The sequence below is a fragment of the Vulpes vulpes genome, chromosome 13 (assembly GCF_048418805.1).
Source record: "Vulpes vulpes isolate BD-2025 chromosome 13, VulVul3, whole genome shotgun sequence".
In the NCBI taxonomy this organism is placed as follows: Eukaryota; Metazoa; Chordata; class Mammalia; order Carnivora; family Canidae; genus Vulpes; species Vulpes vulpes.
This window is the reverse complement of record NC_132792.1, coordinates 52,293,400-52,437,578: the sequence shown is the minus strand read 5'-3', so window position 1 is coordinate 52,437,578 and position 144,179 is coordinate 52,293,400. Positions and strand designations below refer to the sequence as shown.

General features: G+C 37.9%; 1 protein-coding gene across 1 annotated transcript; it reads left to right on the top strand.

Moving 5' to 3' along the window:
* Positions 1 to 78,353: 78,353 nt before the first annotated feature.
* Positions 78,354 to 128,455, top strand: STMN2 (stathmin 2). The gene is made up of 5 exons (XM_026012844.2): positions 78,354 to 78,718; positions 104,316 to 104,411; positions 107,533 to 107,705; positions 118,081 to 118,272; positions 127,088 to 128,455. The coding sequence occupies exons 1-5, from the start codon at positions 78,700 to 78,702 to the stop codon at positions 127,145 to 127,147; spliced, it is 540 nt and encodes a 179-aa protein (XP_025868629.1). The 5' UTR covers positions 78,354 to 78,699; the 3' UTR covers positions 127,148 to 128,455.
* The last annotated feature ends 15,724 nt before the right edge of the window (positions 128,456 to 144,179 follow it).

The window sequence follows — 144,179 nt, the reverse complement described above, 5'->3', positions numbered from 1 at the left end:
TGTGTTCTCTCCAACTACTGACCCATAAAATCCATGGTTGGTTTTTACCAGTAAGTTTTGGGGTAATTTATTACAGAACAATAAATGACAACAATGACTTAGATGTTAGGATAATCTAGCTATGTATGACATCTGTAACACCAGCAATTTCCAGTTTTATTTGGGTTGATATGGGTGCTTAAAGAGATGCCCCCTTACTCTCTCACAATTCCCTCTTAAAGTTGCAAGTTAAGAAAATGAAGTCAAATTTCCCAGATAGAAGAGGATTGATGTTGACTGAAATATATTCCTTCATTAGGACCTCCTGCTCCTTGGAAATTTTAACTGATTTGAACCTGAATTCTCTGTCTCTATGAATCAATAATTTAATTTTTATTTGGAGTATTTATGAGTTCATTATAACACTTCCTGGAATATCATATATGCAAGATCAATTTTTTTTCTATACAGTCAGCATTATTTGAATTTCAAATAGGACATGGATGCTTTTAGAACAATTCAATAAAGAAAGAGTTTAGCAAATTCTATCTTTTGTCAAATAATAAACTGTGTGTTAACAAGCAATTGTAAATAATAATAATATATAAGTGCATAGCTCCATACCTAGTGGGGAAAAAAGCTAAGTTATAGTGATAAACTCTTTTTTAGAGGAAAAAAATTGAGAATGGATCCAACATCAAGGGGTATTATGTAAAATATGTTGTATAAAAGTGGATTAATATTTTGAAAGATAACACTTCCATGCTATATTTCTTTTGAGTTGTTCATATTTTCTTCAAAACTTATTGATATACATGAGCTAAAATATATCTAAAATCTATCAGGTACAATTATAGAAAAAAACAAGAGAGGTAGATAATGATAATGGGATATTAATGTTAGTGTGGTTAAAGTCAAACTCATTTATCACTAATGGCAATATAAATTGGTACAATATTTTTGGAGAGCCATTTAGCAATTCCTATCAAGAGGAATAAGAATGTTCATATCCGATGACTCAGGGATCCCACTGCTGGGATATAAAAGTAATAATATGAAGTTTTTATTACGTAAATTTTTTAGACTCAAAAAATAGCAATAATCTAAATGTTGAACAATTAGGGAATCGTTTTTAAAAGTCAATGGATTCTTATGCAGTTATTAAAACTAATAATTTCAAAGGAAATGTAGTGCCATGGAAGATATGTTAGTTTTCATGATAAAACATTAAATGATAATAGAATAATACAAAAATAGAAAACATTACCATACTAAATTTAAAAATAAATATAAATGTGGGCAAGTACTAGAAGGGAACACATAAAAACAAAAATATGTTGATTTTTAGGAGTTGTAAGCATCTTCAGTTTATTTTACATTTTAAGTGTCTGATATCCTTTAAGAAATAAAATAAGTTAAAATAAAATAAAATTCTGATATCCTTTAATTTGAAAACAATGATGATTCTACAATAAATTATAATAGACCCATACTCCTTAAACACAGTTGGCTACTAATTTAGATCTCTGTCATCCTCCTGCATTAATAAAAAATTATGCTAACCATTCTAACAGGTAGTATCTCATTGTGCTTTTGATTTTCATTTCCCTGATAACTTGTGTTATTAAATATCTCTTCACATACCTTTTGGCCATTTATATATCTTCTTTGGAAAAATACCTATTCAGTTCCTCTGCTTATTTTTTAATTTGATTGCTTGAGCTTTTTTGTTAATGAGTTGTATGAGTTCTTTATATATTTTGAATATTAACCCCTTGTCAGATGTATGATTTGCAAATATTTTCTCCCATTCTGTAAGTTGCTTTCTCGTTCTATTAATTACTTCTTTTACTTATGCAGAAGCTTTTTCATTTAATGTACTTCTTGTTAGAATGACTATCATCAAAAAGACAAGAGATAACAAGTGTTGATAATGATGTAAAGACAAGGGAACACTGTGCACTGTTGGTAGAAATGTAAGCTGGTACAGCCTTGATGGAAACAAGGATGGAGATTCCTCAAAAAAACTAAAAATATCATAATCCAGAAATCCCACTCCTGGACATATATTTAAATGAAATAAAAACAGGATGTCAAAAAGATATTTGTACTCCCATGTTGATTGAAGCATTATTCACAAAAAACCAAGATGTGAAACCTAAGTGTCTGTCAATGGGCAAAGATGTGAGAAATATATATTTATATATATATATAATATATTTTTATATAGTATATAAATATATATATATATATTTTTTTTTTACAATGGGAGATTATTTAGCCATAAGAAAGAAGGAACTCCTGCTATTTGGGAAAACATGCATGGACCTTGAGGAAATTATGCTAAGTGAAATAAGTCAGACAGAGAAAGACAAATGCCATATGATATCAGTTTTATGTGGAGTTTATAAAAATGGAGAATAGAATAGTGTGGTTACCGAAGCTGGGCTGGGGGATATGGGGAGATGTTGGTCAAAGGAAAAAACTTTCAGTTAGAAAATGAGTCTGGGAATCGAAGGTACAGCATTGTGATTTTAGTTAACAATATTGTATACTTGAAAAGTGCTAAGAGAGTAAATCTTAAATGTTCTCATCATAAAAGAAGAAATGGTAATGATGTGATATGATGTGATGGAGGTGTAGCTAAGGCTACAACGGTAATCTTATTGCAATATACAAGTGTATCAAATCAACACACAGTACATCTTAAATTTGCACAATGTTATAGGTTAATTATATCTTAATAAAACTGGAAAAAAATATGCAGCAATTCATACATAGCTGCTAAGGGAGTGAACTGTTTAATGAGCAGAAATTTCCTAACGCCAAAGGTTCTTAGCTTAAATAGATAATACATATACACATGGCAGACCTTTGCCTATTGGAAATCCTATGATTTGAGTAGACTATCCTCATAAATGAAAAACATTTTGTCCCATAGTCCTGACTCTGCTCCAGATTTTACAACCTTTTTCCAATTTTTTTTCAGAATCTGCATTTTGTTCTAACATAGCATTAACCCATCCTATCCTCTAGATCTTATAAGGAAAGGTAAAAACAGAAGGGGCTTGGAGTTATGAGACACAGGTGACAGGAGACTATATTTCACCTACTTGATAATTTTGTTTGAGATGGACCTATTGAGGGTCCCATAGTACAAGGGTTCTTAAACTGTACCATGTTTAAGAAAACTTGAAGTTTGGAGCTTTTAACATATAACTTGTACACCCAGTCCACATGCCCAAGGATGATGCTCAATGTCTCTAACCTGTGGACCAGGATCTATGTTGTAACAACATTTGAAAGGGATTCTGATACATGTGGTCCCAAGACCATGCCTGGGAAATTTTGATATAAAATTTAAATGAATATACCTGGTTTTTCTTTCCAGGTAGTCCTCGTCTGATCAAAAAAGGGAAGGAAAAAATATACATATATGGCCTCCATGGTATTCTTCTTTGTTTAATTTCATTGCTTTGCCCCCAAGTGAAAGGGAACATGGAAAAACAAAAACTGTTTTAAGAGAGAAAAATATCCAATCAGATGTTATAATTTTTAAAATATTCTACATGACTAATCAGATATATACTAAAATTATCTATAGAAAACAGTGGGAATTTACCTGGTAAGCCCCAGGACCAGGGTAGGGTGGTCAGTAGGCTACTGCCCAGACCTTCTCTCTGTCCTCAGTTCTTCATTTTCTGCACTAGACCAGAGTGAAGGCAGCAGCACTGCCACCAGTTCCCCGTCTCACTCTCTCACCTCCTCTGATTGTGCTTTCCATTTAATTGTGATTATCATGAAATAGGCCTTAAAAAGGAAAAAAAAAACCTGAGGATTCTGTCCAAATAAATAAATAAATAAAATTGGAGTCAAAGAAATCTATTTTAAAAAGTCCATAATCATCTAGCAAAAACAACAAAACTAATCAGTGGAAGTCATAGACATGTATGTCTTATCTGCTCCCCCACTTTCCATGAGTCTTTAATGTTGGAAATTCTGAACATTTGTACCTTCTAAAGAAAATTTTAAGAAACTTAAGATGCATATGGGTTTAGCATTTCCATGTTTTGGCCTTCACATTTTCTATACTGGAGCCATTGGAAGCCCAGTGCATGCAAAATCTCTAAAAAAGAAAAAGGAGTATATTTAAGAATAATTGGTGGCAAAAGGATCACTGAAGATGTGATGTGTCTAGTATCCAAGATCTATAAAGGACTTATCAAACTCACAACCCAAAAAACAAATAATCTAGTCAAGAAATGGGAGAAGACATGAACAGACATTTCTCCAAAGAAGACCTACAAATGGCCAACAGACACATGAAAAAATGCTCAACATCACTCAGCATCAGAGAAATACAAATCAAAACCATGATGAAATACCACTTCACCAGTCAGAATGACTAAAATTAACAAGTCAGGAAACAACACATGTTGGCGAGGAAGAGGAGAAAAGAAACCCTCTTACACCATTGGTGGGAATCTAACTGGTACAGTCACTCTGGAAAATAGTATGGAAGTTCCTTAAGAAGTAAAAAATAGAGCTACCCTATGACCCAGCAATTTCAATACTAGGTTTTTACCCCAAAGTTTCAAATGTAGTGATCTGAAGGGGCACCTGCACCCCAATGTCTATAGCAGTCATGTCCACAACAGCAAAACCGTGGAAAAGGCCAAGATGTCCACCAACAGATGAGTGGATAAAAAAGATGTGGTATATATACATGGAAAATGACTCAACCATCAGAAAGGATGAATACTTACTCTTTACCTCAACGTGGATGGAACTGGAGAGTATTATGCTCAGTCAAATAAGTCAATCAGAGAAAGACAATTATCATATGGTTTCACTCATATGTAGAATACAAGAAGCAGTGCAGAGGGAAGGGAAGGAAAACTAAATGGAAGTCATCAGAGAGGGAGACAAACCATGAAAAACTCTTAAGTATAGGAAACAAACTGAGGGCTGCTGGAGGAGAGGTGTGTGGGGGGGGGGTGGTAATTAGGTGATGGGCATTAGGGAGGGCACATGATGTGATGAGCACTGAGTGTTGTATGCAATTGATGAATTATTGAACTCTACCTCTGCAACTAATGATGTACTATATGTTGGCTAATTGAATTTAAGGTTAAAAAAAGAATAACTGATGACAAAAGAATCACTAAAGATGTGATATGTTCCAGATTGACTAGAGAGATCTATAAATGTCAGACTGTGTTGGCACCAAAACTCTGAACTGCAGGGGGAAAAAAGTTTGAGAAGAGTTAAGAAGAGAAATTAAAAGAGCAAAGAAAAGGGAGAGAGGGAAGAAATGGGAAAGGAAAGGTCACAGGCATTGATGAGAACAATGGGAAAGTCTACTGTGGGAAAAAAAAAAACCACAATTGGGCAAAATAAAAGACATGTTTTAAAAGAGAGAAAACTACCAAATAGAACATAATGGCCTGAGAACATTCAGGGAAGAGCAAGTGGCATGAACTCTTTCAATAGCCCTTGAGGACCAGTATTATTCCATCTTCAGGAAGAAAGCCTATGTAAGGAACATGGCACCAGTGCCAGCAATGGAGAAAGCTGTATTAAAAGGCTATTCTAACCTTTCTGCAGAGAAAACCTGGAAGAAATATAAAAAGATTGATGTCACCTTATCAGACAATGGAGATCTACCTGCACCTTGCAACCTAAAATGGGAAAACTTTGAAGATCAATAAAATATCAATTCAAACATTTTATATGCCATTGGAAGTCATAAAGGAAAAGTTATATTCTTTGCAGATTCCAAGGCAAAAGAAAGGTTCATCAGCAGCCCTATCATGAGTCAAACTAGTTCAAAATATTCTGGGTTTTTTTTTTTTTTTTGGTCTGAATAAAAAAAAAATCAGTCTGTCCAGCTTTGTTCCAAACATATGAAATCTGTGTTACAGATGATATTTATGATGGCAATGAAGTGTGGTATATATTGGAGTAAAAAGTATATATATTCTTACATTTAAATTATACCTTCCACATTCCTAAGGTGTCACTTGGAGAATCAAAGAAGTAGGTCAAGATGGGGAAGCATAAAGAATTCAAGAGAAGTTCCTTTAAAGAATAATTACCTTTGCTGACTCTCAGAAACAGATTTCAAGGGATTAATCTCTGTGTCTTGGGTTTTGTTTTTGAAATATTTGGAAAGATAAAAAAAAGCATGAAAACCCTGTCACTGGGAAAGCACTTTTCATTCAGAGTTCTTCACAAATATTTATAGCATTCATGTGGTTCTCTGACATGCTGCTGGAGCATATTCTAGAAGGCAGTGGAGAAAAAGACTTAAGATAAATCAATTTTTAACATCAGAGTTTTATCAAATCACCTCAATTTTTATTTGGTTGCTGGACCCTGAGTGCCATGAAGATGTCTATAATTAACAAAGTTGTAAAATATTCCAAAAGACAGCAGGAGGTTGAGTGAATGAAAGTTCCATGTCCCTCCTGACTTACAACAACATGGCTATCCTAAAAATGCCAATTTTGGCTGTGGTGTTTTCGGAGATGCCTGAAGCTAAATATTGAAAACACAGGCAAATGGGTTCAACACTGAAGCAGATTGACCAGATTTTAAATATGCTATCAGGCTTGCCAGACATGTTTCCACCTTTCTATAAGAAATACTTTTTTTCTTTTTTTACCTAATGGAATTGACTTCTCATCTGCAACTGTTCAAATGCACCCCAACTCTCAGAATGCTCTATCACTGAGTAATTTCTCTAGCCTTCTTCATATCCACTGTTTTTGCAATCAGTGTGTTGGGACATTCAGTTAAAAAAGCAGACCTCGATGGCATGTGTGTATCCAGAAGGGTAACATTTAAAGAGCAGGACAAGGGGTGCCTGGGTGGCTCAGTCGGTTAAGCATCTGACTCTTGATTTCCACTCAGGTCATGATCTCAGAGGTTGTGAGACAGAGCCCTGTGGCCAGCTCCACGTTCAGCAGGGAGTCTGCTGGTGAATCTCTCTCTCCTTCTCCCTCCGACTCTCCCCACTGTTCCACCCCCCTTCCCCATGTTCACTCTGGCTCGCAGCCATGCTATTTCTCTCTCTCTCTCTCTCTCAAATAAATAAATTAATCTTTAAAACTATAAATAAAAATAAATAGCTAAATATCAGGACAGGTGGGCCAGTCTTCACAGCTGGTTAGTGTACACCACAAAAGGAGCTCTTCCAGCCTCCTGGAAGGTCATAGATGTTGAAGTCCTCAGACTTAGAGCTATCCCATCCTGATATGTACTAGCTGAGTGATCTTCATTAAGCCACTCAATTTCTTTGTACCCTGTGTCTCTTATGAACAAAACGGGGCTATATGGCATAAGGTTGCTGTGAGGATTTAATGAGCTAATACGTGCATGAAACTTAGCCCCGGGACTAGCCCCTGTCTCAATAAACATTAGACACGAATTTCAACATTTTAACTAGACCATTGTGAATTATCTGGGTCCCTTGGGACTACTGGGGTTTAAGTGAGCACCCACCACTAAACAGAACTCCAACCCACAATAAAATATTAGCCCAATTTTAAAAATGCTCTAACAGAAATGTAAATTGAATAGTAGGGGAAGTGATATAAATAAATGTCCATGATGGACAGTGGAGGGGAGAAATATTTCAAGTTATACAGTTTCCAGATTAGAATTTCAGGTTAGAGGGACGCCTCGGTGGCTTAGTGGTTGAGCATCTGCCTTTGGCTCAGGGCGTGATCCCGGGGTCCTGGGATCCCGCAGGGAGCCTGCTTCTCCCTCTGCCTATGTCTCTGCTTCTATCTCTGTGTCTCTCATGAATAAATCAATAAAATCTTAAAAAAAAAAAAAAAGAATTTCAGTTAGACAATTAGGATCTCTATCTAGAGAGATTTTTTTGTTGCTTGTTTTAATCCCTAAAAGCTTTCTGAACCAAAAACTTATAAAAGCATATATATATTATTTATATATATATATATACTTTTTAACTCTCCAGATAATTTTCTGAGAGTTTGACTAATTATATTAATTTGGGTTTGTATAAATTCTACCTCCACAATTTTTAAGCACTTCAAGATATTAAAATAAAAATTAGAAAGCAATTAAAAAACATAAAATATGCCACATATATAAAGATTCAGATGCTACCTTTGGCAGTAAGTACTTGGCCAGTAATTTATAATTCTGCTTTCTCAACACATTAGCGTCTTTAACATTCTGAGCAGTGGCTGTATAAATGTATCTTGCTGAGCCTCAGGGTTCCTCAAGGGTGACCCAAAGGCAACACCATTGGGGAGAATGGGTGGGTTTCCAGGCTTTCCATTCATGCCCCCACTTTCCCATGTCAGTTCTAGGTCCATTTTTTACCTATTTTATACATGACAATAATTCTCCTTAATGGAAAAAAAAATGGTTTGACTCCTATTAAATAGTTTGACAGCTCTAAAGATTACATGAAATTCTAAATAAAAAATGCTTTAATGCAGGAGCCACACTTCTGGAACTCCTCTTGCCTATATGTCTTCCTGAGTCTTGTACTTCTAAATGAAAGTATTTTTTCCAAATTTAGAAAATGGTAGGTTTCAAAGTTTTAAGCCTAACCCACACTTAGAGATGTTCATAAAATCTCTAGGCCAACTGGTACTCTCCCTTTTCTGATCTGCTAAAGAAACAAGTGTCCACACCTCCCCCAGGGCCCAGAGTATTGTTCACACCTTGTGTCCAAGAATGATGCTGGTCTTCTGCTGTTCTCTCTCTCCTGAGTTCATGTCTCCTTCCTCCACTGAGCCGATACATTCCCTTATAACAGGACTATGCCTTAGAATTCTTCAGTAGATTTTACTTTCTCTGCCCATTAAACATAAAGAATAAAAAAAAAAAAAAGCTGAACTAAATAAAGAAATTAGCTGTAAGTTTTCAGAAAGTCTTCTGTAGGAAAAAAGCAGAATTCTATTCTAGTGCTTAAATAGGCACCCCTGAAAAAAAATTTAGCAAAAATATAAAAGTATGAAATAAGCTGGGGGTGTTAATATGTTCTTGAACGACAACAAGGTAGCAAATGTAAATCAAACATCAGTCTCTCTGTAGTGAGGTAGGGTGCCAATTTTGTTTTAATTTCTAATAAACCCACAGGGGTTTTTTTAGTAGACTATAATAACTGAAAAATTGGATAAGGCCACCCAAGAAGCCTAATAGCTCATGGGGGAAAATGGCAATGCAGGTGTGGTCTTCCCAATTGTTTCTATGGTTAATGATTACCACCATATAAACCTCCTAGCAAACTAACCCTAAAACTCTGAGAAATAAAGACAACGACTCAAAAAAATATAAATAATGAAACAGTTTGGGGATGCATTAGTAAATTATTTAATACAAAAAAAAAAGTGTCCGATAGGAGTTAAGAGATTTGTTTTTTATTACCTTGTAATTATTCCAGGGTACAAAGCAAAGCTCGACAAAAGCAAAATTTTTTCTGTTAGGAATCCCCCTAATCCCTGGAACTTCCTTTCTAGTAAAAAATGTATTTGAATTAATCTATGATCCAATTGTTTCCTGTGAATAAATATGTATAAATGTTTGTGTGCATATTCATATTAACAAAGTTATGAATCAGAAATGTGCCAACATTTTTCTTGAGTATACTAATAAATGTTTACAATAATAAGACTGTATATTCTGATGATTATAATAATCCTTTAAATTCATGTTGAGCTTTACAGTTTATCAAGTGGTATTCTTTAGACTGTTTCATTTTTATTCTCACAGTTACCCTGTAGGAAGTTCTAACACCGTTACTGGCATATTCACTGTGTAGATGAAGATGCTCAGGCTGAAAGAGCTTGAGAGGACTGCCCAGTTACACAAGGAGATGTAGACATGCACTTAGCACAGTGAAAAAACATATAGACACAAAGTAAAGCCAAGTGTTCTGAGTATGGATCTATTGCTTCTGCCACATAAACACTTTAGCTGCCATTATTTTAAAAGGTATTCTGAATCTGCATATCTGATATGACACACAAAATAAAATTTTCAAATATAACATCCTGCGATGATATTAGAACTATAGTAACAGGGGATCCCTGGGTGGCGCAGCGGTTTGGCGCCTGCCTTTGGCCCAGGGCGCTATCCTGGAGACCCGGGATCGAATCCCACATCAGGCTCCCGGTGCATGGAGCCTGCTTCTTCCTCTGCCTGTGTCTCTGCCTCTCTCTCTCTCTCTCTGTTACTATCATAAATAAATAAAAAAATTTAAAAAAAAAAGTGAAAAAAAAGAACTATAGTAACAGACCACAGATTGGAATCAGTAAGGCAAATAAAAGAATAATGAATTTCATTTTTCTTCCCTGTTGCAGTCTTAACTTTATGTATATGACATCTTTATGAAACCTATACATTTGCTTTCTTTCATTCATCCGATTCACTCAGCAGTTGTTTACTGGGTCTTCTATTTTCCAGGCGAGGTGCTTGGGGTACAGAGCTGAACAAAACAAAGCCACCCCACCCTCAGGATACTGAGAGTCTGCTTACAGATGCAGACAGTAGGCAAACAAACAAATACAGAAATGGTGAGAATGGTACAAAAGAAAAGAATAGAATGGTGTGAATTAAGATAGTGGCAGTCTAATTTAGAGTGGAAGAGAAGCAACCTTTTCTGAGCATGTGACATTTAAGCTGCAGCCTAAACTCCTAAACTATCTTTCTATTTCTTTAACAATATTCCCCACATACATCCACTGTGCCAGCCTGGGTTCCTGATGGTAAAATCATACAAATGCCATTATAGACAAGGATAAACAGGATAGCTCTCAGAGAACTCATTGTATAAGAGCAACAGTGGAGCTTGGAAAAAATATTTTCAGCTATTGAGTTCAAAATAATTAACACAGCAAATTTTTGCTGGGTGCATTATTTTAAAACCTAAATTCAGACCGAAGAGGTCCATCCTGAAAGATTTGCAGATCTTCATCCTTCAATGTTATCTTTTAAAGAAAAGATTTTGTTCCTGGGAGTCTGATCCAAGGATAAGTATTATCTTGAGAACACTAGGATTTTTGCAATAAACTAAGATAAACTTAGTTTATCTCTGCCTCTTTGTGTCTTTCATGAATAAATAAATCACATCTTTAAAAAAAATAATGTCTGTTCATTATGGAACCTAAATATCAAGAAAAGAGATATATATCCCTGAAGTTATTATGAGAAGTGAAATATAAAACAATCATTTCTATGTGTGGCCATGCTAGGCTTTCTTGCTCTAACTGTAAAAGTTTACCTAGGCTTCTATTTCCAATCAAGAAGCTTATTCTCCTAAGAAAATGCACACATACAGAAATAAAGAATAAAAAATTGATTTTCTGATCCATCACTATGATTACCGGAAATTCTGTTACTCTTTGTATTCCAAAAATTTACTTTTTCTTTATCTTAAATATAAAGAATTACACAATAGAAGTGAAGAATATGGACTATAATGATTTTTCTTGACATTTTATTTATTCATGAGAGACAGACAGAAGGCAAACACATAGGCAAAGGGAGAAGCAGGTTCCCTGAAGGGAGTCTGATGTGGGACTCCATCCTAAAATCCTGGGATTATGACAAAAGGAAGATGCTCAACCACTGAGCCACCCATGTGCCCCAACTATAATGATTTTTGAAAGCAGTAAAAGCAAAGTATAATTAATTGCAAAGAACTAGATTCAAATATGCCTGTCATATCAATAAATATAAATGGATTAAATTCATATATTTAAGAAGGAAAGAAATGAATGGATAAAGTTATCTAAACCAAATGTAGAAAGAGAAGGAAGGGAGAGAGGGAGGGAGAAGAGAAAAAGGGAGGGAAGTAAAAGAAGGAAGATAGGGGGATGCCTGAGTGACTTAGCAATTGAGCATCTGCCTTCAGCTCAGGGTGTGATCCTGGAGTCGGGGGATCGAGTTCCATGTCCGGCTTCCTGCATGAAGCCTGCTTCTCTCTCTGCCTGTGTCTCTGCCTCTCTGTGTGTGTGTCTCTCATGAATAAATAAAATCTTTAAAAAAAAAAAAAAAGAAGGAAGATGTAGAGGGAGAGAGAGAAGAGGGAGGAAGGAAAGAAGGGAGGAAAGGAAGGATTGTAACCTTAATATCAGCTTGTTTTAATTCATGTCATAAAACATAAATAAAACAAAAGGTCACTATAATATTAAAAGGAGATATTCATAGTGAAGCTTTTTAAAAGTCAAGACTGTCAGTGCACCAAAAGATACATAGCAACAAAGTCCACAAAACAAAAACTATAGATGTTATCATGAAAAATACAAAAGTAGTAGAATTTTAGTCTCCTCTTTTAGTCTTTGATGGATCAGGAAGAAAAAAAATTAAGAAATAATACAGAGGATCTAAATGACATAAAGAAGGACTGAATAAATATGGATCAAACTCTGTTCCCTTAAATAAAAACTACAACCTGTATTTACATAGAACCATCATAAAATGATCATTAGGCCACAATAAAAATCATAATTAATTCGAAAATGTTACAATAATACAAGGGATATTGTCTGATCGCAAAGCAATAAAGCTAGAAATTAATAATAAACCAAAAACAAAAATAAACTTATTAATTATGCAACTTTGCACAATTATTTATCTTTCAAAGCTTTCATTAACTGCAAAATGAAAATAATACTGAAGTCATAGGGTAATTTTGAAAATCTTTGCATTGTAAGACATTATACAAGTCAAATATTATCCAAGAAAAATCATATTTCTCTTCACACTTGAAAAATGACATCTTTGGCAGCTCCAATGATTTGAGCAACTTAGTCTATACTGTCCACATATGGCTATTTAAATAAACCAAATTAAATTAAAATCTTAGATTTCAACACTAGCCTCATTTAAAGAGCTCATTAAAAACATTATGCTAAGTGAAGGAAGCCAGTAACAAAAGACCACATATACTGTATAATTCCATTGATATGAAATGTACAGAATAGGCAAATTTATAGAGGCAGAATGTAGATTAGAGGCTGCCCAGCACTGGGTGGGGATGGGAGAGAAGAGAGTGACTGTTAATGGGTACAAGTTTTCTTTCTAGAGTGACAGCAATGTTCTAAACTTAGATTATGGAAATGGATGCACAAGTCTGTATACTGAAAACCATCAAGTTCTACACTTTAAATGGGTGAATTTTATGGTATATAAATTATATCTCAATAAAGCTAGGGGTCTTTTACTTGTGAAAAAAAGAGTTCATTAGCTATATGTGGCTAGTAGCTACCACCTTGGACATCAGAATATTTCCATCATTGCAAACAGTTCTGTTTAATAGTACTGGCTTGGCTGATACTCAACAAATCAAACAAATATCTAGAAGTTCATAAGAATTATTTAAGCTTTACTTCAGCAAATTAACAAGGTCCGTCTAGTGAGAGTCTCAGATGAATTTTTTTTCTCACTTCACTTACTAATTATAGCAAAAGATCATCCTCTCACTTAATATAATCCAAATACATTAAGGTGCTAATTGAATATGCTGAATAAGCTGTGCATACTAATTGTCACTAATAAGTTTAATGCTGATTGCTTAAGTTTATAACAGCTACTCACCTACCTAGTGGTTCAAGTCAACTTGATATCCCTCACTCTTCATTAGGAAAATGTGTTTCATTAAGTTGATGTCATTATATGTGAGCCCAGAGGATTTACACCATGGGTAGTCCTTTTAACGTTCAAAAGTATACCAAATGTGAATCCTGAGCAAATTGCTCATGCAGCTGAAAGTGACTCTTACATCATCCCCAGTTTTCCAGTGATGCTTAGAGCATTCCATTATGGTAAGCTTTGAATCAAGAAGTACTTCTATGTCGATTACTTTCTTCACTCATTCAGTATATTTTTGAATACCTAGTATTAATTACAGTCTTGTGATCCTGGACAGTTCACTTATCTTCTCCAGGCTTCAGATTCTCAAAAGGGAGGGAGAAAAGAGAGAGAAATTAGCAGCCTAATTATAGGCTTATGTCCCCTTTTCCCTCCTAGTTGAGGTAACTCTACTTTAAAAATTACTGGAGATTAGATCTTAATTGTTCTCACCACAATAAAAGAAATGATAATTATAAGACATGATAAAGGTGCTAGCTAACACCACAGTGGTAATCATATTGCAATATATAAATGCATCAAATCAACACATACACCTTTTATTTACACATTATCTTTTAATTATATATCACTAAAAAAATAGTAGAGCTTATTTGGGGAGCTTGGAGAGGTCACAAATATACCCAAGAGTTTGTTTTTTTTTTTTTTTAATAAAAAGCAGACATAGATACCACTATGAACAATGTCAGAGAGAGGAAAAGAAGACTAGCTGCTCCCTCCTTGTTGCAGTCCCAGGTAAAAACTTAAGGCCCTTTGGCACCCTGAGACAGCCCAGCAAGCTGAGCATGGATCATTCTGCAAATGGAAAACTCTCTCAAATGTCAGTGTAACAGAGGTTGGTTGATGCTGCATAGGCTGCAGTGCTGAAGGAAAATGAGCAGAGCATCTTGGGCTAATTCAATAAGTACAGAACAAGACTGTGCCATCTGATTGTTCCTTCCCTCTCACACCTATGAAAACCGAACAATAAAGGAAGTTTTTCATTCCTGCCTTGATACAGATTCCAGCTTGTCTGTCCTTCTGAGGTTGGCTGGACAACTGGAAAATAAATATCTGTCTTATTTTTCACCATCTACTAATCCATTTCATCTTCCCAGGAGCAAAAAACTACCAGATCTACCAGAAGAAATAGGAGAAAAGGCCAGCTGAGAGGAATCAGGGACCCAAAAGAAAGAAGGTAGGCAAGCCAATCTATAAATGTGTCCCCACTGGACCAGAGCTAATGGAAGAAACAGAATAGGACCACTAATGAAGACTATGGTAAGAGGATCTATTGATCAAAACAATGAAACTCTAAAACAAACAGCTAATATCTGGGCAGCCCGGGTGGCTCAGTAGTTTAGCGCCGCCTTCAGGCGGGGGTGTGATCCTGGAGACCCGGGATTGAGTCCCAGGTAAGGCTCCCTCCATGGAAGCCTGCTTCTCCCTCTATGTCTCTGACTCTCTCTGTGTCTTTCATGAATAAATAAATAAAATCTTTTTTTAAAAAAGCGAATATCTGAAAATTAAAATATAATAGAAGGATTAGAATTAGCAAAAAGAAAATACATTGGTGGAGGAGGAGGAAGAGAAGGAGAAGGAGGAATGGAACAATTTTGTGTCCTGGAAAATCAAGTGAATAAGTTGTTTCATTACACATAGGAAAAAAATTAAAATTATGAAAAAAAAAATTTAGAGATGCCACTATACATACAACTATTAAAATGGCCAAAATCCAGAACACTGACAACATCAAATGCAGTGAGGATGTGGAGCAACAAGAATTTTCATTCACTGCTGACAGGAATGAAAAAGGTACAGCCACTTTGGAAGACAGTTTGGCAGTTTATTATAAAATTCAACATAGTCTTGCCATGTAATCCAGCCATAGTGCTTCCCAGTATTTATACAAGTGAATTAAAAACTTTAACATCTACACACAAAAAAACACTGCACATGGATGTTTATGGCAGCAGTTATATTCCTAATTGGCAAAAATTGGAAGCAACCAAGATATCTTTTGGCAGGTGAATAGATCAATAGGCTTTGGTACATCCAGAGAACAGAGTATTATTCAGCACACAAAAAAGAAATGAGTTTTCAAGCCATAAAAAGACATGAAGGAAACTTAAATACATATAATGAATTGATTTTTTAAGTAAAAAGCAGACATAGATACCATTGTGAACAATGTCAGAGAGAGGAAGGGAAGACCAGAAACTAACCTGAAAAGGTTACATACTATATGATTCCAACTATGTGACATTCTGGAAAAGGCAAAACTATGGACACATATAAAAAAAAAATCAATGGTTGCCAGGGGTTAGAAGGGAGAAAGGGATAAATAGGTAGACACAGAGGATTTCTAGGGCAGTGATAATACTCTGTAGGATACTGTAATGGTGAATATATGTCATTATAAATGTACAACACCAAGAGTTAACTCTCATGTAGGTATGGACTCAGGCTAATAACAATGTGTCATTGTAGGTTCATCAATTATGACAAATGAACTGCTCTGATGGTAGATGTTGATAATGAGGGAGACTATGCCTTTGTTGGGGCAGCAGGTATGTGGGAAATATCTGTACCTATTGCTCGATTTTGCTACAAACCAAAAACTGTGCTAAACAATAAAATCTCTTAAAAAATAAGTTTAGAGGGATATGAAGAAAACAACTCTGGAAAGACAATATGTAAGAGATAACAAGCAATTAATGAAATAACAGTACATTTTACTGAATTGAAGAAAAACTTGAATTCGGAGGATATGGGAATCTCCAAGTTCTAGGCAAATCTAAAGAGAAAAAAGATCTATATCTAAATATACCCTTGTGAAATGTCTGAGGTTTAATAGTAAAGAGAAAATCATATGACCAGTCCAAAATAAAATGTGACTTTCTTTTTTTTTATATATATATATTTTTAATTTTTCTTTATTTATGATAGTCACACAGAGAGAGAGGGAGAGAGGCAGAGACACAGGCAGAGGGAGAAGCAGGCTCCATGCACCGGGAACCCAACGTGGGATTCAATCCCGGGTCTCCAGGATCGCGCCCTGGGCCAAAGGCAGGCGCCAAACCACTGCGCCACCCAGGGATCCCTAAAATGTGACTTTCAAAGTAAAAGCCAACACTCTAGTATCAGACTTCTCACTGCAACAGATGTTAGAAGACAGAGGAATATAACCTATAAGAGAAAAAGAACATCTAGGAATCTTATTCCTGGGCAAGAGAATGCTTGCAAACAGAACAAAACAATGACATTTTCTCTAATGGTAAGAAATATAGCAAAACCAAAAAGAAAATAAATGGTTGAACCTAAAAGGAATAGGTAAAGCATATGAAGGAAATGCAAAAATAATATACAGATAGAGTAATAGAATATAAAGTGAAATTTAAGAGCAAAATAATATTTTATGCTTTAAAAACCATAATCTCCAAAGAATATGTAAAAACTATATATTTGCAGAATAAAAATAAAATTAAAATATATAAAACAGAATACTAAAAATGGAACACTGATAAATTATGAGAGGATTGTGACATATCTAAGTATTTAAGATCATATAGATGAAATCTATGTAAAAATATGCAAGATTTGAATAATACAATCCTCAAGGTTGGACTACTAAATACACATTTAAAGAGAATATTTGGGCTGCCTGGGTGGCTCAGCGGTTTGGCACATGCCTTCAGCCCAGAGCATAATCCTGGGGTCGGGGGATCGAGTCCCTCATTGGGGTCCCTGCATGGAGCCTGCTTCGTGTCTCTGCCTGTGTGTGTGTGTGTGTCTCTCTCTCACGAATAAATAAATATCTTTTTTAAAAAAAGAGAATATTTTACCATCTAAGAGAAAATAAACATTCTCCTTCATTACTAGTCATACTTACAAAAATGTAATCATCTATTAGACCAGAGGCAACAACCTTATTTAATTCAAGAAAAAAAGGGGGGGAGGAGGACCATATCTTGGACATTCTGCACTAAAACTAAAAAGCATTGCCAAACAAGGTAACCTAGGAGAAAGTTCTAGAATCCTAATCATAGGAAATATGTAACTCCACATGCTGTTATATTTAAAAATGAAAGACTGACTATAAACTAGATGATAAAATGACTTACTAAACTAGGAAAACAGTAAAAAAATAAAACAAGGAAATTAATACAGGTAAACATTAAAACTGATAATACAGGATTAGAGAAGCTGTACACATACACACATGGAAGCCAACCAGCGGAAGTCTGCAAGGGGGGCAGAAGTCTTTCTCTACCATTCAAGGTCTTCCAGCTGCACTAAGAATTCAACTACATGAGACAGATGTACAGGAGGAAAACCCCAAGTATTATCACACGTGCATGGAGGCCCAATAATGAAATTGTGACCCCAAAGAAATGACCAAGACAAGCAGGTTTACACACTTTAGACAAAAAGATGATAAATTTGTGAGGAATTTACAGGATAAGGAAAATACGTGTTTGGGAGCTTTAATTAGGAAGGAATTCTACGTGGAATTTGGGCTGAGTTAGTAGATTAGTAAGAAAGTAACAAGGTTCATTTCTACAGCTTTCTCCACTTTAAAGTCCCCACCTCTAGTGATCAGGATGTCTTTTTCCTTCTTAGTACAAGGAGGGTATTTTTCATATGGGAGATATGTTTCCTGCTTTCAGGGAGACAGAGGAGGGTCTGAGGGCTCTTGCGTTGGCTGTTACCCCAGTAGCTTCAATTCAGATCATTATGCTATTGGGGTACGTTTTGGGGTGGGTTGTCCTGAGCCCCTACAGATCTAATTCCAGCTGTGCCAGTTCTTGCTAAGTAACTTGGGCAACAGTTTTATTCTCCCTGCACCTCATTTCCCTCATCTGTAAAGTGGGAACAAAATAATAGCTGATATATAGAGCTATTAAGAGAATTAAATGAATTCACAGTTGTAAAGATTTTGTACAATGCCTGACAGGTGTTTTATATACATGTCATGAAATGAAATCATAAAATAAAATAAAGATAGCAAATATGATAAATCAAGCACTTTGACATTTTTAAATATTTAAAAATAAATACATTTAATATTTATCAATTTTTAAAATAAAGTAACAAAATAGACAAATTCCTAACAATCTGGTTAGATCTCTTGTTTTTATAGGACAAAAGTGGGAACCGTGTTAAGACTCAGAACAAAGGGCAGCCCCGGTAGCTCAGCGGTTTAGCACCGCCTTCGGCCCAGGGCATGATCCTGGAGACCCAGGATTGGGTCCCACATCGGGCTCCTTGCATGGAGCCTGCTTCTCCCTCTGCCTGTGTCTCTGTGCCTCTCTCTCTGTGTGTCTCTCATGAATAAACAAATAGAATCTTAAAAAAAAAAAAAAAAAAGAAGACTCAGAACAAACAAGAGTACAATATAAGCAACACTGATTTGTAACAACAATTTAAATGTTAAGCATCCAGGTGATGCTATATATATGTAGCATATAATATACATATTAATATATGTATAATATAATATACATATATGTACATATAATATATGTATAATATAATATTATATATATAAACATTTTTTAGAAGAATAGAAAAAGGAAATGGTATGAAAGAATTCGTATAAAAACTATTGACAATTATTCTCTGACCTGAAAATGCAATGAATGTCAGGACACTAGGATAAGATTAAAGAGAACAAGAAGCAATCAATCCAATATTTCCTTTTTTTTTAAAGATATTATTTATTTATTCATGAGAGAGAGAGAGAGAGAGAGGCAGAGGGAGAAGCAGGCTCCATGCAGGGAGCCCGACGTGTGACTTGATCCCGGGTCTCCAGGATCACACCCCAGGCTGAAGGTGGCACTAAACCACTGAACCACCCGGGCTGCCTCAATCCAATATTTCTTAATTAAAACATGTATTTTACTTTTGTACTTAAAAATAAGATTAAGACGGAACAAAACCTCAGTCTCCTAGAAAAATAAAATTAGTGGTTTCAATTACTTCAAAAGACCCCTCTAACTCAAAAGTATTCCCAACTGTTCTATGTTCAGAAAAGGATAGCAGGATTTGTGAGAAGCCCCCTAAGAACAAGCTAGCTCCTGATTTTCAGTCAAATTGAAAAACCAGAGATGAAACAAAACAATTGTACAAAGCTATATAGGAATAACTGCAAATATAATGAAATAAAAATGTTTTCACAAACTGCTGCTGAAAGTTAAGGAATATAATACCCACTCAGACCGAAATTAAATATTAATGAATTGAGTCAAACAGTATATTTTAAGAAATAACACACCATGACTATGCAAAGTTTGCCTTATGATTAACAGATGAGACATCAGTTGATATTATTATATATGTCATTATATTCAAAAATGAAGAAAGAAAAATATTATACAAAAAGATGCTGAAAACAATCAAATTCACCGTGATTCCTCAAAAATTAAATAGCAAAGGAATAAAAGAAAATCCACTACACAAGATGCTAGTATTTATCAGACACTATCATTAAAATTATTTACATTGTGAAATGTTAAGACTATTTCTCCTAAAATCAGGAATTAGTGATGTCTTATGTGATTTCTAGTATTCAACATTTTAAGGATCTAATGAAAAAGAAAATAGGATTATTTTTACAGATGAAATGCTTTCCTGAAGAAAAAAAAAATAGTTCAGAGTGGTTTGCATAACTTTCCTCATATCCCTTCATCTTCCTGAGACTAGACTGTAAACGGAAGCCTTCTCTGAATCATACTTATGATCTGTTTTTCCTCAGCAAGTACTTGGCACATCAACTTCACTCTGACACCAAAATTCTTGTATTGTAGTCTTGTGTTTTAATTTTTCTTCTAAAAATGATGAACTAGTTGGAAAGCTCTCAGAAGACAGAAATCCCCAGAGCAGTTGGTGTATTTGCTTATATGATAATTTAGATATATTTGGAATTAATGCTCTCTCATCTCTGAAGTCTTGCTATGGTCATTTGCTTGTCCCCCATTCTCTCCCATGTCCTTGACACCTCACTGTCACTTAATGCCAGAGCTCTTATAGTGTATTCCGATAATCTTGTATTATGTATGATCCACACAAGCTCTTATTTCTCCAGAAACCTTTTACAGATCACTCTAATCAAGTGGGGAAAAGATTTTTCTATTGATCTCCTAAAGGCTGTCGTCTAAACAACTCTTCTAGGGCTTATCTATGCTTTTCTTCCACAGAGATTGTCACACCAAGAATGAGCACAAGGTAAGATTTGTTGAGTATAAGAAGAAAGAAGGGGAGAGAGGAAAGGAGGAAATCAAGGAAGAAGGGAGGAAGATGCTAACACAGAAACGAACACACAACAAAATCCATTGTAAATATTATTATTATGGAGCTTTCTTCATGCTTCTTTAAGGAATTAGGTAATGAGCCAAATACAGAAGACATAAATTCCCTGAATTCAAAAGGAAAATCATCCTGTGCCCTTCTAGCATGTTTGCAATAAACTTATGCAGAGAATTAGGACCCTGGGATTCCTATTCCTGCTGCAGACTGCTGGGTTTCTGCCTGGAACAATATGGGGAGAAGAGGAGCTCTGACCATCCTCTGCAACAAGCAGGTCCCCCTGTTCTCCATGTATAATGCTAGATCTCCCCCACATCACTTGGACGTGAGGTCTTAACCCTGGGTCCTGGTTCTCAGTCCCCAGCAAAGGTCATACCCCAAGCACAGAGCCTCTTCTGTCCACACAGGAGAAGAGTGAGGTCAAGGTTCATCGGCCACTGGACCCAAGTAAGGGATGGCTTCATCATGGAGCCCTTTCCCCAGCAGCTCTAGTTTACTCCAGAAAGCAGAGAATCAGGGGCAGGGTCAGCTTTCAAGACTTAAAGCTTATATAATTTGGAAGGCTCCAGTTATGGTAACAATACAAAATTCTGTATTCAAAATTACATACAAAAGCAAATACTGATTTAAGTTCTAGTATTCCTTTTAGGTATCTATTTTGGGGATTATTGTGATTTTTTTCCCTTAATCTTCATGATTTTAACCATCAGACATTTTGTTTGCTTTGTACTGTTACAGAAGAGTTTTTGGCATCTTGAAGTTTCTGCCAGACTTTTTTTAGTTTGTATTTCCACAATATTTTTCCATCACAGCTGACTTTTGGTAGGGTTAATAATTCTAGAAAAAAAAATACAAATTACTTTGGATTCAGGCATACACAAGAGCAACTCAAATTAAATTTAAAGTCACTATTATGCTATATTGAACTACAAAATGTGATTAAATACTTCATATAAAAAATATACTGCTTTACTGAGGAATACACATAGGTGTTTCATCACAGGAACACTTGTTTCTTTAGGCCATTCTGCTGAGTGTGTTTTTATCTGGAACTGCAAGATTTCACCAGGAAAAGATACACTGAGAAACTTAAGACACAGTCCAAAGCCTCAGGATACATAAAACATGTAACGTTACACACAGCGGTACACATTCTTTGTAGTAGTCCAAATTTGTGCCTCAGAAAGTAGAATTCTGGTAAATTGTACTTCATATGATTCTCATCCGAAAAAAAAGTTAAGGAATAAAAGATATTTTCTACAAACACTATACATTTCTGACAAAAATAAACTTCTGTTTTACCTAAGCATATCTGAACACCAAATCCTCCACTTTTAATCCTACACATCTGATGATTGGAATACTTTTGCAAGCTAGCTTCTAACCCCATATATTTCAGACTGTATTTCATATATATATATATATATAGAGAGAGAGAGAGAGAACAATAGAACATGACAGATTGCAATGCAGCTTCTGGTCTTACAATTTCTGATGATCCAGATGAGTTGTCCCAAAAGGTGCTTAGAGAATTCCTGGAAGCCACACCACACCTGAACACTAATGGATAGCCCGTTGTCCCACTAAACCTAACGAAATCTACACCCCGCCCTGCTGAAGTTCTCATCAGTCAGATCCAAAAAACAAAAAATGCTTTGGCCAGTCCACTGCCAACAACATAAGGGCAGGTGTGACTGCAGGAAAGTAGAAGAGTTACAGTGGAACTGGACAGCCACTCTGATTGTAATTAAAATATCTTACTTTTGCAAATTATAAAAACCAGAATTATACAACATATTGCTAGCAAACCCTCCCAGGATCTTGGAAGAAGCCTAGCCAGGTGAGGGTCTTAAAGACTGAGCTTCACAATCAGTCTACCTCTGAGGAGAAGATAACATATTTTCGTATTTTGACGAACTTGCCCATTCATAAAATCTGCTTACTGGAGAACCTGGATGGCTCAATCGGTCAAGAATCCAACTCTTGATTTCTGCTCAGGTTATGATCTCAGGGTTGTGAGATCCAGTCCTGTGTCGGAGTGTGGAGCCTACCTAAGATTTTCTCCCTGTCTCTCTGACCCTCCCCCACATGCACTTGCGCACTCTCTTTCTATATATATCTCTCTCTTAAAAAAATTTTAATAAAATCTGCTTACCATTCACTATCCTTAGATTTGTATCCGATTATTACCATCCATTACCAATCAGCAGTTAGTTGATATACCAACTGTTTCATTCTTTCTGAAAGGAAACCAAACTCCTTAGAGTTTGGTTTCATTATTTTATTATATATTTTTTTATTTCACACCGTATTTCCAAGAGGCAAAGGCTCATTCAAAAATGAAATATCTGGCTCCATTCAACTAAGGGCAGGATCACCTAGTCTGAAGCCTGATGGTAGGAGGGACAGAGGGGACAGCTATGTGATGACAAGGAGAAAGGGATGTGTGATGGTGATGGGTCCCCATGAGCCAGGGAGGATGAAAGCAGCTTGAGTGTAGGCCGAGTTGGAGGCTCTGGAGGGAGTTGCCTGTGTGGATGGCCTCTCTCTCGGTGAGCTCAAAATGCAACGGCAGTGGAGAGCAGAGCGGGTATGTCTGGCTCCCAGGGAGGGCACTCCCCAGGCCACTCCATTCCTCATGCCCTAGGCATGGGGGCCCCATCTGAGTTCAAGTGAAACAAAAAAGGCTGAGTGCTCTGTAATGGCATCCCCCACCCATTTTTAGTCACTCTGGGTGTCTCCCCCTCTGCTGGGGAGACCCTGAAACCCAAAAGTGCCCGGGGAAAGGCTAAGGCTCACCCACCTGCCAGAAAGGGAAGTGAGATGCCTTTGCAAGGCATTCTAAATGGTCTGGAGGAGCCTGAAGGAGGAGTCTTGATAAGAACCATGAAGAGTGTGTGGGTGTGCTTATTATCTCCATGGGGAAACTGCAGCTACAATTGTACCAGAGAGCATGCTTTATTCAAGTGGGCACCAACATTTGAGGGTTATCCAGATCAACAAAAAAGAAGTGATAGGTGTACACAACCATGTGTGAGTGGTAACTCTGGGTATTGCATACATTTGCCTCACTTCCCACTCCCTGAGGTCTAGCTGCTGTCTTCACCAGCTCTGCACTGGGACAAGAACATGCTGAGGTGGTGGGGCCACCCCAGGCAAAGGCTGCAAGCCTACAAAAACCTTAGAGCTAACTGGGCTGCTTCTCTGGAAGTGTGTAAAGATATCCATCCATGACCATAAATAGCAGCTCCACCCAAGCTTGCCCCTGCTACTCCTCTAACTTAAGCCGTGTGTCCCTTCAGATGCAAGAGATTTTCTCATTCATTGGAAAAAATTTGTTTTACCTCCTAAAACCAGCAGCAAAGGATTATGCCAATACTCAGGAAATTTCATCTGGGGATACAATGGACAGTACTATTGTTTAAAAAAAAAAAAAAAAGAACAAACCCAGGGGCACCTGGATCTGACTTAACTCTTGGTCTCAACTCAGATCATGATCTCATGGGTAGTTATCTCATGGGTCATGAGATCAAGCCTCCCTTCCCCGCCTCATGCTCAGGCTCCACACTCAGCAGAGAGTCTATGTTAGATTCTCTCTCTCACCTCTACCTCTTCCCCCACCCCACGCTCCACACACTCTCTCTCATAGACAAATCAATCTTTAAAAAAAACAAAAAAGATCAAAATGGAGTCATTTGCCCCCCATGACAGCAAACCAAGATTTAATTAGTTTCACTTTATCCCAGGAAAATATGACCTTTTAACAGTCAATCTGAAATTTCTTGACCAGCACTAGTGAGGTAATCCACATAATAAAAACCTCCTCCTCATTGTTCCCTTCCCCCTAAAAAGATGTTCTGGCCTAAAATAATCCTTTCTTTTCTTTTGCTAATAACATTCTTGGCCCACCTTCCTGCCTACAAAAACCTTCCATTTTATACAACTCATTGGATGATCTCTCTTTGCTAGATGAAATGCTGCCTGATTCATGAATCACTTGATAAAACCAATTAGATCTTCAAATACACTCGATTGAATTTTGTTTCATAACACTGTTTAAGGCAGAGAAGTGCCTAGCAGCAGAATCCACTCTATGACTTGGTTCAGGGTCTTCCAAGAGTCCAAAAAGAACCGTCCTTTGTTGAAGAACATCAGAGCCCATTTGACCACAGTGACCCCAGTTTCTAAAAATAAGACACTCAGCAGGATTTGTTCTTTATTAAGGAATCTCAAAGGCTGCCATTCTTCATACGGTTCAGAGGTGAGCATCATGTTTAAGAATATGGAAGAGAGCAACATGGCAGAAATTCCTGGTACCATGATATCTGAGACCAAGGAGACAGGAAACTTTGAAGCCCATCAGAAGGAGCAAAAGTGTAGGAACCAAGCTCTTTCCAGCTCAGCTTCCTTAGTTTTAAATGTAAAAAATCATACAGTCTGAGAATGAAATCATACTTTTTTTGAAGTGCTATCTTTTTTTTTAAGTAGGCTCCACACCCAGCACATGCAGCCCAACATGGGGCTTGAACTCACAACCCTGAGATCAAGACCTGAACAGAGATCAAGAGTTGGATGCTTAACCAACTGAGCCACCCAGGCATACCTGAAATGCTGTGTTTTTAAGTTTATGCATTTCATAGCATAATGGAGACCTCACAGTGGATTCCGTGACATTAACTGTACTATAGCCTGAGACCCCAGTTTTCTAGTAGAGCAGAGCCCTACTTCACACCCAAATGAATAGAGCCAAAGGAATGCTCTATCTGCTGCAACCATTATTTGCCTTTGGTTCCCCCAGGCTATGGCTAAATGTCATTCTGTGGGCTGAGATGCACCAGAACTTCCCTCTCTTATTCCTCTGTTTCCCTCTGCAGGTCCCTGAACATAAAATTAAATCAATTCTACCAATAAAACAAGAACAGGATTCATGTCCTCTTCAGATATTCAGGGAAGGGAGGCAGCACACAGTAGTATTTGTTGGCAATCAGATAAAGACTACCATCTAGGGGATCCCTGGGTGGCTCAGCGGTTTGGTGCCTGCCTTTGGCCCAGGGCATGATCCTGGAGACCCAGGATCGAGTCCCACATCAGGCTCCCTGCATGGAGCCTGCTTCTCTCTCTGCCTCTCTATTTCTGTGTCTCTCATGAATAAATAAATAAATAATCTTAAAAAAAAAAAAAGACCATCATCTAGGTTTAGCAATTCCACTTTTGGATATAGATCCTAGAGAAACTCTCACACATATACCTTAGAAGACAACTACAAAAATGTTTTTAGCAAAATAATTCATAAGAGCAAAACATTGGAAATAGCCCCAATTGTCCATCACCCGGAAAGTGGGATACTATACAATAATGGCAGCTAACTTTGGAATGAATCTCACCGTTGAATATTAAGACCAAGTCACATAAGAACACATGCGTTATAGATTCATTAATAGAATAGTTAAAAAATGAGACCACTTAGAATGTGTACTTGGCAAAACTAGAGAAACACAATTATCTGTAGGGTGGAAAGGAGGAAGATGTCATCAGAGTTGTAAATGCAGGAGTTTCAAAAGGGTTAGGAATTATTCTCCTTCATAAACAATGTGATGGGTATTCAATTATTTTAATATTTTCACATTTTGACATTTCTGAATTCAGGAGGATCTTAAAAGGTGTACTTGTTATTGTGATAGAAGTCTTAACCAATTTCTGTGTTCACAGTATGTGCTATTAAACAGAAGTCTGAGAAATACTTGTAGTAAGTACAAAATAGAAATTCAAAGGGACAAGAGAAGATGTATCCATAGGTCATGAAACCTATTTCAAAGGAAACATCTACATTTATTCTACTAATTCTCACATCACAGATGCAACCAAAAGTATTTCCCAAGTTGTTTATAGCCTTGGATAGAGGCTTAAGAGTAATCTTTAAAGATATTTTTGAGTATTCTTTTGGCATAAGTAGATAAATAAGTAGTTGAAATATTTCTCATAGTTCTGTGAGATTTATGAAAAATTTAAGTTTAATAAAAGAATTTTGAGTATAGCAATCAACTATTTACTAGAAAAATGTAAATCCAGTAACATCCAGCTGAAGGTCACTTTTTCTTTCAGAGCTTTACATACTGCCCAGCAGGGTAAGTGAATCTCTTTGTTTCTGAGAACCTTCAGTTCCTTGGCCACTATCCCAGTATTACTGTAGAGTTCTACTATGAAATATGAATAAAACAATTCCATTCAAACATTGCTCTGCACACCAGGGTTAAGGAAAAAGAAAAAGAAGTCTTTCTTTTTCCTTTAGCTCTAAGCCAATATGTTGCTTAGTGTCTATAAGATAAGCTAAAATCTCATTCCATTTCATATCAGTTCAAGTAAAAAAAACTTACTCCCTGATATTTTTAGGTCCACTTTTCATTTGTGAAGATCCCTGAACTAGTAGGAAGCAATTCTTTGTACATTATAAGAAAAAATAAGGAGAGCTGCAGAATTGGTGGAAAAGGATACAACTGGGAAAATAAAAGCAAAAGAAATGATAAAGATTTTCTTTGCCCACAGATGCATGAGAAAACAAATGCACCAGGAGCAAAACATATTGATAGCTCACTAGGAAACACCCCATAGAAGGGCTGCTGGCTGGCTCAGTGGATGGAAAATGTGACTCTTGATCTCAGGGTTGTGAGTTCAAGTCCCAAGTAGAGCTTACTTTAAAAAAACAAAAACCGCAGTGGAACTGCTAAAATAAACAAAAGAGTTACTTTTGATTTTTGTAAAATAATTTATTTCCATTTAGAAATAACCTGGACATAAACTCAGTACCGTCATTCACATGGCCCACATCCCTATCCTCCCTAAATATACTTATTTAAATATGAAGGTAAATATGAAGGGAAGCCACTAAACTTCAAAACCCATCTGTTTTCAGAGCCATAGGGAGGATGATTTTTTTTTTTTTAAGTGTTAGGTCTTGTTTATAAAAAGCAGTGTGTTCACCTGCAGGAAGAGGTAATATCAACATGGAAATAAGGCAGACAGAAATGCCAGCCACATGACCAGCCTTATGTTAGCCAAGAAAAGTCTGACCACCAGATTTTATAGAAAGAACTAAAACACAATGTAGGATGTAGGCAGTTGCTGGGAATCCAACACAGCTTCAGCAAAAGAGTTATCCCATCCTGAAACAGAAAGTATCTACAGATCTTTTTTCCTCGGTTCTGCCTTTAACAAGACTCAACTGTCCCACCTGCTGCTGCTACTGTGCACTTCTCCATTCTCTCTTAGCTGGCTTCCACTTCTTCACAGTTTCTACTTGGGCTTCTCATCTGGTTTTGTGTGCTGTCTTCTTCTCAGACTTCAAGCCACACTATAAAACTGCTACCAGATCACCAGCATAACTATCCAGCTTCCATTGGCCAAAGATTCACACCAGAACTACTTACAGGCTTCTGGTCAGGCTGTGAACCAGCTACCCTTGCATCAAATGCCCTGGCTTGGTCAGATCAGCTCTGGACAAGGGCAATGGTATACAATGGAACCCAACGTTCCATATATAGGCAAGTTTTCAAAAGGGAGTTTGCATGAGACTTGGTTTCTTCAGTGGAGAAGATACAGTACTTAGTGCATTCTCCATCACACAAGTTCACATTCTGATGTTTTCTCATTTTTTGCATTATTTCTTATAATAAAAAACTTCAATTTGCTTTAAATATGCAATTTTGGATTGGGTTTTTCTTCTTTTATCCCAGATCTATTGAATTTCTATGTTAAAAAATAGTAATATACTAGGTATTGGGCATGAGAGGTGGGAAATAAAACATTCTAGCAAAAGAGATATTACAACAAAAAAATTGAAAGAAAATTCTTTTTATGCGTGGGAGAATAGTAATCAAGAAGTGGTCACATTTACGGTCAGGGAGACCAGGGTTCAAATTCCAGCTTTGACATTTCCTAGCTGTGGATTTTGGACAAGTTGCATAATGTCCCCAAACTTTAGTATCTTTTCTATAAAACAGATAATAATAGAACCTCCTGCAGGAATCTCTAGGATCTGTTTTTAAGCGCTTAGGCGAACACACATACACATGAGTCCACACATGCATGTGCATACAAACATCAGCTTGACACTTGCTATTATGAGATCCCAGGATATCACATTCACTCAGAATTCTTTTCTAAAGATTTTATTCATTGATTTGTGGGAGAGAGAGAGCACACAAGTGGTGGGGAAGGGCAGAGGGAGAGAGAGAAGCAGGGAGCCAAGGAACAGGGAGCCCAACACAGGGCTTGACCTAGGATCGTGACCTGAGCTGCCTTAGATGCTTAACTGAGGCACCCAGGTGCCCCTCACTCAGAATTTTTAAATTATGTTTTGCAAAAAGGGAAAAAATGCCTTAGTTCTTGGCCAAGTCCAAAGAGATAGTGGAGAAATGTCTCAGCAAAACACAAAGACCGCTTCTTTTCTTTAGAATTTATTCTTTACTATCTGTACCCTATGCCCACTTGTGATCCAATCAGTGAGCCAGTGTTACCAGCCAAACATCACCCTTCTATACCGCATGAAGTCCATGCAGGGAGTGTTTTCACCCATCTCTTCTTGTTACTAACAATTCCGGGATCACTGGGAACAAATGCTTCAACCTATAATCAATAAGTATGCAGGAGCCATCTGGAATGTGTGCCAGAAAAGGCAGTGCTAAATCTTTCCCATTCTCCTCTCCATTTCCTGGCCCTTCTATAGTGAGATAAGAACATGTTCTAGTTCTGGAGAATTAAATGTGCACAGAAGTGACACATATCACCTCTGGGCTGAGGTGGTAAAAAGTTCAAATGATTTTCTATGCCTTGGTGACTGGCAAAAATCCAGTGGGAATAAATCTTTGTTGGACTAAGCGCAGCAATTGTAGATTTAATTTGTTTCTGAGGAATACTCTGGCTTCTACTGACTCATACAGAGTGGCTTTCGGTACTATAGGAAATTATTAAACTGATCCAAGTAAAGATGCTCTTTGTATTCCAGGAGGCAGAGATTGTAAATCATTTTGCCCTCACCCAAGAGCACCAGTCTCAATTCACTTCCTGAGTTGCTACAATTCTAGGGGCTACAGAGGCTGAGCCACAGACGGGGTGTAGCAATGCCAAGAGGACAGAAGACAATGTGTCACGACTTCCACAAACCATCAAGTTTAATAACACACAGAATTTTCTTCTTATGCCAAGTTCTTTGTTAGCCAAAGTAAATGACCATTATTCAGACAACTGTTGTATCAGCAGTCCTATAACAGCTAATAACTTTAGAGTGCTCGTGATTCAAAGCGCTTTGTGCATAATAACTCATTTAACACATATAACAACCCCTTAAGGTTGATATATTCTCGTCCCCATTTTCAAGATCAAGAAACTGAGGCATGGTGAACTCTCACAATTTGGAGGAGACAACTGGTTCATGGTGAAGCCAGAAGCTAATTATTTGGTCTGCAAACAGATTCACTTGCTTCACAATGTGGTCGGGATATGAAACAGCACAGCCTACATGAAACACTTTGTGAATAACCTCATCTGCCCTAAACATCCAACAAGCATTTGCCTTTATTACAACTATACTGATGATGATGGCTGAGATTGGTAGGAGTCATCCTTGAGCTTCCCGGAGAGCCAAGTGTTATGTTGCCACGTGGGGACTGTGGTCCATTTGCCACTGATGTGAATAGATACAATTCCAAAGACAAGAACTCAACCTCCAGTTGAGCTGAACGAGAAGCATCCAGGTAAGACTAAAAGTGCCCATAAGTCCTATGCTATGTAGCATTTCAGCAGTTGTTGGTTAACGTATCTCTCATGTTCCTGTCACTAACATAAGTAATGTACACCGATAATCACTATCAACGGCATTGTTGTTATTATCAGAATGACAGATAACCATACAGGTGCAAGAAGCGTTTCCTGTAAAGGAGTGCTTGGTGTCCTGGGCAATAAATGCCTACCCAGATAGCAATTCAAAAGTGATGACACAGGAAGTTAGGTTTTAATTACTTCACTCAGCAACTGGAATACACAACTTGTCAATCTTAAGGAATATAAATCCCCTGTCAACAAACAAAAGGGAAGGCATGAAATTGAAGGAGGCTGCCAAGCAATGTATGAGCTAATCAGTGTGATTTTTAGGTCTTAGATGCATATCACATAGAGTATTATAAAAAGCATCAAGTAAGTCTGCAAATTCAATACTGAATATGGGAATGATTAAAGGGCTCCTGTTTTGCCATTCACAGATCATGTGGCAGTATTTTAGAAATATTTCATAGACAATGATTTCTGGCACCTTCCACTCACACAGGTAGTGTGCTTCACTGTTGCCTAAGTGCCCACACACTAGTCAAAGGGCCAAGAGAATAACCAACAAGCCTGGGTGCATCTACCTGTCTGAACATTCTGCTCTTTCTGAAGAAGCTGGTTGACTTTTAATAGTAGGCTGCATGTTATGTATCATGCCACCTTAAGTAATATGGAAATCTCTTTTAATTTTTCAAATGTAGAGATATAGCTTAAGTTTCACATATCAACTGGGAAAGGGAGAGGAGGCAGGTCATCATGGTGTCTATTTTAATGCATTTCTTAGTATATCATAAGCCTTTTATCTCAGTTTATGTTTCTTCATTTCTTTACTGTTATTATCCAAGAATCCTTATAAGAATTGAGAGTTCGATCAGAGTTGACCAGATAGTCTAATTATTCTATAAAAATAATCGCTCATTTTAAAAAACTCATTGACCACAATGAGAGGATTCTAGGCAACCACACAATGAATCTGAAAACTGGTAAATAAAGGGAGTAAAGCATTTAACCTGTCATTCCTGCATGACCAGGCATCTAGGTAACAAACAGTTAATGAGAAAGTTTGTCTTATAGAAGCATTACAGCTAACAACTGAAAAAAAGAATGATGGGTTTTCAATATGACTGTTTTACAAACACTAATGAATTAATGGATCTATGCACTGATCATCAGTGACTCCCAACATCACTAAAAGAAAGACAACCAGATATTATGTGTATCTTGATATAAGTACACAACACTTTCTATGAAGTACTCTTGCCAAAAATTCAAACCTGAATTGGTGAATTGATGAAAATCAAGCCTCTAGATCCTGCCACCAACTTACAGAAAAACAGGGGGCAGAGGGAAGTGTTAGTTAATATCACAGGCATGTGGTCAGGAAAATCCAGACTGTAGGAAATTCTACAGAACAAATGAACTCATTACTTCAACAAATACTTTCCAAGTAGAAAAAAGAGATGGATGAAAATATAGATTAAAAGGCACTTAAGAGATGTATCAAACAATTGCAGTGCATTAGATTCATTTAGAACTGATGCAAACAAATTACATGCTAAAATAACTTATGAGACAGGGAAATCTGAACACAACTACAATTAATTGTAAAATTTAAATTTACCTTTTAAGCGTTAAAATGGTATGTAATTATTTTTAAAGCATTCATATCTTTTAGAGAGACAGGTTTTTTTAATTATACATATAGAATTTGCTTCAAAATAATCTGGAGAATTGGTGAGGATAGAGATGAACTATGACTGACTATGAGCTGGTGATTGTTGGAGCCGGGTGCAGAGTATATGAAGGTTCATTATGCTATTCCACCCATGTTTGTGTGTTTCATATTTTTCATAGTACACAGTTGAAAACCATACCTCTTTCAAATTTTAAAACTCAGATGAAAACAGGCTGATCATAAAAATTTGATGGTGATCTTGAACTTCAGACCAATTGCCCAAAAAGTGATGAGTTCTTGTTATTTTCCATTGTAAATTATAAACAACCAATTTTGTTTCTCTATCTGTGACATCATATGGTTTGGAGGTTTGTAGGGGAAGAATTTTTCTCATCCAAATTCAATTTGAGGGAATTGATCCATTTCTCTGTAAATTCAAGCAAGAATTTGAAAATTAAAGAAAATATACGTAGTGCAACAGGTGGGTAGAGGAAGTCTGGAGTGATAATAGTGATAACCATCTTTTACCATCACAGAGGAGATCTATATGGTATTTGCCTACTCCTGATGAAATAATAAATTTACCTTGATGCAGATAATGTGCTATTTCATGTACATGGAGGGAATTTAGATGAGACACAGCCTGCAGCCTGAGTGGCAATAAAGAAATACAGTTGGATCTGTGCTGACAAACAGAAAATATTTATTCAATCAAAAAAATCAACAAGTTTCTTGCACTTACTGCTTACTATATCTTTTATCTTTTTAGGCAATAATTTTCTATATAAAGCTGCATGGATAATGTTTGTCCTTTGATTCACTGAAAATAAAATAATAACGTTAATCATACTTTTCTCTGTTACTTCAAAATTATATCACCTCAATAATTATAATTCCACATGCTTGAATTTTGAAAGTTTGGATTGCAGGTAAGCTGCATTTTACCTATGCCTAAAAACCTTTCTTCAAAAAATCTTTAATTCATTGGTTTCTTCATGAAAACAATAAACTAGACATCGTGTTAGATATATGAGCCAATAAGAGTGAATAATAAACAGTCTGTGCTTCTTTGAGCTTATGGTATAGTAAGAGAGATGAACAAGTAAGCAAATTATAAATGCACAATTTTATTTTTTTAAGGATTTTATTCACTTATTCATGAGAGACAGAGAGAGAGAGAGAGAGGCAGAGGCACAGGCAGGGGGAGAAGCAGGCTCCATGCAAGGAGCCTGACGTGGGACTTGATCCCATGTCTCCAGGATCAAGCCCTGGGCTGAAGGCGGCGTTAAACCACTGAGCCACCCGGGCTGCCCTAAATGCACAATTTTAATTTGGGGTAAAAGCTTTAAAAGAAATACTCAGGGTTAAGAGATACGCACACACATACACACACACACACACACATATATATGTATTTATCACTATATATATAGTGAGTGAATCCACTAACATTTTTCATTTAAAAATGTTCATTGGGACTTCTGCTTCCTGCCAAGGTTGAGTAAGGGACCAGATTTTTTCCTCTCACCTGGGAAAAAATAAAAAGATATATATACATATAAAAATGGTGATGTTCCAATATTGGACATCAAGAATGCAGGACAGTCATTTTTGAAAAAAGGGAAACAAATAATGTGAGCTCTTTGATTAACTCAGCTGACTGCCCAGAGATTTCCAGGCAGCAGCAGAGGAAGCTAGAACACAAGTGGATTCCAGGACTCTCCCTGAGTTGAAGAGTCAGAACTGGGAGCCAAGGAGGCCAAAGTAACTAGGGTACAAGAGGCAGACAACTGCAGAGACTGAGACCTGCAAAGAGTGAGAGCTCCCAAGATCTGTAAATGGTACTCCTTGGGTTTTCAGGTAGTACTAACCAGTATATCTGAATAAAGTCTGTGCATTGTTCCCAAGGCAGGGGGAAAAAAACACAAGACGAGTGAAAGGAAGAAAACTTGGGACTCCTCCAAGACTGGGGATATTCTATATTCTCACTAGCTAGGGTAGAAAACTTCATGGTACATGATGTATCCACTAGAGTTGGGTCAGAGGCAATTGTTCTAATACTGGAAAAAAATTAGACAATAATAAAAACTGCATCATCCTATCTATAAAAAAAAAAAAAGTAAAAGCAAGCTTTAAAAGGATTAAACTGTTTCCAAGGAATTTAATTGTGTCCCAGAAAGCTCAAGAGAGTTTACAGACCACAAAAATATCTAGCACACAACAAGGTAAAATTCACATTCTAGCATTCAGTATAAAAGTTACAAGTCATACAAAGAAGCTTAACAATAAGGCAGCCGGGGTGGCCCAGTGGTTTAGCGCCGCCTTCAGTCCAGGGGTTGATCCTAGAAACCTGGGATCAAGTCCCACTTCGGGCTCCCTGCTTCTCCCTCTGCCAGTGTCTCTGCCTCTCTCTCTCTCTCTCTCTCTCTGTATCTCTCATGAATAAATAAATAAAATCTTAAAAAAAAAAAAAAAAGCTAGACAATATGACTCTTCAATTGCAATAGACCTAGAAATAACACAGATAATAAAATTAACAGGCAAGGACTTTAAAATAGTTCATGTAAATAAGGATGTAGAATATCTAATAATATCTAATAATGACCCATATCAAACTTGGAAAAATGAAAAATATGATGCTTGAAATAAAAACTACAGTGGATGGGATCAACAGCATATCAAGAAAAGATCAGTAAACTTTAAGACATAGCAATAAAAATAATTCAGAATGAAACAGAAAGAAAAAAGACTGAAATTGAAAGAATAAAGCTCTGGAGATGTGGACAATTACAAGCAAAGTAATATACATAAAAGAGAGAAGCAGCGAGAAAAAAATTTTGAAGAGATAATGACTGATGATTTTTTTTTTTTTGAGATTTATTTTATTTTAGAGAGACAGAAAGCAAGCACAGGAAGAGAGAGAGAAAGTTAAGCAGACTCTGTGCTGAGCAGGGAACCTGATGCCGGGTTCAAACTCATGACCTCAGACTATGACCAGAGACAAAACCAAGAGTCTGTTTCTCAACCGATTGTTCATCTCGACTGATGAATTTTATAATTTGATAAAAATTATAATCCAAAGATACAAGAAGCTTAAACAGAAATTATAAATCCAAAGATCCAAGAAGCTTAAGCAGAAATAAAACTACATCAAGTGACATCATAATCAGATTACTTAAAACCATAATAAAGAGAAAAATCTTAACAGCCGCCAGAAGAAAGACCATTACATACAAGAGAGTAAAAAGTAATGACCAGCTTCTCAAACACTGTGCAAGCCAGCAAACAATGGAGAAAGATTTTTAAAGACTGAATTATTAAAATAGTATTAAAATAAAAGAAAAGATTAATGATTCCCAGGGGCTAAGGACAGGATGGATAGGAGGCACACATGTGGCTGTAAAGGGATTGCATGAGGGATCGTTGTTGTTACATGTGATGAAACTGCATATATACTCACATAGGAGCGTGTAAAACTAACAAAACTAGTAATCAGGTATATGGATTGTATCAATGTCAAGTTCCTGATTTTAATATTATACTATAATATGCAAGGTGTTACCTTTGGGCAAAACTGAGTGCAGGGTATAAGGAACCTCTCTACTATTCCTTGAAAGTTTCTGCAATCTATATTTATTACAGAATAAAAATGTTTAAAAAATAAGACAAAAACAAAAACCAAAAGAATTCAAAATTAATAGAAATGTACTATAAGAAAGAAGCAAAGGAAATCATTTGGGAAGAAAGAAAATGATGCCAGATGGAAATCTAGATCTACACAAAGAAGTGAATACTCCCAGAAATAGAATATGTGGGGCAATTTTAAATTCATTTCTTATATTTGCATATCTTTAAATAATAATGGTCAGCTTTAAGAAAAAATAATTATCTACTGTAAGATATGTGACATGAGTTGCATATAAAATGTATATAAAAGAACCCCAAAGACCAGGAGGGAGGAAATGGAAATGGATTGCTATAAAGTTCTTATACCACACATGACATATTACAATATAACTCGAAGACAGCTGGTAATAAATTAAAGAAGTATATTGTAAAATATACAATATTTATTTTTTTAAAGAAAGGTTATAGAAAATATGCCAAAAGGAAAATAAAAATACTGAATCCAAAAGAAAGCAAAAAGAAAAAGGGTGGGGGAGGAGAATATATAGGACAAATAGAAGGGTATTTGATTTTTAACTCCAAAATAATAACATTAGCATGAAACGTACATAGACAAAGATCCCTGTTACAGGTTGAATTGTGTCTCTCTGAAAGATATATTGAAGTTCTAACCCCCAGTAGTTCAGCATGTGAGCTGATCCAGAAATATGATCATTGCTAATATAATTAGTTAGATGAGATCATACTGAAGCAGAGTGAGTTCTTATCTAATATGACTGATATTCCTATAAAATGAGAAAAGATGATATGAAGACAGACACACAAGAATACCATGTCAAGACAGAGGCAGAGATTGGAGTTATGTGGCCACTAGCTAAGGGACACCTAGGGCCACCAGTAGCTGGAGGTGGCAAAGAAGGATCCCCCCTAGAGGCACCAGAGGGAGCACAGCCCTTATAAGAGCTTGGTTGGGATTTCCAGGCTCCAGACTATGAGAAAATACATTTCTGTTGTTTTATACCACCAAGATTGTGTCACGTTGTTCTGGCATCCCTAGAAAGCCAGTGCAGTATCCAGATTATAAAGCAGAGAATGCCAGATTGATAGACAAGCAAGTGCCAACCGCACTCTGCCTACAAAAGACCCACTTTAAATATCAAAACAGAAATTTAAGGGGTGTCTGAGTGGATCAGTTAGGCGTCCAACTCTTGATTTCAGCTTGGGTCATGATCCCAGGTGGTGGGATTGAGCCCTGCAGCGGGCTACGTGCTCAGTGGGGAGTCTGTTTGGGATTCTCTCCCTCTCCCTCAATTCTCTCTCTCTCTCTTTCTCTCTCTCTCTCTCTCTCTCACACACACACACACACACACACACAAATAAATAAATCTTTTTTTAAAATAACAGAAATTTAAACATGGAACTATCTCAAAAAGTTAAGTATAGAATTATCTCCAAAAATAAAACAGAATTACCATGTGACCCAACAATTCCCCTTCTAAGTATATACCTAAAAGTATTCAAAGCAGGGATTTTTTTTTTAAAGATTTTATTTATTTGTTAATGAGAGATACAGAGAGAGAGGCAGAGACACAGGCAGAGAGAGAAGCAGGCTCCATGCAGGGAACCCGACGTGGGACTCGATCCAGGTCTCCAGGATCAGGCTGAAGGCAGGCGCCAAACTGCTGAGCCACCCAGGTGTCCCTCAAAGCAGGGATTTAAATGGATACCGGTTTTTACCGCAGGAATAGTCACAATAGTAAAAAAGATGGAAACAATGCAAGTGTCTATCAACAGATAAATGGATACACTGAGAATTATGCCAATAAGGGTTTCACCAAAGAAGATATAAGATGACAAATAAACATATGAAAGTATGCTCACCATGTTTCATCATTAGGAAAATATACATTTAACTAAAATGAGATGAAACTCCTAAGCTATTAGAATGGCTAAAATAAACTTTAAAATGACAATATCAAAAGCGCAGATGAGAACGCACAATGGGAATGCTCATCTAGCGCTGATGGGAATGTAAAATGCAACTGTTGCCTTAGAAAACAGTTTGGCATTTCTTAAAAAGTGACATGAATACCAGGAAAGGATCTGTTCCAGGTGTCTCTTGTCTCTCGTCTCTCGTAGCTTCTTGGCTTGTGGCAGCATAACTTCAATCTTCACATGGTGTTCTCTGCGTGTATATTCATCTATGTCAAAATTTCCCCTATTTATAAGGACATAAGTCATATTGGATTAGAGGCACATCTGACCCCAGTATGACCTTATCTAAACCAATTACATTTGTAGCAACTCTATTTCCAGATAAGGTCACATTCCTAAGTACTGGGGATTAGGACTTTGTGGGGGAAACAATTTGATCCATAACAGCACCTATTAGAATGGCCAAAATCTTCTGTTCTCCTAGAAATCTGTTTATTTTTCAATTAACAAAAAGTGAATTTCTGACGTTTTTGTTTGGGGTATTGGATTTAAAAGTATGTCATTTATGTTTGATACATTTAATTAAATGTTTGGCAGGAGTTTATTAGGAACTTCTATTTATTTTAGCCAGTTTAGACTGCAGTAGATCATTTAAAATTCCATCTGAGATTATTGTTGACATTATTATTTTTAAAAAGTACATCTGATAGGACAGCGCCTCTCTGGTGCCAAATTTTTTATTCTTCTCTGATAATTTTTTTTTTTATTTGGTAAATGTGTTAACCTCATTCTCTCTTAGTAATTTCCTGATTTTGTAGTTTATGATTCAGATAATGCTATTTAATCAGTAGGTCAGACTAATAAGCTTATGCTCCCTACTAAATAAATAAATAAATAAATAAATAAATAAATAAATAAATAAAACTGACCATATCAAGTATGTGAGAATGTAAATGGTACAAGCACTTAGGAAAACCGTTTAGAAGTTCCTTTAAGAGTTACACATATTCCTACCATATGGCCAGCTATTCCACTACCAAGGTATTTACCTAAAAGACAAGAGGGTATACACCCATGCCAGGGTTATACAACAATATTCACAGTAGCTTCAGTTATGCTTTCCAAAAACTGGAAACAATCCATGTCCACCAACAGGTGAGTGGTTAAACTAACTGTGGCTGTGGTTTATATCCATACAATGGAATACTACTCAGCCATAGAAGAGAATGTACAACTGATACACAACTTGAATGGATATTAAAATAATCATGCTGAGTAAAAGAAGTCAGGAAAAAAATATATATATAGTGCACAGTATATGATCCCATTTGTGTACAATGCTAGAAAATGCAGACTAGTCTATAGGGGGAAAACATGGACTCACAGGCTGACTGGGGACAGGAGGAAGAGGGGCAGAAGAGGAGATTAAAACAGGATACAGTGAGGGGCACCTGGGTGGCTCAGTGGTTGAGTGTCTGCCTTTGGCACAGGGTGTGATCCTGAGATCCTGGGATTGGGTCTGGCATTGGGCTCCCTACAGGAAGCCTGCTTCTCCCTCTGCCTATGTCTCTGTGTCTCTCATGAATAAATAAATAAAATCTTTTCAAAAAAAAGGGCAAGAGAAAACTTTTGAAGGTGATGAACCTATTCATTATCTTGACTATGGTGATAATTTCACAGATATATATATATATATATATATATATATATATATATATATATATATATAATAAACTTATCAAATTGAACACTTTAAAGAAGTTCAGTCTACTTCATGTCACCTGTACCTCAATAAAGCTGTAAAAAAAATCCTCTGACTCACTTAAAAGGGTATTATATTTATCACATATCTACAAAGTACCTAGGAAAAGGCCAGAAATACAGAAAATGCTCACTGTAAACTTGATGACTGAAAAGAATACTAATTAAAAATTGTGACTAAATTTTAAACTAACCTCAAAAGGTGTACATTTATTAAGTATTTACTAGTCTGTAGTATTTCTTTTGTTTATGCAGGCACAGAGCATAAACAAAAGTATAAGACAATATCGTATCAGCTTCTAAAAGAACAAATTACACAAAAATAACCAGTTATATATAATTCATTTTCATCTCTTTATTAAAATACTTTCTCTAAATATTTGGGTGACACTGCTTATATGATTTATTTAACATTTAATAAATAAATCTCTATAAACAATAAGCTGAATTATATGCTTAGTTGCTTTATTATTGCTATTATATTATTATTATTATTATTATTATTATTATTATTATTACTCTCTTAGACTAGCTGGGCTTTCTTCCTATTCCCTGTCTGGGGAAATCAAAATTAGTATAGTTCTTTTTCTATTAAATAAATATTGAACAAGTCAGTTTTTAAAATTTTTACTTCTTGCACTTATCTCTACTTACCAAAATGAGTACTTTCCTCTCCCACATTCCACCTATCCCCAGACCCCATTCAAGTATTTCTTCATCATATACATTAGCAACACAGTGTCAATTTTGGTTGCTCATCTTAAAATCCTTCTAAATGTGCAGTGAAACTTCAGCCTTTACTTTATTCTAATAGTCCATAATTTCTTAAAAATTAAAGCTATGCGCCCTTCCCAGAGCATCTATTAATAAGCCAAAAGATTTTATAAATCAGTTAGTGTCCATATACTAGCTGTCATCTTATTAAAATTGTTCTTGTTCACGCATAGTTTCCTTATTAAAAAATAATCTTAGTAAGTTTTATCTTGGGTCTTCCCATTTGATTTATGTGGTAGATTTTATAATGGCAACTTTACCAAATCTCAATTTACAAAATCTCTGGTATGTGATATAGTATAATAAAACTTTGACTTGAGATATTAACTAGGTGATAAAATGCTACATAAGATTCATTTGTAAGGTGTAAACTGCTAGTTCTAACTTAATACCCTGTAACTAGAGAGAAATATAGAACTCATGCCTATGCCTGGAAGAAAAAAAAAGGCAGAAGAACCAAGAAAGTTGCCTTTTCACTATTCCAGCACCTTAAGAATGATGACATAAGATGGTGATCATCTGAGTAAAACTCCATACAATACCAACACTCCTCCTGGGAAACAGGATTCCCTATTCCTCTGTCAGGGCCCCACCATCCAGGGCAAGGACAAAAGATCGCAACAACTGGATCTACATCAAATCTGGATCTGACCCAAAAAAATGTTTTCCATCTGTAACCACCTCTTCTCTTGCCAACTCTTGTCCAGTACCTTTTGCTACCACTTTTTAAAGCATATTAGTGTGTTATGCCACTGACCTGACCTCTTCTCTTAAATACTGGTAGCAGCAGCAGCTTCTTTGAAGAGACAGACTCCCAAGAGCACGCTACTTAGCTTAAAGAAAAGCAAAAGGATGCAGATTTTGTGTTCAGTTACTCCATTCTTTTCTTAGAATGAAATACTGTCTTAGGGAGTCTATTTATATCATCAGACCCCTGAGGCACCACCACTCACCGGGAAGAATTTACACCCCACCGGAATCCCTATGCTTCCTCCTTCAGCACACTTGTAGTTGAATCCCAGTCTTCCCTTTATTTTACGAGCCTGGAAAATCTCTTTCCTATTCATTCAGTATCTGCACCATACTTCAGTATCCGTGCTATATAGCAAACATGACTAATACTGAAAAATAAGAACTAGACTCTGAGTTATATTTTCCAATATATCTTGGATTATCTTGAAATGAGTCATTCACCAAGGTGGTAAGACAGGATATTTGATAACTCACTTTCACTGAAAATATCAAGACGCTCTATAGACACCTGGACTGATTCTGTCATTTATTTGCTTGCTTACGCAGGTGAATATCGTTCACGAAATAAGGATCTAATGTTATCCTTCAGCAAAAACTCCACTCAGAGAAAACCTATACTTCTAAAACACTGGAGCTCTGTGCTATTATTTCATTATCTGTAAATCGATACTAAAACCCCCAGACGATTTTCCATAGGTGTCAGAAAGAATGACCTATTATAAAATAAGGAGTGGGGGAGATAAGGGGTAAGAAACACCAACATGCATCCAGGAACTCCAACCAATCTGTTTATGTCAAAATCAAATTCTCTAAGATCTTTTCTCTCAGGGTCAATTCAATTCAAAGTGTAACTAGGACTTATCCATGGGCTGACTGAACTGAATGACCTACACGTTTTTAAGGAGAGAAAGCGTTCAAGAAACCATCATAAATGAAATTGAAAGACAGGATGAACAAAAAACAAATTCACAATACATATGACTGAGAAAGGCTTAATAGCCATACTACATAGAGGGTACAGAGACTTCATTAAGCAAAAGATAAACAATTCCGTATAAACTAGGCAATGTATATGAACTATCAACCTCAAAAGATAAATACTCAAGATATTTAAAAAATTGGTCACAATAATAATCAGAGGACTGAAAACTGAAATGATAATAATATACTTTTCTCACTTGCCAAAGTGGACAATATTTTTACAATGATAATGCTCAGGGTTAGCAAGGGTTTGGGCAGCAAGGTGTTCACATATGTTGCTATTCACAATGCAAATTGCTCTTATTCAGGGCACCGGGGTGGTTTAGTGGTTGAGCATCAGCCTTTGGCTCGGGTCATGATCCTGGGGTCCTGGGATCAAGTCCCACATCAGGCTCCCTGCAGGAAGCCTGCTTCTCCCTCTGCCTATGTCTCTGCCTCTCTCTCTGTGTGTCTCATGAATAAATAAATAAAATCTGTTAAAAAATTGCTCTTCCTAGAAGGCAATGTATATTTATAGGATATGTATATTAATTTATGTATATTTTAAAATGTATACATATTTTAAAGGCATACATATCATATATTTTAAAGACACACATATATTTATATAATGTATATTAATTGATATTATGTATTATGTATTTTAAAATATAACATTGAAAACATTTATTTATTATTATATGTGTATATGCAAATATAATGGAAGTATATATTACACGATTATTTTGAAAGGTATATTTCTATTTTACTACCATTTCCTAACAAACTAATTGAAAATATGCTGATTTAAGATTCTGGCTCTCCTAAAGTGGATGACTTTCATGGCACATAGACAAAGTCTCCTTTGGGATTCTTCTCAGAATCTTTGATATCATCTAATGGAGAATGAAGAATAGACATTATTCTTCAACAAACCAACAAAACTAGATGTGTTGTCAAACATTACAGACACTCCCTCTACAGGCAGAGTAGATGGAATTTTCTTCCAATTGAAATTTTTCTTAGCAAAGTAACTATTTTGAAGAAGTCAACTTCACAATTTCCAAAAGAGGCCCACAAAGTGATATTAGCACATACATAATATGGGGAAATCCAAAAATTAGATCATTAAGACATCTGGGGTTTCACTCACTCGCGTGTTGAGGGAAAAATGGAGTAGCTTCCAATTCCTTCATTATCCACTTCAAATTATTAGAATAAATGTCAGCAATTCTGGAGTCTATGACATCATGTAAAAAGACTAATTCTGTTCTCATTCTGCTCCAAGTTACAAATAAGCAATGCCATTTCCAGCACAAATGGATTCACCAAAATCAGTCATTATGTAATGCTTCTTTTATTTGACATTATAACAAGCAATTTCCTAGAATGGATCAAAAAGAATATGGATTGAAGAAAACTTTGGTCTTGGTAAAATTCCAGGCTTTAAATTGAAACTACTTCACATTTTTTTATCTGTGTTTTTGATTGACCAATGTAAGGGGCTCATTGGTTCAAAGAGCTTTATGTTTCCATTGTATGAGTCTTTCTGTAAGGAAGTAGGCTTTGAGGCCCATCACATTTAATGATAAAAGCAAAACCAATGTGGGACATCAAAGTGGCTCAGTCGGTTAAGCATCTGCCTTTGGATTAGGTCATGATCTCAGAGTCCTGGGATGGAGGCCCACATCAGGCTCCCAGCTCAAACCTGGAAAAGGAAGATTTATCTCTCAAGGAAGATCTCCTTGAGGAGATGATGCCTCAGCTAAGTCTTAAAAATGAAAAGGCATTGGGCAGCCCGGGTGGCTCAGCAGTTTAGTGCAGCCTTTAGCCCAGGGTGTTATCCTGGAATCCCAGGATCGAGTCCCAGGTCGGGCTCCCTGCATGTCGCCTGCTTCTCCCTCTGCCTGTGTCTGTGCGCCTCTCTCTGTCTCTGTCTCATGAATAAATAAAGTCTTTAAAACTAAATAAATAAATAAATAAATAAATAAATAAATAAATAATAAAAATGAAAGGGCTTCTTTTATCTGTTCATACTTCAATGAAACAATCAATTTATTAGGGACGTACTTTAAAACCATGAAATGATAGAGGTTAAGCAATGCCTTTAATATTTGGGCCCAGGGTAGAGTAGTCTGTCAAGAGGCATGGCTCTGGAGAAAAGCCCGGTGTGAAAGAAATGTGCAGGACAAACTGAGTAAGAACCTGAACTGAGGCACGTAAAATTTTATAATGAAAAAAATATGAGAGAATAGGATTTGGTAAGTAACTGGACATAGAAAGAATTAAAAAACAAAGGGCACAAATTTGTTTCTACGAATTAGCTGGAAAGAGATAGTGATGATACATTATTAATTAAAAACAGAGGTCTCATGATGTGCAGGTAATTACCTTTGGGGAAAGCTGCTAAGTCCAGTGAAAACATGTAAGTCTAGTTCATGAGATCAGTTGGCCTGAATGAAGAGGGACAGTGAAACGGGGAGCTTGAGGACAGAGAGGTGACAGCTCAGGGAGAGTGATCTATGAAATGGGCAAGAGAAGAAAGAAGTAGTGGTAAAAGCCCAACTAAAATTAGAGATCATCAATCTTGAGTGTAATAAATTATTTCACCATTGAATTACTTTCTTCAGCAACATTCTATGACCTGGAAGCAAAAGCAGATGGAATAAATGCTGCACTGAGAAATGGTATCACAGAAAAGCAAAGCAGCAAATAAATCCATGTGCCCAAATGTTTGCCAAATACTAGCTCATTTAGTGCTCACCAAAGACTATATAATAGAGCCTAATCAGACCTGCACTTGTCAGACCTCCTAGAACTTTCCACATGCCCAAAAACATGGCATCATTTTATAGTTCCAATATGACTAGACATGTTTGAGGACTACTATTATGATACTTTGTTTAAAATGTTTCTTTTGTTGTAATAATAGCAAATAACTTCAATGAGATTGATATGTTCAATAATCTTCACCAAGATTTCAACTCCTGTGCTTTGAGAATTCATTTCATCTTGTACAATAAGCTTTTATTTTGTTTCCATTGCAGAAAAAACTAAGTTTGAGACCTAAAACAGTTAACGAGGGTCAGTCAGCTACCCAAAACAGTTAACTAGGGTCATTCAGCTACCATGTGGTAGAGGAAGATTAAGGCCCAGACTTTTCACATTTCTACCTTGGTAGAAATGCAAAGCAGGCAAAGAGAGAGAAAATACCTGTTCATGAAGGTAAGAACAAGATTTAGCATGGGGCACCTGGGTGGCTCAGTGGTTAAGTGTCTGCCTTTGGCTCAGGGTGTGATCCCAGAGTCCTTCACTGGGCTCCCCTGTCCTTCTCCCTCTGCCTATGTTTCTGCCTCTCTCTGAGGGTCTCTCATGAATAAATAAATAAAATATTTAAAAAAAAGAATAAGATTTAGCAGATGTAAAGAAATGTCAGGTAAGTGTCAACTAAAAACAAGCAATATGTGACCTAGAACAGGGTTGGTAATGGCAAAATCCAGGGTATGAGAGTAATAATGAGCAGTATTAGGAAGTGGAAGTAGAAGGATGCTGGCAGTATATTGAGCAACAAACTTTGATTCAATGTTCATGCTCAACATGGATATTAAGGTTCCTAAGTATTGAGTGGGAGATAAGAAGAAATATGAGAAAGTAATGTGAGCAGAAGCATGAACACAATGTCCAAGTGAACCAATGGCAGGAAACAATTGAAATGCCAAAGGCTTAGAAATTCAGAGAACAAGCTGAGCCTTTCTGAGTTTATAAGAATAACAAAAGAAGCCAACTAGATAGATAGATAGATAGATAGATAGATAGATAGATAGATAGATAGTTTTATAGTTACAGTTAGAGCTGTTTCTACTTATATACGTGATATATCATATAGTTAGATAGATATATATACTTTTATATAATCTTATTTGAAGACCACATTTCTACTGAAGGAGTAAAGAAAGTCTGAAGATGATAGAAAGTTTCTAGCAGTGAAGTAAATGTTACATTAAAAAAAAAAAAAAAAGCCATGGGAGAGGTTAGGTGAGGGATGGGCATGAGTAGCCCATGAATGAAATTAATGGATGAGCTGAATCTGAATGAGTTTGTGTGGAAGAATCAGGAAAGACAAAGACAAACCAAAGAGAGCAGTGACTAATACCAGAGCGTGGGAAACAGAGAAGAAGAAAGGAGTATTTTAAAAAAAAAAGAGAGAGATTTTATTTATTCATGAGAGACACAGAGAGAAGCAGAGACATAGGCAGAGGGAGAAGCAAGGTCCCTGGGGAAAGCCTGATACAGTACTCCATCCCAGGACCCCGGGATCACAACCTGAGCCAAAGGAAGACGTTCAACCAATGAGCCACCCAAATGTCCCAGAAGGAGTATTTTTGTAGTAGTTTAATTCCAAAGTAAGTACACTATCATAAGAGTAGTAGGCAGAGATTCTTACAAAATATCACAAAAGGTGTTTTCTGATTTGGTCATGTACTTTGTACTTTATAGCAAGATCAAGCATTTTCCCAGCCTGTTTTGCTCTTAAATAGACCTCAAATTAGAAGCAAGGTGTGTGCTTACCAGGAACATGGGATACATCAAACTCTAGTCTATGAATTTTTTATAGGCAGTGAAGAATTAAAAGATCAGATTAAATTCAGAGCAATAACTGAAACCCTGCTCAGAATTAATGTGCCTCATTACTTGAGTGAAACTTCAAGAGTAAATACTGCTCATTTTGCAGTCAGAGCACCAAACTAGTGACATGTTTCTAGTGAGCTCAGGCAATTCACTCATACTTTAATATGATATTTCATAATTATGATAAAATATTCTAGGATGGAAATTATGTTTGGCCATTTATGCAAACTTTCATTTTGTGCAAGTTAATATAATTCATGACCTGGAATGCCTCAGGGCTTAAATATTTAAATGATGTTTAACATAATCTTTCCCAATGGATAAAACTATTTGGGGGGAAAAAAGCAAGATTTGAATGATACTAAGAAAATGTTTACTTAAACTTATATTTGCATGATGCTTAGAAGAAATGCTTCAATTCGTTTTATAATCTACTGTTCTTCTGTGCTGTTCTTTATTCTTAGGATATTTGTCATCTGAATCTCTTCAGATTTGTTTTAAGTAACAACAGATATGTGTTTTAAGTAACCATATATCCATTTTTACTAACCATGGTAGATCATTTGCAAAGATGACCTCTCGTATACATGCACACTGGCAATGTGACTCTGCTTCTCCTCACACCAAGAAGTGTTTTTCTCCACCCTTTGAATCTGGGTTTTGCCATTTGACTTGCTTTGACCAATGGAATATTGCCACAAGATAAGCAAGCATGAGATAAACAAAGACTTAAAAAGTACTTGCACATTAAGGCTTGCTCTCTTTTGACTCCATTTGGAGCTCTAAGACCACAGTGTAGATAATCTTGAACTAGTCTATTGAATCAATCATTCGGAGTGGAGCAAAGCACCCCAGCTTGACAGACTGCTAACCACCACACTTGTGAGTGAGCCCATCTTAGACAATTGAATCCTTGTTAAGCCACCAGAAAATGACAGCCAAGTGATTGGCCCAGGAAAGACCATCAGCCCAGCTGAGCTTGAAAACTGGCCAAGCTGACGACTCATAGAATCATAAGCAAATGAAATTATTTTAAGCCAATAATTGTTTTTATGTTTTGTTATACAGACAGCAATTAACCAATGCATGAAACAGATAGCAATTGTTCATTTAAAGAGCAGTTGTAAAGAAGAGAAGTGGTAAACAAAGCACTGCTTTAGTTGGAGGAAAATGAGGAAATAAAAGTATGAGTGAAGTTATGTTAATCCTCAGTCTCACCCAGTTGCAATATATACCTCCACTGACCCTCTAGAAAACGCTTAGTCTTGGAAGCTAGCTTATGGTATTTGAAAACTCTAGAAATATGTTACTTCCAAATGATATCCATTCCAGTATTCTATTATTCTAATAATCCATTTATTAAACCTTATTTCCTGATTTGTTAATAGTGAAATACTGGGAAGCAGCTTCGGCGCTGGATTAGTTCATTGCTGCATCTCTACACTGATCACCAGATACCTGTGTCACAGTCATTCACTTTATATCACTCATAGGAAAGGCTTCTGGGGGAGATGACTCCACCAAGAGTTAGACTGCACTAAGCCCTTTGCCACAAGATAAGGAAAAAATTACCAAAATTACTGGTCAGGATCTGTGATAATGGTTTTTAAGGATGGATTTAATAATCACCAGTGGATTTTTTTAAAACTACCAATTTTTTTCCCCATCTACTGGAAATTTTAATTCATTTAGTCTGAGATGGGTGCTAACATCTGCCTTGTTTTAACATCACAGGTAATTGCCATGCAATTTTACTAGTGTGAAAACAAAGGAGGACATTAACAATGTGATATGATTTGAAAGGTAACAAGGGATTTTTTAATAATATAACTACCTCTGCTTAGGTGGTTCAGTTGGTTGAGTGTCTGACTCTTGATTTAGGTTCAGGTCATGATCTCACTCCTGGGATTGGGCCCCAAGTCTAACTCTGAGCCCAGCAGAGAATCCGCTTAAGGATTCTCTCTCTCCCTCTTCCTCTCCCCTTTGCTCCTCCCCCTACTCACACATATGAGCATGCTGCCTCTCTCAAATAAATAAATCTTTAAAAATAATAATAATAATAAGATAAAACCCCTCTGACCTAATATCATGCTTGATGTTACACTGGCTCTTCTTTGGCTAAAAATAGATTATTCATGTGCAGGGCAGTTACATCATAAGGGAAAAGCTTTTAACCAAAAGACCTGGATTCTCTCATAATTGCTTACCTAACCTTGGTAGAGTCATTTAACCTCTCAGTTACCTCCTCTGCAAGATAGGGAAAGAAATATCTGCTTTCTGGATTACTGTGAATGTCAAATGAGATGCATGGGAAAGTATTTTGAAAAGTCTAAAATGTCATCTAAAATAAGGAATTACCACCTTTCAAGAGGAAAAACCCATTAACTTCTCAGAACAACCTCACTTATTTGAATCTCCAGCCTATTACCTAATAAAATCATGAGGAAATGAGAATAGGCCCAGGTAACTTTAGATTGGAAGGGAGGAGACCTCTGAAGTGGGATAATATTCACAAAGGAGGAACCAAGCATTTCACTTCAATGGGGGGATCCTCCCCAAGTGGCAAGAGGACAACACAGATTAATGGAACAGAATGAGGTAATTAAAAACAAAAAAAAACGTTAGACCCAAGTATCACCTACTTCCTTATTTAAGGAAGCTCAACAAATGGCCCCAAATCAAAATGGTTCATTGGCTTCATTTTATTCTTAAATGATGGGACAGACAGAGAGAGAAAGAATAAAGTAAGATATACCTCAGAATAATGCACTTGATTGGATATATTTGATTTTTATAGGCAGCTTTTCTCTTCATCTTTTTTCATTTGAAAATCAGATTATATCTATTTTTCATATTTAGAAGCACAGACCTATACTAGCAGAGTCAGAGGAGGAATTTTGCAGATACAGTAAAAATAAAAGTGAATTGCTCCTCTAATTGCCTTGCAGACTTAGCTTATATGAATAATTATTCATAATCTTTTTTGATGCTGTGTGTAATAAGTTTTTTTTTCTTTTGATTGCAATGAAATAGATTCATTTATTGAGGCTATAACGATCAAACTGAAAACTTGAAAAATGATGGACTCATGTACTAGAGAAAAAAAGCGTCTGAATATTTAAAACACTAAACAGTAAAAGTAAAGTTTTTCTCACTTCAAGCTTTCGGGAATGTTAGATGATAGTAAATCCTGTGCACTTGGTTTATTTTTTTTTAATGTTAACATACTTTAACTCATTATATCCAAAATATTATTTCAATATGCAATCAATATAAAAAATTATTGAGATATTTTACAGTCTTTTTTCACACTGAAATTCAGTGTGTATACACTTGCCATATATTTCAACTTGGATTAGCCACACTGCAAGTGCTTAGTAGCCACAATGATGCTAGCAAACTGGAATAATCACATGGATTTAAAATATAAGAATATTCTTAGGAGAAGCAACAATTTAACAAAGAAATTCAGTTAATTTACATAATAAAGAGCTCAGAGGTGTAGGGCAAGTAGATTAGGGACAAAGCCTCTACACTTGAGTTTGACAATGGGGATGGGTGGGGGGAAAGATAGTGGGCTCTAGGGGAAAAAGGTGCTGTGCTGTCTGGCTAAGTTGAGCAGTCAATAGGAGATGAAAAGGAGGATTTTATGAAGTATTAAGGGCCTATGAGTCCCTTCTATGGAGTTAAAAGAAAAACCTAAAGATTTTGTTATTTTAAAATATTTTAAGTTTGTATGGACCTCATTCTTTGTCAAGGGCACTGCTGTCTATTACAACCACAAAGGTTAAAACTTCAAAATCTTAATAAATATTTTAAAGGAGGAGGATTTTTGGTCCAAAGACTAGAGTGGGGGTGGGAGGATTAAATCCCTAATCCATCCTTTTTAATTTTCATAGAATACAAATTTGAACACTTCCTATTGCCATTGGAAGAGAAGCAGCAAATCTGGTGAGTTGGGAGTCTGACACTCCCTGGGGCTCATATTTCTGGGGAAAGGGCCCTGATGTTCACAGCCACTGGCCCAGCTGTCTTCCTCTGTGCTGTGGGCTGCAGCACACACCCTTTGTGCTCCTCCCACCCCTTGCTCAGCCTCTCTCAGGTGGTAACAGACATATAATCTCAGTGCAGCATCATAACTGCTTTACTGGAACCTTAAATTCAAATAGCATAAAAACAGGAAGGTGGGGGTCAGGGGTTTGGAGGCCATTCTTCACATCAGAGGGCCTTCTCTTCTACTCACACACCTTATATAATGCCATTTTGTCATTCCACATTACTATAGAAATATATATAGAAAGGTTATTTTCTCCCTGCTTTATTTTTTTTTTAAGAGGAGCAGAGGGCGAGGTAGAGAGAGAAACCTAAGGAAGGTCCACGCTCAGCACAGAGCCCCATGTAGGACTCGATCTCACAACCTTGAGATCATGGCCTGAACCAAAATCAAGAGTTGGATGCTTAACTGACTGAGCCACCCAGGGACCCCCTCCCAGCTTTACTGAGATATGATTGACATAGAAGTTTTAAGTCTAAAACATAATGATTTGATATATGTATATGTTGCAAAATAATTACCACAAAAAAAAAAAAAAAGATTAGTTAACAGTTCTACCAAACATCACACAGTTATAAATTTGCATGTGTGGTAAAACTATTTTAAATCTTCTCTCTCAGCAACTTTCATTTTTTTTAATTTTTTTTTAATTTTTATTTATTTATGATAGTCACAGAGAGAGAGAGAGGCAGAGACACAGGCAGAGGGAGAAGTAGGCTCCACGCACCGGGAGCCCGATGTGGGATTCGATCCCGTGTCTCTAGGATCGCGCCCTGGGCCAAAGGCAGGCGCCAAACCACTGCGCCACCCAGGGATCCCTCTCAGCAACTTTCAGATATACAAGACACTATTGTTAACTATAGTCACCATGTCACATTACATCCCCAGAATTACTTATCTTACAACTGGAAGTTTATACCTTTGACCTCATTTGCCCATTTCCCCCACCTCTCCCACCTGGCTCCTGGCAATCACCATTCTACTCTCTGTTTCTATGAGTTCAGCTTTCTTAGATTCCACATGTAAACAAGATCTTACAGTATTTGTTTTTCCCTTGATGACTTATTTCCCTCAACATAATGCTTTCACATTTCATCTATGTTGTTGCAAATGGCAGGATCTCCTTCATTTTATGGCTGAATAATATTCCACTGTATATATATAACATTTGGTCTTTATCCATTCATCTGTCAATGAACACAAGTTGTTTCCATGTCTTGGGTATTGTAAACGATGCTGTAATGCATATGGGGGTACAAAGATCTCTTCAAGATAGTGATTTATTTCTTTGGGATATATATTCCAGTGGAATTGCTAAATTATATGGGAGCTCTATTTTAATTTTTTGAGGACCCTCCATACTGTTTTCCATAGCAGCTGCACCAATTTACATTCCCACAACAGTGGAAAAGGGTTTCCTTTCTCCCCACAACCTCCCAAACACTTGTTACTTCTTGTCTCTTCAATAATAGCCATGCTAACAGGTACAACCCTGTTTGCTGTAAGCCCTGACTCTCTTCTCTGTTTCTATCTGATTCCTGCCCCCTGGGTTTCTGAGATTTTTACAACAGCGTCCTATCCCTGAATAGTGGCTAGTTGGTCTTCTTGTGAGAACTGAAGTTGAAAACAACCTATGTCACCATGTTGATCTGTGTACTTGGTTTTAATTCAAAGAATGAGATGCTGATTTGGGAAAAATATGGGAATTCTTCTATACTGTCTAACATAAAAAGCAAGAAGTATAATCCTTTCTTCTAAAACAAGTGCATGTCAATGCTAAACACTATTCAAATCAATAAAAATTTGTTCGCTAACCTCGTGAAGACATATTTTTCCTCCATACATTTCCCTATCCTATTAACTACCAAAATTTGCCTTCTGACCTTCACTCTCCATTCCTACAAATGAACACAATGGCATATATTCCTTTTCTCATGGGCTACAGTTGAGGGCAATAGTAAAAGACACCTGGCAGTACTGTCCAGCTATCCTGAGTTGGACAAAGACTAAAACTGACTGGCCAAGTGGAGATGTTCTACAAGTATGTATGATCTTATATGCCTTGATTCTCTGCCTAGATGTCTGTTATAACCTGGGGTCATCCAACCAAGCATAATTAACAGGCAAGTTAACAACCAGTAACAATACAGTCTGATAGATACTGGAATAAAAGTAATATAAAAACATCATAGGGGCAGTTAGGGACTTGTCTGTGCACTAATGTCCATGGAAGGTGGTGCTATTAGCTATTAGTTTTCTATTGCTGTGGAACAAATTACCACAAGTTTAGCAGCTTAACACAACACCTCCTGATTATCTCACAGTTTCTAGGGGCCAAAGTCTTGGCTCAGCTTAGCCAGATCCTCTACTCAGTGTCTTCTGGGTCTGAAATCCAGCCATTGGCTGACTTACATTGTCACCTGGAGCTCAGGGTGCTCCTCCAAGCTCCTGTGGTTGTTGGGAGAATTCAGGTCCTTGCGGCTGTAGGATGGAGGTCCCTGTTTTCTTGCCGGCTGTCAGGCTATCATCCCAGGGCTACTCTCATTCCCTAGGGGCTGCAGGCCTTTGCCACATAGCTTTCTCCCCAGCCTTCTCAGAAAGAGCATTGGGAAAACAAAAAAAAAAAAGGAAACCTTATTTAAAATGAAGTGGGGCGCCTGGGTGGCTAAGGTGGTTAAGTGTCTGCCTTTGGCTCACATCATGATCTCAGGGTCCTGGGATTGAACCCTGCTTTGAGCCTTGCATCAGCCTCCCCTGCTCACTCAGTGGGGAGCCTGCTTCTCCCACTTCTTCTGCTGCTCCCCCTGCTCCTGCTCTCTCTCTCTCTCTCTCTCTCTCTGTCAAATAAATAAAATATTTTTTAAAAAAGAAAAAGGCAAACAACTAAGTCAGAAACCTCCCTGAATGGGGAGGTTTCACACACCTGCCACTCATTGCTGCCTGCTTAACCAGTAGGAAGAAGGTAAGATAAGAATAATTTTGGCAAGGGAGGAAAGACATTTTTCACATAGGAATTTTATCTCCTGCTTTTAGGGAAAAGAGAGAAGATCCCTCCCTGCCCAACAACAGTGCACCAACCCCAGGTTGATGCCAAGGAGAAACAGCCACAACCGCCAACATTCATTCTTCTCGGTGAACTTTGTTTCCATCAACATTCCCCCACTCTCCTCTCCAAGACTAAGAAAAGCCAAGGATCTTCCCCTTGTTTCCTCAGACTAGCCCGTGGCTCACCACAACTTGTTTGCTTGTCCCAAATTGCAATGCCTCTCCTCTTCCAGAATAAACTCATTGTTTTACTTAAATAAAATGCTTTTTTGCTCTATTCAAAGTTCCTAGCAGTTTACTTTTTCAAGGCCAGGAGAACAATCTCCTCTCCAGTCTGCTAATATGGAGTCCTATAGAATGTAAGGTAATCACAGGAGTAATCATCCCATTGCCTCTGCCATATTTTATTGGCCAGAAGCAAGTCACAAGTTCTGCCTACACTTCAGAGGAGAGTATTACCCAAAAGCATGACTCATTTGGAGGTCTTCTGAGGATGTGTCTGCCACAAGACGACAAGAAAATTTCACAAAGAGGAGGTCTGAGATGAGTTTTGTAGGTTGCCTTTGATGGGACAGCAGGGGGAAGGAGTGGGGAGAGAGATGAGGAAAAGACATTCCAAGCAAGTTGAAGAGCCTTAGCAACAGAGCAGAGGAGGGAAGTACAAAACATTCTGAAACAGCAATTAGTCCTTAGAATGGAATAAAAGGACCTCTGTTCTTTCTACTTTGTGTGAATTTTTAGGAATTCCCAAAAAGAAGGCAGAGTTTCTGCTGCCCCGGGTGAAGTCTTTGTGTGAATTAGACAAAGACACCCCTTCTCCCGGTGTGTACACACACCAGAGACAGTTGGGTGGCTGGGTGGCCGCAGGCTGACTTTCCTCCCCCACCCCCTCTTCTCTACGATGGCCTTGGGGGGGAACACCTGCAGAGGAATTGGGGAAGTGGCTAGCCTGGTGCTACTGGACAACCATATCACATACGTTCCGCACCAGAGGCCTGGCCACCGAGCCCTATGGAACTTTCCCGTGGCTCCTTCCAAGGTTTTCTGCCATCACCCATGAGATGGCATTGGTCTGCCCTGAGCCCGGGCTGACCCCGGGGCACATTTCAAAACTGGTAGATCTGAGTGGGGAGAGGGATGGCAGTGGGTATGCAGAGACTTGATGCAAGAAGAAGGAAACCTAATTTAAAATTGAAGACTAGAAAATTAAAGTTCTGGAGATTATTCTGCATTTTTTTTTATAAAGTGGCAATTTTCTCCAGGCCTTCCTAGCTCTAAACACTAATGTTTCAAAACAAGTTAGGTATAATATATTTCAATATTCATTAACTAAAATTATTTTCAATCCAACTCTGTACATGGTATAGGACGAAATACATTTTTATTTTTCAAAAAAATAATAATAATAAAATTATTCATCAAGGGCCTACCATATGCTAGGTACAAAACTTTATAAACATTGTTTCAATTCATCCTTACATCCCTGAAAAATAATTATTAACATACATATCTTATTGAGATGCCAGGATATGAGGTCCAATGCAGGAGTTCCATTCCCATGTATTTTGGGTGACTCATGCCTCTCAGGAGTTGTACAATCTGTCCAGGTCAAATGTTCCCACTTAACTGGAAAAGGAAACCCTAATCCTTTGGCCCATTCTTTGTACTGCACCAAAGAATAAACTTCCATTGCTTCAGAACTCTGGAAAATTTTACTTTTCAGATTTCAGCTGTGGTTTTACCGAGTTCCATAGCTATTAGGTATTTATTGAGCCCTTACCATATGTCAAACACAGTCTTTGGTGCTCTACCTGTTATTTCATCTAATCTTCATAGCTTTCTTTCTCAGATATGATCAAGCCCCCATTTCACATACAGGGAAACTGAGATGACAGGTTAATAAAGCTGCTCAACGAGAATCAGGCAGTAATTGGAGGGTTCAAGATTGAACCCAAGTATCCTTGACTCACTGTGCAAAACTAATCTGAGAAACTATGGGGGACACCACACACTCCTCAGGCTGACTTCCCCACATAGTTAATCTGAAAGTATCTTCACATTTATCTCTTTCCTATTTAAACTGTCATGCTACTTTGCAATGATTTATCATCACACATCAGATTTTATAGTCACCTCCACACAAATCTGCGGCTGATTAATTAACTAAAATTGGAAGACATTTTGATGATGAAAAGTGCTAAGCATTGCTATGAATAATAATTAGTGTGCTACTCCAACTAAATTATGTATGTCAGTATTGGGAATCAATCAGCAGAGGGAGGGTCAGACCTCAGATGGCCAAACTAGATAAGATGGATTAGTCAGAGCAACACAAGTGACTCAGATACATATTAGCAGGAAAAACAAAAATAAAAAACAACAGGAGCACCTGGGTGGCTCAGTGGTTGAGCATCAGCCTTTGGTTCAGGTGGTGATACCACGGTCCTGAGATCAAGTCCCACATTGGGCTCCCCGCAGGGAGCCTGCTTCTCCCTCTGCCTGTGTCTCTGCCTTTCTCTGTGGTGTCGCCCATGAATAAATAAAATAAAATCTTTAATAGATAAGTAAATAATAAAAAATAAAAAACAACAACAACAAAAGCCTTCCTGACCACCTACTATATGCTATGCACCATTCAGGATCCTGGAGACACAATGTTGAACACCATAAAAATGGTGCCTGCCTTTTGGGCGTCTTAGATTCCAGAACATGGTAGGCATGACCTATGGCCTCAGCACAACAATCTACTGTGCTAAGAACATCTGGCAGTCCGCAAACATAGCAGGAGAAAACAAGAACATGTCCAAGGTCACTGTGATTCAGAGCCTGCTCTCCAGTCCTTAGGATGGTTGAGATGCAGGTGAGGTTTCGGTCTTAGAAGAGAACCAAGACAGGCAAGGCTTTGATGGGGTCTCAGCTACTGAAATAAGGCAATGACCTGCCCACAGGAAGTAAGCAAGAACTTGGTTACTAGAAACAAATCAGGGCCTGATCACCAGGAAGGGTAAAGTAAGGTTAGTTTCCAGGCCTAGACTTTTATAAAGCCCCCTGCAGCCTGCTAGAAACAGCAGTGACCCCAGAGACCGAGGTACAGATGAGCTATGTTCTCCTGTGTACTTGCTGCTGTGGGAACCAGAGAGCCCTGAAGGGAGGAAGCCCCATAAGCCACCCCACTCTCCCAGGTTGTTTTCTTTCTAAGATGTCTCACATTTATATAGCTGTAATGAAACATCATGCCACCAGAAGTCCCAAACCGGAAGTTACCCAAATGATAGTCACACACAAGGCTTTCCCCTTCCCTACCAAAAAGACCTTTTTTCTGAGCAAGAATTAGATAGCTATCTCACAAGTTTTCTTGCCCAGAAGTTCCTCCTGAGGGTAACTGCCACCTTCATTTCTGGAAGCAGGACTCCCAGTCCTTGCTCTAAGCTGTGAATTCGCTTTAAAAAGGGAATTAGTCCTGAAGCTGGTGCACATGCAGATGTGTGCTGTCTTGGATTGCAGGAGGCTGCTGTGACCCACTCAATTCTCTGATTTGAATTCTTATCGGGGAGTCAATTTCTTCACAGGTGCCATTTCATTTCCCTTCTAATTCTATGACTAATCCCTTTCAATACTGCAGAGGCATCCGTATTTCTTCCCTTTTGCCCTACTCTTGTTAATTTTTCAGGTGTGATAGGAGAGTCATTTTCCTTCGGTGATGCTATGCGTAAGCCTATAGGCTATAATCCCCAGTGGTGACTGGCACAAATTGCATTCATTTGATCAAACAAATTAGAACCACTGTCTTTTGAGAAGCAATATTTTCCCAAAGAATGAGATTTTTAAAACAGGATGTTTCAAGTGTCACTCACCCCATTTTCTTTAAAGACATTTCTTCTCAAGAGCCTCATTACAAACAAACTCATTTGCATCTAAGCTCGGACCTAAGCATTGCCAAAACTGTCAAATATTTTAGGACAAGTATTTGTAAATGTTTCCACGTGAGGTATATAAAAGGCTAAGTGACTCTTCTGGGGGCATGTGGTAAAATATTCAAGAATCAAATATTCTACACAACTCCTGGTGACCAATAACCTTAGAAGGTTCTTTCATATATTTCAAATTATTTTATCCACAAAACAAATTAGAGTTATGATGCCCATTTGGCCTTGACACGCTCATATTTATATACATGGACCCTCACAACAGCCCAGATCTCCTGACCTTAAATTATTTTCCTTTCTGAACTGTACATGCTCAAAAACTGTTACCTAACATATAAGGAGGTGGATCAGGGAATAAGTTAAATAGGTGATGGAGATTAAGAAATGCACTTGTGATGAGCACTGGATGTTGCATGGAAGTGTTGAATCACTATATTGTACACCTGAAACTAATATTACACTGTATGTTAACTAACTGTAATTTTTTCAAGGTTTATCTAAATTCAAGCTAATTAACATAGTGTTTTATTAGTTTCAGGGGTGGAACTTGCATATAATATGCAGTGTTTGCATATAATACTCAGTGCTCATTACAAGTGTCTTCCTTAATGCCCATGATCCATTTACCCCATTCTCCCACTCATCTCCCCTCCTGCAACCCTCAGTTTGTTCTCTATAGTTAAGAATCTCTTATGGTTTGTCTCCCTTTCTGTTTTATCTTATTTTATTTTTCTTTCATTTCGCCATGTTCATCTGTTTCATTTCTTAAATTCTACATTTGAGTGAAATCAAATGGTATTTGTCTGTCTCTGACTGACTTAGGTCGCTTAAGATAATACATTCTAGTTCCATTCACATCACTGCAAATGACAAGATTCCGTTATATTTGAGGGCTGAGTGTATATATACCATGTCGTCTTTATCCATTCATCAGTCTATGGACATTTGGGCTCTTTCTACAAGTTGACTATTGTGGATAGTGCTGCTATAAACTTCGGGGTGCATGTGCACCTTTGAGTCATTATTTTTGTATCCTTTGAATAAATACCTAGTAATGCAATTCCTGGATCATAGGGTAGTTTTATTTTTAACTTTTTGAGGAACTTCCACACTGTTTTCCAGAGTGGCTGCACCGGTTTGCATTCCCACCAACAGTATATAAGCCAGTGAGATAAATTGCTGTTATCTTTAGAATGGCTGAGGAAGGTAAGGTTCTCTCTTGGTAAAAAATTCATCCTGAAATGACTAGGTTTTTTCCAAAAATACTCAGATGGTTACCTCTTTATTAAGTTGGAAATTTTTATATCAAAATAGACTCTTAAGGACAGCGAAAAGTAGGCTAAAACTCTTGATTTGATTTTTTTTTTCCTCACTATATAGTCTTCCTGAGGTTTCAAACTGGGAAGGCTCATCATCAAGGACTCCTTGTCATAGAAGATGACCAGAAGAATACAAAGCTCTCTTAACCACTACATGACCCTGCTTCTCATTGTACTGTGTGAGTAAACATACACAAAGACACCCACACACAATGTGTGTGTGATTTTCACATGCCAGTCACTGCAATAAGGACTTCTGCATGTTATTTTCCATGTCACCACTATAAGCGAGGTATAATCTCATTACTTTTTGTTCTATTTTTGTATCTTGCTAATTTCAGAAATACAAATTTGAGCTCTTATTAAACTCCCTCTTTGCTAATAAATAAGATGAGTTATATAATTGGGTAAATAATCAGGCCTTTTAAAAGACTTAAAGATGAAATTGCCCAAGGAATAAAAATCAATGGGAGTAAAGACCTCAAAAGGAAAGAAACTTGTACATCCAAAGTCAGTAGATGAGAGTAATTGACACTGAAAAGATGATGCTACAAAGGTAGTTTCTAAGAAGATTAAGAAATAAATAGCACTGTAAAAGACTCTGCCGTAAACTTCAGAAAAAATAAATCTATAAATGATTTCATATTCATGCTGGAAAGTGTATTTGGAAGAACAAAGTTACCAAATTTCTATTAAAAATCAGATATAGACAACCTCCAATGATGAGTGATCAGAAAGCTCAGCTTTGTAGTTCTAAATAGTGACTGTAAAAAACCATTATCCTCTCTCTTTCACACACATACACACGCACATGAACATGCACACATACACACTGACACACTGATGCACAAAATACATTTTGCATTTTTATTCTACTTGCCAATATTCATAACTTAATCACTGGTCAAATGCCTCTTCCACCATGTTTTGCTTTCTTTCTAGCCCCTTCTCCATTCACAGGGGCCTGGGGTCTCACAACCATGAAAGTCAGGTAAGTTATCAACTTTAATATGTTTCAACATAAGTATATCAAAAATTTCCTTAAAAGAAGCTAATATGCTATATACACACAAACATATATATGGAAATATTATTTTTTAAAGATTTATTTATTTGTTTGTTTATTTATTTATTTATTTATTTATGATAGACATAGAGAGAGAGAGAGAGGCAGAGACACAGGAGGAGGGAGAAGCAGGCTCCATGCCGGGAGCCAGACATGGGACTCGATCCTGGAACTTCAGGATTGCGCCCCGGGCCAAAAGCAGGCGCTAAACCGCTGAGCCACCCAGGGATCCCCACGAACACATATATGGAAATATTAATATGTGAGAAGTACTGAAGGCTTACTATGCACCAGACCCTTTATAAGCATCGCTTATAATCCTACATGTAACACTGTGTCTGCATTTTAACTTGAAGAAACCAGTACACAAAGACATTAAAAGATGTGTTCTAGGTCCTAGAAATAGAAGTGACAAAGTTAGAATTTGAGCCCTTTTCCTTTTTTTCTTTTTTTTTTTTTTAAGATTTTTTTTTTTTTTAATTTCTTCATGAAAGATACAGAGAAAGGCAGAGACAGGAGAAGCAGGCTCCATACAAGGAGCCCAATATGGGACTCAATCCCAGGACTCTGGGATCACACCCTGAGCCAAAGGTGGACACTCAACCACTAAGCCACCCAACCGTCCCAAAATTTAAACCCTTTTCTTCCTGACCCCAAAGACCTTATTCTTTCTGCAATACCAATCTGTCCTATAAGTACATGAGACACAGCAAAAAGGAGCCCACAATCTTTAGGAATCTTTATAACTAGAAAAAGTAACATAAAATGATTAAGAATATCAAAACAAATGGAGTTGGAGAGAAAAGAAAGATAAAATCACAGACTACTCAAGACCTATTTATCTATGAAATAATTGTTTTTCTTTAAACAGAAGTCACAAAAAAGTTACATTCAGATATTATTTGAATACACATAAAGAGCAATCTTTATAGTCTGTATGGTCTACACATATCTAGACTTTGAGAAATGCTAAATTGTGTAAGCACCTTTTGAGACAACCAATGCCTTCCTACTATTTGAGTTGATACGTGCAAGGCGCTTAGGGCCTTGCATGGCTTATAGTAAATGCTATACAAGGGTTTGCTGCTGTTGTTGCTATCTTTGATGATCTGTTCCTCCCCCTTCTCCTTCTTCTCCTCCTCCTGTAAAAATTCCGTCACTGCCATCTCTGGTAATTGACTCTTGCAGTCATCAACTTGCCTCCTCGTTGGCTGCAGATGGTCAATCCAGTAGAAATCTGACTCAAACCATTCAGATTTTCTCTCCCAGAAATTTATTTGGCGATTGTACATCATCTCTGTTAGCATCAAACTGAGTGGACAGTTAGGGGTCCAGGAAGGCCATTTTATAGTACATGCACAAGTAAGTCAACCTGCTAAGAGAGAGGAAAGTGAAGGAGATCAGAGAAAAAGACAACAGAGATACCTCATAGACCCAGAGGGAGGGAGACAGAGAGAATGAGGATGCAGTGGATTGGAATGACATTTCATTTTGGCTTCAGCTCTTTCTGACTTCACTTCCTCTCACTAGGGTGATGTTTACTTTTAACATATTCCCATTTTTGCTTAAGTTAATTTGAATGGATTTTGATAAACGGCAAAAGTTATTGCTGATTATAACAAAAATGCATTCCAAAATAAAAGGTGACAAAGAAAATTTGAGGAAAAAACCCAAGACCCACATTCTAATTTACTTATTTTAGGAGAAAACACAAGAATGACTTTAGATTGATGTTGTTTTTATAAAACTCTTGATTGGAATGATTCTACTTTGAGATCCATTGAGTATACTCTAGTAGTTTGAGATTTAGACCTGTATACTTCTTTAATGGCTTTCTGGAACATTTTTCTGTAAGCGTACTACTACAATGCGCAAAATTGTATCTTGATGGACTGAAAGGATTAAAAAGCTTCTTTTATTAACTGACTTTCTGTTGAGAAATGACTTGGGTATGGGCCAAAGGAGAGGATTCTAGCAAAGACTGCAATACCTGGATACTATTGACACAACAGTGGGAAATATTAATATAAGTTTTAGAGCAATCAAGTCTTCATCGAAACATATGTAAACTGGGAAACAAAATTGTCTGACACATATCCTGTTAGTCTGGTATAGCTGAATTTCCTGTCTCTTGAGAATTGCTTCTTATGACTGGTTTGAGATTTGAAGTATGAAACCATGTTATTCTATGGCTATAAAATGGTGAGACTGATTTCTGTGATGAATCTACAATAAAAATCATCTTTTCCCATTTTACACATGCATGCACACACACGTATACCATCCTGATTTACACAAAATTCTTGCATGCTGAAAGGCAGGCAGCAGCAGTTCTTTTTCCCACTTCACCATAGTAAGGATTTCCTGCCGTTCTTTCCTTCCACACCCGCACATCTGTTCTGACAGTCCACTACCACCATTTGTGCCTCTCCAAGATCCTTCCTAGATCCTTCCTGTGCTTTCCTAGAGCCTCTATTTCCAACCTCTGACCTTGTCAGTCCTTCATCCAGGCCTGCCAGAGACCTCTTCCCTAATTGTGGAAACTAAATTAGTGACCTGATGAAAGGTCTCCACCCATACTTCTGTGTATACAGGAATGAAGGAGAGAAAGATAAGTTACAGATATCCCAAGTTAGAATTCTGAATATATCTTCCAATGTAAGCAATAATATAAATAACATTATATCTTTAATGTAATTGCTAATATCCTTCAATTTTTCATTCATTTATTCATTTACTTATTCAACAAAATATTTTTGTTGTTGTCTACTATATTTCATTCACCATTTATGAGTTTGGGGAAATGGCCATAACAACAGATAAAAGTATGGTTTTTTTATGGATTGGTCTTAATACATAAACATGATGAATAAATAACATTGATCCTATACGGAATTGTGTACTGAGTTCATAATAAGCTTACAGACTGCAATAATCCGATCAGTTGAGAAATTCCTATATATGTCTTTATCTATACATGCATAAATACCAATCTCTTAGTCAAAATCTTAAAAGCCTGTTTGTTCATTCATAGACACATTGCTAAATAAATATACACACTATGCCACAGGAACTGGTATCCAGACCTTAAATCATTGGTAGTGACTTCTCATTATTGCCCAAAACATCACATCAAATTTCTAACACGTATTTTAAGTCTAAAACAGAGTTCCAAATCCAAAATTTTGTTTTGGTTTCCACATAAATTAAGCATAGTTGCTAAGGACATGTGCTTTGGAATCAGACAGCCCTACGTCCAAATCTTAGTAGTTTTGTCACTTTGTGCAAGTTATTAAACTCGTGTAGCCCTCAGATTTCAGAGCTGTAATGAAGAGAATAGTACATATCATATAAAGTTGATGTGAGAATTAAATTAAATTAAATACTGTATATATTAAACCCACCATGTGTAGTACAAGCTAAGTACTCAAAAACTTATTAACATATAGTGGTTATAATTCCCCTATTTGATGAGCCAAACATCAAAAAGAATTAGTTGACTTGGAAACCCTTGAGAAACAATAGGCTACCATGTTCCTCTTCTGATGGACGTATATTTGGAAGGTGAAAGTACACAAATTCTGTTTTGTAACTAGGTGGTCAATTTTATTTTTTTTCCATCTCTGATTCATATAATGTTATCATGCCTTATGATAAGTGTTTCAATATTCCCCTCAACTGTACTGTAAGGAAGTAAATATAGTAATTCCATGAATATAAATACAACCTCAACCTGAAAAGTCATATGAACACTCCAACCAAACTCCAGAGGAGCAGCTGAAGGTGATTTTTTAAAATTATATCTCTGACCAAACCTAAGGGGCAGATATGGATCAAAATGATGTATGAACAGGCCCCATAACCATTCCCCATAAATAATTTCCTTGCAGGACTTAGAAATGACATTGATTGAGAAATGACATGCTATTTCTCACATGAGCTATTAGCTAAGACATCTCTTTAACATTCCTTTTTTTCCACTTCTCTCCCCAGGGCAGCATTTCAATATACAATGCTAGTCTGGAATGGGCATTTGTTCTGAAGGAGAAATGCCTTTACAAGCGGCTCTTCCTGAACAGCTTCTCCAGTGATGAAATAGCTCCCATGCCTTTGTCCCAGGCATCTACCCTCCAGTTAGTTTCCTCAGCATCTGACAGATGAGATGTTCTTCATTTTCCAATCATGCCAATGCTAAGCAGGAAGAAAGAAAAATTATCTTTAATTGACCTTCTTACTGGAGAATTAAAACCACCCTTTGCCTGTAATAAAATTCCTTCTAAACCCCAAAGGGCAGTGGTGTCAATTAAAAGTTAAAAACCTAAGGCAGAAAGCAAGTCCACATCACCACATGGTTGAAAAGTATGCTATCTAATCAAGCATTGCAGGCCCTGGGGTGAGGAGTCACCCAGAGAGCAAACCTCTGCCCATGTAAGGAAAAGTCTCAGATACTAAATAGAGGAATCAAAGTCTTTCTGTTTTCATAAGATATCCTGGCCTTAAACATGAAATGCAGAGTTCCTTCTTCACCAGAACCTAAAGAGCCCATTACCCTTGTGCTCTGCCTTTCACACAAGTAATTTTCTTTCCTTATTTACATCCACTCACCCTCACTAGTCCAGGTCTTCTAGCTCGACTTTGAAAATAAAATTAAAACAAAGAAGACTAATAATCAAGGAGCAGACATAAAATAAATATAATTGTCTTATCTTGCCTTCACTGTTTTTTACATTCTATTGAAGAATCCTAAGTCCACATATATATCTTTGCAAATGCTGTGCATAGATCAGTAATCTTTATTTTGAAACTATATTGAAAAAGTCTTTGTGTACCTGTCTCTCTCATTAGACCATAAGCTCCTAGTTACAAAATCTATGCCTTATACATCTTTGTAGTATGGCATAAGATAGTGTCTTGGAAATTTTGCCTCTGCTCTTAACCTGTTTACATTTAGATAAAACCTAACATGAAATTTCTATAGCCAAATTTAAGGATGAGTTTGAGTTGACGTTACTTGAAAATGAAGGCAGTTTGTGTCTGTTGAATACTAAAGAGAACATCTAGCTCTGATACCAGAAATATTTGTGTGAACTTTTGATCTTTAAAAATATATTCTTTTATACAACAAAGATGGCATTGTAAATAAGTGAGGAAAAGATGGATATTTTTAAATACCATTGAAATAAAGGATAGCCATTTGGAAAAAGGTAATTGAAGTTTCATTTCACACTGACTCCAAAGAGATCCGAGATCTAAAATATAAAACTTAAATTAAGAAAATTATACACAGAGAAATAAAATAAGAGTAAATTTCTTTATAACTTGGGAATTGGAAAAATATCCCTGATTCATCATTTAAAAACAATAAAAGGAATAGTAAGTTTGATTAAACTAAAATTTTTTTAAAACTTACATAAGAATAAATATCATAAACTGAAAGGACAAACTAAGAAAAGATATTTATAACAATATCATAGGCAAGGGGATGATATTTTCATGACATTGGGATATCCTAAAAATTGAGGCAAAAACCCAACAAGAACCAGATAGAAACATGAGCAACCAATGTGAACAAACAATAAACAGAAGAATGAAACATATGACAAGATGCTCAAACTCAACCATACGTGAAAATTTTATTAAGATATCATTTCTAACTGGCAAACATCCAAAATATTAACAATGTATTATTTTATCTTGATGGAACAACCCCATGGCAGATAAGAATACAAAAAGAGTTAACAGTGATAAAGAAGGATGTGACAGTAACTAAAAGTAGTAACTTTTTTTTTAAGATTTTATATATTCATGAGACACAGAGAGAGAGAAGCAGAGACATAGGTAGAAGGAGAGGCAAGCTCCCCTAGGGAGACTGATATGGGACTCAATCCCAGGGTCCCGGTAACAAGACCTAAGCCAAAGGCAGACACTCAGCTCAACCACTGAACCACCCAGGCACCCCTTTAAGAATAGTAACTTTTTTTTAAAAAGTCCGTCTTTAAAAAAAAAGACAGTTACTAAAATACTTATGCATTTTCTTTTTGACTCAGCAATTCCACTTCTAAGTATCTGTCAAGAAATGGCAAAATTATGAAATATTTTACATACAAAGTTATTCATTGCAAAATTATTTTTACAAACCAAGGCACCTGGGTGGCTCAGTCAGGTAAGCACCCAGCTCTTGATCTTAGAGTCCTAGGATCCAGCATCGAGGGGCTCCATACTCAGTGGGGAGACTGCTTGTGATTCTCTCCCTCTACCTCTGTCCCTCCTCCCCTTCTCAAATAAGTAAATAATTTTTTTAATTATATTTTAAAAACAAAAACCAGAAACAACTCAAATGTCCATAAGCAGGGACTGGTTAAATAAATCACAGTAAATTAAATAGTGTATAATCATAAAAAAGAAGAAGATTGATATACACTGATATGGGTAGCCCGGGTGGCTCAGCGATTTAGCGCCGCCTGCAACCCATGGCTTGATCCTGGAGACCAGGGATCGAGTCCCACGTCCGGCTCCCTGCATGGAGCCTGCTTCTCCCTCTGCCTGTGTCTCTCGCTCTGTATCTCTCGTGTGTAAATAAAATAAAAAAGTTTTTTAAAAAAGATATACACTGATATGAAATGATCTCTAAGATATACAAAGTAGAATAGCATATACATTATACTATCTTCTGCACAAGAAAATAATTTATTTGGCAGATCATGTTTGTAAAAAGAATTTTTTGTAGTAAACTTGTACTATCACAACTTATTACAAAAAAATAGCTATAGAAAAAGAGAAGAGGATGGAATACATTGGAATTGAAGCAAGAGCTCTAAAATACGACAATAAGAAAAAATAAACTTACTTGTATATCCAGTTATAGACATAAGCACACACACAAAACTGTTTTTTCACAAATGTTTTGATTTTTCATACTTAGTGGAATAGGATATATTTCATGGACAAATAGAGTTCAAAAGAAATCTTAACAGTATTCATTTGTTGGTACTCATATTGGTAAGTTTATTTCAACATTATATTATGTGTGTGCAAATATGTAATTAAGTTTAATATTATACTAAAATTCTCCATGTAAGAGAAAAAAGTACAAAATCAAAAATTTGACTTAAATATTTTAATGTTAAATCTGAATTTGAAATACTGTTATAGATTCATATTTTTTTCTCCTTTGAAAAAATACAAATGGAAAAAAATGTTCTGTCTACAGAAGACACCTAGAAATAATGAAAACCAAATATTTTTAGGTACAACTAGCATTATGGTTTCCAAATACCATCTCTCTCTAACAGGATTCAGGGACTTCAGAGGAAAAGTTGATTCTAAATATGGATCTGGAAATAAAAGATGAACATTTTGCTGTGTCAGGGAGCAGGGAAATTGTCAAAGTTAAAGGATCATTTCCAAAGATCACAGAAGCCAAGAGGAAGGGGTGCCTATTGGCCAAACTTGAAATGATTTGAGTGTCAAATATAATAATGAATGTAATTCTTTAAACATTTAATATAGATATAATTTAATGAATAAATAATAATTTTTAAAAAAGCAAAAAATCTATTTAATACACATTTAAAAAATCCTTACTTTGAATCCTTGACATTCGAAAAATGTCAATTAAAAGGATGAAATTGAGTCTCCATCGGCCTTTGCTAATTATATTTCAGGGATGCAAAATCATTCTTCTTTTTTTTAAGATTTTATTTATTTATTTTTTTATTTGACAGAGAGAGAGAGCACAACCAGATGAAGTGGGAGACCTAGAGAGAGAAGCAGGCTCCCTGCTGAGCAGGGAGCTGGATAAGAGAAAGTTCTTTGCACAGTGGTGTGGGTAGAATTATGGGATTGTAATATAGAACTCTTAAAAACACATTTTATTACCTGAAGTGAAATAATTGATCCAAACCTTATCAATAGATGAAATCATTAGACAGGAGCCTTTACAATGCAGGGAGGGTTTGGGCTGCAATCACTCAAAACACCCTCATCATTTGTGGCATCACAAAAATTTAGACAATGCATGCATCTTAATGAGCTGTGACAAAAGGCACCCTGTGCCACTTATGAGAGTGTCTTACCAAAACGTTTGAGGGAATTACAGTGAAGGGAATAAGGCAAGCCTATCTTAACTAGGATGGAGACACCAAAAGCATTACCAGTAGCCATTACCCAGAAATTTACATACCACACATATTCCACAGTCATAAGGGTTTTTTGAAAATAGCTGAAAATGCCCTCCTCCCTGATAACCATCAGTCAGCTCCAGGGCAGGTAGCTCTCTCTGAGATCTGCAGTCAAGCAAAAGGAAGGAAATAATAAAGAAAAAAGTACAAATCAATGAAATATGAAACAAAATACAGTAGAAAAAAATCAATGAAACCAACAGTCAGAATGATCCAGAAAAAAAGAGCAAAGATACAAATTATCAATGTCAGAAACGATAAAGGATGCTTAAATAGAAACCTGAAGAGATATTACAAAAACAATAGGGAAGTAACAAACATTTGAATTACTCGAAAAACAAAGAACTCTGGTTTTTTATATGATACTTGTACAAATACACTAGGAAGGGGATGAGATGGAATAGGATGCATCGCTTCTGGCTTGTCTGAAGATTCAGGAACGCTCAAGAAATCTGAACTTTTCGAGGTGCATGACTTTTTCTCCTTTCTTCAGGAAAGAACTAGGAATCTCATAGAAATACACAAAATGAGCCAAATCAAGATATAAAAAGAGCTTTTCGGGAGAAAAACAAAATATTAATAAAACTTCAAATTAGGCCCATAGCCTGACTTGGAGAAGTCCTACTGGAGAAATACTACTGAAAACAACACATAATGAAAAAGGAAGGGGCACCTGGTTGGCTCAGTCGATTAAGTGACCAACTCTTGGCTTTGGCTCACCATGTCAGGGTGGTGAGATTAAGCTCCATGTTGGACTCAGTGGGGAGTCTGCTTGAAGAGTCTCTCTTTCTGCCCCTTGCACCACTTGCTCTTGCACACATACACTCCTCACCCTCCCTCTCTCTCTAAAGTAAATAAATAAATCTTTAAATAAATAAATAAACATACCAAATCCAGACCTTCATTGACCTATTAGACTCAAAGCCCTGAGGAGGTAAAATGAATTAATAATATTTTTAACTTTTTACATTTTTTAAATCTATATTTAGGGGTGAGTGGGTAGCTCAGTTGGTTGAGTTCTGATTCTTCATTTTGGCTCAGGTCATGATCTAAGGGTTTGAAATGGAGCCGTGTGTTCAGGCTCCATACTCAGTGGACAGTCTGCTGGAGATTTTCTCTCTCCCTTCCCATGTCCCTATCCCTCTCCCCGTGCTCACTTGCACTCTCTCTCTCTCTCTCAGTAAATAAATCTTTAAAAATAATTATTATTATTATTGGGACAGGAAAGTCCCAAGAACAGTTAACTCCTATATGCCCTTCACCTACATTCACTGATTGTTGACATTTTGCACATTTGCTTTCCATTTCTCTTTTCTCTCTCTCTTTACATATATTTACATATATACATATTCATAAAAACAGTAAAAATAATTATTATTACTAATGTTATACCATTTGAAAGTTGGTTACAGATATTATGATCCTTTTTTTATTGTTGACCTTTTATTTATAAATATTCCCATGTTTATCTTTTAAGAATATATCCTTACATAATCTCAGTAGTCATTAAGTTCAGAAAAATCATTATTGATATGATGTCATAACATAATACACTATAATACCATAACATACGTCCTTTATATGATTTTGTTCTTGATCTAGAATCCATTCCATAATCATCCACTGCAATTAGTTGTCATGTCTCTTTAGCAGTTTCTCATCTGTCTTCTCCTTTATGACATTGATATTTTTTAAGAATAAAGCAAGTTGTCTTCTAGACTCTCCATCAATATGGGCCGTTTGATGTTTTGTCATAATTAATTTTTCCATATTTGGCAGGAATGCCAAGTAACTGATGTTATGTCCTTAGTGTGCCACATCTAGAGGCACATGATGTTTATTTATCACATTACTAGTGATGTTAACTTCAATCACCTGGCTCAGTTGGTTTCCACAAGGTTTCAAGGTTCTATGTAAAATCATCAATATTTCCTTTGCAATTAACAAGTAATCTGTGAGGAAATACTCTGAGACAGTTTAATTATCTCTTCCTCATCAAACTTTCACCTAGTAGTTTTAGCATTTATTAATGATTCTTGCCTAAGTCGATGATTGCTATGGCAGTTGCAGAATGCTGATTTTTTTTTCAACTCTATCTTTCCTTCTACATTTATTATAAAAAATTCCATGATAAAGAAGAGCTTTTCCTTCCCTCCCATTTATTTATTTATCATCAGTAGAGACCCAGGAATTCTATTTTATTTAGTGAATTCTTAGCTATTGCTGCTGTATTTGTGTTGATGCTTAGATTGTCCCAGGTTTGGTCATTATGATTCCTGTAAGCTGGCTCCTGTGCCCTTTTTATAATATCCATTAGTTTTTAGAACATCCTTCTGTATTGACTCATTAAGGTGCTTCAAACATATTTCTCTGTCCCAGCCCGTGGAATCAGCCAAGTCTCTAAGATATTCAGAAACCATTACATGGTTTAGGTCTACCTAGAGTCTTTGTCCTCAAATCTATAAGTTTATATCTCTTCAATATTCACTTTTAAGGAATCTTTTTCCTATGTAATTAGATGGCTTTCTCATGCTGACTACATAAAAATGTAGTCTATACTTTGACAAGATCATTCTGCTCCTTTAGAGGAGAATGGTATTTCGAAACTAAACTCTGGGTGCTAACCATTCTCATTATACCAGTGTGTAATGGCTTCTAAGTGCATTGAGGAGATAAAACTAAGAAGCACAGACTTGTATTATAGATATGGTGTATTTTAAATCATGAATCAAGAAATGCATGTGTATTTTTACACTATGAATTCTTATATATATAATTCCAACCTAATACCACAATATTCTTTTCCACCTTCCCAAATTCCATATTTGTATCTCTCTTCTGCCACAGAAAGGCAAGCCTGGCTCCCCAAAATAAGATTACATTAACTCAGTTTCTCATTCCTACTGTACATGCAAAATGGTTCCAGAATTTCCACACCCATACTATACAAACAAGAAAAAGTTAAGGAATGTTCAAGGTTCAAGGTTTTGTTTTTTGGATTTTGGGTAAGTTGTTTTGGATTTGACAGCGGAGGTTGAAGTTTTGTTGTCTTGAACTGATGGCATAGAATGAAAGCACTGTGTTTAAAGGTTATGAACTAATGGTATTTAAAATTGGACAGTTAATATTTACAGAAGAACGTAATGCTCCTTATCTTAAAGTTCTATCCTAGCCTTAATTATGATATAATGTGCAACACAAAATCTCCATAAATTCTCATTTTCCAACTGCCCAACATTATCCTTACCATATCTTGATCTTGTCAGGTGCTTTCAAAACCTAGTATCATATACAATCATATCCAACAGATGCAAACTGTATTTCCTAAAGAGGTACCACTGAACACACCCTTATTTAATACACAACCAGTCGACTAGTTATATAGGGAAAACACCAGTGAAAGTCAGTTTTAGAACTGTATTGAAAACAGGATCATTTCAAGTGTTTCAAACCCCTAATGCTGTCCTTAAATTCCAGAACATATAATCCATGGATTTGTACTTTCCAATGCAAATATACTAAGGATTTTATAATCTAGATATCCATTGCCATTGGATAGCTAATTCAGAAGCAGGAAATTTACAGAAATAAGAAGACAATTGCAACAGACAATTGCCATAGCTACCAACATCACCAACTGAGGAATTTCTTGTCTGGTCCAGATCTTCCTAAAAAGTATTAACACAAACCCATCTAATGCATATGTTTCAATTGAACTCTAGGCCTCCCACAATTGCTGCTGTTACATATATACCAAAGATCTCACAATCACCCATAGAATGTAAAAAATGGAAAGGGGCAGGTCGCTAATAATGCAAATTATAAGTCAACTACTTTGTCATAAATCAATTGGGACCATCACATCATTTGTTTAAAACTACCAAAAATGTTCTTTGCAATTAGACCAATTACAATTAGGAAGCAACTGGTACCAGCTGATTACCTTTCTGCTATCTCAATATACACCCATGGGACTATTTTTCCTATTTAATTAGGTGGGCCGTCCATGCTAATGACATCAAAATATGACTTACACTTTGAGAAGATCATACTGCCTTTCTGAGGATTCAAGACAAATCTCTCTGCATCCCATATTTTTGGTGAAAATCCCAGCAAGGTAACTTATCAGAAAAGATCCAAGACACCAGATATAATGAAAATGTCGTCCTTGGACTGAAATCTGTGATCCCCAATTTATAACGGACTATAACTAAATGACAAATAAAAGAGCTTAAGCTTTAGAAGTCCACTCAACCCGCAAAAATTTGTTGGCTAGCATAGTTCCAGCTAATAAAATTGTCCCTGACTATTTACAGGCTAACCAAATCCTGAGTCAATACAATAACTAATGCCTGGGGAAACAATTCAGAAAAAGTAGAATCATTTAGTTGCAGGGAGGAGCGGTGGTAGAGAAAAAAAGGCACATAGTTTTAAAGTTTGGCCAAATTGATCCATGAGACTTATACTCCTGGTTGGTTCTAGGCCAGTTAAAAATTAGATACAAAGTAGAATTGCAAATATTTCTTTTAGAATTATGATCGTCCTCATACTTCTTGCCTCTTCTCCAGAATCATAAGCTTAAAAATTACCCCATTGCCACTATGCCAGTGACACCTGCTGATGTTACCACCATCAAAACAAGTGAAACCATTACAGCTCACTTAGCCCTCTATGATTAAAAGGAAGATAGTGCTATTTTAAGAGAGAAATGGTAGAGTCTTAGTTTAACTAAAGAGAAGCATGTAGCAAAGTCCACCCAAGAGTTCAGCAACAGCCATACCCAGAAATAAAACACATCATTTTCAGTCACAAGAGTTCTCAGAAAACTCCTAAATAAGTACATTTGCTTTCCCTGATAAAGGCCAGTTTGCTTCAAGAAATATTCCCCCCCCCCCCCCGCCCCATTAAGTTTTAACTAGTAGTTAAATCCATGATGCTTGAGCTCAAGGCTAATGCTACTGTAAAATTGAATTTTTGATCAAATAGCTTTTTAAAAATACTACCTACATCTATTAATTCAATTCCATTTGATAATAAAGCAGAACAGGAGTAGGATAAGTTCAGAGGGTCAGAGGATGAGTTAATAAATGATTAATGGAAAAAATATCCCTGGAAGGCAGTATAATAAAATGCTTTTGCTTTTTCCTCCCTAATTCTTCCTTCTGGTTGTAATTTAAAATAAACAAAGTTCTTAGGCAACTACTGTTAATAGTATGTATAGTACAATGCTCATAGTGGGACTTCTGTTTAAAAAATAAAATAAAATGGGTCCTATGGGATAAATAGAGTGAGTCATACTTCTCCTAGATTTCTCCTCCAGACACTTCAGTATTGTCTCCACTGTGTTGTATGCTAAAATGCTGAGTGGAATTCCAAGGGGAATCAACTTCCCAGTTTCAGTGGTGTCCAACTAATGTTCTCCTTGGACTCAAACTGTAAATCAACTCATAGAGAGAAGGAAAGAGTCATAGTAGTTGCTGCCAAGATAGCAAACAGTCTTTCAACATACCAATTTAATGTAAGGATTCAACTTATTAAATTTATATTAAGTCCTTCTTATGATTAGAGCAAATTCATTTTGAGAAGAGTTCAATTATAAAACCATCAATAGGACTTACTAATTTCAATAGACCATTTTGCTTCCGGGTAAATTATACAAATTACTAATATGTACAAGTCCCATTTGAACTTTCAGAAAACCCCAGGTACAAAAAAGGAGATAATAATTAACTAACCATTCTTCATCTTTAAACAACTGATCGAAGAAGAAACAATAAGGTATGTTCACTCACCATTGCAGAAAACAACTCTGACATGTTGGAAAATTCCTAAACAATATCGATTTCACTATTAAGAAGGAAAACTATCTTTTCCTCCTCAAAATGACTTTCCTTTTAAATAACCCATGACATATTGGACAATGCTATTAAAGGATGTTTGATTCTTTTTTTCATTAATCTATAATAGGTTAAATATAGCAAAATAGTCAAAATGTTAGTCAATTAGCCATTTTTTCATCTTACTATTTTAAATGCATTTCTAATATCTTCAGCTATAACTGCATTCCCAACCACCTAAAAAACAATTCTATGGCCTTTTTTTTCCCACAAGCTTCCCTTGTAATCAGCTGAGGTCAGATCAAAACAATTAATTCAGCTCTAACAGTATTTTTCATATCTTACTAACTTTTAATAATTACTTTAGGATTCTTTCCCAGACACTTGATTATTAATAGCAGAAAATCATATGACTACATTAGATTACATCAGCTAATCCTCCAAAGCAACTGTTCCTCTCCAGTTTGGGCAGAAATCAACACCTCAGGCCTCACAGAGATAATACACAATACACTGTAACCCACAGTAATTAAAATCTCTGTTAGCACATTTCTTACTTCTACAACTTCCTCCTACTGCTGTTAAAGATTTTTAAAAGTTAGCAAGGGTCTTCTACTGATTGAGTCCTATCTACCTATGTCCTTTAGGAAATGGGCAGTATATAAATAAATAAGAGTAAACATCTTATTCACTGCTCCCCACATGGAATTAGCAATCCCTTGCCTTTTTTTCAAATGTCAAAAACCACAGTTTTTGAATGGCTCTGGAATGGAGACTCAGGGAAATCACAGAAGTGTTACATCAACAAAGATTAAAATCTCCATGAGAACAAGGTCTAAAATCCTTTTCACTGTTCTGTCCTCAAAACTTGGCGCAAAGCAAAGAAAGGTGGTTGAAAGTATCACCATTACTTCACTGGGTTCAGTCATTTTGAATTATGTTCAAATGTTTTATTATTGCTGTTGTTAGTTCACAAGCATTTGTTGACTTTCAACCATGTGAATCATGAAGCCAAGCACTAAAAAGGATATAAAGATATACACTACTCAGTGTCTACTCTTAAAAAGTTTAAATTTGTTGGAAACCATAAACATAGCAGCTACAGTTATTAAGTAACCATAGTGAGGGGTGCCTGGGTGGCTCAGTAGTGGAGTGTCTGCATTTGGCTCAGGGTGTGATCCCAGGGTGTCAGGGTGTGAGGGTCCTGGGATAGAGTCCCTCATCCGGCTCCTGGCAAGGAGCCTGATTCTCCTTCTGCCTGTGTCTCTGTCTCTCTCTGTGTGTCTCTCCTGGTTAAATAAAATAAAACATTTTTTTAAAAGGTATCCATACTGATTTAGGCAGTTTATACATGAACCCTTTAGTCTACCCCAAATCCTGGGAGATAGGTACTGTTGGCTTTATTTTACATTTTACAAACCTAGTACCTATTTCTTAATTTAGGTGTCCCCTCATCCTTATCCAAACCATTTGCTTCAGGAAAAGCTGATTCTTATTTCCAGAGTGCTAGGCCTACTCTACCTCTGTAGTTAGATGAATCAAAAACAAAAACAAAAACAAAACAACAAAAAGAAAAAAGGATCTTTTACTATCAGAGTCAGTTTGGTTGTTTTTTCTATACTTTGTAACCAAAATGCTCTAGCTGATGCACAGGATAATATTTGCCCTCCAAAATGAATAGCATTTTCTTGAAGAAGTGGGGGTTACCTTTTTTCATTGCATATTTTTTAGACATTAGGGTGAAGGTTGGATGATTTCATAATACAGAAGCCCAAAATTTCACTAAATAAATATTTGTTGGGTGAATGAATACCTGAACAAATGAACATATAATGAATAAATTATTAAATATAAAATAATTCCCTTTTCCTGATTATCCTTACCCTCCCAGGCCAAGATCCATGATTGAAATTGTTATGTTAAAAGAAAGAACAGGAATTGATTATAAGTCAGCTCTTTGAATTTATTTAATTTTTCTTAGCCAGTTGATGACAGCCTACTACCCCTATATTGTATAGTAAAACATACTAACCTACCATCTCCCCTGCTTAGCATTACTTGAAAATCACACATAGCTGAGGTTAGGAGGCTAATGCCCAGTAAGTCAGAAATAGAAAAAAAAAGACACACATCTAACACTTCCCATATATATACTGACTTCCTTCTCATATTCTTATCCATTAGTAAGTAATGTTCACCATAGGATTAGAAATTAGACAGTAGAATGTGTGTTTGTTTTGTTTTGTTTATTTAAAAGTGCAAAAGATCTTATTCAACTACTAGTGGTAGTTGTTAAAGTCCTTAATGCCATGACTTAGGGATCTTGTTCTCTAAGGAAGCTGAAGAATATGTAAAGATGATACATAGCCTGAAGGGAAAGGGTGTGGTGGGGAGAAGAGGAATACTCTAAAAATATGAGTCACGCAGACATGCTGAAGGTCCTTCATCTTATGGCTGATAAGTACTCCACTGAGAAGGAATTAGCTCTCACGTTTAAAGTGGACAATGACCATAGAAAGGGAGAAAATGGTTATTTCCAGATGCTGGCAACTTCCATGCTGCTCTATTGCTGTGTCATACTCACAGACCTGTACAATGACGAGAGGAATAATTTCTAATCTTCCTGTTCGAGAAGTAATTTTATTGATCACCACTTTATGTTTTATTTTTCCTATGATTCAGCAGGTCAGAATTGCTCTAGTTCCAGTACTTTCCATCACTCAGCAAGATGTCTATGGGGTTTAAATGTCTTACAAGTTAACAGGAGGTGAAGAAATTTATTTCAGCACCAAGGAGAGTGCCTGCTACTTTCAAACGGGTTTTTTATGTGTTCAAAACTGCGTTATTATTCATGAGGCTAGAAAAAAATTTTGAAATGTGATTTAATAGAAAGCTGCTAAGAATTTACTTCATTCATTAGAATAATCCCAATCATTTCTATAAAATTTAAAAATTGCCAGGATTTTGTAATATGTTCATGATTTCAACAATGTGCTATTCTTTTGGCTTTCAAATGCAATAGAATTAACAATCCTTTGCCTTTTCTCTTTTCAAATGTCAAAAACCACAGTTTCTGAATGGATCTAGAATGGAGAAAGACTCAGTGAAATCACTGAGTTAATTTAATCACTGTGTTAATTTAACAGAGATTAAAATCTCCATGAGAACAAGGTCTAACATCTTTTTCACTGTTCTGTCCTCAAACCTTGGCATGTGATAAATGCTCAATTAATATTTATGCGAGTCTTCTAAGAAAGAATGAATTAATGAATGATGTTCATTAAGTCAATAGGAATGAATTAGTGAATATCTTCTCTCTACCGAAAGGGCACATTTTGCACCTGGGAGTTCCTCACACACCACATTGCTCAGCCTGAATCCCAAACACATCTTTCTTTGGCCTATATCAATGAAGTCTCTGGATCTCTGAAAAACCATGCTCCAGATCACACCTTTCATCTCCGAAAGGTTTTCAGTATAAAGGTTTCTCTTTTGAGACCTGCAAGAGTCACTGGGGTTTCAATCCATATTATACTACATCTCCAAGGCAGAATGGCATTACCCACCTCTGGTTCCTCCAACACTCAAGCCAGTCAGCCAACCTGGTTCCGCCCTGTAAGCCGGTGGACAAGACACAGACACAGGTCCTCCTCCATAAGGTCCCCAAGTAGACCATAACTATATGTACCTATCCCTAAGCAGCCCAAACAGCCTCTTCCATCTGTGCCAAGAGTAAAAAACACCAGGCCTCACTCTACTGAGAGACCTTCAAGAGACCAAGCTGTGCTGAGAGACAAAGGACAACAATGCAATTCTGTTTCAATCTGCCACCAATAGCCAGGCATGGGGTCAAGCTGAAATACCACAAACTACCAAACCAGGGCCAAGGGTGAAAGAGAAACCATGAACAAGTAAAACCACAACGTTTCCAATAGTCAGCATGTTGTGAAGACTTCTCAAAGCTCTAAACCCCTTTTCCTTTTTCTGTTTGTGCGATAAAACATGTGTGAACAAAGTCAATCCTCCTGGCTCCCAGGTAGGCACAGCCCAGTTCTTAGCTCCTAGGAGGCTTCTGGGCTAAGGCTCCACTCTACTTGGACTGTACTATCAGGCCCCCAAAACGGGGGGGAGCTGCCAGGGAAGGACGGATTTCCATTTCAAACTGCATTCTGGTACTTTGTACTCCAGCACCATTGGCCGATCAATATTTAATGCTTGGAGATTCTGACTCTGCGGGAGTCATGTCAGGGGACCTTGGGAGCCAATCTGCTTGAGCTTCTGAGTGATAATTATTCATGGGCTCCTGCCTCTTGCTCTTTCTCTCGCACGGTCCCACTCTGCAGACTCAGTGCCTTATTCAGTCTTCTCTCTCGCTCTCTCCGCTGCTGTAGCTGGACCCTTCGCCTTCGCCGCCGCTCAGCATCTGCACATCCCTACAATGGCTAAAACAGCAATGGGTAAGGCATCGCGCCTCGTTCTCCCTCGGCTCGACCTGGAGCCCACCTCTCACCTTCCCTCTTAGAGCTCTGAAGGCATTCGGAAATATTTTATAGAAAAAAAGGCGTTAATGGTAAAAAAAAAAAAAAAAAAGAAAGAAAGAAAAGAAAGAAAAAAAAAAAGAAAGAAAGAAAAAGAAAAAAAAAAAAAAAAAAAACAGGAACCGGGAAGGACGAAGGCAGTTCTGCGGGTTTGGGAAGGGCAAAGAGGGGGGTCCCTGGAAATCTAAAACTAAAATTTTCTTTTGGAAGGTAGAAGCAGGTAAGTTGCCCTCCCGTGGGTAGAGAATTTGTTCTGTTTCTATGATTAAAATTAGGGCCCAATCGTTGGGGGGTGGGGTGGGGGAGCTACCTTTACTGTTTGCCTTAAATGAGGTTAAGGGACATTTTTGGAAAGTGCTTCCTAACATCCTTTATTTCTTCTCTAGTTTAAAAAATAAAAGAAAGAAAAAGAAAGAAAATGGGGAAGAGGGGAGGGAGGTGGGGAAAAGGAAAAAAGAAAAACGCGAAGTCAAATCGGTCCCTTCTAAGGTTGTTTGAAAGATGGGTGGAGACGGGGGGAGGGGGCGGCGGGCGGAGAACGGGGCAAATTTTATGGTATTGTCTCGTCGGAAAAACCGCTAGTCCTGGGGCGCGGTGCGGGGAGGCTAGGGCGGGGGTGGGGGTGCTACGCTCCTTTGTTTTAGGGAAAGGGAGGGGAAGGGGAGAGGAAGTCGGGGAGGGCAAGGAGGGCGCGGGTGGGCAGCTGCAGGGGCGGGGTAGCGCGCGGCGGGGCGGGGTGGAGGGGCAGCGGTTTCGCAGGGCTGGGGTGGGGTTTCTTTGTGTGAGGACGAGCGGTCCCAGGGGGAGGCACCTGCAGCGCTGGGCGCACAATGCGGACGGCCCCACCCTGTGTGGAGCGGCGCCGGCGCCCTCCCTCCTCCCCCCTGCCGGGTGCAGCAGCTTCAGCCGAAACAGGGCCGGGGTGGGGAGCGCAGCGCGACACCCCGGAGCCCAGCGGGGGGGGGGGGGGGGGGGGCCGCGCCACGCCCCGCGCTGGTCGCTCCTGCCTCCCAGCCTCGGCTTCCCGGCGAGCCCTGACCACTGCCCCTGCCTTCCCCACCCCGGCCTCATTGTTCTGTGAACGGAGAGGAGGCCAAAAGTGGGTTAACATTTTTTTTCTTTTCAAAAACCCACATTGCACACAGAGGGTGACTAGACATTGACGCGGAGAAAGGCTTCTTTGAGCCCATTGATCGTTGGGGTAAAAGCTTCGGGACCTGGGTAGGTGTAGACACAACAACACAGTTACAAAAGGGGCCAACTTCTGAGATCGAGCCACGTGAAATACCCGTCTTCTAGGTCAAACGGGACCAAATAACCACAATTTCTATAGGCTCAACCTAAATACTCCATATAGGAGAAACGGTTGAGGCACAGAGGTTCCCCGGCCGGTGTGCGCCTCTAAGCGCCCCCACGGTTCCCGGGGCCGCCGGGGTGCACGGGCTGGGAGGGGCCCCGGATCCGGCGGCTGCTGGGGGCGGCTGCTGGGGGCGGCTGCTGGGGGCACCCCCCCTCCCCGGGGACCGCTGCGGGATGCGCCCCGCGCAGCTCCGCCCTGCCCCACCCTTTCTGCCGCGCCGGGGAGACCTCGGGCCGCGAGGCTGGGCGTCGAACCCCGCCGGGGAGGGGCAGTTACGCGGTCTGCAGACCCAGGGCCCCTTCTTCCAGCCCCGCAGCCCGGAGCCCCCCCGCCGCCCCGCGCTCCGCGCACGCACACCGGTGACGCTCGGGGTCCCGGCCCGGGGTGGCTCTGCGCGGAGGCCGCTGAGCCCCGCCCGGCCGTACAAAGGCGCCGCCCCGCCCCAGCCGGCCGCAGGACCGCAGAGGTGACCCCTTCCCGGAGGTGCGGCCGCGGGTTTCCTCCTCTCGCCCTCCCACGGCCCGCGGAGTTCAGGCCGCTTTCTCCGCCCAGCTGAGACCCCGGGCCCCAACGCGGGGTTCTCCCTCGGTTCCCGGGACGCGCGCCCTTTGGGGAGACCGCGGCCGAGCGAGCGCGGCGCCGCCCCACCCCTCCCCTCCCCTCCCCGCTGCGGCCCGGCCCGGCCCGGTCCGCCGCTGGCCGCTGGGGGGCGCGCTTGGCGAGCCGGCGCGTGGAGCGCTGCCAGCCCTGCAGAGCCCCGCGCCGCGCCCTGTGCGCTCCCCTCCCCCGAGCTGGGCGCACGCCCCCGCGGGGCAGCCGGGGAGACGCGCTTCTGCGCAGTGTCCTGAGCTACCCCCGCGTCCCGCAGTTCGCGATTCACCCGCAAGCCCAGAGAGGTCCCCAGACCGAGGGACGCGGGGCGATCTCGCTCTGCGTTCTGCACCCACCCTCCCCTCCCCTCCCCTCCCCACCCCACCCCGCCCCGCCCCCACCACGGAGAGGTTTCCGCTGCAGGAGGGCGGCCGCGGACTCATCGTTATCAGTATTATGTCAAATCTTTCTAATCATTCTTATTACTTCGTGACTCAGTGGCCTTATTGATCCAAAAGGCTTGAATGATTGAATTTCATTAAGGAGCATTAACCCTTGTTGCACTCACTTTTCTTCCTCCTACTCCTCCGTTCCTTACTCTCCAGCCTTCAAAACCAAGAATTTTTTTGTGCAATTCATTTTACATTATAAAGCGGAATGTATTTTCAATTCCTGTCGGGATTACATATGTTCTTGTGGGTCTCATATTATGTGCAGGTGCTTACTAAGGGTAGGGTTTGTGTGCCAAAGATTGCTGGAAAATTCTACGCAGATAATTGTTTGTGACTGCAATGGGTAAAATTATACATATATAATTGAGGTGTTATGATCTTCACTGCATATTCCATAAGGTCATGTCTATCAATCAATATATAAATAACAGGTGATGCACAAAATGTAACCGTTTCTTTTTTTTTTTTTTTTTTTTGAATTGTTCTTCCAATTGCTGATTATTGACAGTCTCAATTCTACACAGAAACCTGGATCGTGAAATGGTAGACACCATCCCATTAATAAAAATCCCACCCAAAATATGACAATTGCAAGGGTCCTTTCTGCCATGAGTAAGCTGAATTTGCAGATCATGAGAAGTACAACCCCTGCAATGCTAAAATAATGGATTTTGAAATCATTTCAGTTGCAAAGCATAATCAATTAATCACCAGGGTGGGTGCTTTTTCCTGATTCATTAAACAATTATTCAGCATGATTGTACTAGGTGCATATAGTATTCCCCATTATCTTCTCTAATGAAGTGGGTGCCTTCTAAATGGATATATAAATAGCCGGAAGCGGAAAAATGTGAATTTGGTCAGGATTGCAAGATCAAGCTGAAAGAGAAATAGCGGTAGCTTATCAATCAATTCTATATATGGTTAATTCCAGCTGAGTAAGCTGAGCCTGCAGCAAGCATTATGTGAGCCAGTGTAGCCAATACAAATAGCTAGTATGATGGTATGAATTAATATACCTGGTGGTGTTTGTCTACACAGGTTAAAATTCTCTGAAAGCATATTTTAAAATAATAAATAACGAAGATGGAGTGGTTTTTAGCATTAAAGTCTGGAATTTTGCTCAGTCACAATTTGCAGTGGTTTTGTGAAGTGACCTACAGGTTTTAGTAAACTATTCTATCCTAAGGAAAGGGGAAGGGAGTATTTTTATTGTTAGAATGATTGCCTCTGCTCTTAGGCATTTACATTTTTAGCGGGATTTTATTTGTTGCACTAAAAACACATTTACTTTGGGGATTTTTTTAAATTATTAATAGAGAGATTATACAATAAGCATTTGGCCCGGTATGCCTTCCATCAAATAGCCCTTTCTCTATGATTTAAAAAGAAAAAAGAAAAAAAGGCTGCAAGAGGCTACGTTTTACTCAGATTCAAGAGTGCCTATCAGTCCTTTCAGTTTGCCACAAATCCGATTCACACAACATGATAATCTTCCACCCTACAATTTAGGATCAAAATAGTTACTTAATTCTTTCTGATCTAGTAGTTACTATCATCCAGAATTTCAAGTTAAATTTGTACAGTTTAAAATGAAACTGGAGATGAATCAAGCATATATGTAGTTGAGCATTTTTGACATTAATGAATCCAGACCATCTTTAGGAAAATTCCTGATTTGTCAATCACCACTGTTATTTACTCCAACTGAGTAGGACTGACTATATGCCCCATCCCACCCCAGGAGTTGATGCCGGCCCTGAGCAGGTGACTGCCCACTCCGGGTGAGGCCACTCCCAAGCTGCAGAAATCTAATTCCAGCTCGCACCAATTTCCTATTTGGCCTTGGAGAAACGCACACTATTCTTTTGTCAGAGGACCTGTGACCTTATATGAAAAATGCAAGATATTTGCCAAATAAGAAGCAAATACCAAATTAGTTGATGCCCCAGATGTTTCCAGAACTGAGGCTGGTTTTCTTTCCTGGTTCTCTGAATTGGAAAATCTTGGAGTTCGCATTAACTTTCACCCCACTAGAGGGCAATCAAGTTCTCCTAGGAAATATGTGATTTTTTTAAGCCAGTTTCAAATACTATTTAATAAAATCTCTCTTTTTTTAAAATCTGTAACATTCAACTGCTTATTCAATAAATTAATGCCATCCTTTACTCTAGTGGATGAAAAGGATTTGTGCACCTTTTCAAGGAGATGGATAAAATGAGTGGAAATGGGTGTAAACCCTGGTTAGTTATTCTCTTATGATTTTACTTTCTGGTTTCATTCCATTGCTATTATGATTATCGTTGATGTTACTTTGGGGAGTTTGTAGTGGATGAATGGCAGAGAAAGGTCAATAGTGACAGCAAAATTATATAGGAACAGAATATTTTAATGTTTAAATAAAGGAATAAATTATCAAAAACATTGTTTACTTATTCATTTATTTAAAATGTGCCCGAGATGTTGGGGACATACCCAGATGTCAATGTCCACCTCCAGGGAGCTTGCAGGCTAGCAGCAAAAACACAGATACAAAGTGATACTGAGGGAGGAGTTCCAAAAACAAACATAAACTAATTTTTAGGATCATCAGAAGTGGATTTATTTCCATGTTTGCACTGGCAGGGATTTTTTTCTCTTATGTTTCATGTAACTATAATCCATCTGTAAGATATTTAATAGTCTCATATTACTGTGCTCCCCAAATTTAATGTGCAGATGAATTACTTGTGACTTTCATTAAAATGCAAATTCTGATACAGTAAGTCTGGTTGAGGCTAGATATTTTGCATTCCTAACAAATTCCCAGTTGATGCTGATTCTAACCACCAAACATGTCAGTTTTAGAAATAGAGAATTGTGATAGGCATGTTCCTCCCATACTAAGGTTTGGTATCAGGTCTTAATATTTTCAAATGCATGGCAATCTTTACAAAATATTTCACTTCCAAACTCATACTCTTAGGGATTTTATTCCTCCGGGAGTTATGTGTTCTCTGCCATCACTCTCTTAATTGGATTTTTAAAAATATATTCGTGTTGTAGGACTCAGCAGAAGACCTTCAAGATAAATGTGGAAAATGAGAATTTGGCTCTGTGTGTGTGTGTGTGTGTGTGTGTGTGTGTGTGTGTGTGTGTGTGTGTGTGTCTAAGAAAAAACAGATATGGCTTGTGGCACAGTTGAGCAAGATGATGAATCAGTATTGCTAGCTTACTGTTATTTACAAAACAACATGCAGAACAAAGAGTTCAACTCAAACCTTTTAGTTATGGGATAATCTAAAATTTGCCTAATTCCATTTGCCATATAGCTAATTCCATTTGCCATATAGCAAATTCGCTACAAATATTCCACATACTGTAGAAACTAAAACAGAAGATTGAACAACACTAAAATTGCCTTTAAACATAGCCCATACTTGTTACTTACCAAATTATTCTAACAGACAATTTCTTCCATGTGAGAAAATTATTAATAATGTATTGAGTATGGGTGCATCTTGAAAACAGATTATGAATGTGTTTTCTCTTTACTTCAGCCAATGAAAGACCTCTCTTATTCCATATTAACTTTTTAAGAAAGTTAGCCAAAAGAAAAAAACAAAAACTGGTCTTCGAAGAATAACATCAAAAATACCATATGTCAGTGTTCCCATCCAGTGGGTGCATTACCACAGTTCTGGAAATGCTGTCCTACAAAATTATACTATACATAAAATATCTCAAATTAGAAATACAACATTTCCCAAATAGGGCACTAAAAACATAGTCCCAAATAAAACTGGCCACAGAGTGGTAGGATATAACGTTATGCAACCTAAAGTGGGATTAAGCCCAGGGTTATCCATTCCTTTGTTGTTGTTGTCAATCAACACTTTTCCTCTGCCACTGTTCTCTTTCAAGATTCATTTTTCTGGCATAGACATAAATTTTAGAGTGTCTGCAAGAAATGACTTTTATTGATTGATTTAATCCTTATATAGCATATATAACATGCTAGGCACTAAGCGCTTTACAGGTATTAGTCACAGCAATCGCCCAATAATCTGAAAAAGTAAATACTTTTATGGATAAGGAAACTGAGGCACAGAGAGACGAAGTGACTTTTACCCAAGGTCATACCGTTAGATACAGAACTTGAGCCAGGCCTTCTGTTTCCAGAACCTGTCTCTCTAACCAGTACCAGCTACTCTTATATATGCTCCATGTCAGAGGTGTTCCCACCATGGAGGGCAAACTTGTGAGACCACCATTTTGTCTAACAAGCCTGATATGGTCTTATCTTTTCTTAGTACAGACTCACTTTGAAGAGGAGATACCTTCAAACTGGCGACTACTTTTAATTGCTAACTTGGGACTTATTAAAATAATTGCCATGATTTAGGCTTTGGGGGAACAAGAGCTCTGAGACCTTGGGGGTTGTAATGTATGGACTACATGGCTGTCTAAAGGCTCAGCTAAGGAAGCAGCAGGAAATTCGGATGTGGACACACCATGACGACCGGTTCTGGGAAAAAAAAAAAAACGTAATCAATGGCATTGTGTTTATCATATTTTAAAATGGACCCTTACCTCCCTCCATAGATACTTAATATTTAACTTTTTTAGTATTTTGTTTTATGAAATAAATCTAGAACTAAAAGAGATACACCACCCAGGCATCCACCTTTAGTGTAATCTTTAAATATTACTTTAAGACTCTTCCCCTTATTACCTCAAAAGCAAGCAGGCAGGAGGAAGGCTCTGAATCCCTTGTGAAACATTTTTAATTATCTTTTAATAAAGGAATCGGGTCTTGTCATTTGTCAAGGAGACATTTGCAGTAGTAAAACCTGTATTTATATAACACATTTTTATTAGCCATGATTAAAGATAACATTTTGTGTACATTTGTTCTCACAAAACACTTTTATGTGAATATAAAGGTTAATTAATGCATTCTGGCAATCATTTTGCTAGTCATCTGGAAATATAGCTTCTCTAGGAATTGTACTTAAGAGAAGCAGCCATACATTATACTATAAAACTGTAACAAAAAATTTTTAAACTTTTCTCATTTGTATAATTTTGTCGACCTCCAGATTAAAATATTTAATACTTGGAAAAAGTACAAAACTCAAAAAATTTGACCAGAAATAGATAATTACAGTTTTTGTATAGTACATTAAAAATAACATTGCCTGGGACTCTTTTTTTTTTCACACAAAATCATAAAGCAATGCTGGTATGAGTGCTTATTTAGCAGTTATTCTTTTGGAATAATTGTACTTTTGAGTTCAGAGTGTACACCATCCATAATACAAATGATTAGTGTAACAGTAAATCATCAGAATATCAATCTGTCAATCTTTCAACCTTTCAAGTTGGGTCTTTGTATCAGGATAAAAAGAAATGGATGAACTTTATCTAAACCTAGTTCCACAAATACTTGTACAAGAGAGCATTTTAAACTTTAAATTTTTGTTTGCACTCTTCACTTCCTCTTTTGGAAGATTTTTTTCCCATGCACTGCAGCCCCAGTCTGATTTCCATTCAACAACAACACCCACAGTGAACCTAATGATAATCTTTCAGTTCCAGATTCCTCCTAGATAGAAGCCTAACTCACGTGACAAAGCTCAGCCCATAATATACTGACTGTTGCAAAACTGAGACCAGAAAATCTCATCTAGACGTTACTTGTTATCACTTCCAGTCTCTCACGGGAAGGAGCACCAACCTAGTCAGGCAGTTGAGCAGACACTAGAATTTATTGCTGTTTCCTTTGGAACCTTGCTATGGAGCATTGCCCTTATGAGTGTAAAGTTCTTTATTATTCCTAACACTAATATCTATTTTTGTAATTTAAGTCTTGCAGCTTTATCTGAGAAATGCCAGTTAACATCCTTCTCATTATCATCATTCAAACACATGAAAAATTACCAGAGTCAATTCTAGTCTTTTGATGTACAGATTATATGACCCAAGAGTCCTGTCACTTTAAAAATCTTTTCATTCTACTTCAGGCTTATCTTTTCCTTTTATATTAAAAAAAGAGCAAACATAGAAGATTGAAAAATGTAAAATGTTCAAAAGAAAAGTTAGATAGCATGATCTTCTATAATGGACCTTGTAGCTCTTAGAAAATATTTACTTGCTCTGTCCTTTTTTATCTTGATATAGTCTCTATGAAATGGGCCTAGTATACATGTTGTTCTGTTTAAAATGAGTAAAGTTAAGCTCAAAGAATTTACTCAGTTAAGTTCATTTGTGGTAAGCTTCAAGGCCAGGGCCAGAACATATGTCAAATGAAGATATATATATATAGAGAGAGAGATACAGGTATATATAATATATATTAGATAAGCATTCTATTTGATTATAATGGTATAATATATGCATGTAATAAAAATAAAAAAAATAATAAAGTTTAGCACTTACTCCTGTAAGTCCTGAAATCAAATATGCACTCAGGAGGGAAGTCACACACTAAACATATTTGCCTTTAGTCACAAGTCATTAATAGTTAATAGTTAATGACAAGACTTATCAAAATAAAATAGATTCAAACACCAATTCTCTTCTGAAGTCTATGCTGTGTCATGAGAATATAAATAAATATGATTCTCTTGCTGGGGGAATTTAGTCTTTTGTAGAAGACCAGACTCTATACATACAAAAAAGTTGAATACCAATAGTAATAATTTATAACCGTAACTGGAAGTCTCCACCATTTAAAAAATTTTATTATACTACCCTACAATATTACAGGACAGCTCTTGGTGCTACACAAAGAACATCAGTTAGGAAGTACTATGATCTACCCAGAGGATACAAACTTGAAATATCTAACTAGTGTCCTCTATCAATAATCCAATCCCTTAGTTAAAATGTTTCTCAATCTTTATTGCACATCAGCAGCACTCAGATCCCACCCCAGAGATTCGGATTCCATGGGTCTGAGGTGGGTCTCATTAATTTGCATTTCTAACAAGCTTCTGGATGGTGCTGCTGCTGCTGGTCCAGAACCACACTTGGATTAAATCTAATGCTGGTGATCAGTGCGGTGTCTGGAGCAGTGTGGGGAGTAGCATGGTCCTCTAGTGTAATTTCCCTCCTCTGACTAGCTCTGCAACTAGGAACTCAAAAGAATAGAGGACTTAAGCCCTAACAGCTCCGCCCCTGTCCACATGCTGCTGGTGCTGCATTGCTGGAAGAGCCAAGGACAGGATTCTGAAGACCTGAGCCCTCGTCTTGACTCTCTCAGCTAGCCAACCTTGGTCAGGTCCCTTTTCTTTCTGTGCCTCTATTGTAGCTCTGTAAAGTGGCAAGTGTTTGTTTCAGAGGGTCCTTTTCAGAGCCAAGGAAACAAATGTGAAAGTGATTAGTGTCTGTCAAGTACTATATAAATGCAACTTGTAGCTTTTTTGTCATTAAATAGAACAACTCGATATTTTACTCATGTACCCATGCACGTTTAGAATGAATAATGAGGAAACAGAGAGCACAGAAACTGAGTCATTTGTTTAAAAAAAAATACTTCCTAAATAATTTTAAATTTAAATAATAAGTTCAATTTATTAATTGAAATAAAATGTTGAGTGAATTGCTCGGGCAACAGTATCTGATATTTCAAAGGGCTTATGCTTAGGTCCCACCCAAGATTCTTCTTTAAAATTCTTCTTCAGTGAATGTTGGCTGAGAAGAAGCAACTCATCCAAAATTTAATCTCTCACAGTCAATCCCCATTTTTTTTCCCCCAACCCAATCTTCTTTAAGGGAAGGATGGTGAGAAGTGGCTCAAGATGGCAACCATCAAGCTAAGATAATTACTGGGCAAAGAAGGGATACCCTTGCAAATAGAAATTTAAAATGTGAGAGAGTTGAAAAGGAAAAGGTAAAACTCAGTACAAATTGTTCTGCCCTTTGCCATACCACCTTGACATTCTCTACCCTCTGAGTCAGCACCATTGAGCAACTGTACAAGCCCACCTTAGACAAAGCAACCCAAGTGCACACATTCAGGTTTGCTGAAAGCTTGGTTTAAAGTGGCCTCCAAAAGTTAAAAACAAAAGGGAAAAGCTTTGTACAATAAGGAAAAAGCAACTTGTCATGGAACTCAAAGGAGTGTAAAATGCTATGAAAATTTAAAACAATACTATAAATCCCCCCCCCCAAAAAAGAGCTTAGATCAGCAACATTACTATTATATTCAATGGATATAGTTTTGAATCCTGGCCCACTACTCACTATCAGATAATTCTTGAGCAAATGATAATTTCTATACCACAGTTTTCTCAATTATGAAATGGGGAAAATAATGCTACCTAAATCACATGGTAGTTATGATGCTTAATTAAACAATTGAATGTTAAGCACTCTGTAATAAAAAAATGAAAAAAAATAAAAAAATAAAAAAATGAATCTCTTTTCAAGACCCCATAGATAATGAAAATACTAAATAAGAGTTATTATATTTTTAAAAAGGAATTATTTAAAGTAAACATCTAACTTCTTGTGCTTTGTGATTTTCTACATCTAGTAGCAGCAACAAATCTAGTAGAAATTACTTGGAATTAAAGAAATGATCGCTACTCAACAATTCTTTGTGATGGAGGGAGAGCTGATATTACATTTATGATGCAGCTGCAAGTATAGTATATCTCTAAGACAAATCCACTCTGGGTCATGCCAAAATTCAAAGCACACTTCTCTTGCATTTATTTCTCATTTCATGTTTCACAGTCCTATTTCATATCTCACCCTACTTCAAATACATATAACACTTCAATAAAATTGACCATTCTTGTCTGCCCAATAAGGCCCAACTACATAAAATTCATTAGAATTAAAATAAGAAATAGAAATAAAAACTGATTCCAGAAACACTAAGGTCACTTAGTGTGACACTGAGGTCTCTTAAAGAGCAGAAAAGGGGGCACCTGGGTGGCTCAGTGAGTTAAGTCTCAGACTTTCTATATTAGCTCAGGTCATGATCCCAAGGTTGTGAGAGCGAGCCCCACAGCAGGTGCTCATGCATTGAGCAGGGAGCCTGTTGGGACTCTCTCTCCCCCTCTCCCTCTGCCCCTCTCTCTTCTCTCTCTCCAAAAAAAAAAAAGAAAAGAAAAAAGAAAAGAAAAGAAAGAAAAGGCAGGAAAGGGGGAATTGTATCATGTAACACACACATACCACACACAGTCTCTTGCAATCTTATCAACCATCAGTTTCATCTGAACTCAACAGCACTTGGCCATTGCAAAATCCCTCCTCGCTGCTTCTCCAGTATCCTCCCTACCTGGCATTCTCCTGGTGTCCTACTTCCATTTCCAACCCCCTTCCTCCAGCGAGATTTTTTCTTTCAGAGATAACTCCAGGTACTTTCTTATCTGGATCAATTCAGCCTTCCTCCGCTCCATCCATTAGCAGATAGCACAACAAAGCACAACAAAGATACTAGAGCCAAACAGTACAAACATAATATTCCTTAGACACAAATGTGGTGGGAAAAGCCTATGACTTTTTTAAGCCTACTCTACTCTACTCTAAGTAGAGTTTCATGTTATTCTTCAGTCATTCATGACTGTAACCCCTTTTCAATCAATAGTGTTTCAGGTACCAGTCAATGTGAATCTGGAAGAGGTTAGCAGACTGTAATCGTTAGAATAATAAAGATACCCTGAGAAATCAAATTAGCATTCATCACGAGTCTGACTTTACAAAGGCTTAAGGGAGGATAATTGACTACCAGTATAAAAGAGCATTTTAAATATTTTACCTCCAAAATTTCATATAAATGTATGGTACATAAACTAGGAATTATATTTATGACATAACTGCAGATATATTAATAGAGATATGTGCTTACATTTACAAATGTTGTATAGATCTTTTTCAAATTAGACACTGTTGATAATAGCAATCTCCATATAAAAATACTCAATATTTTTTCCCAGTTAAAGGCCATAAAATACAGATAATGATAGACTCCTACTTTCTCATAAAAAAGAATAATGACAAAGGAGAAGCTTCATATGGAAAGCATTAAAACAATGTAAATCCTCACAAGTTCGTTAATACATACACCCGGTAGGAAAGATCAGCTTTAAAGAAAATGTAGACATTTCCTCACTTGAAAACACCCAGCAGGGTTCTGAAATACCAAACACAAAGTAGAGAGAAAAGAACTTCACATTCTCTATCAACCAAAAACTTGGCTTAAAAAAAAAAGAAAAAAGTTTAGTAGTAGAAAAAATAGAAAAAAATAAAAGAAAATAAAATTCATTATTTAGGAAGAAAATCTTTTCTAAGTTCAAGACTAACATGGAAGAAATACTGAATTAAGTAGCTTAGAAAGAATTGGATTTCGCCCACTGCAATTTTTCTTAAGATGAAATCTTAAAATAGTGTTCACAGTTGCAGTGTATATTGGTTACAAATTGCCGTAAGCTGTGCTACAACATCCAAGAGAAGAAATACAGAAAACTGTAACTTGCAGAGAACACTGTCCTGTTTGCCTGGCGAAATGAAAGCTTACTCATCTAAATTAATTGCAAGGGGAAGCCGTCACTTCTGACAAATAACAAATAGCCCTGAAGTTTTTCTATCCAAAAAAAAAAAAAAAACACACGTTTTATCACTTCTGATAAATTTTAGAAGTGAATGGGGAAATATGTAGGTAGACAAATAGCCCTGAAGTTTTTCTATCCAAAAAAAAAAAAACACACGTTTTATCACTTCTGATAAATTTTAGAAGTGAATGGGGAAATATGTAGGTAGACAAATAGCCCTGAAGTTTTTCTATCCAAAAAAAAAAAAAAACACACGTTTTATCACTTCTGATAAATTTTAGAAGTGAATGGGGAAATATGTAGGGTAGTCAGCTTCGATTCATCTATGCTGAGGGCTTCTTTTAGTACAGAACCATGTTCCACTTCCTTCGTCTCCCCTATAGCACCTCTGTGGCTGGTGCTAATACTACTACCCTCAGTTAACATGTATTGAGTACGTAATCTCTCGGGTTCTGCGACTACTATGCCAAACACTTTACCAGAGGTATTATCTTTCCGTTTTCACAGGTGAGAAAGGGAAGGAGAAAAAGTCACAGACAACCAATAAGCGGTGGACCAGGATTTAAGACAAATCAGTTGAGTCCCAGAGTTCACCTGGTTAATCACCAGTGTCTCTCTTAGACATCATAGAAGCTCTGACTGTGTTCATTGATGGATGAAATAAGGATGAACAAAGAGAAAATGGCAAAATTGTACAAAATAAGGCTCCTTGACATCTCACTATAGCCAAGACCTGTAAAACTTCAAAAGGTCACTCAAAGGGGATCCCTGGGTGGCTCAGCGGTTCAGCGCCTGCCTTGGCCCAGGGCGTGATCCTGGAGTCCCTGGATCAGTCCCACATCAGGCTCCCTGCATGGAGCAGGCTTCTCCCTCTGCCTGTGTCTCTGCCTCTCTCTCTCAGTCTCTCTCTCTCTCTCTCTCTCTCTCTCTCTCTCTTGTCTATCATGAATAAATAAAATAAAATCTTTTTAAATAGTCACTCAAAGACTAAAGATCAATTTATAGAAGAATCATCTTCACTAACAATATCTTGTATCAGTACAGCATTTCTTAATTCTTTTTTTTTTAATTTTTATTTATTTATGATAGTCAAAGAGAGAGAGAGAGAGGCAGAGACACAGGCAGAGGGAGAAGCAGGCTCCATGCACCGGGAGCCCGATGTGGGATTTGATCCCGGGTCTCCAGGATCGTGCCCTGGGCCAAAGGCAGGCGCCAAACCGCTGCGCCACCCAGGGATCCCCAGTACAGCATTTCTAATTCAATCCTTACAACAACACCCTATCTCCATTTTGTGGATAAATAAACTCCTGTTCAGGTTTAATAAGTTGTTTAAAGTTGAAAAGAGCATAAGTCTTCAGCTCCTATTCATATTCTTTCCATAAGGGGGGGGGGGGGAAGCAACACAGCATATAAATGTAGAGGAAACATTCACTTGTTACCTTTTTCTCCTTGAATAGAGATAGTTGATTACCAGCTGTTGTGAAGCATAAATGTGGTAGGGCTTTCTTAAATTTTGCCAGGGAACCAAGCAATCATAGTTGTGCCATTAGCTAGTGCCATTTTGAAACTGTCCACGCAGCTACAGCTAGGGGATAAGTGCTGAGTGAGAGAAGCAAACAACTTCAAGTATGCAGAAATACCAGTCTGTAGCGTAAAATGAAGCTAGTACATTTAGTAGAGAGAAAAATTGAGCTCAACCTGGTTCTAACATTTGGTCTCTTTAAATCCCACTCTATACCTAGTTTCAGTGGGAAAGCCAGCTGGGCCACTGACCATTTCAGGTACCATTTGCAGCTGATGAACAGCCCCACCCTGCTTGGCAACCAATGGAAGTGTTCACAGAATGCCTAACTGCCATACACACACTTACATGTGGAAGGAAGATATGGAAAACAGTAAATGAGACACCTTCACTCACCCTCAAAAAACTTAAATATAGTTGGGAAGAAACCATTAGCAGCAAACAAAACAGTAGAGGAATAAGGGCTAACCACTGTGAAACAAGCCAGGGGAATTATTGTGTTTGAAAAGAGAAGAAACCCAAAGGCCCTTGTGATGGAAACCATTAGGTTTAATTCATTCCTGTATTTAGGGAGATACAAACCCAGCCTTATGGAATTTCATGAGTCACAACTGTTGGAGATATTTCTGAATTGGCACCACACGCTAGTACGCAGATCCTCTAACCTGCTCTATCTGTTATTATTTGGCAAGTGTTTTGAAGATGTGAGCCACACAACCACTCTTTTATTTTTTTTAAGATTTTATTTATTTATTCATGAGAGACACACAGAAAGAGGGAGAGAGGCAGAGACCCTCTGCCAAAAATTATTGGGAATTTTTATCACCAAATCATATGGCATTTGCTGCCAAAAATAAATAAAATATATAGGCTATTCCAAACTTATTCAGTCAGCAAAAAAAACATGTAATCCTTCTCATATCTTGTAATACTCAAAAATGAGTATTACAAATTCCAAAGGACTTTTAGATGGTATCCAAAAAGCTTACACTATGTGCATCATTTATTCTGCCTCTAAAATTGAAAATTATATATTTAAAGGCAAAAGTGAATCTTAACATGTAGTATATGGAAAAATGAAATTTGCTCTAATAGCTTGACAATTTAAAACATGAATTGCCTTATGAAGCACATTATATATTTAATAGTATTTTATATCATATAATTGTTTATTATGAAACACCAAAACTTGAAAAGAGGAAAAATTTTGCAAAGTAGAAATATCAAGGGTAAGTTTGTTTTCCTTTTCTTTAAAATTTAGTAATGCTTTAAAATAATTGTTTTTTAAAAACATAGGTAAAGAAAATGCTTACTGCAGAAGATACAAAAAGATGAATCTACAGGTAATGAGAAAGCTACTCTATTTAAAGGCAATATTGCTAAATTTGTAGGATCATAAAATTTCAGAGCTTGGAGCTATTAGTTATAGGTGAGGAAAAGTTCCAAAATAGTTCTTGCTCAGGGTCATAAAATTTTTAAAAATTAAAAAAAAAAAAAAAACTAAAGTCCCAGAAAGATCTTTAAGGTCCTATAATGCAGTCATTCCTACCTCTCGGGTGTGGTTGATTCAGCCAAGTGCTACTGCACAGGATGATAGTTGCACTCAAAAGAGTCTCCACATATGTCATAATTTTATAAAACAAAAGGAAAACCAATTCTTCCTAAAAATTCTGTGACTAGAAGGAATTCTGGAAGTAATACAGAGTACACATACTGCATTGGTGGGTAGAAGCAGCTATAAACACGATATATCCCAGGAACTTTGTATCCACACCTGAATGGTAGGCTTCACACCTACAGGCAGAAAATTTTGCTTCCCAAGAGGAACTAAAATATATGGCTATCTTTGAAATGCTGCACCCAAGTGCTCTGAAAGAGGAGATTAAAGACTTCCCAGGTCTCAGAGCGGGGGGAAAAAACCCTGCCACAATGCAAAATAAATTGTTTTTTATTGCCCAACATCAAAAATGTACGGACAATTTAGAAACACGAGACTCAAATATTGAAGGAAGCCATTGATTTATTAAAAGCCTACCACCACTTTGATTTAGGGCACTCCTGTCCCACTTCTGTTTTCCACTTTGTCTCTGCCACCTGCATCACTCCACCACCTATCACCCCCAAGGGGGCCCTTCGGGGAAATAAAGGTTATTAAATCTGATTTCTTCATCTATAAAATGAAAATAGCAGATGACTTGGATGATTTTAAATGTTCCTTCCTGGCCAAAAATGCTGTGGCTAGTGATTCTAATTGCGTTAGACTAAATTGTCTTTTATATTTTGATCCTTTTTGTACCAGTGATGACACCAGGTGACTGCAGGCCGCAGTGTCTTCAGACACATTATGCACTCACTTTGTGTGTTGCTTCACGTTCCCTGCAGAAAACTACACTAATGCAAGTTGTAGTGTACACTCTGATGAATCCTATTTGAGCAAATGAGTCTTTATGTGGCAGATCTTGAGGATGTAGCATTTAATTTCCAAAACAAAAAAAGCAATGTTCATCTCATAGCTCAATTAACATGAAAGGTTCCTTTCATGTTCCTTGGCTGCCTTGAGAATGGCCACTGAAGATCACACTGTGGACGCTGCAACAGTAAAGGTGTTTCACACTCATCTCCAAGGCTCTGGTACTCCCCCTAAACCCCCACAGCTACTCAAAAATAATAGTGCTATCATAATTTTTTTAATATCAAGTAGTTCTAAATCTTAACAATATGAATATTTCCTATTTTAAAAAGATATATTTGTTTATTCTATTCTCTGTAACATGTATGAAGTGTAAAGAGCAAAGTCAGGGATTTACTTTGAGTCGGAGAGCAAAATTACCTGCCTGTTCAGTTTTTGTTCACTGTACCAATTACAGAAGCATTTAATGTGTGGCTTCTGAATGGACAGCTGAAATATAACTCTACTGAATGTGATTTTAAAATCTGAATTTTTAGGCCACTATTAAGTAAATGTTACGTACTGTGCATTTTACAAAATTCCATTAAATGAGACCCTGGAACTCTCATTAGGTTCTTGGAAACAAGCAAAATGCTTGCCCTTACATGAGGTTTTTGTGGCCATCGACTGAAATATTTTATATTCATTATTTTCGTACCATTTATTTCCTAAGAAAACATTTAGGGAGACTAGTATGAGTGCAGTTTGTATACTATCCAGATAAAGATTCTATCCAGTGGAAACTTAAGAAACATTTGGCGATCACACCCAGTTAAATACTTTTATTAGCAGTCGATGCTAGTAACTATTCTAAGTAGCATGTATTTTGTTGGACACACTCAGAACTAAAACACATATAGAGCTTTTTTGAATGCATAGGAACTTTGCACCTTTCCAAGGTAGTAGAAGTTTACATAGAAACTCTTCGAGAAATATGCTTTCAACTTTTTTAAGTTTTCAGACCAATAGAAGAGTTAAATCAAGATTAACTTCTAGGGTTTGTCACCCAAATCGCTGTGGAATCTGTGCCTAATCCTAATCTGTTTCTTCACAATGTTTCATATAAATTAACATGTTTCATTATATGAAGACATGCAGCCCCATCTTGTGATTGACAGATAGGATTTTCTCTGAATTCATTTTCCATATCCTCAGTATCTAAATCACTGGTCCATTCAGGGGGAATGTCAATTGGCCCATTAATTGAGATAAAGTCATCTGAATCTTATATGACAGATTTTTTTTTCATGTGTGATAAAAAGTCTTGCATTTTCTATTTCTGAAAGTTCTTGCTTTCACTGAGAACATAGTAGGTAATTTACTGTATTGTAGTTTCATACCACTTTATTCAATGCAAAGACACAAGTCATAGACTTAATTCTAAATCCATGAGGTAGAAGCTTGGACTTGTTTTCTGGAGAAAAGCCACACATTACAACCAAGCGAAAAAGAAAACCAACATCCTTATCATTGAGAACCAAAACATTTTTTATTCTAGAAATTGAGCCCACAAATGCAATCATTAGTCTACATAAGAAGTGTGAGTTTTGCTGAATTAAGAATGGATGGCAAGTATTTTCCCAGTTGTCAGCTAAAAAATTTAAAAGTAATGGGAAGGGAAAAAAATAATGGGGAGTGATTTAAATTACTTGGATGAAGAGGAAGCCATTTTGTGGACACAATTCAGAGAACACCATGGCAGCCTCAGATGACAGTTGCATCCAGCTCAGGAGGCTACACCGAAGAGAAGATTCATTCCTACGTGACACCTCTACTCAGATCGACAGACTTTCCAGTGTCTGAGATGGCTTTCTCTCATTTAAGTCCCAACCAATCTAGCTATCATTTTAGGCTATACTACTACCTGGTAGTGTTGAAGGCTTAAGAAAAAATAATGTCTTTTAATACTCAAAATTAGATTGGCAATAAAGTCTTGAAATATAAACAGAGGTGCTTTCATTACTCCTATAAATCAGTGTAGTTTGATCTCCACATAGGACTGTAAAAATTTCTTTCATTAGAGGGAAAGAAAAAAAAGGACAAGACCCTGCATGATATAGTGGGATTCTCATTAAACTCGACAGGAGCTTTAACTGGAATCAAGGGTAAGGTGAGGTCTCAGATTGGTACAATTTACTGCTCTTACTACAGTTTTGATCAAAAGAACTGATTCATGTCATCCAATTTCTTTTCCTTGTCACAATTGCTTTGCCAAGAATCAATCGAATTGAAATTTAAGAGCCTCATATGTTTCTATACAACCCATGAATGGGTTGTACAGCTTTGACCTTCTCAAATGCCCCTTAATTTGATTTGATATCTATTCCTGCAGGGAAAGTATACTGTTTCAGCTGATCAAACATTAATCCTTCAGACCCTCCCTGGTCATTGTATCTTAGGAAACCATAATTTTGGCGGTGGGGTGAGGAGGTGGGTAGAATGAATGTAGACTGAATCCATTTTTGTACTAAGCCAATTAGCATTACATCATCTTAACAGAAATATGTAGAACATTACCTCATATCAGTGATCTTCTGGGATGTTAAAATAGATCTTCAAAAATGTGAGATATATTTTTCATTTAAATGTTGAGTCCTCAATTACACATTCATCAACTATATTCATCAGCCTTTTTTTTAAGGTCCAAATTCAAGCTAACATGGTATACAAGTGTTTTAAATAAAATCCTTCTTCTCTATTTCATCTTTCAAGAAAAAAATCACTCTAATAGAGCTCCCAAAAGTATTTCTAAATGGGATGGCAGATCTGACTTTTAGAAAATAATCTGACTTCAGGCCCTAGGACCCCAAAGCAATTGAACTACCAAATGTAATACACACACACACACACACACACACACACACACACACACAATATGTTCAAAATCAAGTTAAAAGAAGGATGAGAAGCTTAATTTATGACATGGAAAAAGAAGGTGCCAAGGAAAGATGTAAGATCACTGATGTTGATCTATGTGAGGATTACATGTTTAGAATAGTAAGGAAATAATTACTCTATTTGTCTATTTCGTATTTTTAAGATACACATAACCTCTCTGCTGCTTTAATCTAATCTAATCCACAATCTAATTTGACTATTAAATTTTTAGTAGTGATTGTATTGTTCTCTTCGATGCTCTTTTTTCTTCAAACAAAAAATACTCCTCAGATTCACACACACAAACACAAGAGAAAAAGGGAAAAGAATGAGAAAATTCAAGTAATTGCCAGCCTAAATATATCACTCTTAAAATATTGAAATAAATGATGCAAAGGTTTTTTTCCCCTAAAATACTTAGGTAATTACCACTTTCTCCACTTACCTCATTAGCTGTGATATAAATGTATAAGGATATATTCAGTCATATTAGAATATATATACTCAGGGATCCTTTTGAGAAACTGTCCCTGAGTTTTCTAGCCATCTCTGCATCAATATTTACTATCCAAGTAAAACATGTTTAAAATAAAAAAACAATTATACTTTCTTTCTGTAAATCTCTGTACTTAACCTATAGTCATGTAGTCAATAAGCCACATGTGGGAATTAAAGAACAAATGCCAAAGGAAAATGGGAAGAGAGAGAAAAAGGTTTTTGATTCTCTATTTTCAAACTCAATGGTAATACACATTACTTTCTTGCTAAAAACAATATGTATATGCTGAAGGTGTGTATGATGCATCTGAACAGATTGTTGGAGGAAGAGAATGGCATTAAGAGCAAGGCACAGAGTCAGACAGGCCTATATTCCAACTGAACCCCACACTTTATGATCCATTGGATATCAGGCAAACTACTCCACTTCTCTGCATCTCTTTCTTTCATCTGTAAATGTAGTCTAATTGTATCTTTCTCATAGCACAATTGAGAAGATTAAATGAGAAAATGCATACAATATCTTACCACGGTGCCTGATACATCGTTTGTGCTCCAAACCCAAAGAGCAACTAGCTACCATTATTCATAGTTCATGGTAGCCCTTTGGAAGAATGGAAAAACAATGGGTGTTCATACATCATTAGGTTAAATGGATATTGCTCTAGAATCATTTTACATCATTATGAGTATACATTATACCCATACATCATATGGGTTGAATTTTAAATGAATTCACTAGAGAAATCACTAACTTGCAAACATTAATAGTTAATAGCAAATGCAATCAACTATGGGAAAGATTATACGGAATTACCTGTTACTTCTCACATCCTTAAAAACATGCACAGAACTCTACTTGGTGTTGGAGCATAATGAAAAAATGAGTATATGCCGAGTTCCAAAAACCAATAAAAGGGATTGTGAATTCAAAATATGAAATATCAATAGTAAAATCTTATTAGCACATTTCTAATAGTCTTCACATTTGCTTGGGATTTTTCATTGTTGATTTTTTAAAAAGTTTATCCAAATTCCATATATTTCAACCCACACCCTATTTTCTGCTAGGCCAACCTATCCTATGGTACTCAGGCTTTAGTGACACTGTCTGGAAAGCTTCCTTGGCCTCCCATCTATGATTTCTTGCTCTCTTCCCTCTGCCCTTGACTCTAAATACAGTTATTGTTTACAGTTATCCATTCTTATTTTGTTAAGTCTCATTTCTTCCCTTTCTTTTCCTTTCGCCATTTCTTACTCTTTTCTTAAGCCATACCACATTATTTGCTGAATTTCAGTCGATTGTGTCTTAAGTGTATCTCCTGCACAACCAAATGGCTAGATAAATCTTTCTAAGAAGAGACTTTCACCAGGTAACCCCCCTTTCAAAATGTTCAATGGCTCCCTATTGCAGAGATCATTGTAGTGGACAAATTCTGACAGTGAAAAACGATATTGTTAATGGGCTTCAACCAGAACTGTGCAAGCAAACCAGGACTTTCAGCTAACTCATTCTCACCTCTGTGCCTCTCAGATTTTCCACAAAAACATACCTGAATGTGGATTCAAAACCAAACACTTAGGCTAATATTTTTTTAAGTAACATGTTGAAAATTTATGATATCCTGACATTCTGGTAAAAAATATATCTATGGTTTTCTTAAGGTAAACACAATATCTTACTTAAGTCATAACTTTTTCACATGAACAAAAATTCAAAACATCTTACCAAATGTCTTAGAGCAAAATTGATCCCCAGGAAGTCTTTCTATCAGGACACAACTCCTAAAAACCTCATTGTAGTGCAGCCCATGAAATATCACATAGACACATGATATTCTTAGATAGACAGTCGCATTTTTAAAGACCATGAAGTGAATGATGCTCCCTAGAGTTTAGTGATCATATCTTGCATGAACTCAACTCACTGTCCACCCATAAAAACCTTCCAGATAGCTTCTTCAGAACCCCATTTCCATGCCAACAAGAATAAACATACCTTCTCCCTTCCCTGCTTTCCTTAACACTATTCAGTCTTTACCATCCAGATCCATTTACTCTGGTTGCTGTATAAAATACAAGTCACCCAGTTAAATTTGAATTTCAGAAAAGCAAGGAATTATTTTTAGTATGTCCCATGCAATTAAAACTTAACTAGGCATCCTGTATTTTTACTTGTCCAATCTAGCAACCCTAACCGTTAAGCCATTCCTAACCACTCTCTCCATAGCACCAAAGGCTTTGAGGTTCTTCTCAATTTCTAATACAAGTCACCTGCACCTCCATCCAACACCCTATTTCACATTTGTTTCTATCCATATATTCCATGGTTTTTATATCCATCTACTTCACTTCCCAGATTTGAAATCTTCTTGAGAATGAGGATACTATTGTATCTCTTCGTAACTCCATAATGCCTCACAGAACGCCTGCCCATAAGTTGTGATCATAAATATTTGTTAATTGAGAGAGTGACTTAAAATCAGTGAGCAAGATAGCCAACAATTATTTATTAAGCAATAGCCTTCCGTTCCATCCAGACCTGCCCTGTGAACTTTTTCATAGATAAATAAGATGTAGCATTTGCCTCCAAAGAGCCTATAGTTTTGTAAACAAAAACTACACATCAAAACCCAGTAGTGACTGACCTTAGACAGTATAGAATCACATTTAAGAGTATATAATCAAGATTCTATAGTACAGCCAACTAAGGGCAATAAGAGATCAATGTGGGGAGCATCCCCAAGAGAGGGAAACACTGAGGAGGAAGGATCTGAATTGGGATTGAAATTTTGGCAAGAATCTCCATGAGAGGAGAGGCTTAGGAAAGTCAGTGCCTCCTGAGAAAAGTTTGGGCAACTGCTCCAAGTGAAGAGGAAACCCTTCACTGGAGATGACTTTGTTGCAGGGAGTCAAGATTTGCTTGAGCTGTGGTTGCCAAGTGGTTTTAAGGAGCTTCCTAGGATTCAGAGCAACTATGTGAGTGAGAATTAATGCAGTGGCTGTGGGTAGGTTCATGCCATGGAGAGTCGTGGCCCTCTATCAAAACAATGTAGGGATTCTCTTAAGTAATCAGTCACTGAGGTCAATTGAGTTTTGTCCCCAAACCACCCAGGAGAGGAAAGAGCAAACTTGTCAATCTTGGTTATACATTAAACATTACACATAGGGCTCTACAGTGTTGGTCCGTGACAACCTTTGTGTCTCCTGCCTTCATTAACTTATCAAGCATGACAGAGCAGTGGCCTTACTAAAAATTATTGAATTTCGTTTCTAAGAAACTGAAGACAAATGTTGGGGAGTATTATTTTCAGTAGAAATTCATGTTTTCCTGCAGCTGTAATCTGTTACTGATCTATGAGATAGAAAAATCTTATTTTATTTTTATTTTTGGCTTTGTCCTGTTGGTATCTTTAACATGTACTCCTAATATGTGCTTAATTTTGCAAAATATTTTGGATATCATATTGCTTTCTCTTATTTAAAAAAAAAAAAGGCACCAGCCTACAAAAACTTGCTGTTTTAGGTTTTGTTCTTCATGGAATTAAATGTATTAAACCACCAAATGCTTCTATCTATCAGAAACTGTGATTCACACTGAGCATCCATGTAAAGACCTGCCTGGACCTTTATATAGAAGTGACATGGTTTTGTTAACTAAATAGATAAATAAGAGAAAGAAATACAATTTCAGCCTTCTAAAATTCCAAAGGCCTCCAATATAATCTCTCAAAGTAGGTGTCAGCAAGACTGTTATGGCAAAAGGCAAATTGTGTTGCTTATTTTAAAGGAAATAAGCTAAACAGGGAGAGAAATTCTCTTAGACCCTCTGGATGTGTCACATTGAGCCATATACAGTATGGCAATATTTGATCATTGCATGTAGTTCAGTGATATCAAGTATGTCCAGCCTTGACACACTGAACCTCATCCTGAAAGCAGAGATAGAAAAAGGCCTCTTGGCAATCTTGATATTGATCCATTTACTGCATTTTTATCTGGAGGCCACATACAACTTTAGCCTCTGGGGACCAGTTTTTTTTTACAAAATTGGTGGTGGGATGGGTGGACAGTTAGCTAACTGATCTTTCAGGACCCTCTTAATCTAACATTCTGTAGCTCTAAAGCATCTGGGTGTTGATTCTGTTTCCAGTTAGCCCACAAAAGATGGATTTGTCAATAATGCCCAAAATAACCTTCTGGGAATTCCTGTCTTCCCAACATATTCACCCTCCCTTGAGTAATCATAATGATCAGAAGCCCCTGTCAAGAGGTAAATATGACCTGTGAGATTCAACATGCTAGGCCATCATCACAAGTTTATGCTTTTCCACAAGTTAGTGCAAAATAAACCTATCATTTTTCTTCCATTTTTCTTAATTTATTGATGATCAACAGTGGTGAGAAGAGTCCACCTCCCTATCCCCCCCTCTGGTCATCTCTTGTCCAGGTGACAACCGGCACTGAGGAGATGCCTTCCAAGGTTACCTGGGCAGGAGGCCTCTTGACAGAGAAAGGGAAAAATGAAATAGGGAGGTTGGGGGTGGGGGGGTAAAGGAGGAAGGAGATCACTCACTGAACTCCTGTAGCTTGCTTGGCAAGGTGGGCACCAGGTTCTGTAGAGGAAAGGAGAGCCTAATCAGATCTCATATCTATGATTACTGTGTGTGTGGAAAGAAGCTGCAACCAAAAAGTGCACTTGGGATCAAGAGAAAGCAGCAACATAGGTCCTTGGAGGATGTATCTGCTTGAGAACCATCCTGATGGGTTCCCTGCCTGTCCCCCACTGAACATGTGGCCACTTGGGCCCAAGCAGCAAGGGACACCTCCTGAATCCTACTTATGCCCAGTAGACCAACATACACACATACTCGAACGGACTTATCCCTCTACTAATTTTGTCTGCTTTTGCTTCTTCCGTGTCTTTTCTCTCCTCTCTCTGTCCTGCTGGATCTTAGTTCCTCCTGCTTTCCTTTCTTTCTCTAACTCCCTTTCTCTCACTTTTTATCTAACGGGCTATAAGGTGTAATTCATGGCCTCCGTAATAAAGAATATGCACTTGAGGGTCCTGTTTCAATCTTCCTTTTATTTATATTTTGCAAAGCTATGCCCCTGACAATATTCATTCTGCAGCAGGCTGTCATTATTATTCAGACTAAAAGAAGCATTAAGAGGAAATTCAGAAAATGAATGCTACTAACTTTCAGTCTTTTATTTTAGCCTACAAGGAAAAAATGAAGGAGCTGTCCATGCTGTCACTGATCTGCTCTTGCTTTTACCCGGAACCTCGCAACATCAACATCTATACTTATGATGGTGAGTTGCCTACAACAGAAATGCTCCTGCGAACATAATTTGAAAAAGCTTAGATACACTTGTTTCTCTCTCACAGCTCCTGATATAATTAAATCAGTATTTTGTAGATCTCACTATTGACTTTCGTGTCCAGCTATTAAGGTCTTATTGATTGCCTGTTGCTCAGAATAGTTCAAGGTGTTGTGTTTTGTTTTGTTTTTAAGTAAACTCTAACCGCATAGTCAGGCTCAAATTCACATCACTGAGATCAAGAGTCACACATCTGGGGCACCTGGGTGGCTCAGTCTGTAAAGCATCGGGCTCTTGATTTTGGCTTGGGCGGTGATCTCAGGGTCGTGAAATCGAGCCCGGTATTGGTTTCCATGCTCAGCAGGGAGTCTGCTTCAGATTCTCTCTCCCTCTCCCTCTGAGCTTCCCCCCATGTACTCTCTGTCTCTCTAAAATCATAAATAAATAAATCTTAAAAAAAAAAAAAAGACACCTTCTACTGACTGACAAGCCTGCCTCCCCTAAAAGAGTTTGAGTTTGATGCTAACAACAGCACATTAATGTCTCTTAAGGAACATGGTTAGATTGTTGTTAGCACCCACATCCAGCATATCAACATCGATTACATGTCTAAGGCTTTTCTTTGCAAATAATATAATATGCTAAGCTTTAGCTAGACCAAATCATAATTCGCAAGGAAATGCTTTATACTTTGAAAACTCAAAAGAAAAAAAATCAACAACCGTCACTGTTTTCCCCTTATGATAGTCTTAATAAAGTTCCCATATTTTGAATATGCATGTCAACAAGCTAACAAATTCCCATGATAAAAATGACTTATGACAGAGGCCCCAATAATGAGAATTTTTTAAAGATTTTATTTATTTATCCATGAGAAACAGAGAGAGAGAGGCAGAGACCTAGGCAGAGGGAGAAGCAGGTTCCATGCAGGGAGCCTAATGTGGGACTCGATCCCAGGACTCTGGGATGACGCCCTCAGCTGAAGGCAGACGCTCAACCGCTGAGCCACACAGGTGTCCCCCCAATAATGAGAATCTGAAAAAGAAAACCTAAAGAATTAGCATGACTACAAACTTCATTGGAGTGCAACACTTTCAGTTTTATTTATCCAGATTCATTCTACTCAATTTGGTTTTCTTCCTGGCTCTACCATATTTGCATGACCTCAGGCAAGTTACTTAGATTTTTTCTCAGGCTTATTTAACTCTGTATCTTCCTCCCAGTGTAGTTGTAGGGTTTAAATGGTCTCTGGAGGGGATCCCTGGGTGGCTCAGTGGTTTAGCACCTGCATTTGGCCCAGGGCGTGATCCTGGAGTCCCAGGATCGAGTCCCATGTCAGGCTCCCGGCACAGAGCCTTCTTCTCCCTCCTCCTGTGTTTCTGCCTCTCTCTCTCTCTTCCTCTCTCTCTCTCTCTCTCATGAATAAATAAATCTTTTTTAAAAAATGGTCTATGGAAGGCAAATGCTTAATACCAAGCCTGACCCCTGTAAGCAATTGAAAATGGTAGCTGTCATTACCAACAAGATTATCGCCACTTAATCTAGTCAATCCATTTTGATTAAATATCAAAATGTTTGATAGAGTGATATGTATAGCAGTTAGAGCCAAGGTATATTTTGGTACCTGCTGGCTTATCATTTTTCTCTTCCATACGTGCAAAGACAAATATTGAGGACAAGCTGAAGGCATCTGTGGCACTTAACCCTGTCTGTGCCTTTTTTTTTTTTAAGATTTTATTTATTTTATTCATAGAGATGCAGAGAGAGAGAAAGAGAGAGGCAGAGACACAGGCAGAGGAAGAAGCAGGCTCCATGCAGAGAGCCCGAGGCGGGACTGGATCCAGGGTCTCCAGATCATGCCCTGGGCTGCAGGCGGCGCTAAACCGCTGCGCCACCAGGGCTGCCCCTGTCTGTGCCTTTCAAGCCTGCTCCAGGGACGCCTGAGTGGCTCAGCAGTTGAGCATCTGCGGGAGTTCTGGGATCGAGTCCCACTACGGGCTCCCTGCGAAGAGTCGGCTTCTCCCTCTGCCTATGTCTCTGCCTCTCTCTGTGTGTCTCTCATGAACAAATAAATAAAATATTTTTTAAAATAAAGCCTGCTCCAGGACACAGAGGCTTTTTCCTTCCAAAGTTATGCTAACACAACACAAATGTCCTAAATGCTAAGCAACCATTTCTAAGGCAACATCCTTCGTGTGAAAGGGTTTCAGTTTCCAACCAAAAGTTCAGTAGAATGCAGGCCCATGCCCATTTTGTATAAGCTCATTCAGTCAACAGATCAACCAGAAAGATGTTTCCTCTGCTGGATACAGCTGTGAGGAGTGATCCAGCCATGTTTCTTCTGGGATTCCAATATCTCACACTGAGATATTGGCTCCAAAGATAAATACAGAACATCTTTGGAGGAACTTAGAGCCTATGAGAAGAGACCTATGTACAACATACAATCAGCAAACAGAACCCAGTGTGGTTAAATGCTAAAAACTGCAGATTATACAAAATGTACTAGTAAGACAGGGAAAATGGTGACAGGTTCTGCAGCTTTAGGGATTGAAGACAGGGGAAAAAGAAAGTCAAAAGTTATGTATAAGCTGAGTCTTAGATGCTAAATAGATCATTCAACATTGCTCATGCATTGCTTCCTAGAATTGGTAGAGAATTCCAAATTTCCAATAAATCTTTGTTATTTTTTTTTCTCCATCATTTAGCCTAAAAGTGCCTCCAGCCCTGGTAATTTAAAAAAAGATAAATCTAAATCTGTGCCACTTTATTTTCATGTGAAGCTCATGTTTATTCAAAAGATAAATAAAGTTTAGTTTAAAATCAATCCAGGCTATTTCTTCCTAAGTAGGCCTACCATTATTCAATTCCCTATGGACATGTTGAATTTCCCAACACTGTAAGTATTTATTCTTCTAGAATATATCTGTAACTATACGAAAGAAAGAGGTCTTGTATGTTCAAATCAATGTAGAGCAGATAATCACATGCAGCATTTATTCCTATTTGCCAGAATAACAATGCTACCTTCAATTGCCAGAATACAAATTGTTTAAATAAACCCATGTTTCACCTCTCTGTATGCTTAACATTCTCAAATATTCATTTTCAGATATGGAAGTGAAGCAAATCAACAAACGTGCCTCTGGCCAGGCTTTTGAGCTGATCCTGAAACCACCATCTCCTATCTCAGAAGCCCCACGAACTTTAGCTTCCCCGAAGAAGAAAGATCTGTCTCTGGAGGAGATCCAGAAAAAACTGGAGGCTGCAGAGGAAAGAAGAAAGGTAACTTTTCTCATTGGTTTTTAAATTCTTCCCTCTTTTCTCCCTCTCTTCCCCCTCTCTCCCTCCTCCCCTCATCACCCACACATCCTAGCAGAGGTTCCAGGGGACAACTATGTGTGAATCTGCAACATCCCAACACATGTACATCTTCCAGAGACATAGAGCCAGGCTATTTCAAGTAAATATTGCTTTTAAACTACTTAGAACCAAAGATCTTAGACACTAAAAGAGCTTCAATACCTTAGTGCCCTTCTCCCTCCCTTGGATCCCTTATCATAAAAAATTGTCCTACCTTAGTCCATGGTGCATATCCAAGAAAGCATAGCTTTCGGTAACTTAACTCCAGGGTTTGGAGGTGAGGGATGCAGAAGTGATGATTCCTCCCTCTCAGGGTCTATGTCCCATCCCCAGTGTAGTGCATGATTTTCCTTGAAACTATAGACCATCAGATCCTCCCTCTGAAATACCTGTGCCCAGATGTTGCTCTGCCCACGAAAAGTGCCCTCCTCAAGGCCTTATCTAAGCCTTGATGGCATTTTTCTCTCTTTTTCATTGGCCCTTGTTTGTATTACAGCCCTTTTCTTTTCCAAAATCTGTAATTTTTCACAATTAGATGACTAGGAAGCCAAAATAGGAGTGCAATCAGAAATCCCAAGGACTCTACACATAAAGATAGATGTCTGAATACATCTGTACTGACCATGTGACTGTTTAAGTTCATCCCACCAAGATGCTCTTGATCCACCCAAATGGAATTATTTTTAGGCAATTCTTTCCTATATTGTATTTTCCACTGAAAATCGTAATGCATTTTAGGGAGCATGTAGTCACTAAGAATATGCTCCATGCACAGTTTTGTATGAATGGAAACTGCATTTTTATAATAATCTTTTCTTTTATTAATATGTTGTCTATAAAAAACCAATACATTCAACACCTTTATATAGAATAGTTACAAAGAAAACAAAAATAGTCTTTCTCCTGAAAACTGATTTCTCTAACAGTCAAAATGGGACAAAGCCAAACACGTGTCTCTTCATGTATGTGTGTGTATAACGTGTGTGCATGTGCACAAACATATATACATACGTATGTAATATCAGGTAACAAGAAAGACTCAAAGATTAGAAGTCCTCAGATTAAATTTCTTGAACTAGAATATACTTTTAGTTTTGGTCCTTATAGTTGAAAAATCTTCTTATGTCAGAAAAATATACAAAATACAATTTCAATTTTCACCAAAGGGTGAGATTCTTCAAGCATCTGACAAGTATTTCTTTATGTATATGTTTATTATATTTGATCAACTACGGTTATCACAGATGTGGATTTTAAAAGGAGGAAATTGAGCTACTAACCCAAGTCTATGTACAGAAAGTTGCTTTAAAAAATATTTGGCAGGGTTTTTTTTTTGTTATTTATAGCTTTTTTCTCAGTTGTAAAGCAAAATAACTTACAGTTAGCCCATCAAGACTTTGTTGCCAACAGATATAAGTAACTGAATACAACAGTGAGGTATGTTGCACTCAAGGCAGTTCAAGTTCTCTTATATATAGGTAAGAGGCAATGGCAGGTCCTAGGCTGCCATATAGAGATGCTGTGACTCGGTTAGAATAGAAAGTCAGTGACTGAGCTGAGATTAAAACTTTGAGATGAAAATTCAACATCATGGCTCAGAATGTTGCTGGTGTTTCTAGGTAACGTAATTAATTTGAAGGATATTATTAAAGGGAAAAGAACAACACAGAGATTATCAAAATTAACTAGGTAGTCTCATAAAACTCCCTGAGTTAGCTAATTATTGATTCTGATAAAATTCCTACACTCTGACAATGATAAAGTATCAACAATTACACATTTATACAATTGAATTGAGCTAGAAATTGGTCGCATGGCTAAAAGACATTTTACAAATATAATTATCCAGCATTATGACACCAGGAACAATGTTCTTTGAAAGCCTTTAGAATCAGTATTCCTTCACACATCTGGTATTACTTGTTACAATTTTCAAGGCAAAAATCATTTTATAGATTAGTCCTGGTAGTAGGGTTTTAATTAGAAGAAAATATAACTAATTAACGGAAAGTACCAACTTAAAAAATCATTAATTGATTTTATTCTATTGGGTTGTGCCAACTTAATTAGTGCTCATTAGAATTATTAATTCTCCTCAAAGAGCCTCCAGCCAGTGCATATATCTCAGTGATTACCTTCGTGAGGACATGCATATAACCAAAACTCAATTCGACTAGCTAAAGCACAAGTGGGTGTGTGACTAAAACATCTAGGAATGGTTACAGCTTCCAAAACAGCTGGATCCAGATCAAGCAATATGGTCAGATAAAACCTTTTTATATTAGCATCCATCTCTTCCTGCATCTAATGGGTTTCCTAAGACCCAGAATGTTTAGTTTCCAGTGGTGGCTCCCAATTGATTTTCCTCACAAATTAGCCACTCCAACAGGAAGAAGGTTTTTCTTTTCCAAGAGTTCTAACAAAAGTCCTGAGATTGAGTCTCAGTGTCCTGTCCCGGGTCACACACCCAACCTTGAGCCCATCCTTGTGGCCAAGGGGATGCAGTACTTTGATTAGCCAGCCTGCATCACATGACTTGCAGAGGCGGTGATGTAAGTCCCTGCGGAGATATGTGGAGGAGTAGAGCCCTAAAAGAAAATTGAGGTGTTGTTATCCAAAGGAGGAGAATGGACTTAGACAAGCAAAATTACGGATATCTACAATTTTTATCTGTAAGGGTTTAGTGTTAGTATAACAATTGGAATAACTATTTAGCTCATACACTAGTGAATCGGTGATTCTCCTAGCCCTGCCAACAGGAAAAAAGACAGTCTCTGCAGCTATGTAGAAGAGTGCTGTCCAACAGAAACATAATGTAAGCCACATATGTACTTTAAATTGTTCTAGCAGTTACTTTTTAAAAAGTGAAAAGTAACATGAAAGAGCCATATGTGGCTAGTAGCTACTAAGCTGGACATCACAGATACAGATAATTAGACCAGAAAAATGTTAGTCAACCATGGAGGCATTTTAGGCCTAACTTTTTCAAATTGGTACCAGATAATTATTCGGTTTCAACTTTACTATTTTTTTACATGTTTTCTAAAAATAACATTGACAGAGAAACTCCACAAGATACAAAGAAACTTCCATGCTATGATTTCAATCTGTACATGATCAGAACCAACCCAGGTGAAGTTTAGGACCTACTGTTAAGTACCAGGATCTCCTAAATCTCACTCACACTTTCTTATTTGGCTTCCATTGGCTCTGCATTTGCTTGTCAATCCTCATGGTGGGGAGAGAGCTTCTCAGGCCCAATTTTCACCTATCGGTCTCTCTTCTGGTATTCAACTTCATTATTTTTTTTGTAGCACTTAGCACAATTAGTAAGCATATGCTTATTAGGTCCTGTATTCCCCTTCATTAGATTATAAAGTCAATGAAGGTAGGAATTGTGTCTTTTGTTATTAGTCCCTAAGGAATAGTACTAAAAATATTTTTAAATGAATAAATAAATGATAATTTTCAGAGCCAAACATTAAAGTAGCAATATGTAACTTGTTTTGACTTTTTATTTCATCTTCAGATCCTAAAACAAAATTATAGTCAATACATTTCCAAAGGATATACTCTGAAGGACCCTAAATAAACTCTACCATCCACAGAATTCTTAGTCTGGGAAAAAATCACTCAATTAACAGATATTTATTAAGCACCTACTATTTAACTGGCACTGTTCTAGCTACTAAAGATGCTTCATCAACCTTATTCCAATTGCGAAGAAATAGCTAATAAATAAGTATATAATACATCACATGACACCAAATAAAGCAGGGCAAGGGTAATTAGTAGTGCAGAGTGAAAGGCACTATTCGTATGGGGTGATCTTTCTTAAATATGAGAACGTTTGGGAAAAAAAAAAAGAGCATAAAGGAAAGGATTAAGCTCTACAGCTCTTCTCCCAGGGTAGAGCATTTGAAGTAAAGAGATTAGCAAGTACAAAGGCCCAGGGGTAGGAGTGTGCTAGGACAGTTTAAGAAATAATACAGAGCTCAGTGTGGCTCTGAAGCAGAAGGACCAAGGGGTGACTAGTAGGAGGAATTGAGGTCAGCAGATAACATTTTAATGACTTGACTTTGACTTCAGCTGAAATGGGAGACCATTGAGATAGATAAAACCATTTCACTACTTGATGTGAATCACAGCATTTTTCAGAAAAATCTGCTTAAATGAGCTGAGTGACTGCAAAAATGAATAGTGTTAGATAAATAGAGAAGACATAAAAGTGTTCTAGACTAAGAGAATGGTTCCGGAACTAAGGATACTCAGAGGCAAGAATACATACATGACATGTATTTTCAGGGCAATGGATAGACCAGCGAATTAGTGGACTTGGGTAGGGAGTTAAGAGTAGTGAGGTAAGGTTGTGGAGGGCCTTGAATGCCAGATTAGGCATACTCAAACTCTATTACAAGAAACATAAAAAAATCGCCAAAGGCTTTCAAAAATACACAGATGTCCAACCTGACCCAGTGGTCAGCAACATTTTGTCCTGGATCTATTTCCTTTCTCATAGTTACAAGTTTTAAAAGATTATGCCTATCAAGCATACTATTAATATTAATAGTGGTATAATATTAATATAATAGTATTACTAAATTAATATAGTAATATTAATAAAGTCCTTTTGTCATGGTTATAGTCAATGGAATCCACAACTGCTAATTAATATTTTTGATTATCATAAAAAATAAGCATTTTCTCACTGACTTAATTCTAAGTCAATATGAATATAAAATTAGACATAGACATAAAGGCAAAATATGATTTCTGATAAGGCTTTTAAAACATTAAAAAAGCTTATGACCCCCTCTCCCTTCCTTTGGTACCATCGAAATGCCTGCTTCTGGGGGTTTAGGGACCACATATGGGAGCCAGTGACCTAGGCTATGTCGTGGAGGCCTTCTGGGTTTTCAGCTGGAGGGCTACCACTGAGTCATCTCCACATGGGCTCAAACTCACTTCACCATAAACATTTTGGCAGTGTCCCCAATTCCTCACTTCATCTGTTGACACTAATGCAGCATTGACCATCTGGTTACTAGGTTGAACAATCCTCCTTTGAACCAGAATTAATGCCCCATTGATTGGTTCATAAAAGAAATTTGTTATACAAGAAATGAGCCTTTTCCCTGCTTTCTCTCCTCTCTTTGATTATCTCTGGGAATCAGTGTTTGCTGCCATGAGACTGTATTATCTCAAGAGGTCAGCTTGAAGCTCATATTTTGAAATCAAAGTTTCCATACTGCAACTGACCCACATGGGTGAAACAATATAAACATTTGTCATCCATCCATTCAGCCAGCTGGCCAGCCAGCCAGCTGGCCAGCTAGCTGGCCATTTATTCATTCAACAAACGTTTAGCGAGAAATAGCAGGGCTAAGCTAAACATATCCCAGTTGGCCCAGGACAACTCCAGCTTATTCCTACTTGTTGGATATCATTATTATTTCAATTTCATAAGTGCCCAAGTTTGGACAGTAAATTATATGGTCATCCTAAGCCAAGCATAGTGTTTAAGAGCATCTTTAAATGCACAGTGGATAAGAACGTATGCTTAAGACAATACCTGTGATCTAAGTTGGTTCTACCACATAATAGCTGTGTGACCTAGGACAAGTCACGAACCTGTCTATGTCTTATTTTACCCTTCTATAAAATAAGATCAAAAATAGGATGCTTGTCATGGAATTAACGTGAGAAACAGAAGTCTTATCCTACATGAAGACACATGACAAGCACTGTGGGACATTTAGCTATTATTATGCAAAAACACATCTGGTTCCTTCCCACAGAGACTGTATAGTCCAGCAAACACAATTTTTTAGAATTTTATTTTATTTAAATTCAATAAAATAACATATAATGTATTATTAGTTTCAGAGGTAGAGTTCAGGGATTCATCAGTTGCATATAACACCCAGTGCTCATTGCATCACACAGCCTTCCTTAATGCCCATCCTCCCAGTTACCCCATCCCCCCACTCAGCTCCCCTCCAGCAACCCTTAATTTGTTTCCTATAGTTAAGATTCTTTTATTGTCTCCCTCTCTGATTTCAAAACTCACAATTTTATAAAGAAAAGAAGTTCATTATTAACAAAGATATTGAAATATTACCATACATTTCATAGATATTTTCAAATATTATAAAATATTTATCAAGTTACAAAGAAGGAGAAACAGTTTGATAGGTACCAAAGTATATAAATAGGTCTGCCCGAAACTACCAGTGGCTTGAAAAAAATGAGTGTTAGGAAAAAATGATGAAAATGTGAGCATTCTAATGACACGGATAACATCTCACCCTAACATAGGTTGAATCACAAAGAGTACTACTCAAACCAGTTCATCGAGATAATTGGCATACTGACAATATTGGCACATATCAACTCCAAAGTCTCTGAATCTCTAAAAGAATGATGCTTATTTTTAACAAAATGGCATAAAGCGGACCATTAGTCACCGAACGTGGTAAACTTTCATTTTCTGTTTGTTGGCATCGCATAGATGACAATTGAAGTTGCATCCAGGAAAAGAGAAGGTGGTTTGTACAGCCATGGATTAGGAACTAAATTGTTAGATTATTTGTAGTTCAACATTTGGGAAAGCATCTGCTCCTTAGAGAATGGGACACCTGGTCCACAGAACCCTCATGGGTACTCTCCCCTCCAAGAAGAACACCCCCGTGGTTCTTGTCCTAGGAGTTCACTAAAGTAAACACATTACACGCTTTAGCAGAAGAGCTCATTCTAAAGGCCTTTGGGTTTTAATCGTTTTTAAATGTTTATTATGCTTCTCATTGTTCAATACAAAGTGAATATGGCACCCTTTTGTTTTACATGATTATATTCAATTATCTTATTTTAACAAGACATTATTTATGGTTCCAACTGGGTCACTAAAGTTTTTTCATCATTAACAGTAAAGCCAATAATTAGACACATCCTCTAACCTAACGTTGTAAAGATGCTCAGGTACTAGGGGATCCAGTGTCTGATAAATGGTTCTAGTTAATGGCAAGTAATATATCCAAATGATGAAGGGGGACAATAAAATGAAGGGCTAGAAATGTGTTCACTTCCAAAATAAATGAAACACTAGCACCATGTAAAATATAGTCTTAAATCTCTTATGTGTATGTAAAATAAAGTGAGTTTTATATACCACTTAACTCAAATTTATCTTCCATTTCATTTGTATAGTAATTAAATTCATACTCGGTAATACAAGGAATAGTAATGAACCCCTTTGGAAAATGTTAAAGTGTTCCTAAATGTATAATAACTCTTCTCTCTGTCTCATTATTTTTCCCTTCACGTAGGTCTCATGCAATCATTTCAGTGATACTGAGTTCAGTTGAGGAGGTTTATGCATAGAAAAGGTGTTCACCAATTCTCGGTCTCCGTTATTATAATAACAAGGTGGAGAAGGATCCCTAATCTCCCAGAATGTCATGTTGGATGTCTCAGTTCTATAAATAGTTTGTCTTGACGTTTGCATTATATCAGCTGATGATTATCATGCCCTAATTTTCCATTTCAGTGTTTCAGTGATCTTCTATATTAGGCACATACTGTTCAGAGATGGTCCTCCATGGTCAGGCCCTTTTCCCTCAAACAATTTATTTTTAACAACTTTTATCGAATCCTACCTTTCAAGCCTCCCAGTGGGAGTTCTTTTCTGCTAATCTGCCCAAGCAAGGAATAAAATAAAAACACCTTTTCCACCATGTAGTGAGAACTTTACTCCAGCCAAAATGTAGGGAAATGCTTCCACTTTTGTCTAACACATATTTTTATTCTATATCCTCACATATTTATTCTATATCCCCTATATTTTAGGGCAGTTTTCTGAACTAAATGCTCATTTGTTGAGAAATATTAGAATCATAACCAATTTTCTTCCTTGAGGCTGTGACTGGGAGATAAAGGTGTATTTTTTTTTTTAAGATTTCTTTATTTATTTGAGAGAGAGAGAGAGCAAGAATGGGAGGGAGAGAGAGAAAGAGAATCGCCAGCAGACTCACCAGTGAGCGCAGAGCCTGTTGGGGGGGCTCGATCTCACAACCCTGAGATCACCACATGAGCTGAAACCGAGTCAGAGGCTCAACCAACTGAGCCACCCAGGTGCCCCTGGGAGATTAAGGTGTATTTATGAGAGAATCAATTTCTTCTCACGAATAAAGTCAGAGAAGTTGTAAGCAGTGATATCTGGGTGCTAGGCTGTGAAAGAAGGAAAAGGAGCATGATTGTCTTCAGCAGTGGCATTACGGAGACCTTACAAGCTGAGTGAGAGACCCCAAGACTGTTAGCTCTGCTGAAGAATGTGTGTAAAAGTTGAGTATTTGTGAGGAGAAACCAAGTTAGGGCACCATAAATATTTTCCTCAGTGTGGCATTCTTTCCATAATCAACTTCATGTCATGTATTTTTTAAATGGACATGAGCCTCAAATATTTGAAACACAGGTAATCATTAGGTCCTAAAAATTGATTAGTTGAGACAATGGTGACTACAGTGTTCCCTCTGGATGACAACAGGCACTAGAGGCAGGAGCAGCCCTGAAGTGGCCTCGCATGGTTTGGCAGGTCTTCATCATTTAGCAGCTGCCTCACATGTGAATGCTCTGGACTGCCTTCTGTTTCTGTTTCACCCCATTAATTGTGCTAAAGAAATACACTTGACACCTATGCTGGGTAAGCTCATTTAGCCCCAATGGCTGCAAAAGTACTAACGCCATTAACAGAGGCATTTCAAATGCAGCCAAACGCTGCACCCAGTAAGGCAATAGGCCTCTCTCCATTACTGATGATGGGGCCTGTGGGAGTGTTTGTCCCCACAAACCAAATGTGCCCCACCAAAGAATGACGTTTTGAAAAGGCATGTGCTGCAGTATTGCCCTTTTAGACCCCAGGGCTTCCCTTCTCAATTCCATTCGCCTGCTGTCTCCTGGCTGTCTTTTTTTTTTTTTTTTAAGATTTTATTTATTTATTTGCTTATTCATGAGAGACACACAGAGAGAGGCAGAGACACAGGCAGAGGGAGAAGCAGGCTCCCTGCGGAAAGCCTGATGCAGGACTCAATCCCAGGACCCCGGGATCATGACCTGAGCCCAAGGCAGATGCTCAACCACTGAGCCACCCAGGTGCCCCTCCTAGCTGTCTTTAGGTCTTTTGCAAAAGAAAATTAAGAATGCAAATATAAACTATAAATTAAAACACAGTTTTAAAAGTGCCACAGTAAATTTGAGCACCTGAAAATTAAGTTACTCAGCTGCCCCTTGATAATGACCCATGTAACTGTCTCTGTGAGCTGCTACAGTGAGGAACAGCAGGCATGTTCCAGGCCCCTTGCCCTGGATCCACCAGAGAGAAACTTTACACATACACATACATACACACACACACACACACACACATACTCACACACACACATCTCTAGTCCGTCTGTCTCTGTCAAAATTCAGTAATACTGGAGCTGTAAAGAAGCAAAATCAATGTAGGATGCTTTACCAATAGTCCCACCTAGAGGCGGGAGGATGAACCAGCTAGAAAATACTTTTTCATTGCTTCCCAAGAGGCTCCGTTTGAATTTGAATTTATTCTGTGTTAACACTTTCTTCATCTGGCTCTGATGCTTCTGCTCTAATCACTAAGTAACCACAGGGTTTTAAAGATGACCCAGATGACCTCAGCATGTTCAAGTGGAGGCCAGAACAGAGACTTTCTATTTTCTGTGGCCAAGTGGACATTAACTTTGCACTGCTCACAAGTCTCCAAAGAGAATTTGGCTAAAGAAAGAAAAACAGGCAGGTTGGGGTTGGGGCGGGGAGGTATAGGTGGTGGAATGACTGAGAAAATGAACTTGACAATTTGATTGGCTAGAGTTGAAGAGCTTACTGCAAAAAACTCAGTGTACAGGTGATCAAAAAATGGGGCAGGGAAAACACGAGAACTTGCCCCAATCTTATCCAGTGATTAACTGCAGCATTCCAGGTTGCATAAATGCTTAGCAGCAACTTATTCTCAGAAACAAAACCAAAAAGTCCTTCATAGGGATTAAATGCTTCTTCTAAGATGGGGCATCCAACAATTTCACAGCTGAAATCTCAGCAAACCCCATCTCCCAGCGAACCACATTCTACAGAAAGCTCTAAGCCATGCAGATGAGTACTGAACAGTGCTCAAGGCTAGAAGTAGTGTTCATTTGAAAAGAACACTCTCGAATCAGCAGACCACTGTTCCGCCAGGCTGGCATTTGGGTGACTATAAGATGGATTTGTTTTTCTTCCCCAGTCTCAGGAGGCCCAGGTGCTGAAACAATTGGCAGAGAAGAGGGAACATGAGCGAGAAGTCCTTCAGAAGGCTTTGGAGGAGAACAACAACTTCAGCAAAATGGCGGAGGAAAAGCTGATCCTGAAAATGGAACAAATTAAAGAAAACCGTGAGGCTAATCTAGCTGCTATTATTGAACGTCTGCAGGAAAAGGTAATCCCAACAAAGTGGGCATTAGCATGCATTCACATGCAACACAGCTGGGTGGCTTTCCAGTTCCCCGGGCACCAGAGACTTAGTCAAAACTTGCTTCAGGTGCAGAGACAGCCAACCCCTTGGGCAGGTTCTCCCCTCGTAGCATTGACTTCGTGGGCACTGCAACATGGTAGAGGAATGGGGATCCAACACTAGAGCTAGAATCGTGTCAGATTTTTTAGTGGTGAAGGGATTCAGGGAGGCTGATTCATGCTTTTCAAGTACATAAAAGATTTCTGTGCAAACCTTAAGAGCTGATCTATTAGGAAAATATTAAATTGAAATATGAGCCATGCCATACAAATATATAATATTAATAAGTAGTGATAAATATGATAAAACTATGTTCAATATTTACTATTTAATTTAGATGTAATATTAAATACATAACTATTTGGGAAAATGTGCTTGTCAGAAAAGAACAGAATATCTATGAAAAATGGGAAGCTGATACTCTCCATGTAGGAAAAATCTACTTGGCAAACTAGAGTATGATGATCGCATGGAACCAAAGCAAAGGGGACCTAGTAGAGGATGCTCATTTCCTCAAGTTCTGGTATCCTGGTGCCTTTCTGCTCACCACCACTCCCCTCCATCGGGATGAGCAGTGCTGGAGAGCCTCTGGAAAATGTTCTCTCTTTCCCTTGTGTGGGCTCTACTGCTGTCTACCACCACCACCACCCAGGAAACTTTCCTTTGAAAATGTATAGTATAGCTATGAATAGTTTAGCTTTGTCTATCTCCAGAAATTGGATTAAGCATGAAGAAATATGATTTTTGAGAAACGATGTCTCGGTCCTTTTCTGAGCAGTTGCCTCCTGCGCCAGTAGTGAGTGCTATCACATGTTGGCAATGGAGAGCGAGGTAGGACTGTCCCTGTTGTCAGAGCATGTAGAGTCTAGACAAGATCAGCCTCCTGTTTTCTAAGTATTTCTTAGGAAGACTCATGTCCTCTTAGAATTAGCCCATCTCATCTAAGAATCAGACAGCCCTACTCTGATGTTTGCATCTATTCTGATGTCTCTGTTTTTTATCTCATTCTCTGATTACAAATATCAGGCCAGAACCAAAGGAAATCAGGTACAAGACCTAAAAATATATGCCCTTAATTCCATGGAGATTTTTGTGGGCATCTGAGCTCTTGAGGAATTTGTGAAAGCATTGCTGGGGAAGCATGTGTGGGCTCTGAGACAGCAGTAGGACACTGAGGCTCTCGGATGTGTGTTGAGAAAGTGCTAGATGACCTGGGAAATCCACTTCAAGCCTTGGTCAGAACCTTAAAGTTAAAATGTAATTCACTTATATAAACTAGTGCTTCCATACTCTCAGAACATTGTGTTTCATCTAAGTGCATCAGGTCAGAATTTGAAGGTGGCACTTTGGCTCTCTGCATGTTACACACGGTGGTTCCATAGGAAGTGCTTTGCTGAGATGCAGGAGAGCAAAGGTCCACTGGCTAAAACTTATGCCCCTCACCTTGAACCATTCAGTCTTCCTCCATTTGCCCTCTGTTCACACATTTCTGCCCAACCAAGGAGATTCTTGCTGACTGGTACTGGTACCATGGACAGCAGAAGACCACCATGTCTTCTGTTCTTGATAATTATGACTCAATCATCTCATATCCTTGGCCCCTAAAAATTAAATCGAGTGGAGCTTCTAGGTAGGAATGGGACGTGCTGGTCATATTTCAGGATTTTCAATTAGGCCTTAGTATCGAGTACAAGATTTCTATCATTGACAATAAGGATCATTATTGGTTTTGAAATTACACACATGTAAATATACAGCATGTCCCTCTTGATTTCAATTATAAAATGGTACATAAAATTTGCATGTTTTAATTAGTATTTCCAGAAGTGTTGGATTTTAATAAGCAATTTCTTTTTTACTGTGTGTTTCTTTTCACTCCCTCCCTGTCCAGCACCTTGTTGCCTTCTTCCCCATTCTCACCCAGATCTAATCTCCACCCCCTTTCAGACACACATGCATACAGACATGCAATTTGTCCTAGAAATAATCAACCTGTGGACAGTTTAGCCTTCCTGACATGAAGCTGCAGAATCTCCACAAGTGGGACCCAGGCACCTACATTTTTTAAAAACTCTCCAGATGACTCCAGGTTTGAGAACTAGGGGTTTATAGCCCATTCTGACTTAAATCTCAGCTGACAGTATTCTATCTCATGCTGAATAATGCAGCCCAGATCATTTTTAAGACCACATTTCCCCTGGTATTTCATAGCCACAGAGACGTTTTTCAAATCTAATGGGATCTTTGGCCAGAGTTAGCCAAGATCTATTACCTTCTCCATAAAGTAGAGAGATTCCTTGGGGATACCAAATTTGCTTCCATTACTTCCTACGTTTTCTTTTTCCTAAAATAAGACAAAGTAAGTTTCTTATTATGACCAATATCTAGCCTTTTGTCTGAATGAAATTACTACAATGAGATTAAAATTTTAAAAAGAATCAATAATAATAGTAATGTTGAAAATACATGAAATTGCTAATACACATAAGCTGTTCTGGAATCTGATGCATCAAAAGTTGATTACCACTGAAAATGAGATCTATTAATGAGTTAGTTATTCACTGAGTATTTATGGAGTACTGACTATGTGCTTAGAAATCTGGAAGGGGATGTAATATCAAAGAGCATTTACTAACCATCTCTTTCCCCATGCAGACAATATAAAGCCCAGCAAAAAATAACAGCGGCAAAAATTAGAGAATAAGTTAACATATATTATGGACCAATATAGATAGTAAATACAAAAGCACTGGAAAATGTTAGTAAAAATAAATCCACATCAAGGCTAAGACACAAACTTTCCACCATTTTGACAGGCCTCACTAACCCTATCAATTAGCCAGAGACGTGATACAATTTCATGTGAGCTTTTGCCAGCACTCTGCCTCCATCTGCCCCCCATGCCCCTCTTGTACATCCAAGCAGAGCATGTCTTCCCATGATGTCCATGTTTTTTTTTAGTGTCATTCACAGATAAATTCCCACAAACTTCTTGGAAACCCAGCCATGTTAGCTCAAAGTCCCTAGCTAAAACCGAAAGCCTAAAGCAAAAACAATCTCAGCTGAACTTTAGAACATACTGAAGTGTTCTTTAAACTAAGAGATTTTTTTTAAAGATTTTATTTACTTATTCATGAGAGATAGAGAGAGGCAGAGACATAGGCAGAGGGAGAAGCTGGGTCTCTGAGGGAAGCCTGATGCAGACTCAATCCCTGGACCCCGGAATCACACCCTGAGCCGAAGGCAGACGCTCAAATACTGAGGCACCAAGGTGTCCCTAAACTAAGAGATTTTGATGTGATTGTCTGGGGTGGAATCCAGAGATCAGTATTACTTTTAATATTTGCCAGTAGGTGCTAATATTCAGCAGGAATTGAGAACCACTGAGCTAAAGACTTCTTAAATATGCTTTGTTATGTTGTCACAAATTATATTTAAATATTTTTTATCTTTGTGCTATAAAACTGTCCCTTTTTCCTTCAGAAACGAGGGTTACACTTTTTTTTCAATATCTGTTTTCATAGCATCTCATATCAACACTCCAGCTTATTATATAGAAAAGAATCAAATGTGGAGAAAGGTGTAGAAAAAGGAATGTCTATGCCACAAAGAGCTACACTAGACTGATCTGTTTATGTCACTCAAATTGAAATTACACATACCCAACAGTCTTCAAATTGAGTGACATAAATAGTCATGCCCAGGACTCAAAAGTGTAGTTTGTGGACTATGATTGACACTCTGGTGAAGTTTACAATGTTCCTATTCTTGGCATAGTATAATAGAAACAGACACTGAGACAGAGATGGAGACAGGAAGAAAAGTACCTGTTCCTCCATGCAGAAAGGATTAATGACACTTTCTTCCTCCCTGAATGTGTCCTTCCTCTCCTAACACTCAACAGTATCCTGTAGAAAATTCACTCCCTGGCCCATCAGAAACCCTGAGTAGCAACAGCTGTCCATCAAACTCAACCAGGATCTGTAGTGGATAATTCTGAAAAATCAGCTAAAGCAGATATAATCATTTTAACAATAATACATACATTCATTAAACAAAAAACTTTAACATCAAACATTTAAATGTACAGCCAGTTACCAATCTTTTGATATAGGCCAAGACCTTTTTGAGAAATGAATCAGTCCTTGTCCCCGCCCCCCACTTTCCACCTATATCATATTAGCCATGATGTACAGTTTCAATTTCTGTAAAATTGGATGAGGACTAAAGATATCTGCAAAATAATATGGATATATATAAGATCTTAACAACTTTTCTTTTTTACAATTTCCCCTGGCTTTTGTAGTTGATCCAATATCGGATCATAATACCCTTTCTCACGTATTTCCAAAGCTTTCCCTCCACCCTGACAATTTTCTATTACTGTAATATTTAATTAAATTATGTAATTAAAATTTCAACTAGCTAGTCAAACAGGCTGGAAATATCATTGACCACAAAGCAATATGTAATTCAACTAGGGAAAGGGAAAAGTATGTGGAAATAAAAAGGAAGAGCCTATAGCTTCACAAGCAACCCAACATTTAGGAGATACTAGAATGATGGGGGGGGTGGCAATTGTTGGCTAACCTAGCAGGTCAATTAAAAGGACTTCTACTCTTATAGAAGTTGAATTCTTATTGAATTATCCACTTAATTCAATGGTGTCACATCTTCTTGCTTTTATAGCTCTATCCCACCATTCACTAGCCACTGCCAAGGCTGCCCAGACCATAATATTGTAACAAAGACCAAAGGAACTTTCCATAGTGTTCAGGAGTGAGAGAACCAAAAAACGCAGGCAACCTTGACAGCTACTTTACCTAGCCAACCACAAAGGACAGTACTTAGGAAATAAGAGACATTGTTTTAGTATAATTGATAATTTCACCTCTGATACAGAAAAGTTGGAGTGAAAACACTGTAGCCATTACTTCAGTGATTATCACATCGCATAATATGATATAGCTTAAAATAATAAAAATAATTTGAGGGACTAGGATTCTGTGATTCTTTGCCTAAGGCACAATTTTGATGTTGTATAACTCTTTAGATAGAGATCTCAACCATTATTAATTTTCATCTATTATCAATTTTTATTCTTTTATCTGATTTTTATTTGTTGGGGGGGTCATTCTCATTCATGAGTGCCATTTACGTAACTATTTACCATTGAGCTTGTCTCATGAATGAATAATGAAAGAAAAAGAGGAGTTAAAACTAGCCCTTACTGATAGCTCCTTGTGGGCCAGCCATTTTGCCTGTGCTAATGTATTTAATCCAAACAATAACCCTGTAAGGAGATACTGTTATTGTCCTCATTTCACATCTAAGGAACTTTGTCCTTAGAGAGGTTAAGCCATTTGGTCAAGATCACAAAGCCAAGTAGACCACAGAGTCTGGATTTGAAGCTGTGCCTTTTTGATTCTCACCCTTTATACTAAGCTAAAGCTACAATTCCTTGCCAATCTTCAAGCACTGCTCAGTAAGCAGGCTTGGCAGTACCATTGGAAGTTTTTATTCCGGTGACCACTGTCATCTTGATATATGACAATGTGCCTTCCTGGCACCAACAGCTCACTCCTGACCCCTCTTTTGTTTTGCAAGTGCATGGTCATTTGTAAAAAGAATTCTTGATGATATTGATTGACCTCATCTTGCATTTGAAATAGACTCATGTAGCAGAATTTCATAGATGGAACTGATACTCTAGGTCATCTGATTCAAGTCCCTGGTTTGTGTTTGATACCTAAGGCAAAGGAGACATTAAAAGGTAAAGAAAAAAAGGAACACCTCATATTCTTGGCTTTGACCCAGAAATCTCTCTAATCACATTTTCTTAGGGAATCAGAATTTTTCCTAAAACCATCTTTCATACACTTTTGCATATCAAGGGAATAATTGCATGCAATCCTAAAATATGATTTATTACACCTCCCTTATATTGATGGAAGGAAGGAGGGAAATTGCAGAGAACTTTGTGAATATAGATCTGCTTCAGACTGTCTCGCCATGTGTCTGACAGCGCCTGATGAATAGTAGAAGCTCAATAATGAAATGAATGTTATCAGAGGCTAGCCTTGACTGTTTGATGAGCTTTCTCAGAGTATCACAACTACCTTAGTAACTTCTGACAACTGCAATTTCCTGATTTAAAAAAAGAAAAAGACTATGTTGAAAACCACATGCCTTCTGCATGTCTGCCCTTTGATTCTCCCACGTTCATATCATAAAGTCACATTGCAATTTCATGGTTATATATTTGGTGATTTGATGATTGCAAAGTTTTCCAAATAATAGATTTACCAAAATACCTGAAATAACAATATTTTTCCTAAAAAGCCAGAATGTATTTAACTTCCCTTTTTTATGTCTATTTCAAGCTCACGGATCTATTTGTTCTTTTCTGTAGCAAAACCTATTTCCTTATGACTAATTTTGAGTTTAATAAGAAATGTGCTCCAGAGCACCCAATAATACTAATTATAATTCTCCCTATTATATTATAAATTTGAATTTGTATCAATCTTTAGACGTAGATCTCTGTTATTTTGTTCTAGTAAACTGATGGCCTGGGCTTTTTCCTAATTTTTGTCAGAGCTCAGCTCTCACTAATTAGTTTCTTTGTGAGAAAGATTTTGCTGCATCTTTTTCCTCATAATGGCAGGACAAAAAGAAGGCAGAGCCAGCTATAGCCACACTACTTTCTCTGTGACATTTCTAAATGGGACACATATAACTTCCCTATATGTCTTTATCCCCTTCTCGACATGGCTTTTAAACATACATGAAAAGCTCTTTTAAAACAATTAAATAAAATTGCATTTAAACTCTCTAGAGTCAACTTCCTGCTTAACTCCAATTCTGTCTTTCAAGGAAGTATGTAAGATGTTATATGCCTTTTTTCTCCCAGCACCTACATTTGAAAAGACACATTTTCCATGCAACTATTAAATTTTCTCTTTCTACTAACATTGAGCTTACATAGCCGTGGTTAGCAGAGTGGGCTGTAGAATCAGGCTCCCTGACATGGGGTCCCAGCTCTGCCGCTTGTTAGCTCTGTGATCTTGGGCAAGTGACGTACGCTTTCTGTGCCTCAGTTACTTCATCTGTCAAATGGGAACCAGAATTACGCCTCTACCATGGGACTGTTGTGAGGAGGAAGGGAATTTAACAGGTAAAAATCTGTATTCATGCAGAACTGATCACATGTTAGGTGCCTAATCAATGCTCAGCATTATGAAGAACACAGTAAACAAAGACTCATTGAGATTAAGAGTTTAATGATAAGATTTACTTTATAGCTGGTCAAGGTCTTTGCCCCTGAACTAAGGGAATCCACAAGAAATTTCTGGAGTTATAGGAGGAAAAAAATAGCTGTGTAAATAATACACTAAGTAGAAAAGTAATACTAATAATCATCGGCATTTTGAAATTTCAATTCAAGAAGCAATTATTTAGTACCTATGGTATGCAAGACAATGGGCATATAGTCATTTAGTACAGAACCATGTACATCTACCTTTCCTCTCAGTTCCCTCCACAGAAAGTTCAGTTCCCAAACCAAGCTTAGTGCCTCAGTTCCTCAGGTAAATAAACATCCACCAATCATGGGCTTAGCGCAAAACACTCTACTATGCCCAGCAAGTGTAACTAAAGTGAGAAAATGCAGTCCTGGCCCTGCGTGAGCTTATATATAAGCATCTACTTAATATAAAAGATGAGACAAAAACAGAAATACCCAGAGCAGAAGTTAAAATAAAAGGGCTGCCACCTATTTGCCACATAAGCAAAGATTTGTGCAGGTGTTCAAATGGAAAGTAAGGTTAATTTTATTTTGTGGTCTCCTAAAAATCTTCATGGAGGAAGATGTAACAACCACATGCTTTAAAGAGCAAGTTATGATCCTGACAAAATAGAGACAAAAGACTAGGAATCTCAAGCATTAAAAATTGCATGAAAAGACAATTTCATTATATGGAAACATCAAGTATGTGTGTGTTAGAAAAGAATGGAGGGTAAGGCTAGAAAGGTCATTTGGAGTCAAGTTTTGAAAGGCCCTGACTACCAGGGCAAGCATTTAGGAGGCATACAAAAAGTCATCTTCCTGCATCTAATCCTCTCAAAGTGTCCACTGGCAATTATAAAGCCCTTAAGGGATGCCTGGGTGGCTCAGTGGTTGAGCATCAGCCTTTGGCTCAGGCCATGATCCCAGGGTCCTGGGATCGAGTCTCACATCAGGTTCCCCTCGGGGAGCCTGCTTCTCCCTCGGCCTATGTCTCTGCCTCTCTCTTTGTGTCTCTCATGAATAAATAAATAAATAAAATCTTTTTTTAAAAAAAAGCCCTTAAAATATTCGGGAGGAGGAAAAACACCATTAAAATGAGAGGGCAAACAACAATGTGATATTTTAGTGCTATTTCCTAGATTTATACAGTAGCCATCATATTGAAAATTCTCTGAATCATATGACCTCTTGATCATAGTTTTGATCAAATGCAGCATTAAGGTTTTTTTAGACTCTGTAAGGCTTACAAGATCCTCTGTAATGTAACACTTCTTGGGTCTCTTGTTGTCATTTCTCCTGAAATGAGAACAGTCCTTAAAGGGAGACACCGAACACCTGGGTGATTTCCAGGGAGAATGTGTATCGTGTACAGGAGTAAGCAGGCCTTCCTGGTTCTCTGCGGAGCAGACAACCAGGCTCTGTGACGTTGCTTCTCCCTTTGGTGTTTTCCAGGAGAGGCATGCTGCGGAGGTGCGCAGGAACAAGGAGCTCCAGGTGGAACTGTCTGGCTGAAGCGATGGAGGGTATGGCACGCCCTACCATTAGGAAATCCCCCTGCCTATATTATAATGGATCATGCGATATCAGTATGGGAAATGTATGACATGGTTTAAAAAGAACTCATTATAAAAAACAAAAAACAGAATCAAAAATTAAAAAAAAAAATTCAATGCGGTCTCTTTGCAGAATGTTTTGCTTGATGTTTAAAAAATACCTTGGATCTTATTTTGTAAATACTTACATTTTTGTTAAAAAATACAAGTATTGCATTATGCAAGTTATTTCATAATCTTACATGTCCTGTAACAGGCTTTTGATGTCGTGTCTTTCCACTCAAATGAATTTGCTAGGTCTGTTCTGTTTGAAGCCCTCATGTTGAACTCCATTCCCTGCCCTTTTCATTCCAACAGAAAAATGAGGTCAGTAGACAGTCTATGGTGCTAGAAACCCACCATTGCCTAATGACCTAGACGGCTTTGTAATCTCTGAATTTGACTAAGACCATACCTAGGTTACAGGTATTATGATTCCACGCAAACCTCCACATTTGTTCACTCATAATCTACTAACTGCCTAGAAACCACAAAACCAGGCTAAGAAGAGAAAAATACACCAATCATAGCATTTACTTCTGCTTCTACTGGATTATGTGCTACAAATGTGCTTTGGCGTTAGAAAGGGATGGATGAGAAGACAGATCTGAGATCAGTCTGGGTAGAAGCAGAAAGCTGAACCTTTTAAAACTGCTGAACACAGATCCAAATCCACATGGTTCAAGCAGCCGTGAAATCGCTCTTCATGAAGTGGGCTTAATTCTCTAGTTTAAGTTCTTTTGATGGAATGAATTAATTAATGTGTCAGGTGGCTTATTTGTGGATGCCATGATTGATGATGTTCATTTTAAGCTCTTACCTATAGTACAAGTACATGATGCTACTGAATATTTTTCCACTTGGAAACTGTGAGCTGGTTGTTGCATTAAAACACACGTACAAACAAGATCAAAAACACTGCGGACTTTCACTCAAGCTGGTCTTTCTTCCCCAGTGTGAGGCAATCCTGCCTATTAAAATAAAAAGAAATTACTCCATCTGTGAGGGCTGATACAGCTAAGGGGGGTAGGCAGGGCGTTTGTGCCAACTAAGAATCACCAGACACCCACCATAAGTACCTATCGCAGTTTTGAAGTCGTTTCTCCCCCAAATCCCAACTCCTGAAGGTTGCTGCCTGCATATTTACTCTTCATTAGTGCTATTTTCCTGTATGTCATTGTGAGCAAGCTGTGATTAATAAAGAATTGGAGTTCTGTGAACTAATAAAGGTGCCGTCTGTTCTCTTGCCCCTTCATGGACCCGACCCCGGAGTTCAGATTTTTAAAGGGTGCCCACTGGATTAGCCAATCTCCTAAGCAAAGAGACAATAATTAGAGTTTGAAGGAAACCAGTGCCCTGCTGATTCACTTCCCTTCTGGAACAGCAGGCGGCATCTCTTTTCTCTCTCCTTCTGACAGGCCAGCACGGCAGGAGAGGTCTCCAATCTGTTCCCCTTAAAAGCATTCAGGACTGAAGGAGATAACCATAGGTTCGGACTAATAATTCGGAGAAAGAGACCCCCTTTCAGAGCACTTGGAAGGTTCCTGGCACACCTCACACTCTCCCATGTGGCCACAGAACACCTTTGCCAGCCTGTTAAATGTGATTGCCCTGCCATACTGCTGAATCTTGCGCTGCCAATAAGCACACTGCACACATGGACACAGCAGGGTCCTGTCAATGACCCAGATGGATCCTACAGGACCAAAGGAACCACATCCAGTTTTAGCAGAAAATCATAAATAAATGAAACCACACAGACTTATGAGTAAGTACACTGGGCTGTAGTCCATAGGAGCATTATCCAAGCCAAGTTTGGAGGTGAGGCCACCTGGTCCCTATCTTAAATATCCTTTATTTGTAGGAATCTAACACCGCAATGATCAGTACACATGCTTACAGATGTGAGCTCCATGATCTTCCTTTGGGAAGTCAATCGGAGCTTCTGATTGGTGTAAGAGACTCTGCATTTTCATACTGATTTTTATGTAACTTAGTTCATAATTGTTTCTGATAGAACATTATTTGAATGGCTCCCATTGGGCCAGACCCTGTGATTAAGCCCTGGAAACATGAAAATGAATGATCACAAGAAGCTCACAATCTACTTGCTTATTTTTGGCTCAGAACTAGCAAACAGGATATTTTGGTCTGTCCTTGCAGCAAATTAAGGGAGAACATAAAACTTCTGTGAAGCTTTCTGAAATATTAGAAATAGTTGACAAACATTTCACGCTACTTTGTGAGTCCCAAAATTGGAAATACTGACCGATCCAACTGCCTAATCCCAAAGGTGAAGAAGCTAAGACACAGAGAGATGAAGAAGGATAAGTGATTTCGTTCCAGGTCACACAATGTCCACTTATCATAATTTCTCTCCTTATTAATAGCTCATCAGCAGACCATCCTCAAATCTCACCACACCAGTGAGGATATGTTATGTCTTTGAAGCTCCTCTAGACTAGTGGTTCCCAAATTTTGGTGTGCTTCCTGGTCATTTGGAGAGATTTTAATAAGCTTGCTGAGCTCCAACCCCAGAATTTCTGATTCCTGGGGTCTGTGTGGAAGCCTGAGAATATGCGTCTCTATCATGTTCCCAAGTAATACTAACACAACTTATCTGCAACCTCACTTGAGAGACCCCACTACAAAATAGAATCAATACAGATATGTGGATTCTTGGTGATGGCCACAATGGTGATGGTGTTTCAGTCAGGGCATGTTCCATTGGGGTGGGGCTTGAAAAGAAACTCAAACTATGTTATTCAAAAAAGTAGAAGTGGAACCCAAAGGAACCCAACAAGAAAAAAATGAACAACTACATCTTGCAGATTAATAAAACAATAGAAAGAAAACATCTAAGAGATGGATAACGCCAAGGAAACAATAGTCTTGCATCTCTGACACAACGTATTTCACGGAGTCTGGCTTCTTCGGGACTGTGTTTAAATTGTATATGTGACTTTGAAATGCATTCTGAAGAAAATTCATGTACTCTCATTGGTTTAACGATTTACCCTGCTCTCCTATTTCTTCTATACTCGAAAATACACAGAACAAATGAAGGTTGATAAATGTTTTCTCTGGAGGCAAGCACCAGCCTTTACAACACTTCTGAGGAGAAAACAGAAGTAAAAATGTACTGATAGCCACACTGCACCACATCCACCCCCGTCCCAGTGAGGGGGAGAACAAGAAGGAGGAGATAAGGCACCCTTGACCTTAGCTACCAAATAATCGATCACCTTTTATGTTCCCAGCCCTGAAAAAGCAATTATCCTTGACTTCTAATCAGGTACTTTGCTGAAAATTCTTAAGGCAAACACACAGTCCAAAACAAAACTGAGATTCCCAACCTCCTCCCCCAAATTACTGCAGAGTCATCTTGGATCCCTCACTGTCCTCACCACCCACCTCCAATCAGTCATCAAATAGCATCAATCTGACCTCCCAATTGTTCTTCATTTCTCGCTTCTTTTCTATTTCCACAATCACTGCCCTACTTTAGGTTTTATTAGATTTTACAGTAACCAACACACATCTGCCAATCTGCAGGCTCCTCTACGCTCTGTCTCTCTAGTCCTCTACTATCTCTTCCTGCTTCTGAATCAGAATGAAATTTGCACTCCTATGCATGGTATTCAAGTGCCCTACTATCCCCTCAATATCTCGAGAACATTACTCCTCTTGGACACCAGACTATTCACTTTGACAAGAAACTTATGGTCCCTGGAACATGCTACATACTCTGTCTAGAATTATCTTTGCTACAAATTCAAACAGAGACGCTAGATCAGGCTGTGATAAAACCTACAAAACCTCAGTGAGGCTAGTAAATCACAGAGCTTATTTCCTACTCCTGATTCATGTCCAGCATGGGCCACTTGGACTCTCATTTCTCACTCTGCGCTAAAGGCCAAGCAGTTCCATGGTCACACTGCTGGTCACTACGGAAGAAGAAAAATGGAAGTGGGCAAATCACACACTGACCCTCCTAAAGCTTCTACACAGGAGCAGCACATATCATATTTCACTGGCCAAAGCAAGCAATATGTCCACGTTTAACTCCAAATGGGAAGGAAAGTACAATCCTAACATAAGCTCAGAAGGAGGCAAGTCAGAAATATTTAATGAAGAGCACCAGTGACTACCACCCTACTGGTTACCACGCATTCAATCACTCTCCTTCCCACATATAAAGCACACTCGCTACTGTCCCTAAGATAAAATCCCCAGGTCCATTTGACCACAGCAGCAAGCTCAATATCCAGGGTCTCTAGGTGATGCATAGTACTCTCTCTGACAGATGTGGATGTGAGCCCTCTTGAACAGAAACAAATTAATTAAGACGACAAGTTATTTTCCTCAATAAATTCAATATGCAATGATGAAATGGGGATAGGATGATCACAATAAACACCTAAACAGCCTTGTTTTAAAAGGAAATGATAGAGGATATATAGCATTCACTGACAATAGAAATTCTGGCGAGATATTGTGAGGGCTCTCTACCCTTGCGATAAATAGGGAACATTCTTTGCTCCTGTCTCTATTCTGATACCCAGAAAGAAGCTCTTTCATCTATGGCTCTTGGATCATGGCTCTAAATAGATCTGCTTGTCCTTTATTCACCTTGACCACATCCACAGGGGCACTGGAGAATATGCCAATGGAATATTGGAATCTGAGCAGTCCTCTCAACCAGCTGGCTACCCTCCATGTGGATCCAAGAGTTGCTAAGTTTTTACTGATCATCATATGGATCCAGATCCTGGCAAGAAACAGATGATACATCACTACAAATAGGTAGATGAAGAGAAATTAATGAAGATTCTATTGCAGTAGGATAGTATGGACATATTGAAAGAAACCAACTTCGGTAAAACACCGAAGGTGTACTAACAAAGAGAGAAGCCATTTCCAACCACCTCCTAAAGACCCAGGAGACAGTTGTTTCTATAGAAAAAGGCTACCTGGGCAGGCCCAGTGGCTCAGTGGTTTAGCGCCGCCTTCTACCCAGGGCCTGATCCTGGAGACCTGGGATAGAGTCCCACGTCAGACTCCCTGCATGGAGCCTGCTTCTCCTTCTGCCTATTTCTCTCCTCTCTCTCTCTCTCTCTCTCAAATAAATAAATAAATAAATAAATAAATAAATAAATAAAATTAAAGAAAAAGGTTACCTAATCAGGGGCTATGAGGGGCTATGACCTTCTGAAAAGGAATTTAGCCTCTAACAAATGTAGCCTGTCAAGGAAGGATTGGGGAAACATCTTTCTACTCTCACCCTTCAATCTCTAACCAAGGCCTCACATTGGCCAAATGCAACCAGAAACCAAAGGGGAAGAAAGCTCAGTCAACACAGTGCATAAATGTCAACCTCTGAGGCTGAGCAAGAAGAAGAAAGGTAGAGAAAGACCGTGGAGGGGCAAACAGAGTGTGGCCACCTGCAGCACAGATCACAGTCTGACTTGGTGGACAGCACCGATGACAGCTAAGATGCCTTCTCACTTATTTGTCATTAGCACTGTTCACTAAATATTTCTGGCTTCCTTTCGGGATTGTACTTCCTGACACTTGGAGTTAGGTAAGGTTGTATGAACTACATTGGTCAGTGGGATGTGAGCAGAAGTAACGTGTGCCCTTGAAAGTGGAAGCTTTAAGGGCAAACTCATGATTCACCAACCTGTTTCCCTCCACTACTATGACCTGGAATAAAGATGAAGGAGAGCACAGCCCCCATCAGTGAGAGGCATGTAGCATGAGTGAAATGAACTCTTTTTAAAGTCTTGAATTTTGGAGTTGTTTGTTATTCATTAACAAGGACTAGTGGATTGAAACTCTTTTCACCATCACCAGGTCTCTTAGCTAGCCATATCATCTTCAGTCTGAAATTGAATGTTTCAGCAGCTTGAGTGGCTTCCATATCTTCAATTCATCTGAACCCTAAAGGCCAAGGAAACCAATTAAAGTCATGATATTGGGAGGGAGTCCTGATCTAACCAACTGAATTATTTATCTCAGATACTAAAAGGCAAATTGAATGTTTTCATTGGTTTATTACGATGATAACTAGAATCATCTGCATTGTTTTAAAGGGTAAGAGAGCAAAGAAGGAAAGAAAGAAAGAAAGAAAGAAAGAAAGAAAGAAAGAAAGAAAGAAAGAAAGAAAGAAAGAAGAAAGAAAGAAATCTCACAGAGGAAGACATAGACGTGGCCAACAAGCACATGAGAAAATGCTCTGCATCACTTGCCATCAGGGAAATACAAATCAAAACCACAATGAGATACCACCTCACACCAGTGAGAATGGTGAATATTAACAAGGCAGGAAACCACAAATGTTGGAGAGGATGTGGAGAAAGGGGAACCCTCCTGCACTGTTGGTGGGAATGTGACCTGGTGCAGCCACTCTGGAAAACTGTGTGGAGGTTCCTCAAACAGTTAAAAATAGACCTGCCCTACGACCCAGCAATTGCACTGCTGGGGATTTACCCCAAAGATACAAATGCAATGAAAAGCTGGGACACCTGCACCCCGATGTTTCTAGCAGCAATGTCCACAATAGCCAAACTGTAGAAGGAGCCTCGGTGTCCATCAAAAGATGAATGGATAAAGAAGATGTGGTCTATGTATACAATGGAATATTCCTCAGCCATTAGAAACGACAAATACCCACCATTTGCTTCGACGTGGATGGAACTGGAGGGTATTATGCTGAGTGAAGTAAGTCAATCAGAGAAGGACAAACATCATATGGTCTCATTCATTTGGGGAATATAAAAAATAGTGAAAGGGAATAAAGGGGAAAGGAGAAAAAATGAGTGGGAAATATCAGAAAGGGAGACAGAACATGAGAGACTCCTAACTCTGGGAAACGAACTAGGGGTGGTAGAAAGGGAGGTGGGCGGGGGGTGGAGGTAACTGGGTGACGGGCACTGAGGTGGGCACTTGACGGGATGAGCACTGGGTGTTATTCTATATGTTGGCAAATTGAACTCCAATAAAAAATATACAAAAAAAAGAGGATTTGGCCTCTAGAATATCCACCATATCCTTGCCCCTTGCTACAAGATAGATTATTGGGGGGTAAGTAAGGAAAATAGAAGAGTTGGATATGACTCAAAAAAGAGGGAGAAGCGACAATTTCCATGATTGTGTGTGCCATTGCACACTAACATGTGATCTAGCTTAGCATCTGTGACATAGCATATAGAACTGAACTGATACATTTATTTAACTTGCCTTCAGGATGTGAGGTAACATATTTATTACAAGTAGGTGTGAAAAGGCTTTCCAGAAGTATCCATGGATTTAAATGAAATGCTAGTACACCTTGTGTCTCCCTTTAATACACAAAAGGATCTATTGAAACCTCAGTCATTGGATTTTGGATTTGGTGTGTTAGGAAATTATGACTTTTAGAGGTAGTTGACAAGTATGCATGTGAAGCTTTTGCATGTTAGAGTTTTATCTATTTTTAACTCTTTGAGGAACCTCCACACAGTTTTCCAGAGTGGCTGCACCAGTTCACATTCCCACCAACAGTGCAGGAGGGTTCCCCTTTCTCCGCATCCTCTCCAACATTGGTTGTTTCCTGTCTTGTTAATTTTCCCCATTCTCACTGGTGTGAGGTGGTATCTCATCGTGGTTTTGATTTGTATTTCCCTGATGGCAAGTGATGCGGAGCATTTTCTCATGTGCTTGTTGGCCACGTCTATGTCTTCTAGAGGTCAAATTCAAATCCAATGGTGCCTCTCTACTAACTTTCATGTTAGCCTTAAGCACTCAGGTCTTTGAAGAAAAAAAAAAATGCTATCCTCTACCCTACTCCAATCCTATTTTTCCCTATTCATCTCAGTCAAGCTTCCAGAAGCTGTTCCTCTCTTTTACTTCTCATGCACCCCTTAGCCTACTACCATCTGCTTTCTGTTCTCACCTCTCCAGTAAAAGTACCTAATGCCCTCTGTGATGTTAAACCAAATAGAAACTCTTAGTCTGGCCAAATACTACTAAGGTCACCCCCAGGTCTTACCTTCTCTAAGAGCCTTCCTTCACACTCCACTAGACTAGCAAGCCACCCTCCCCCATCCCAAAGCACTTGTGCAAAATAGTGTAGTGGGCAAGGGCATGGTCACTGTGGCTAAAGGTTCCTGGCTTTCTGGCCCGGGGCAAGTTGCTTGTTTTCTTTAAATTTCTCACCTATAAGTTTGGGATAATATAATACTAAATGCAAATGGCTGATTGAATCACTGTTCTCAATTTGTTACTCTCCCCATGTGTCCTTGACATTTGCCATGTGACTTGCAGGACCTGCCACTAGAGGAGAGAGAATATGTTTTCCTATCCCACTGATGTCGAGTTTGACTATGTGTCATACTGTGGCCAATTGAATAATAATAAATTTGACATGAGTAAATTCTCTAAATGTGCAGAGGCTGGCTAGCTACCTTATACTCCTATAATCTGTCATGAAAATATGTCACAATAAAACTGCTGTAACAACGAGAATGTGGAGACAATGAGCAGACTTAAGTCCAATCAAAAGCCTGGAGCAAGGCCAGCCAGCTAACTGAGCCCCTAAAACAGAAAAAAAAATATGCAAGAAAATTAAATATTTGCTGTTATGAGTCCCTGAGGTTTGAAATGGTTTGTAACACAACATTATTACAAGATGATTAATATAATGTGTGAGAATATTGCTGAGAAGACTAAATGAGCTAATATAAAAGATCATCCACAGCCCCTGGTGCACAGTAAATATCCCAATAATTATTAATTATTAACCTATGTCACACTACATTATAATTTATGTTTGCTTAGATGTTTTAACCATAAGCTCCTCTAAGATGGAGTTTGTAATTTATTGTTGAATCCCTAGTATTTAGCAAGTATTACACACACACACACACATGCACATACACATTTCTGGTGAGTTAGTGAATGAATGAACAAAATGAATTAATGAATCCATTGACAAAAATACTTACACAGTACCTGGTATATAGAGCCATTTAATAAATATTAGTTCCCGTCTCTTTCCTCCTTCTGTAGTTTGATAGTGCCTGTTTGGTTTTAAATTATTTATGTCATATAAAGGACCATTTAGATAATCAGAAAAACCAACTTCTGTGAAAAATGGAAAACTTTCTTACATCTAACCACAAAGAAAAACAGAATAAAATCACTTGGGGATAACTCTTTGACCAGAACTTTACCACCAAAAGCTTCAGCTGGGGATCCCTGGGTGGCGCAGCGGTTTGGCGCCTGCCTTTGGCCCAGGGCACGATCCTGGAGACTTGGGATCGAATCCCACGTTGGGCTCCCGGTGCATGGAGCCTGCTTCTCCCTCTGCCTATGTCTCTGCCTCTCTCTCTCTCTCTCTCTCTCTCTCTCTCTCTGACTATCATAAATAAATAAAAATTAAAAAATTAAATAAAAATTGAAAAAATCAAAAGCTTCAGCTACACACACCATCAAACTAATACTGGTCCCAACAGATCACACCACCTGGGCTGCTGACTCTGCTTGCAGGTCATGCCGTTACAGGCTACTGCTAGTCCAGGTCTCTGAAGCCTCAAGATCCCATTTGTTGCTGAGGAAATGGAGTCTAGATGAACTAAACTATCATCGGAAATGGGAGAGTATCGCATCAGCACAGTTTGTAGGGTCTGGTTTAATAATAAACCCCTGGCATTTGTGTCCTGAACACTGGATGTGCTTTGTCTCCTTCAAATCACAAATTCCCTCTGTTCCCAGTGTAAACCCCTCTCTCCCCTGAGTACAATTTTTCCTCTGCTGGTGTCTCAAGAAGACATGCTAAGTATCAACCTTGCTCTTGTTTGCCATATCGAGATCTTTCCACTTCCTCCCTAAAATATTGTCTTTTTTTTTTAAGATTTTATTTATTTATTCATGAGAGACAGAGAGAGAGAGAGAGAGAGAGAGAGGCAGAGGGAGAAGCAGACTCCATCCAGGGAGCCCGATGTGGGACTCAATCCCGGGTCTCCAGGGTCACACCCTGAACTGAAGGCGACGCTAAACCACTGAGCCACCGGGGCTGCCCTAATACACCCAGTCTTGAAGCTCATGTTACCCTACTATTCAACTTCTTCATCGTTGGCATTCACTACCAACCTCCAGGTGATGTTGCCTCATTTTTCCATTATTTTTGTTCTTGAATCACTGTAACTCTCAACTCTAATTCTGTTCTAGTGATTGGCAATTTTAATATTCACACAGTTGAGGCTTCCTCATTCTGCTTGGGTTGCTTGGCCTCCCCTCCTCGAGTGATCTTGGTCTCCACTTTTCCTCATCACTCAGCCTTGTGGTTATTCCCTAGACCTTCTCATTATCAATAATCCAAATCCCACCATTGTCTCCATTCCTTGCATCTCTTTGACCACCACCTGCTGTATCCAGTTGAATCTCTTTAGTACCTTGACTCTTCCCCTTCAACCACACTGGAACTCCAATCTCTTGACAGTAACTCTACATGTTCTTTTCCTTCCTTAGTCATCATTTCTCTCCCCCTTACCAGCCTATTTTCCATGGGCAATCCTTGCCATCTCTCTCTTTTTTTATATCCTTACCCTCCCTGAATGTGTTGTACTTAGTTGGCCAAGCCTGTAACCCCAGATAAATTAACTCTCCATATGGTCCATGCTTGTACCCATGTAGATGAACATAACTGCAGGAATCACATAGCTATTCTGACTGACATTTCTTTAAATTCATGGACATGATCTTCAGTGGAGTCCTTAATTTTTTTCTGACAATCACATTTATTTCTCTGGTTTTATCTTTATTATATTCTTTTACACTGCCTCAAACCTCCAACATCTCCTCTCCTATGTTCACACTTAGTTGATGACTCTGCTGCCTACTTCACTGAGCAAATGAAGTAATTAGAATATAATATCCATCAACTCCCACCAACGCATCTATCCACCTACCACGCTTATGTTCTGCTTTCCAGTCCATTACTACAGATGAGCTTTCTAAAGCCAAGACTTCCATTGGTGAACTAGAGTCCATCTCCTCCAACCAACCCAGATGCATTGCTCCAAGAAGTCTCCCCTCTCCCTCCTATTTCATCATTCTTTTTCTTTCTACAATGTCAGCATACAAACATGTTACTACTTCTTCCATTTTAAATTTTTTTCTACTCCATTTTCCACCAGCTACTGACATATTTCTCTGCTTCACCTTGCAGCAAAATTCCCAAAGCATTTTCCCTGCACACTATTTCTCCCCCTTTCTTCTCTCATGAACCTCTTCAAGGAGGCTTTTACTCCCATTCTACTGTACCTACATTGTTCTCGTCAGAACCAACAGGGCGCTAAATAGGGTGAATGACAAAACGCTGGACCCATACAAATGCTGAAATTTTGAAACATCCTGTCCTTTAAATTATCAAGAGAGGTAAAAATAGTTTACCTACAAAGGAATAAAAATCAGATTGCCTCTGACCTCCTGTTGGCAACTTTGAATGCTAAAAGCTAATGGAATATTTTTTTTCTTTTTGCTAATGGAATATTTTTAAAGTCTTGAGGAAATAATGTAGAATTCTATAATCACCAAATAACCAATCAAATGTGAAGGCAAAATAAAGATATTTTCAGAGATATAAAAACCATAAGAGTCATTGTCCATTTCTGAAAAAAGTACTCAAGGATATACTCTGCCAATACAAGAAACCAGTAAGATGTATGGATAGTCTGATTATTGTCAGTGAATAAGCTAGATATCATCTAAAATCATTCAGCATCCTCCTCATTCCCTCTGTGCCATCCCCAGAGACTAGAAACTTGTGAACCACATTTCCTTTGCCAGCAGAGTTCTCGATACTCTATAGATCCTGCCAATGATATGCATTTATATCAGATTTGGAAGGTGGAAGACAAGAAGGCATTCTTTTCCCTCTGGAATTAGCAGTGGATATGTAGGCTTTGGCTAAACATGATCTTCTGTAGCGGTCACATATCCCTGACAATGCTTCACTTCAGGAAACCTGTGACCATGGACATTGGCCCTTCCTGCCATCTCTTGCTTCCTGGGTGGCAGCGGCAAGTTTCTGGCTTTCTGGACAAAATAGCTAAAGGCCTTTTGACTTTCATTCTTGCAGGTCTTCCAAAGTTCAAGTAAACACTGAATTCCCTTAAATCTCTTTCCCTTTGACAGAACTGGTTCCTGACTGAATTTTGACCAATAATGGCCCTTTTTAAAAGTAATAACAATTTGGAACCTTAAAAAAATGTTATCCAAAAAAGTATTATTCATAAAGTGAAACTGTCTGGAGTTCAAGTTCAAATCAGGTTTCTTCTCAAGCCTGTGATCAGGCTACTCACATCCTATCTTATCACTTAAGAATTCAGCAAATTTGGGTAGCCCAGGTGGCTCAGCGGTTTAGCACCGCCTTCAGCCCAGGGTGTGATCCTGGAGACCCGGGATCGAGTCCCACGTCAAGCTCCCTGCATGGAGCCTGCTTCTCCCTCTGCCTGTGTCTCTGCCTCCCTCTCTCTCTCTCTGTGTCTCTCATGAATAAATAAATAAAATCTTTAAAAAAAAAAGAATTCAGCAAATTTAAAAATACATGAAACCTTGGGATGCCTGGGTGGCTCAGCGTTTGAGCATCTGCTATTGACTCAGGGCGTTATCCTGGAGTCCCAGGATCGAGTCCCACGGGCTCCCTGGGAGGAGCCTGCTTTTCTCTCTGCCTCTGCCTCTCTCTCTCTCTCTCTTATAGATAAATAAATAAATAAATAAATAAATAAATAAATAAATAAATAAAATCTTTTTAAAAATACATGAAATCTGAAGAAGAATAGATTATTTCTTAAATGTTTACAAAATCTAGAATACTGACAAAGTATTGTGCTAGACTTTTAAATTCTCATGATCTCCAGAAACTACGATAAATTCTAGGAAGATTTTGCCGTGCAATGAAACTCATTTAGAGTAATATACTCATTAAAAGGCCCATGAATCTCAGTTAGTCTCTGCAAAGAGAACAGCACGTAAGGAAAACTATTGCAAAATGGATATTGCTGTATGTATAAGTTTAAGGTAGATTCTTATTCTATGAATAAGTGCGAAGATAATTTTCATGGAAGCACACCAGGAACAAAGCTTATACACTTTGAATTGGGAGTCAAATTTTAGGAGTGATACCCAGATTTCAGGGTTTATTTCCTCAATCATTTTAGAATTGAAACATTATGAAATGTAGGTTAAAAATCTAAGTACATCAATAGTCTAGGTCTGTATGTGGCACACACTAAGGAATGCAACACCAAACAGAACAAAAGTAGGGCTTGATTAATGCAACTAAAAACACAGAAGAAACCACAGAATCTGTAGGATTTCACTGCCACAACTTCCGCTCACTATTGCTCTGGCAACTAGCCCTAAGGTTCATTGATTCATTCAGCAAACATTCATTGAGGATCTATTGTGCAGTTTACACAATCTGAGGAAATTGTCACATTCGTTTTCAGTCTTTTACTCCCCCTTCTACACACAAACATATGCCCACTCTCTTCACTTATCTTTTACTTGCATCAACCACCCTCAGGAATGTCCTTATTTTACTTCCATTCTTACTGAGTCGTGTTTGCATTTAACTTTTGTGGAGTGGTTCCTGCACATCAGGCTCAGCATATAAGAGAAACTTATCCTCAGCTCTGGGGCCATCCAGATGGTGATCTGGTTAAAAGTCAAATATAGCTCTCTCACGCTCTTGCAATGGCTGCCGGTTGTCCATTGGATAGTCTTAGTCTTGGCATCTTCCAACATTACTGAACGCACATTCCATGCTCCTTCCCAGGCCCATGGTTTTGGTCATGCTGTTCACTCTGCTTGCGTGCCTTACCTCCCTGTGCAGCTCAAGCATCCAAAGTCTCCTTTAAGGAACCCATCTTGAACACACCTCCACCCTGTCCCACCTCCCCAAATTTGCTGGCTCGCCTCTCCGTTTCTGTAACCCTATGTGGTTGCTTCTTTCAACTGAAATGATTTAACTTTCATCCATTCACTCCACAAATGTTATTAAGGTATTACTAAGTGCCAAACGCGTGGCTGGGTGCTAAACACACAACAGCAACAAGTCGTCAATAACAATTAAGTGTAAACACACATGTGCATATATTCATATCACTTAGGAAAATGATGAGCTTCACACTCTGTTAGAATAAAGAGACAGATAAGATAAAGTTGTCTGAAAATTTCTGGTGGTAGCAAATGCCTGGCATATAGTAGGTGCTCAATATATTATTTCCTTGACTATCAAACTGAGCAAGTAAGACTACACTGGAATTATAAAAGTGTACGTGACAGTTACAGTGGTTTAAATAACATGGTGGAGAGGCAAGGACAGTAAGGAAAGAGGAAGTGTGTGGGGAAGCAGGGAGACGGAGAGGGAGAGAGGTCCTCAGGCACCTCAGCCTGGGACATGTTGCCTTCCCTTTTTCTCTTTCTGGAGGAAATACGTGATCACTTTGGACCACCAGGGGGCAATGTCTGATCACATGTGAGAACAACTCTTGACCCAGGCAATCATTTTATTTCAGGAGCCACTCTCTTCTGCTCTATTTGTTAAGAAACAGAGGACTTGAACATAAAATATTGTTGTTGTTTTTGTTGTTTTACATTAATAATGAAATACGCATTCCTAGAAGATAATAAATACTGTCGTTAGATTAAAATGTATTAAAATGGAAGACAAAAAGAGGCGTTTCATATTCATAATTTTATAATTATCCTTATCTAATGGAACAAATCCCACTTCCTAATCATTTCTAATTTTCATCACTCAACTATAGGTCACAGCAGGTATTAATACCGGGTGGGAAGGAGTTTTCCGGTTTCTCCTCTGCATTTATGCTGTTCAAGCACTTCCAACCGCTGCTTCCTTCATATTGAATAATCTTATTTAGACTCATCATAACTCATTCAGATAGATGAGAGGCAATTATCATTTTTGCTTGGCACATGAGGAAACATGGAAGAGTTCTCGGCTGGTTGGGGCAGAATCAAAAATGGCCACCCAAGTTTGACAGGCTGCCCAGAATTCACTCAACTCACCGCCAGCCAGAATGAACAGGCCCCTGGAGCAGTGCCATTTCCTGGCAAAAGTCAACGACCAGGTGCTTTCAAGAGTGTGTTATTTGAGACACCTAGTGATATTATTCCTGTCAGAGCACATCAGGACGTGTATAAAGAGCTTAGAGCCCTTGCTTGGCCCAAACTAAGTTGTTCCCAGAGGCCTCCGCAACATCTTCACTAGGAACCATTCACAGGAGAGGCCAGATACTGTTCCAGGAAATAAAAAGCCATAAATGTTGGAAGAAAATAATCCAGGCTTGGCTACCTGGTTATTCAATCAATGGACGTTCATTAAACAGTACTGCAAGAGTCACTGTGGGCTTAGCAATGCATAAAACATGGTCCTTACCCTAAAGGAACTTAAATCTAATGATGAGAGCATGGCATATATGCGTAACAACATTTGTTAATAATAATAGAAAACAGACTCTACTCCTATATGGCAGAGCTCAACAGAGATTGTCAATAAATACTTGTTGATTGCCTCCTAAGTTCCAAACATAAATGAAATACAAGTGTATATATAAAAGACACTGTACTTGCTTTTGCAGACTTTACTCTCTAGTTGTAAAGAGTATGAGTTATTCTGTGTATTAATTTATTCAATAAATATTGACAGACCACCTATAACATACAAAGGATCACGCTAAACAAGAGAGATCTGAATAACCCACAAGCACACCCACAAGGAACTCAGTCTGCTGAGGGAAGTGGACCTGTAAGCAAACCAATAATTTACTTTCAATGTACTGTGTGAATACAATTATATATATGTATGTTATATATTACATAGAATTTATATATTAAAATGGAATTATTTTACATTATATTTTACTTTCTAATTTATAGAGTACACATTTTACTTTCTAATTTATACAGTATAGAGATTTGTGTATTTATAAAATATATATATATAATTTATGTTATATTTATATTTTATTTTATTATTTTATAATATATTATAATGTATGAAAGTCAAATTATTGGGCAGCCTGGGTAGCTCAGCGGTTTAGCGCCTCCTTCAGTCCAGGGCGTGATCCTGAAGACTCGGGATCAAGTCCCACGTCAGGCTCCCTGCGTGGAGCTTGCTTCTCCCTCTGCCTGTGTCTCTGTCTCTCTCTCTCTCTGTGTCTCTCATGAATAAATAAATAAAATCTTTTTAAAAAGAGAGAATTGAATTATTTATGGATAGATAATAGAGATAAATAGAAAGGTAATGCATAAAATCAGCATAAGAACTAGAAAACCCATCACAAAATGGTGACATTTAAGGAGAGTTTTGAAGATGTTTTCCAAGTAGACTCATGAGTGAAGACCTTCCAGGTAGAAGGATCTAAGCCTGCAAAAGCACAGAGTCAGGAAATGGTATGATGATTCATTAATGGCTGAAACTCAGAGTAAAAGTTGAGCAATGATGAGAGACGAGAATAGTAGAAGGACAGACAGCAGACGGCAAAAGGGAAAGGGATTTTATCTTTCCACAGTGGAAAGTCTTTACAATATCAAAAGAGGAGACTAGGACAATTTCATTTGTGTATTAGAGAAATTATTATAATTGCTGCATGGAGGATGGTTTAGAGTAGAATAAGATTAAAGCCAAGGAAATAATTAGGAGTCTATTTCAGTAATCAAGACAAAGCTAATGAGAGGGCTGGGACAAAGAATGATTTAGGAGGTAGAACCAAGACAACATGATAGCCAATAGACATTTGGAATAAGGGATGAGGAGTGTCAGTGATGATGTGTTTCTACTGGGTTTTCTTTATTCTACTGGGCCGTGGTTGGGTGTTCTCAACTCACAGGCCGGTAGGCAGCAATAGGAGAGAAACTATAAGAAAGTGGGGGTGGGG

Excerpts from the sequence above, each read along its gene's own strand:
- STMN2 (XM_026012844.2), top strand. Across the intron at positions 107,706-118,080 it reads CTGCAGAGGAAAGAAGAAAG|TCTCAGGAGGCCCAGGTGCT; the intron begins GTAACTTTTCTC and ends TTTCTTCCCCAG. Across the intron at positions 118,273-127,087 it reads TTGAACGTCTGCAGGAAAAG|GAGAGGCATGCTGCGGAGGT; the intron begins GTAATCCCAACA and ends GGTGTTTTCCAG.